Consider the following 115052-nt stretch of genomic DNA (forward strand, 5'->3'; position numbering starts at 1 on the left):
TAAGCAGAGGGGGTGAAGATCATGGGATGTGATTTTTCTTCAGTTTGCCTCCATCTGTAAACAAAACAATGAGGACTCGATCTTTATCCCTCTGTTAGATAATCTTGCTTTCAAATCCAAATCTCTTACATCCTCTATGGTTTATATTTTCCAGGTGGGATGTCATAACCAAAGAAGAAGAAGAAGAAGAAGAAGAAGAAGAAGAAGAAGAAGAAGAAAGGACTGACAAACAATATAATTAAAGAATGATATAGAACCATAAAGAAACTAATCAACACCCCCAAAATTGACGGGAAATGAGGTCCAAAGTAGATTAAAAAACATCCTCAACTCACTAATTTGGAGAGTGTTTATGACGATTTGTTGCCAATTTTCACAGGTTAACAATGTTCACCGTTCACTGTGTTTCTTCGCCGTAAGTCCAGCTAGGTGCCGTGGCACTGAAATGGTCGACAGTGATTGAAGGACGGAAGATTCCTACCAAAACCTCATCATCGACATTTAACATGTATATTTTTCCATTAAAATGCACTTGAAGTATAATCTCTTTTTCATAGCACGAATCACAGTTTTGTAATAACAGTTTGTGCGGGTCAAAACATTTACATTGTGTCCCATCATGTCATTCAAAACAACAACAACAACAACACCAATCTACCAGCACGTTCAACACCATGAAAAGTGCGCAGTTGTAACATGTAAACATCATGGGTTATATTATATAGCTATAGGTATTTGGAACATAAATAATTATGGTGTTGTATAAAATGTGCGCTTATATACAAATAGTTTTGGTGTATACCAGCATTTTGTTGTTGTTGTTGTTGTTGTTGTTGTTTTTGTTTTTGTTTAAAGTAACACAAGTGCTTAAAACTACTAGAAATGATGCTGGAAAAGGTTGTTATGACGGTAACAGCGATAATGACAAAAAACAGATTAATAGAAAGAGAATACTCTTTGTGATGATCGTGATGAGATTTTGAAAAAAAAAATCTGATACAATGTAATGACAGTTATATAATATACTGAAATGTCAAAACTTGATAGCATTGTTAGGTTTCGTCAAAACGTCGTGTTCTCGAATATACTTTTGAAAAATTCTAGTTCGGGTAATTTGCGAAACTTTTATATTAATTTCCATCCCCATTTGATGAATGAAATTCATCATAACGGTGGTCGGGATAGCTGGAGTTTGTGACCGATATCATCTTGGTGTATACTTTCATGTCATTTCTGGTGTACACACTCCCATGCATCGTTTAGAATGTATTGAATGTTCCCATATTACATTAAATTTCCTGTTAATCTTGCTATATTGTCGGCACAATAGACAATGACGATATTACTTTTTTTTTTAAATTAATGTATTACATACAGAATTAAAGCAGCTATATGGTCTCATAAAAATCAAGAACAGGAAACTGGTGTAACCCTTACAGTTCTAAAGTTTCACATTATCTAATCTTTATTTTCACGAAACAGTGCTATCGGCTGCATGGAGATTTGTTTTTTGTTTTTGTTTTTTTTTATCATTTTGATCAAATTCAAATGTGAAGTGGTATTTTACTTCACAATGTCAATATTTTCAGGAAAATACTTTTTCACACTTGTCACTCTTTCGAATGTCTTACTTCTTTACAAAATCCTTGCTCTTATACAAACATTAATCACCATGCCCTCCTTTCATTAGTTAGTCCGTAGAACTCCCTGATTGGCCTATACTTCAGCACGAATGGTAGAGAGGCAGGTATGAAATGCGAAACTGCGTGTTATTTTCTGTACAGCCGTCGAAGTCCATGCCGACTCTCCAATATATTGTACCATGAATTAGCGACCATGCATGTCCTTTTCTTGCGTACACTTTGTGCGAGGTAATGTTTCGGAGGTTTGATTGACAGAGGTACACATTTCAGTGGACAAATTGCTTGTGATGTACTATGTACACGTCAGAGGTGAAAATAGATAAAGAGGTAAAAATTATTATATACATGCTCAGCACCGACTTTTTTTTTTTTTTAATATCTGGACTGATGTCTTTTATAGTTACATTTTCAGTTATATCTTACCTCTGACATTTCAGCCTGTCATAAAATGGGGTCCTGTGTGGTAAAGCTGTGGTACGAATACTTGATGATAAAATATCTTTTGCACCATAAAGGCTTGCATCATGGACAGAATTTGGACGATTCGATTTCCGAGAAACGCCAAGTTTCATCGAAAGGACATGGATAACGGATACAGGTAAAATATTTTAAAAGATATGTCCCTGCAGCTTGATCCGTATACTAAAATTGAGAAATTTACAGTTATAAATTTTGCGCACTAAAACAACTACGCGTCAGTATCTTGCCTATTATGCATGATTTAGACATAATGCATCAATGGAGACGGATAGGTTCGAAGAAAGAGACGTAATACATGTACAAGTAACTACAACCTTTCCTGCTATTATAGGCTATTCCTGATCTTCCATGACAATGGACACGCCTTGTTGGGATATTATATTATATCCAGACCATTATCTCACCGAGGCAGATTTGTTACATGGAGCTCCCCGGGGGATGACAAATGGATGACGTAATCGTCATAATGGATCTGGTTGGGAGTGGTACATTGTTTACTGTGACCATTCATTTCCTGCTCCGCCCTGGTAATCATGAATGATCACCGTTCATTAGTCGTACATTCGCGCCACAAGGCTCATCACAGAAAATTTCAAAAGCATCGGTACAAAGTAAAGAGACACCGCAGACACAAAAATTTATAATGTGGTATCGGGGCTATACCATCAGCATTATGAATACATAATTTATGTGTAATATCATTATTGCCTTTTACCTGGACGGTAGACTACAAACAGACATCGTTGGTATGGATGTACACAAAGGGTCAATGAAACAAAATGAACATCCAAAATAAAAATAAGAGCAGAATCCTCCGAATAACTGTCCACTGCCGAGATGAAATTTTAACTGCAGACGAGGTGACTGGTAACAATCGGTTCTCATGACCACATAAAAATTTTGACGCTGTGAATGATGACAAAATCATAACTAAAGCAGGGAGCGATTTCGATTACGATTTTATGATGTTCTGTTGATCACGTGATCAACTGAATGTCACTATGCCTTTGTTTGCAAGTCTCGGACAAAATACAAGGACTGGAAATCTATTGTTCAATGACGAATGACAGAAAAAAAAAGCAAGTGGCATCCTTTGAATTGCGAGACTGAAGGAAGAAGAGTACTTTTTGCTGCACAAGAGCGTAATCTGCTTTCCTTCATTGTTCGACTTTAAGAACAAATTAATTAAAAAACACCCCGAGACCATGAACGAAATCAATTCATACAAAAACAGGTACATATTGAACTACATTCTACAAACCCTCTACAAATTCTGCTCAATATTCGAGTGATTTCTAGCTAAACTTAAAAGAATAGTTAACTGTGAATCAAGCATAAAAAAAGTGATGAAAATTTATAGAAACCGAGCCACAGTTTAGAAAGTTATGGAGTTAAAGAGTTTCACATACCAATTTCACGCAATAATGGTACATTAGTTACCACCTCATTTTCAGTTTGCACAAAATTCATTTTCGCGGTTAATGCCTCGGCAACTACAAGTTCCCTTTTCAGGAAAATTAACATAGTAATTATAATCATTATCAACCTACAATAATTTAAAGCCAGAGTAAGATTCTGTATACCACATTTTCTTTGTGCAAATCATTTAAGAATGAACATAAAGTGGGAGTTATGTGGCGATGACATTATTGCTCTCAACCAATTCCATGGTAATGTGCTTGTGATCAATATTGATATTTCGCGAAAACAAATGACACTTTTAAATTTTGTAACTTGAGGAAATATCTTTGCATAAACCTAAGTAGTAACAAAGTGCCAATCCATTCACTGCAATAAACTTGATTTTGGGGCTCGCATACTCTTATTAAGAGAGAGAAAAAAAATAACTGCAAGATGCTGCAATGTTTGCATTTTCTCGCTGCACTGAGAGAAAAATAAGAGTGTCAATTTCCTATCATCACCAGAAATTTGCATGAGTATGATTTGGCTATACAGTGATTGGATGGTTTATAAAGGAGTGTATACATGATGGGGTATTGTTTGTCAGTCCGAAGGTTCGTAATAATCCAAAAATGAAATAGGGTATGTTGTTCAGGAAGTTCGTGAATCCATAAACGAAATAAGGTTCATTATTCCGAAGGGTCGTTAATCCGAATATGAAGTGAGGTTCGTTATTCCGAAAGTTCTTTAATCCGAAACTGAAATAAGGTTCAGTCAATCCGAAAATGAAACAAAGGTGCGTACTAACGATCCTTCAGAATTACGAATCTCATAATGTCTCGTTTTCGGATTATTGAACCTTTGGAATTACGAATTATAACTTAATAGAGGTTCGCCGTACCATCCACATTAAGTTGAATTCATGACCAGTATAGTCTTTCACTAAAGGGCTAAACTATCAGAATAAAAAAAAAATGTTAATGAATGACTCCGCAATACAAATGGAGAATTAAAAATCACTATTTTACTGATATGAAACATTAATTGCCGACACTGAATTGAGAAGTTGCGATTCCAAGTATTAAGCTAATCGGTTTCCGGTAGTGTACAGCACTCAAAGCCTGGATAACATGACATAGTGTGACATTCTTGCTCGAACTAAGGGTCCCAAATACTAAATCTCTTAAAGAACGACGGACCAGAAGCACTTGGAATACCTTTATTACATCGAAATACACTTAACTCCATTTTCAAGCTGACTAAAAATAGAACAGAACCGAACACAAGCACAATTGTAAAAGCTTCATAAAAAAAAAAATGACAAAAACTAAATTTAGTATATTTTCATGAAAGTGTAACGTGGGTATAGAAACCACTTCTTACAACCCCCTGTTGGTTTGTTCAGGGAGGAGAAAAAAAAATGAGAGATATCGTGTAATTGGTGGTTCAATTAGCAGAAACATCCTCTCAAGATTATTTCACAAATATTCACATAATCAGCATTTACACATAACAGGTCACGGTAACATGTACATGTAATGTGTAACAATTACAAATTTGAAGCAGGTTCATAATAATTAAATATACACGTACGTCGAATGTTGTGGGAAGGAAATAAAGCACAGCTTGTTGAACAAGGTCCAAAAAATACAGAATACTATACATAGATTAGTGAAAATGATATATTTCAGAAGGAAGGGCTGACATGAGAAACCAAGAGGAAGGTGGGGATCTGATGGAAAAAAACAGAGTGTTGCGAATTAGGATATAGGATATTCAGAGGACTGCAAGTTTGGCATTATTGAAATGCTACACAATTGGCTACATAAAACATAGGACCTATATAGGCCTATTAGTCATTTATTAAAGGTCATTAATCTTTATTGCCAATCATCAAGCCCGTAACTAGGATTTTTGTGGGGGTTCAGAATTAGAAAAAGTGGACCATTTTCTGGTTTAATCAGCAGCTGACAAGAAAAAGAAAAGGCTCCCCCGTGAAAATTTTTCGTTTCTTGTGCTACTTCCGGGTTTCATCGGTTGAAAAGCCAAAACTACAAGCCCCCTTTCATTTTCTTCTTTCTTTTTTTTTTTTTTTTTAACGGAGGGGGGGGGGGATCATTTTTTCTTTTTGTTTCTTTTATTGTTCGGCTGCTGACAAATGGGGGATTCCGCGGAACCCCACCCCCCCCCCCTCTCTCTCTCTCTCTCTCGCTCTCAGTTACGGGTCTGATCATTGTAGGATGCAATACGGATGAACAGTTACTAGGACAGATTTATGCAAATTGGCAAATTATTCCAAAGCATAGGTCAAAGCATTCAATCTTGATTTGTTGTTAAATTGTTATGTAGTGATTAATGAAAACACTACTAAATCACTCGAGTTAGGGGAGTGTATGCCTCGACATGCGACGGGATCTATACCAATGATTGAAATGATACTTGGACTTATACAACGCAATGGCCAGTTATGAGGGTCTTGTCTACAAAGGAGTACTTAAAGGAGACCTCCGGATGATTTTCAGATTTCTACATTTGAACAACTATGAATTAGTAATACTGAGGACAGAGTTTCAGAATTTGTGATAATTGGAATGAAGAATAAGAATATTTTCAAAATTTCGAACAAATTGCAATGAACAAGGATGATGACATGGCAGAGTCACCATAAAAATGCATGCGTTGGGGCTCAAGGAAGCAGAACAAAAGAAGAAGGCATGCATTGATTATACACAGGTGAACTCGCAAGCAAGCAGTATTGTAATGAAATTACACTGCTACATTTCTTAAATATGTGAACCTCCTATGTCATCATCCTTGTTCAGTGTAATTTGTTTAAGGTTTTTCAAAGTATTGTTTCTCTGCTCAAAAACCGCAATAAATTCCACAAATCTATACATGGAGTTGTCGATTTATGTACTACATGATGTGAAATTATGAAAATCGTCTGGAATGTCCCTTTAATGAAGAGTCTATATGGTGTGAAGGGGTACGAACGGCTGCCCAAGAATAGCACTTTATAGGAGAGACTGCATGTAGCCCGCATTAAGATCAAACAAGACATTCAACAAAGCCCCGTGGAAGGCATCTTGCAAGATTTGAGCTAGGGCTTCCGCTTTTGATTTTTATTGGGGGAAAAAAACAAACAAACAAACAAACAAACAAACAAAATGAAATAACCACACAATTAATGTAAACGGGCTCTCCAAACGCTCACCAAGATTTGGAATGGTAGAAATATCAAGAACTGAAATGTTGCTTTGATAGCACCCATATTAGAAAACACGTCATGGGTGTCTCTCGAAGGATTTATATCGAGTGATTTAGGTGTGTGTGTGTGTGTGTGTGTGTGTGTGTTTTATGCAATCAATTCGATAATCAGTTTGCGACGTTTATGCCTTGATACGTATCTACGTGATTTCACCTACTACGTTTTCTTTGGCATTTTTCCTCCCAAATTTTACCGCCTTTTAAAAGCTCCCCGTGTTATCACTTCCAATCTTTGACGTGTCATCTGAGTGTGCAATGTTCAAGGATAATTCACTTCCGGTCTATGGCCTGGATGAAGTCTCTTCCTCCCGAGAATCGGCAGACGTCTTCTTCCGCTTCCGGTGGCAAGAGCGTGGAGGCGGTTTCATAGCATAATATAATGCTACGCCCCACCCCGCCTTCGAGATCAACAGACTTGCCAAGAATGACAGAATTGATAGACTATCCAAAGTTCTTTTCATAAAGAAAACAACCCAACGCAATACTCGGCAATATAATACATCATGATATCATGGCAATCGTTTCTTTATGTGCATTTATTCTATGTCTGCTTCTTCCTATTGTGTTTTATTATTTTTTCAATTTCTCGAAGTCTTCCTCGTTCAACTTCTCCTCTAAGTTTCTAAGTTTTATGATCAATCTACACGAAAAAAAAAAAAAAAGATTACAATACAAATATTGATGACAATCGACTGCTTGATTTTACTTACAATTTTAGTCCAGAGCAATATGGAACATCATTTGTTTAATCTCGAAGTGCCAACAGTTTCTTTCAATGAGTAACGTAAATCTTGGGGACAGCCCAACATTAGCTATAGATATTTCCTTTTGTATGGGGTGCACAATGAATAATGCTTCAAAAGGTTTCATGATTTCATTGATAAGAGAGAAAATTACAAAGTTTAACAATCTCAACATTGCTGTTAGGCATTCTAGAGAGCACTCAGCATATACAAAGTATAGTAGATTACACTGAAAACTGTATTTCTCCTGCATCGATAGACAGGAAAATTTTACAATTACCCGGGTACCCACAAAACATTTTTTTTTCCCATTAAATGCCTGATCTTTCAACAGCTTCATTTACACCTTTTTGAAGCTGTAAACACATGGAATTAAGGATAAGAGAGAACTGCTTTGAAGACGGAAATTAATGATGGCAAATCAAATCCAGCCTTACCTATCATCATGCTTTCTTCAGTGAAAATTTGGAACAGGATTTTTATTTGACGTGTGAAGTTTATTTTCAGTTCTGATTATTTTCCTTTTGGCAAGTGCATGACATTATTACTGTACTTATATTAAGCAATCTACGATATTGTTTTCAGTTGCTTATCCATTACCAGTGGACCTAAATTATTGGTTCTGCACATATATGTGAAATAATGAAAATGCATAGATGTATGAAATGTATAATGTGCACATTGTATCATCTATTGTACGTTGTGTACAGTATGAAAACAAAGTACATTGTACATGTATAATGCTGCTCAGAAGATTGTATGTGTTTAGTGACAGCTTCATGAAGTTTGTGGTGGTAGCAGCTGGATGGTACATCCATACACATCACATCACATTGAACTACTACACCGTATTGAAATGGTACACCTGTAGTTACTTGCATATACATGTATATCAAGTATCCCTCTGAAGTGACTTAGAATTAAAGCATAATTATAGGTATAATGCTGTTTTTGTTGTTTCAGCATTTTTGACAGGAGCAGCATATCAAAAGCATTTGACCTGCTGTATGCTTCATTAGTATTTGTGATAAACGTGAACAGGATCTTTTCGAAAATATGCAGTTGAATAAATCCAAACAATCAACATAACCTTGAAATGAAATTAAGCAATAAAAGTTTGTCATACTCTGAACATCAGTAAAACATACAAAATAGTAGCAGGTAAGTAATCAATACATGTCAGATGTCTTGATGAGCAATGTGTAAAAGCAGTGAGACCAATCTAGAAACCATCATGGGGTTTTGTCTGGTGAAAAAACTGATACCAGTAGTATCGTAATGAAATCTAAATTTGGTCAAAATTCATGTTACTTGCTTTTTCTCTTAATTTTAATGATTTCATTTTGTTTTGCTAGTGATTGAAGAAAGATATGAAATAATGAATAAAACTTTCAGGTCCACACTGTTTCTTCATTCGTAACAGTTTCCACTTTTCCATTTTCATATGAAATTTTAAAATTAACTAATTTACTCCAATCTCCGAAGCATGAACAAGGACAGCTAACAATCATCTCCACACAGAATCTCAAAGATTTTGTTTCTAGCAAAGAAATATACATGTGATATTTCAGGAACAGCATGGAGGAAAGACAGAAAGCAGCAGTATAACAAGATCACAGTCAGGTGCTTAGGACATTCTATTTTCATGCCTCAATGCCACTTCCATACAACGTATCAAGGTACATAGGCCTAAACATTTATTTGCAGAGAACACATTAATTTCACATTGCCAAATTTTATCAAAATTATCGTAGCAGCCACACTATTTTCCCAAGGTACATCATATTTATTACATGTATCATGAATAGCACATAAACACTATATTTTCCCAATTTCTATTAGTTTCTTTCTTCAATGTGCAAAGAGACAATCTATTTTTGTGATATGCGCTATACAAATATGTTTTATTGTTATTATTATTATTATTATTATTATTATTATTATTATTATTATTACTACTACTACTACTACTACTACTACTACTACTACTACTATTATTATGTTATTTTAATAATCTCACAAAGTTTTAAATTCATGTCTCAAACAAGTTACTTACTCCTGGACTGGTCAGCCTAAATCTAAATATCATTTGTAGTACATTAGCTCATAATGTATTTGTAACTACAGAGCTTTTTTTTTTTTCATGTTCAGCAGAACTTAAGTTATTCTGATTGAATACCATAGCAAACACCACACAGTATGACAAAAACGAGCATAACTACTTTACATCATTTTTGATACAATCATATTTATTACCACTTCAATCACAATGTTGTCTACTTACAGGGGAAATGCATGTACAAAAGGAAAACATAAGCATGGAATAATTATGAGAGAATTATGTGATGTCTTCACAAACATCCAGAGCTCAATCTTCACTTGAGTAGATATTTTTCTTGTTCATGACATCCATAAAAGACTGATGGAGATAAGTGGGAGAAATCAAATGAGGAGACAATACTTACCTGAATTTACATTTAGAGAGAAAGAGATAGTCATATTTTTATATAGTTGGAAAATATTGATAAAAGGATGGTTCTCCAGTTTAAACTGCCTCTGAAGAATGACTCTCTTCAAATCTTTATAATCTCAATGTGAAGAATACAATAAATTTTTGTATAAATTACCATGGGATAGTTTAGATTTTTTCCATAAATCTTGGGAGTGATGTGTAATGTGTCAAAAAGTGTGAAAGACATGAATGCCTTTGAATGCAATTTGATGATGCAGTTCGAAACTTTGCCATCCTAACAAGGGAATGATAGGATGATAAATAGATCTTCTATTATTATCATGTACAAATGAATTTTTGTAATCAACAATGATCTTTACTGCACATACCAAGTCACATACCAAGAACTGCTTCATACAAAGAACTCACCCATCTTCAAAAACCACTTATCAGTGCAAAGGGCACACTCCATACAGGGATATATGAAAGTACCCCCTCTATGGTCAAAATCATGAAATTGCTACTTTAAGTCTTCCTATCAGAGTCAACACTGATATTTTAGTTCAGTCTCGTGTCTATCAAAAGGAATGACACAATTTTTATGACTGTCTTACGTGGCATGCCCCTTAACCTAACAAAAGAGAGCTGAAAACAACCAACCATTCTAGGTAGACATGCTTTCAAATTCACTCAGAATATTGTTTCAACGTCCTGTCACATGAAACCAGATACTGTTGGGTTTGGCTAGGCCAAGTGTTTCTATTTATTGCTCCCTGTGACTAACTAACCAAAACAATGGAATGAATGTTCAACATAATGTTCTGGAACTAACCTCATTTTCCACACATCACATTGTTTCACAGTCCTGTCAAAGGGCAGACGTACAATCCTTTGGCACGGCCGTACAGGGTGCTTTTATTCCTCGCTGCCAGATAGTATTGGCAAGCGCAATGAAAATATTGTGAACACAAGTTTTGCTCTATGTACAGAGTGAAGTAATGGTCTGAAGGCATTGAATACTCATGGAGTTTTATCCCTGTAGTTTACATCATTGATCCTTGTACATAGCTGATGATGGATACGTCAAATATGTACTTAAATGAAAAAAGACATTTTCTTTCTTTCCCCCACAACAGCTGGAGCTTGATAAAGCATAAAAGACAGGGGTTATTTTGGAATTTTCTGAAGTAGCCTATCAGACTGACAAAGCATTTATTTTATATGAGCTACCAGAATACTGACATCATTGTCATCAACATTGGCTTATCTGTTGTTTTAAATTATTATTCATTATTTGATATCCTCAGGATGGTAGGTACAGGTACCTGTAACTCAGACTTGGAATATTTACAATAACACTGAATAAAATAGATTAGTTCTTGTGGTGGTAATACTACAACCATTCCGTGGTTGAAAACTTGAAGAAATGCAATCTACGCACATCCCCTTTCTACAGTGCAGTGTGAGAGTCTCTGAATATCACACAAGAAGCTGGAAATGCTCAAAAGCAATTTGCACAAAGCTTCAGTGATTCTGCTCCAGGCTTCTGCTTGTTCTACACTTTGAATTCCTGACATTTATTTCTGACTTCAATCTTTACACAAACAAATACAAAAGTCCTCAGAGGCCTTCCATAACACAAAAGACCGAACTCACATTATTTTCTTTATCCATTTCTTTTAGGACAAAAAAGAGTATTAAGTTATAAAATGACGGGTGAAAAGAGATGAAATTGCTGTTCCTCAACCGCTGCTCCCCACTAGGTGATGTCAGGTATCAAAGGATCCCCATCTTCCTCTCATACATGGCATGAGGGTTTCCCATCGCCTCTGAGTTACCAGGAACTATAAGTAAAGAAAAGAGTGACAAAATGAAAAGAGATAATAAACACAACCATGATATCTCTGGGATGATCACAACACAAGGATTAATTTGCTTGGTCACAAGGGGACAGGTTTATGGTGTTACAGCCATGACTACACTTTCTCATAATGATATTTTGACATACATGTATAAAGGCACCATGTGTCATTATTCAGCATTCCACTGACACTCAAGTCCTGGAATTGGTCATGTAAAGTATTCCATAGATTCATACATATGAAATGATATCTATATCATATATCATATCATATCATATCATATCATATCATATCATATCATATCATATCATATCATATCATATCATATAAACAAAACATGTATGGCATTTTTTTTATGTCCAAGAATTCTAACATAAGATATTGCTTTGATTCATATATATGAAATAATATCTACATATATCCTACAAAAACCACAAAAAACATGTATGACATGATCATTTCTTTTTGAATGTGTAAGCCACATCATGATCCCACACTTTTGCAATTATTCATCTTTTCATCCATTTTTAACACATGACGAATCATTTCTTATGATGTAGCATATAACTTATGGAATACAAAATTCTTCCATGCAGTTAGAAACAGCTCAAGTTACTGATTCAATGCAGAACTTGTATGAACAGCCATGCAGAGACAGTATAACTTATTCAGTGATACTGAAACAAATTCCAGCACTTAACAGGTGAATATTTGCTATGAAAATATCAACATAAAAAGGAAAGAAGAGTGGATCGAAAGAGGAAAAGTGTGCAAAGTATTGGACAGACATGACACACCATGTGTATCTGGTTGGTATAACCAACAAGGTACTTGAATTTGTCTAAGAGTTGGCTTCTACAAGGTTAAGAGGAGCATAGCGCCACCTTGTGACAACTGCTGTACAGCTGTTGGTTCTGTGACCAATCCTGAGCTTGTTGTACAATAGTAAGCAAATCGCCTGCTCTTCTTTATCATCTGGTATTCTGCAAAGTAAACTCCTATCATCAATGGATTGCTCATATAGCTATGGAACAGATAGATGGTAAAATTTATGTCCTCATTGCTTAAGTTCAGCTTTTTTCCTCCCTGCTTCTGCCTTTTCTTTTTTTGTTTGTTTGTTTGTTGTTTGTTGTTGTTTTTTTGTGCGTGTGTTGTTAGCACTGATCTTTCTTTGTTTTTCCCTGGCTTGCAAACTCCCTGAATAAATTGTGTGATACACTCATGACTTGTTGGCCATCAGCCTGTGGTAAAAATATAGGACTTGTGAGCTCTGCGTCATAGGTAGAAAACTGCCCTCATGACACAGTCCATTGCACTTTCTGCAATGTCATTCTTGAGCCTAGAGCAAATGTGTACCAAGTGAGGAGGATGTTGATAAATCAAGGCACCTGTGTCATAGCAAGCAGCTAGGACCACCAGCCAGGTGGGTGGAGATGGTGCACAAAATGTGCTGGCCAATTTAAAAAAAAAAAACCCCACCAAAACAATGACAACAATGACAACAACACTAACAACATATATATCCATGGGACTGGGAAATGATTAATAGTTGTTTTATATCAAATTACATTTGCTCTAACTAGACAAGTACTTCTACATCTGCACTAACTACAAAAGTACTTCATATCAGAAACTGACTATAATTATCATAATTAATGTACAACTGATTATGATGATAATCTAATAGAAGTTATTAATCAAACATTGTAATGCTTGTAATCAGCATTATAATCATACTTTAATCTATGAGTAACACTAGTTAAGATAAAACAACCTTAAAAACTGATTTTTATCAACTTTAATCCTCACTTTATTTCACTGAATGCTAAATCTATTCAGGGATTAATGGCTCATATTCATGGCTACTTTTTTTAAGTTGGTGGTAACATTAAACCCAAAGTGCAACTGTGGTTATCTTGAGGATATCAGGGAAGAAGTTTGCCAAACAATCCACAAAAAGTTCATTCCATGGGCTATAAAGCAACCACTCTTATCTTTGTATATAACATTGTACATGTAACTTTCCTGTTTTCAAACACAAAGGAGCAAACACCGACATTGTAAGTTCTGCACAATTTGTTCCTGAAAGTTTAGTTGCAGCACCTATTGTAAGGATTAGCACAAGCTGGAGTCGATTTATAATCAGTGTATCATAAACTGCAGTATGGGTTGAAAATGTTATGCTCAAAAAATAAGAAAGTTTCAATCGGTAGTATATCAAAACTACACAGAGTCACACACCACTGTATGTTGACATCACACCACACAGAGAGACCCAGATTGCCAGTGGGGACGACAGGGACTACGGTTTTACATCAACTGGATGTCATAAGCGCACTTCCTGTCATTAAACACCCTTGCAGCACACCCCGAAGCGTCGTAAATGTCAGAGAAATAACGAAACATTTCCGAAACCTGTGACATACTCATCACGACGAGAAAAAGAACCCAGTGCTGCAAGCTATGTGTACGTGTCCTGTCACAACTCCTATCTATTGTATGCCAATGTCAGTCTATGCTACACATTATTCATAGACATATCTGACAGTAAGAGATCCTAGACATGGCAGACAAACTACAGTCAACCTTGCTTAAGTCGGCATCACATAAGTCGAATAATCGCCTAAGTCAAAGGTCTTTTCAAGTCCTCTTCTCTTTATATACAAGTGATTTTAATCCCTCATAAACTGAATTTTCTCCAAGTCAAAGCTATTTCTTCAGTCCAAATAGATTACACTCAGGTAAGGTTGACTGTCATTCAGTAAAACACAGATAAGAATTTGCAGTGACTTTTCAAACCGTCAAATCTTCAAATAGAAATAATGAATATTAATTTCATGGCTGTGAAGTGATGGGTACATGTGGTGAATGAATGAAAAAAATAAATGTAGTTGCAGACTTGGACCAAGCATTTCAATCAATCATTGCTACACTGACAGGTTGAAAAGTCCTCACAACAACTGAACAAACAAATCTTTGAGTGAATTTCGAGATGTGGCAGAACAGGAAGTTACTTCTGCCATTTTACAGACAGTAAACATTTATAAAGTAAATGAGGTTTTTGGAAAAAAAGTTGGCAGCAGTCAAATATTGGTTGAAAGCAGGGAAGAGTAAAACATCAACCAGAGAGAAATTCATATAATAATAATAATAATAATAATTGTTTTGGATATAAACTCCAAATTTTATTGTCCAAGAAAGGAAATTCTTTTTGCCCAATTGATCGTGGGCCCGGCAGCCACTGAGCAGCGCCAGATCGACGTTGCTCTAACCTTTTCAACTGTTGAACGGCAAACAAGGTAGCAGCAACTCCCATCTTTTAATGTCTTTTGGTATGACGCGGCCGGGGTTTGAACCCACGACCTCCCGATTGTGAGGGCAGCCGCTCTACTCACTGAGCCAACACATCGGTCATGGCATCAATACAATGATCAAGAGTAACAATCAGTGGGAAAATTGGGAACCAAACAAGATACATACACATGAATGATGTACATTATGACTGTTTATCAAGTTTATCAGCAAATCTGATCAACTGTTAGGAAGTCCTCCTTCAGGATTCACTTGAAAGACAGCAGACGAATAAGACTGGAGGATTCTAGACTGTAGTACACCTTGGCTCATGTAAAGCATTCCAATTCGTCTGGTATAGTGACTGCTACATTGTTGGTATGAATGATATCAACTAATTCTCCTGGAATGGTCACGCTGAAAGTCCCTTGTAATGCTCTTGAAATTTTGTTCAATAACACTACTTTGCACAAACAGTTATGCTTACATCACAGTTATCTGGCTATGTGAAGACTTATGAAACCTCACATGCAATTGATATACTGCCCTCTATTGTCTACATGCGGTCAGTTTAGGTATCAATGGGGCTGGGTAAAAAAAAAACAACACCTTGGCAAGTTGTCAATAAATTCAAGCATGCCAACACAGTCTGGTCAAGTCATCATGACGTAGCTTGCTTAGTGTTCATTATTTGTTTTATGCTTAGACATCACTGGTTTCACATATTCTATCATGTCATCTAGGTTCTTCATAACTCTGCTCAAGATTCCATTTCAATATCATGTTTTGAACAATTCGCATATGCAGAGTATGACTATTGCTTGTCAAAGAGTTTAACAAAAAGACTATTTAATATTGATTTCTCTGCAAGCGATGACAATCACATGATCAAGACAACTAGTGGTAAGCTATGTGACTGTGACCACGGCATACTTTACAGTTACCATCATTTGAAGATCGTATCTGTTGATTTGAGTTTCATTAAAACAATTTCATTCGATGGAAACAATTTTTCATTTCAATGACTTCTCCACTGACATATTGTTCAAAGAAACAAAGTCCTCAATAAACTTCTTCAGATTTTAATGAGATGAATGAAAAATTTGAAGAGAGAACCAGCAAATCTGCGAGACTCACTTTCCAGGTGCCTTGGTAGCACAGAGCACAAGGCCTGGTGCTCTGGGTGAGAAGAGCTTAGAATTAAGGCCCTCTAGAATTGACAGCATTTCTTCACACCTAAGCATCAACTGCCTCCCTTTCATCGACATGGACATGGATTAAACTGGTATTAATGGTGAATTTTTAGAACCCCACAGTGTCAAGATATGGAAGGGGAAAATCATCTTCGGCTCATCGAAAGAGACAATAATCTGTGAGGAGAGGGGAGGTAACAGACTTTAAGCCAGTTCTATCAACTTCAGGCGGAACTCAAGCTAAGGAGACTCCCAGCAATACACTTCCTTATCGCATGCATAAAGGTGTGGGGTAAGAATCGCACTTTAAGCCTATGCTAAGCCTAAAGCACCTTTTTGAGCCTCATCAGTATCATTTAGAACCGTGAGGCGCTCAATTTGTCTATGATGGGTTGGTCCTCGGCCGCCGAAAATAGGCACAATGGTCTGATCTTTTCCGACTTATCAAATTAGCTCCAAAAAAAAAAAAAGAGTTTGTGATTATCTCCTTGCTATTCTTGGTATTTGATCATCACGAAATAGCTCAAGGTGCCAGTTAGATGCTACAAAAGCACAATGGAGATTGTCAAATCAAGGAAAGCATTAACTAAGATACTTCATGTGCTATTTGTGAACAAGTCAGCTGTTTTGACACAAGACATTTTTTTTTCTTTTCTTTTGTGAGAAAATTTTCCACCTGAAAATTTTAGCATGTTATATCAACTATTTCAGTTTGTTTTATTTTGTTTGTTCTATTTTTGTGATAAGTTTAAACACAGTGGTAAAATAGCTCATCTTTAGTTTTTGACCTCTCAGTTAATAGTAAGAACTTGTCTTATGAAAAGTGCTGTTTATTGTCACTTACCTTAAAGGGTTACACTCATTATTTATTTTTCATCATTCTTTTTCTGAGTTGTTGTTGTTGTTGTTGTTTTTTTTGTTGACATCCCCAATGCCCCCAAGTTGCCGCAGACAAAACAACAAAATAATGAACATTTCACATGCCAATCTGTTGCTACCACAAATATAAATCTTGTGATAGGCTTATAGTCACAAGATCACTAGTAATTTTAGGCTGAAATGAGGCTGTTGTCCGAGATCCATACAAATTTAGGTTTTGTTTTTTTTCCTAAAACGAACAAAGGATGGTCTTCACATAGTCTAAGTCAAGTACAGTGTAGGCTTCGTTGAATAATGACTTTCACTAACATAAGCTCAGTAAAATAAATCTGAGCCATGTTAACAGTTGACCAAGTTGACCACATGAACAGGGCACTTGGGATGCTTAATTTTTCTACATTAATGCTATCATTCCTAGATATTTTTCAAACAAGTAAAATAATACATGATTATGCCAATGTACGGACAAAAAGCAGATGATGGGATGTCCAAGATGGTAGACAAAAAAGCAATCAACAAAGAACCGAGGGATCATGATGTAGTGCCTGACTTGACCCATTGCCTTTTGGAGCTGGGTGTGCTTTAGGGCAATTCCGCAGTTAGGTGGACATGACATGGATAAAAGAAATGTGCCTCTTCATCTTACCCTTTAATCTAGGTATCAACTAATGCCATGGATGTTCACCAATCATTAGGGTCTTTCAAATTCAGTAGATTTTATTTTTCGTATTCATTGATTTTGTGAGATCTAAAACCATCATTTAAAATGTACATGTGGGACTGGGGACGCTGAAATTCACTTAAATGCAAATTACAGTGGGTTCCTTTGAAATTTTTTCCTCAAAGTTTTGCTAAAGGGTAGAAGATGAATACATTTAAATACTCCAGAAGTCATGTGACATTTTGTCAATTACAAAAGGGTGAAATGACCTGCGGAATTACTCCGGACAAATGTAACGTTACTAACTGTAACGTTACTGACCATGCTAAAAAATTATTGGTCGAACTGCTAAAAAAATTTGCATGAACATTTGTCATGATGCAATAATTGAAATTAATGCAACACTTTGTTTGAAGTAACTTGAATTTTTGCACACTTTTTGTTACAAGACATTGATTTTTTTGTCATGTCCTTTTTTCGTAACGTTACTAACCAGCCCTTTAAGTTGCTATAGCAATTCTAATATTTCTTGGATTGTGTTCATTCTTTTCTGTATCATAAACCTGGGAAGGATGAACATGTTTTTGACATAATTTTGACTTGAAGTGAATAAATGGTAATTCAGTGGTAAAAACAAATATCTAAATTTGTTCAAATGTAACGTTACTAACCGCGGAATTGCCCTTTACATGTACATCAACCCATGGGAAATTACAGTAACTTGGAAGCAATAAGTAAAAGTTTAAAGGGAGGGGTTAGATTGTGGTCATGGAGGTGGTTCCACAAAGTTCTGCATTCTAACATCCAACAAAATCAGACCCTTCTGTGGCAGTGTTGCAACATGAGCTTTCGTTTCTGCATATTTCATCACCATGGCAACAGGTGCAGAGCAATTAAACTTAACCTCCAGTCTCCCCCCAAATCAAGAAGTACGAGCATACAGGAAGAGGGCGTACCAGTAGTTTTATGCACTTGGCGAGTAAACAAGAATGAGTATGTCCGTGCCAAGTTTTTCCTCTATTAAACATTTGAGCCCTGCAGTAGATTCAGACAACAAACACTGGAAGAAAAAAAACTAGTACAGTCTGCATGTTATAGTGCATGTGAGAGGGCGAAGGGAGGGAAAAGAGGCTAGTAAAGGGGGAATTAGCAGCAACCTCCATTCCACAGCCACAGGGGTGAGCCAAATTTATTGAGACAAGACAAGGCAGCTAACATGTACATCACTGGCTAGCCAAAATGGCCAGTTTGAAATGAACAAGGGTGAGTAAGCACTTATAACTTGTGTAAGGATTCACAGCAGTTTGGAACTTAAAACTTGTCCAGAGCCACATGTATGATATTCTTCTTTAAGAAGCAGAGCTTACTTTAAGAACAAACGAAAACAAAAATGACAACACGCAACAAAAAGGGTCTGTATATCAGAACCTACAAGAAAGAAAAGCTTAAGACATGCTTTTGCTTTCCATGTTCAAGAAAAAAAAACTGTAATGCTGCAGGTTTAAACATATCAGGAAGACTGAATTAAAGTTCTCTACTTGGTTTGTTAAAATAAAGTTTCTTTTCACTGGGTACTGAGTCCTGCTACTGAGCTGTAGGACTACATCTCTTCTCCCACTTCTCCCCTTCTTTACCCTCCCCTTCCTTTTCTCTCTCCATTAATAAGAGCTATTCCCTTAATTCTACAAAGTACTGTACAATTTAGAATAAATGAAAATTTGTGATATGGCTCATACAAGGAACAGTTGCCAAAGAAAAACATGAATTGCATGGAAATGCGAAATGTTTGATTTGCACAGATTTATTCTTTTTTCCTTCCATATCTGTTTTTTAATCAATACAGGAGACATCTGCCCAAACTTATCATGCAAACATAATGTCAAGCTGTCGTCTGTCACACTGCATGCAAGCCCAGATTACCAGCAAATCATCGTTTTATTTCACAAGTTTGGGTGAATTCTGGAGTACACTGGGTTTGATCTCTTCTGCAGGACAATAGAAGTTCTTCAGGGGAGAGTAAAAAAAAAAAAATAGAATCAAGCTATAAGTGCCTGTCACATAAAACATACATTGACAACACCACCATCGTTGCCATAAACAAGAACAAAAAAGAACAGTTAACGAATGTTACACTCCATTATCTTGGGAATGTACTTGACGATGTCACACTGTGAAAGATGCCAGTCGAAGACAAGGGCTAACATCGCCCACAGATGAACCTGATTCATCTCAAATTAGACCCTCGGTGCGATAGCGGGTCAGAACGTGAGCATAGATAGTGTTGTCTCCTGCGAGACACTGTAAGCAGAAAGCCACAAAATCTACAAACAATGCGCCAGCAAGAGTGTTGCCATGGTAACCAGCCCGCTTTCTCTGTTTGTCTCCATAATTCGCTCAGCATGATCAACATCAATTCAAGACATGTGCGTGCATAATTTTGTGCATGTTTCAACCACAAAAACTTGTCGCTCTTGGTCTTCAAGTGTCCTTCTGCCTCGTAATTTGTTTCAAAGTTCAATACATTTTTCTTTCAAGATGAAGAGTGGGAGAAAAATATGAATTGAATGAAGGACAAAACATGATTCAGGTTGCATGAAATAATAACAGTTTTTATTCTACAGCCATAATTACTAGATACCACTGTGTGCTTCTAATCAAACATTATGGTCAGACACTGGTATAAAGTATGATTGTACATTTTGTCCATGATTCTTCCATAATTTTTATGAGATAGTACAGATTATGTATGTTGAACATCCAACTGATGTGTAAAACCTTCAGACAACATGGAATAAGGTGGCCTATAGATAGGCACACACAATTTACAGACACCAGCTGATGAACATTAATTCTTAATTTAGTTATGAAACTTCTGAAAATCAAGCTAATTTGCACAAATTTATACCCTTCCTGAGACCAAACAAGCCACCCTTTGGACTGCCCATGAAGAGCACATCTCTACTAATCACGGTACCTTAGTTTGGCACTACACAAAGATTTGCTGAGATCTAAGCTGTTCTTCCTTTTGAAACCTTGAGGCAGCATATCTCCAACATCCACCTCCTCTCTCAGTCCATTCTCCTCCGCGTCTGAAAATCCATCTTATATCCGAAGGCCTAACATGAAAAAAAGAGAAGACAGCTTCTTCCTGTCTGAGCCAGAAAATGTGTTGTTAGTTTAACAAAGTTCAAGTCCTGTTTTCTCTGTTACGTTGAGAGCTTGCGTCTGATAGCAGACGGATGCTCATATCTGCTTCTGAGAAATCCATTGCAGTTGAGATCTGAGAAAGGCCAAATCTGGCAGATGCTACTATCTCTTGTTTATACATTGATCCAAACCATTATAAATCATACACGATTTTCATCTCTCTCTATCCCCTCTCCCCCCCCCCCCCCAAAAAAAATAAATAAATAAAATAAATAAATAAATAAAATAGAATAAAATAAAATGTAGTGCAAAATGGAATCACATAGGAGACAAAAACAATTTCCTATAAACTTATAATGACAAAGAAACTATAGGTTTGGAGATAGCGCTGGCAGAGTTACATTAACCAAATTATTTAATGATGAGTTTAACAATGAAACGGTCTCCTCTTATTACACTGGGCAGGCATTCCAGGAGGTACCACAGATTAGGAGGCAGGTGGACTCGAAAGTGTGACATGTAACTATAGGCCATTCACACACAAGCATTATTGACTTCGGGATCGCATTGTTAAAATCAAATTTTATTTGCCACAATTTACACATGGCCCCTACAAGAAATCATTGGGCCGCAAGCGAAGCACTTTAAATCTCCGAACTGTGCATGCCCACACATTGACCGGAGCATGATCCTTGGTACCCTAATGTGCAGCCCTAGTATGGCGAGTTAAATCATGCAATCAAAAAACTCTTTGTGTGTGTGTGCAGAATATCACAAAAGTTTTGAAAACAAAAACCTTGTAAGACGGACTGATTTGTGCATCAAATGCAGATGGGGATGAGTTCAAACATCCAGTGAAAGTCATTTTGACAGATATCACAATTTTCTGGCAGTAGATGTCCTCATTTTAAGTCATCAAAGCAATCTTTACGCAAAGTTAGAAAAACTGCATTCCAGTGCCCGACTCTTCTGCTAAAGTTTCAGGTGGCTTTTGGCACAATTGCCTTCTCACTTTATCTTGAAGTGTTGTGATTTTTCACTCTCAGTGTGAATGGCCCCCTCTGTTTCAGTAAGACTTCAAAATCATTGTTTGCTGCAAGGTGCACAGCGCCGATTACCCTGGCCTGTGGACGCATAGTGCCATCATTATAATCAATACTGCTAGCATACATTATGTTTGTGTCTTGTTGAGAACCACCGCACGAACTTCGTCTCCAGGAATCCCCTATCATCCATGATTCTGCACTTGAAAAGGAAGGTGATGCTGCAGAATAAACGGCCTCCAGCCAACAGTCGAGCGAGGCTTTTTCAGAAGCTCAAGGACCATCCAAAGCCCTCTCATCTCTCTATGCTGTATCAGTCCCACACATTCAGCATCACCGCAGTGATTACCTAAATAATCTGGATGGCTTGTGGCTGAATCTTGATCTGGCTGAATCATAACCTTGAGTAGTCTTTATTGTCTCATTTGCATTTATGATCAGATGATCAGATTGTTGCACATCACATATTCCTAGAATCTCAAAATGACACTGATTACTACCTCCCCCCCCCCCCCCCCAAAAAAAAAAAAAGGAAAAAATCAAACAAACAAACAAGTACATAGCTAAAGATGTAAACCTACCTCCGGGCAAAAATGCCATTTTTTCGAATATCAATACTCTTCTGAATAACAAAACCATGATATTTAATCACCAGCATTTAATATTTAGCTAACTATATTTCTGTAGAAAACTGTCTCATGTTTGTCTTTGACTGTTTGCTCAATGTAGCAAGTGGAACCAACCCCCTTCACCCTAAACAAACAAACAAACGAGAAAAAGAAATGTGATTATTCTAGGCTTGTGCGGACCAGCAGGTGTACTGACACAGAGCCAGTGATAGAGGGAGGGGAGTGGAGGGGTACCAGGATCCAGGATGAAATCAATTTAATCCATCTGTGATTCATTCCTGTGGTCTGTTCCTCTCCTCCTATTTCAGGCCTTTACCAACTAAAACCCCCTGACCTCCTTTTTCCTCCCATTTTTCGTCTTCTCATTTTCTTCCCTTTCTCCCTTGTCTCTATCTCTCTCTTGCTCCATCACTCAAAGTATTTTCATTGAGATAGAAAAGTTGCTCAATCCTACTAAATTTTCATTATCTGGTATATTCACACTGACAGTATATTACTGTGTTATTACACTGTGAAATTAACATGAAATACAGTGGTAATTCCAACTTTGTGCAAAATATGCATGCAAGATTTGAGAGTGAATCACGCTATTAAATACCACATATCATACAGCGGTTTATTTCGCACATGATCTGGCACATGACATGTCTTTTCTCGTTGGAGATATGATGCATCACGCGTTACCCCGGGGTACCGTAGTATTACCGCGTTGTGTAGCGCCACCTCACGTCCACTCGAGGACAGCCAGAGAAAAATGCATGCACTGTGCGTGAGTGTACATACTGATATTGTAGTCATTCCCATGCCACTGCATGTTATACTATGCGTGCATGGCACGCTGTGCTACCACTAGCTTGTGCTTCAGTGCAGTGCAGTGCAGTGGCTAGTGGCTAGCTCTTTTTAGCACCCAGGGTACAACTTTAAAAAAAAAAAAATAAACAATTCAACAAAACAGCTGATTTTCATTTGGTAACTCGGGATATCATTTATGTCATCATATGCACAGAAATATCACAATATTCTGTGAATGAGATCAGTGCCACTGGGAACGGCACTTACGAATCACCTTGGTATTTTGTACCACAGTAATTCTAATGTGAACACATAAAAGTTGCAATTAATTACACTCAGTGCATTCACACACTTCGGCCCGTATTTCTCATTTCCATCACATTTTCTTTATCTTCTTCCTTTGATATTTCCTTCCCTGTCTCATCCGTTCTTCTCTTCATCTCGCCTTTCTTTCCGTCTTTTTCTTCTTCTTCTTTTCATCTTTTCCTGTCGATGTTCTTTCTCTCCAAATCTCTTATCTCTTCCTTGTCCTTCTCTTCCGTTTTATTCCTCTCCATAAATCTTCTTCCATCTCCTCTTCCCCTGTCTTCTTATTCTTGCTATCCTTGACATCGTTGGAAAGTTTGCCGTACAGGATGTCACGTCTACCCATTCATAACTAGTCACAAGGAATGTCTCAGTACTATGCAGCTGAATGGTCTTATTTTGCCCCCTGAAAGCAGAGTTCAGGGGGAGGACATGTTTTTTTATTTCCTCTCCCTAACTGTATCTTTGAACGTCGTAAAAGCAAGGGCAAGGTGAATATTGTCGGCTCTGCTCAGAACTAGAATGGCACTAATGACACACACTTCTGGAATATGTTCAGATTTTTTTTTTTTTTTTTTTTCGAGCTGATGCACAATAATGAGGAGTGGACCGTTTCTTTAAAATCAGGAGAAGCTGGAAACACGCCTAAAATTGAAGTACATGTAATCAAAGAAGCTTTGTATTTTTTTTTTCTCTTGATAAATTTGTATGGCTCCAGCATGTTTCATACTGCATAACTAATCATTCAGGAAATACAGTTTCCAGCTGTGGGATGCACATCAGCACACAGTAATGAAAAACAAACAATAATATAATCAAAATAGGGTATATAGGCCAAAAGAGTTGATAAAGACACCTTAGCATGGGATATATAAATGTTCCTATGTTCAAATTAATAGATTCTTGCATCAAGATGTTTTTATTGCAACTGACTGACAAAAATTCATACTCGCCGGAGATATCTTGCTTCAGGTCCACATGTGAAGCGAGCTAACTCTCAATATAAAAGGCTGAAAAATACTGTAAAACAAGACATATTCGCTTCATGAAATTTTTGCAAATCGGAGCCAACTGCCTTTTTTATTGCGTTTCGCCAATTGCCACTGGCATTCAATGCATATAGTGTGGACAAGAACTTTTGCATGTATTTAAATTTTGCGAATCTTGGTTACAGTGAAATTTGTGAAATCAAAATGCACACAAAAATTTGTTGCTTTACAGTAGTTAGCTTGAGCTAGAGTTAGTTAACTCTTGGACGTAGTTCAGGTCTGCTTCAGGCCAGAGTTAACATCCCTATAAAAGGTATCTCAATTTCAGCTCATACTAAATGCAGTGACCCATGAACATCCTGTAGGTAAAGCGCACATATATATTGATAAACAATAAACAATTTTGGCACCTGCAGGAAGCACAGCTTGGGGGTAATAAGGTTACCATGACAACGACTCTGGACTCGCATGCAACTCAGGTGGTTGAGAATGGCAGCACAAAATGACGTATCGTGAGCTAAAGTCATCTCTTTTCAGAAGAGAGCTAAAGTTGTGCGCACTATGAAATGGGTATGAAGTGGGTATTTCCCCATCCCTTGATGTCTTCAAGAAGAATCCTTTTAATGCTAATCTGTGACTGAATTTTTGTTGTGAAACCAAGATTGACTGTGTAAGGGCGATATATAAATGATCCGATTGTATCGTATTGTACTGTATTGTATGAGTCTCCACTGCAAAACGACGGCAGATGTTTTCAATGAAATCAAGAAAACACAATTACCTGTTACAAATCGAGAAACGTGGAAATGGATATTATTTTGTTCCTGTCCTCCATCTGCCTTGCAGCAACATTACGAAATGATTCATCAGCATTTCAAAGAAAGTTTTGATCATTCATGATTCTCGATATCCCCTCCCCTCAATCCGCCCCCCCCCCCCCCCCCAGTAACCAAGGACTAGAAGAAAACTAAGGCCATGAGCACCGAGCAATTTGTTTACTCCATTAGGTGCCCAACTTGGGAGTGAGTGTGCTGCCTGCTGCTGCAGATAACAACGGGATTGTGATGGGCGGAACATGTGTTCCAACACATCACAATTTGTAGCTCTCTGCAAATGTGGTGGTGGAGAGCTGGCTAATGGGGGCACGGTGTCCGGTAAGGTCAAGGTTAAATCAATCACAAACCACCCTCCTCTACTCCCTTCCACACTTCTACCTCTCTTACAAAGTTTTGATAGCAAGAATTTGAGGAAGCAAAAAAAAAAAATTTTTTTTTTTTTTTTTTGAGTGGTTGGTAGTATAAAAGTCCATTCAATTTTGATCAGGAAGACATATACAAATTTCAAATGAATAGAAAGTTGATTGATACTAACAAACACACTGATATTTGCTTGCAAAACTAGACTTGGGTTGGAGGGAGGGGTGCTACTGCAATGGAAAAGTTGGCCACAAAGATTTTAGTCTCAAAATGATTTTGTGGTCAAACCCTCAAATTCTGATGTGATTTGTGTTGGTCTGTCACACAGTAAAAGATAGGTAAAGATGTGACGGTAATAAAAAATCTTGGTGAAATTGGTTGTGATAACTGAAATATGAATGCTCATTGTAGAAAGATTTTCAAACACTGTTTAGACTCCTCCCCATGACTACACACGAAATGTGCAGCTAGTTGATCAATGGCATTTTTTTTTTCATCACAGCCATATTTGCATGCTATGGACTGCTAAGCCAATGAATGTGCCCTACTTTGGCTAGAAGTCTTATTTGTCTTCAATGCCGTACTTTCATGCTTTTTGCATAGCAGTGTGAATGGAAAGTTTGAAGCAAAATGATTTTTAATTTCTCAATGACAATGGGTCTTATTTGTTCCACAACTGAATTAACAGATAACCTCGTATTAACGGATGTTTGTAGGGACACATTAGCAAATATGGAACCCCCCCCCCCCCATTTCATCATCTTTGAACTCTCCGTACCCAGCCCAAAATGATAATAACATCTTTCAGGATCACGACTAGGAATGACACCTGGGGCCCGTTGCATAAAAGTTACAATTATGGTAACTTTGCCATCCAGTGGTAACTACCATGGTAACAATACTCAACAGCCAATCAAAATCAAGAATTCCATGGTAGTTACCATTGGATGGCAAAGTTACCATAATTGTAACTTTTATGCAACGGGCCCCAGAAAACTACTCTGAGCAATCATAAAAATCATTGACGTACGCACACACGAAAGGCATACACAGGGGAACGAACGAGTAGCAAATCTTTAACGAGATATGAAACTCGTCACACTAAGGACGAGTTAGGTGATACGCTTGGGGTCATCAGATGTCGGTCATCCGTGATCGACAAAGAAAAGAATGTGATATAGGCACCTTGAAATTATTCAGCGTGCATGCAAATCCGTTTCTCTAACCACTCGGCCACGGGACATCCACGGAAATGGTTAGGCAAAAAAAAAAATGTATAGATATTACAGGGGGAAAAAGTCAATGCCCACTCAACAAACGGGGCCGCGTGAACATGTATTGCATTGCTAGACGGAAATGCGGCCTTGTAACGACTGATGTCGCTATGCCATTTCTGGCGACTTGGGAAAAATACGTGCCGTAGACATAAAACCTATAATCGGCTGGTTTTGATACCTTGCCTTTAATCACAATTTTCAGTGTGATGACGTCATCAAAGTACGAAACAATAAGCCAGTTCGGGGTTCCACTTTGAGCATGAGCAGAAAAAGTCATCTGTACCAGCAGAGCATGGTGGTTTTTAAATTCACTGAGATAAGCATCTGTAATGTAATGATTATTCAACTGATCCCTATAAGTGGTGCTTGCCAGCACATCCACATGACAGCAAAAGCGGTGTCTGACAATATCAATAGAAAGAGATTGTTAATACATTCAATGCAAAATAATGAAATGGATGCTTTCCAAAATGTCAATGGAAGGATCATTCTGGTCACCTGGTCTATGCAAGTTCATCCTTTGTTTGAACATGACTGATGAATTCCATAAATTGTTACGTTGGGCAAGCTCATGCCTTCTGTCGCTTGAAACTAGTGGAGTGCCTAATCAACTGAGAAAGAAGAAAGGTCATTTGTACCCATGTGCCCATGAGCTAACCCCGAACTGGCTTATTGACATGGTCTTGAAAGACAATTTTTCAAAGTACAACACCTCCGTCGTCGTCATTACATACTATGATCGGTTTGACAAAGTCAGCCTGCAAAAGTTTGCAGCAGTCGAAGCAATGTGGTCTCCAACACAAAAAAGAGGGATATTGTGTGTGTGTGTGTGTGTGTGTGTGTGTGTGTGTGTGTGTATAGGTGCGTTTATATACGAACTTGACTTCTACATGGACGAATATGTAATACACCATTGAAGAAAAAAAAGTAAAATAGCAAAGTATTTTGTTTCGTGATCTTGTGGGGTTCGAACCCGCACGTATGCAACCTCACTTCTCTGAGACGTCGCCTTTAATCACTCGGCCATACGTCTCGACGAGAAAATATGACGAACGTAAACTTATGTGTGTGAAAGATGAATCAGGAATCGTTTCGTCCACATTCCATTCTCATTTTCAGTTTTAAACTACAAAATTGTCAACCTGATGAGGAGATTTCAAAGAATAAAATGCATGATTACTGCAGCTTATTGTCTCAGCTACAACATACTTTAGTTTCAGAGGAAACGAAGCAAAATCAGCTGAGATAAAGGTGCTTAAACGTTGTCAAGTCAATGCATGGTTTAAAAGAAAAATCACCTCCCATAGACATAACACGTAAACTTGTCCGATTTTGCGTCTTTACCTCTAATCACAATTTTCAGTGTGATGACGTCATCAAAGTACAAAACAATGACATGGTCTTGAAAGACAATTGTTCAAAGTACAACACCTCCGTAGTCGTCATTACTTATACTATAATCGGTTTGATAAAGTCAGCCTGCAAAATTTTGCAGCAATCGAAGCAATGTGGTCTCCAACACAAGAAAGAGGGATATTGTGTGTGTGTGTGTATAGGTGCGTTTCTATACGAACGTGATTTCTACATGGACGAATATGTAATACACCACTGAAGAAAAAAAAAAGTAAAATGGCTAAGTATTTTGTTTCGTGATTTTGTGGGGTTCGAACCCGCATGTGTCATGGTATACCCTACTGTAAAGTCATGTAATGTCGTTGTGTTTCTACTGTCTTGTTCTCTCCTGTCTTTGTAAAAAAAAAAAAAAAAAAAAAGTTTAATGTATTCACAAGAATCCTTTTGAGTGGTTCACAATTTACAAGCATGCTTTTCAGTGAACCTCTCAGTTCTTTCTTTTTTTTTTATCCTCCAAACATAACTTTGTATTTTGCCGGTATGCATGTATAATTTCGTATTTGTTAACCATTATCTACCATGTAAAGTCGAATACATGCCTATGTTATATCTTCTGATACATTTCGTGTTATGTTTGACGAAAAAGAAAGAAGGAATGAAATAAATGAAATGAAAATGAAAATGAATGAATGAATGAATGTGTGCAACCTCACGTCTCTGAGACGTCGCCTTTAACCACTCGGCCATACGTCTCGACGAGAAAATATGAGGAACGTAAACTTATGTATGTGAAAGATGAATCAGGAATCGTTTCGTCCACCTTCCATTCTCATTTTCAGTTTTAAGCTGCAAAATTGTCAACCTGATGAGAAGATTTGAAAAAAAATAAAATGTATGATTACTGCAGCTTATTGTCTCAGCTACAACATACTTAAGATTCAGAGGAAATGAAGCAAAATCAAGTGAGGTAAAAGTGCTTGAGCGTTATCGTCTATGCATGGTTAAAAAAAAAAATCCCCCCATAGACATAACACATAATCTTCGCTGATTTTGATATCTTGCCTTTAATCACAACTTCTAGTATGATGACGTCATCAAATTAGAAAACATCGACATGGACTTGATAGACAATTGTTCAAAGTATAACATATTCAACGTATGTCGTCAGTTTGGTATTGACTGGACGATCAAACACAGGAACATGAGGCAGCGATTAGTAATCTTCGCTGATTTTGATATCTTGCCTTTAATCACAACTTCTAGTATGATGACGTCATCAAATTAGAAAACATCGACATGAACTTGATAGACAATTGAAGGGGTCGATGCAATATAGTGCTAACCCACACAATGTTCATTTTGAGATAATCGCTGTTGAATGTTTGGAAAGTCCATACATTGTATATTGATAAAACATGAATGCATGCATTTTTTACCATCTTATTGGTTGAATTCAAATATGATATTTTCACGGAGGTTAGAGTGAAGGATAAGGATTATGAAAATGCTTAATCGTGTCATTAATTCCCAATCAATGACATCCCTACTATAGGCATATCATAATTTCTCATCTAAAATCAATGGTCTATAGGATTCATGCACCATTACTTGTATAGTGCATAAACTTTGCTTTTTAAGCTTTGAGTGAAACGTGTCATAGCATAATTCTGTAATTCCATCAGCAGTGATTGACATAATGAAGAAGAAATATATATCACATTGAACGCTTAGAACCTAACGGGGGGGGGGGGGGGGGGTATTATAGCATGATACTCGGTTTTTTACTGCCCAGCTAGATGCCAACAACATCCATCACTCACGGCTACGCATAGAGAAACAGCCATGGCGAAAATAAAACTTTGCTTTCTCATAGGCACAATGACACAGAACCCCGTCAAACACACTTTTCTTGGCAGGGATGGACATGAAAAAGTTCATTACTAATACTAAACAGCGTATGCATTCCATTCATGTGGAGCTAGATACCTCTATAGCAACATAAAGCCTGTCTTCAACTGCGTTGATAGAACAATGACAACCTGAAATTTCAAAGAGATGAGCGAGACGCTGTATACACCTGGCCTAGAGTTAATTTATTCAGTTCTCATTCCTACTTCAAGTTGGGTTATGTTATTGTAATCATTCCTATCTGCAGTATAACAAAACCAAAGTGAGGGAAAAGGGGAGAGAAAAACGAGAGGTGGCAAAAGGAAAACTGCATGCACAACTGCAATCCATAGCATTGCGTGTGACAAGTGAAACAAATGTTTTAGTTGTTATAGCAGTGTTTTATGAGCATAAACAGACAAATAGACAGACAATGTCAAATTCAAAAACCATCAATTTAATGTCAGAGAAGATGGTAAACAAGATGCATTGAAACCGTAACTAAATCGAACATATTCAGATATAACATTCTTGAATTAAAAACAAGATAAAGAAAAATAATGTCCACGTCAGGATTAAAAAAAAAAACGCCGCACGAACATGCATTATATTCTTGATGCAAAGTTCCAAGGATTGTCTCATTAATTTAAAAGCAATGATTCCCTTACCACCACCAGCACCACACCACAATGACGTCTCTAAAATCAATGGTAGCACATATCATTGTATCTTGCATTGAATTAGCTCCCTTTTCCTAAACTACCAGTGAAACGTGCCATATTATATGGTGTAATTCGATCAGTAGTGATTGACTTTAAAGAAGAAAGATAATGCAACAAATTGAATGCTTACCACATTGCTTATAGGGCTATTCCAGTTTGGTACTGATCTGTTCTATTCTCCCAGATGCCAACAACACATATCACCTATGGCTAAACTAGTGAAACAGCCATGACGAAAATAAACGACAGAGAACCCTGTCAAAATCACTACACTAATTGGAAAGGTATTGCCCGAAATTCCTCATATAATATGAAGCAATATCAAGTCACTTCCTTCCCTGCCTGTCTTTAACTCCGTTTTTGTCAAACAATAACAACCTGGAATTCTAAACAGATAAGCGAGACGCCATACACCTGGACTAGAGTTAATTAATTCAGTTCCCATTCCTGTTAGTTATGTAAACGTACACGTTCCTAAATATCCTGCTACAGTATAACAAGAACAAAATCTAAATGAAGAGAAAAGGAAAGAGAAAAAGAATGGTAGCAAGCGTGGCACTGTTTCAAGGGGCAATTTACAACATTACGCGTGACAAAATTAATGAAGCAAACCCAACCTCCAAACTCCAATACAAAACAAGGGAAATAGAGTAGCTGTGTTCATGACATCAGAGTGAAGCTGAACTGCTGAAAAAAAGAAAAGAAAAAAGAAATAAAAGGAAAAAGTCCTGCGGGACTCGATTAACTTCTCTCCTTCCGGTCGGGCATTATAAACACGCAGCGTGCTAAGCGATTCTGCCACACGGAAGATCCGAAGATCCTGTGCGAAACTTAAATCTATCTATGTATGCTATACACAACACAAATTTACATTGATATTCAGTTTTTTTGGCGATATACGTCAAGTGACTGATAGCGCTGTTCAACTTCCCACGAGTGGCCGCGTGGATTCAATCAATATACAGTTACAAAGATAAATCGGGAATCGTTTCGACCAGATTCCATTCTCATTTTCAGTGATCGACAACGAAAATAATGTTAAGTAGCGACTTGAAGTATAATATAATATTGAGAAATATTCGTGAAGTCCAATTCTTTATGCAGTCCTACATAATTCAGATGAAATTGTTTCTGTCATGCAACCAATTGAAAATTTCGTGTGGTGTCGGCGTGTCCAAGTAAGTTGATTGGAAAGGATATGTGAATGAATATTTACCAATAGGTCTTTATATTGTAAAAAAAAAATCAAACATGGCCATGCGGTCTTTTAAGAGCCATCTTCACTTTAACATTTGTAATTTCAAGTCCAAGTTGCCAGTCAAAGCAATGTGGTCTCCAACACAAAACAAAGGGATATTGTGTGTGTGTGTGTGTGTGTGTACGTTTACATGAAAACGTGATTTCTACATGGACGAAGGTGAATACTCCATAAAAGAAAAAAAGCAAAAGATGTAAGTATTTTGTTTCGTGTTCTTATGCGGTTCGAACCCGTACGTGTGCAACCTCACGTATCTTGTGACGTCGCCTTTATCCTCTCGGCCATACGTCTCGACGAGAAAATATGAGGAATGTAAACTTATGTATGTGAAAGATGAATCAGGAATCGTTTCGTCCACATTCCATTCGCATTTTCAGTTTTTAGCTGCAAAATTATCAACCTGATGAGGAGATTTGAAAAAATAAAATGCATGATTACTGCAGCTTATTGTCTGAGCTACCACATACTTAAGTTTCAGAGGAAATGGAGCAAAATCAGCTGAAATAAAGGTGGTGAAACGTTGTCAAGTCAATGCATGGTTTAAAAAAAAAAATCACCTCCCTTAGACATAACACGTCAACTTGTCTGATTTTGAGTCTTTACCTTTAATCACAATTTGAAGTATGATGGTAAGTCTTCTCGAACTAAGAGTGTGGAACGGAAGCTTCTACGTGAAAGATGAATCATGACGATCACCCGTGACCGACACATCTTTAAAGGGATCAGTTATTAGAGGTGGAAGACCTCGTGCCAAGATATTGTTTCAGCAATTCCAAAGCAATGATACCCTTACATTTAGGTATACCATAATTTCCCTCTGAAATCATTGGTATTATTCATGTACAATTGCTTGCCTTGTCCATAAACTTTGCTTTATAAACTTTCAGTGAAAGGTGTTATACCATAATTCTGTAACGCCATTAGCAGTGATTGACTACATAAATAAAGATATATCAAATTGAACGCTTAGCGGGTATAAAAGGGGGATTTTAGCCTGATGTTGTGTTATTCACTGCTCAGATACCAACAACACTCATCACCTACGGTTACGTATAGAGAAATAGCCATGGCGAAAATAAGGTTTTCCTTTTCTTTGGCAGATAGACACACAACCCCTTTGAACACACTATAATTGACATGGAGGGACATGAAAAAGTTCATTACTACTACTAAACAGTGATGCCTTCTACTCATGTGGCACAAGATACCTCTATAGCAGCATAAAACCTGTCTACAATTCCGTTATTGGGTCAAACAATAGCAACCTGGAATTTCAAAGAGACGAGCGAGACGCCATACACCTGTCCTAGAGTTAATTTATTCAGTTGCCATTCCTGCTCCAGTTGAGTTATGTAAATTATTTTCCGACCTGTCTTGTGCAGTGTAACAGGAACAAACGTAGAGAAAAGGAAAGAGAAAACGAAAGGTGGCAAGCGGGGCACTGTATATCAAGGGCAATTTACAACATTACGTATGATAAATGAAGCAAATCCAACCTCCAGCCTCCGACAAAAAAAAAAAGGGAACTTGAGTGACTGTGTGTCGTGGGGTAATGACATCGGAATGAGGCTGAACTGCCAAAAGAAAAACAAAGAAAGAGAGAGAGAGAGAAAAAAAAATAATAGCGTCCTGCGGGTCCCGAACATCTCGTCCTAAGGTAGTGCATAATGACCATGCAGCGCGCTAAGCGACTATAAAGCCACACGGCTGTCCCGAAGATTGGATGTGAAATTCATATCTTTGTATCATTTACAACATGAAAAAGTTCATTACTACTACTAAACAGTGATGCCTTCCATTCATGTGGCACAAGATACCTCTATAGCAACATAAAACCTGTCTACAACTCCGTTATTGGGTCAAACAATAACAACCTGGAATTTCAAAGAGATGAGCGAGACGCCATACACCTGGACTAGAGTTAATCAATTCAGCTCCCATTCCTGCCAGTTATCTAAACGTACATGTTCCTACCTATCCTGTTACAATATTACAAGAACCAATGAAGAGAAAAGGAAAGAGCAAACGAAAGGTGGCAAGCGGGACACTGTAACAAGGGGCAATTTACAACATTAAGTGTGACAAAATTAATGAAGCAAACCCAATCTCCAAACTCCAATACAAAACGAGGGAAATAGAGCAGCCGTGTTCACGGGTTACGTATACTTGGTAAAATAATACGATAAATGACATCGGAGTAAAGCTGAATTGCCGGAAAAAAAAAAGAAGAAAGAGATAACTTCCGCGGGAGTCGAACTTCTCGCCTTCCGGTATGGCGTTATGAACACCCAGCGCGCTAAGCGATTACGCCATATGGCTGTCCTGGAGATTCTATGCGAAACTTAAATGTATGATTATACTGTCGTGACAGTGCTGACTGAGATGGCGCTATTCAACTTCCCACAAGTGGCCGCGTGGATTCGACCAATATACAGTTGCAAAGAACAATCGGGAATCATTCCGTACAGATTGCATTTTCATTTTCAGTTTTTAACTACAAAATTGTCGACCTGATGAGGAGATTTGAAAATATAAAATGCATGATGACTGCAGCTTATTGTCTCAGCTACAACATATTTATGTTTCAGAGGAAATGGAGCAAAATCAGATGAGGTAAAGGTGCTTAAACGTTGTCAAGTCAATGCATGGTTTGAAAAAAAATCACCTCCCATAGACATAACACGTAAACTTGTCTGATTTTGAGTCTTTACCTTTAATCACAATTTCTAGTATGATGACGTCATCATATATCAAAACCATCACATGGACTTGAGAGGCAAATGTTCAAAGTACAACATATCTGAATTTGGGATAATATTGAGCTTAAACAACAGAGATACGAGCAAATGAATGTCAGAAACAGTACCTCAAAAAAATCAATTCCACTTTTTTTATATAAAATGACGATTTGATGACGTCATCGCGTTTCTCTGGCAATATTGATACTTGGAATGTTATTTACAATTCATATGCTTTTGTAATATGCAATAGAAATATAGGGTCAACGGACGATTTAAAGAGCTATGACGAAATAAACAAAGACATGTTTTTTCACTATATTTGCAGAAAGACGCGCGTGCGGAATTTCAACTTTGACGCCTGTGCATTCCTTTGTTATGGGTCGAAATCGATCGGAAATCAATGGATACCGTTACTCAAAGTATCAGGAATCCAAATCAGTCAAAAAAATTGCATTTCCATGTTTCTTAAGCGCTCTGCGCGCGAAATTGCGCGGACGGACGCGCACGCGAGAAAATGTTTGAAACGCTTATAATTGTCTGAAACTTCGAGATTTCCCATTGGGAAGTCGTTTTGAGCCTTTTAAAATTTTGACGCGCGCTTACGCGCGCCTAATGATGACCTGGGTAACTAGCGTTAGAAAGTAAGATAGAGCGTGACCTGAACTTTATGTCCAGCGAAAATGATACAGAAATGACATCTAGTTATGAAGTTATGATTGATCATGTGACAAGGTCCGAAAATCACAAAATGGCGCCTAGATGACGTCATAGATATGTTACTGTCATGAAAACCTTATTGTGGCTAGATATTGTTATGAGACATGTTGACTGAAAATGTCATGTCATTCCGTGATGTCATTGTTGAGATATTGACGACACAAAATGTGGCAGAAAGAAAGAAGAATAAAAAAAAAGAGAAATTTTGACAATTACAATAGGTGATACGCTGATAGCGTATCACCTAACTAGAAGTGATCAAAATAATAAAATCGTCTAAGAGTTTGGTAAAAAAAAAAAAAAAAAAAATCTTCTGCCATACATGGTTGGTTCAGGGAAAGGTCATCAATATGATCAGTTTCACAGACGACGATGTGACAGTCCCAACTGAATGGAGGCATAAAGCTCCGCCTCACAAAGTCCACAGCATTCTGCTGACTTTCACTTTTTCTAAAATACTACAATGCACTCCTAATAAAATGAACAAAATTGCATCACAATAAAGTAAATATTCAGGTCCCAAAACTACTTAGTTATCTTATGTATCTCTTAATATTAGTGACTTACATAAATCTTATACATAAATTTCACTCATTAATCTTTATGTAATCTCTGTATCCCTTAATATTACTTATGTATCTCTTCATACTCCATTCATTTAGCTATAAAGAAATTTTGATAAAACAAAAGGAAACTGAGGACTGATAATTTAGTTATAATGGGAGCTGCCTGCATTTTCTGGTTGTTTCTATTTGATTTGGCAATATCACATTCTAGAGAGGGCACTCTTTTGTAGAAAATCTGTATTACTTGTATGTATTCAAGTATGTCGAAAGGTTGTCATTCCATCATCTCATTAACATTCAAAGATACGGGTTGGGAGACGAGGGTGGGGGGAATGGAGAGAGACTGTCAACTGTTGAAGTAAACAGAGTATCAAGTTTACCTTGTTCAGTACAAGAGAAATATGGATCATATACATTACTTAGTTAGCACCTGTTAAAGACCACTGAACACTGATCTTCTGAGCCATAACTGTAGATATCGATGTGACTTGGCAAGACATTATCTTGTTATAAGTCTCGGAAGTTTACATTGATAAAGCTGTAAAATTATATGACTTCCCTGAAATATATTTATTATGAAAGACAGACATAGATGTGAGTTCAGGATTTAGACTTGCCTGTGATCTGACGCCATTTTAGATGCTATCTTAACAGAGTAGGTGAGTAATAGACTTATCACATCACTATCAGCCACTGCCCCCCCCCCAAAAAAAAAAAAAAAAAACAACAACAACAACAACACCTAATAACCCAAGCCGTATGTCATAATGGGCAACAAATGTAAATAATGCAATTGTTCTTCTGCTTTTGTTCTTCTGCCCTACACATGTACACAATATACCCATATACAAATAAACTGGCTACATGCACTTGTAACTTATGCTAAAAAAAAAAAACACAACAACACTACAGTGACATCAGAACACCATTTTGTTGGAAACAATGCCTTTTAACTAGATTTCACCATGACTCTTGGGTGGAGGGTAACTCCATGTAGAAATGCCGGCATGCATACATGGCAGTTTCAAATGCCCTTTGCGTATTTGCAAATGAAACAAAAAGCGGGCCTCGATCATTGGTTCCTTCCTCCTGCACTTTTGCAACCAGTGGGTCGTACGTCGCAGGGAATACCGAAAATAGCAATTCCAGCCTTAATATCATTTCCTGGTAAATCGCATTTAGTCTCCCCAACTCGGAAGGATGGGGTCATGTTGCAAAAGAAAAAAAAAAATCTCAGTGGGTGCAATTTTGTCGTTCCATGTAAGCTCCGTTTGGGTTTTCTTTCATAGGGTGCTTTTCACTCTACCCTCTTGACACCGAGCTTACGAACAACAAAAACCCAAGTTCTCTTTCATCTGTGTTGAGTTGAGCTCTGAACCCATGCATGGCACTTTGTTATTGGACCGGTTTAATACTAACATGCTTTCTTGGTGAACAAATGAAAGAGTCTTGCAGAAGTAATACATAGATCAAACCCACGACCAGAAGAGAGAATCAACTTTCACTCAATGTGAATTGAAGAAATACAGTTGACAACATGGATATATATGACACCAGCACAAGTTCATGCATAAGATGACACTAATACTGGCATATCGTCGCTTGGGTGACAAGACCTTGTATCTCAAATTTTTGTGAAAATGATTTTTTTTTTTTTTTGGATAAATGGTCAGATAATCAGTTAAGTGAAGTCCTGTCCAAATCCTACATGTAGCTGTCTTACCCCCAAAAATGGAGCTGCCACGGCACGTCCAAGGAAGGGCCATCCCATTTGATATAGTGCTTTGGCTGCCATGTTTTGTTTTTTGTTTTTGCTCTACTAAACATTTGACATGTTTTAGATACGAGGTCTTGTCACCCCAGCGGCGATATGTCACATGACCGGGAGTGACACAACAGTACACAAGTGAACTCTGATTTACACACCCCTGCCAATATTTTTATTTATTTATTTATTTTATTTTATTTTTTTGCAGAGAAACAAAAGTTGTGATAGAGTAGTCATGCCAGAGAAAATTATGTGAGTCAAAAACTCTGCAAGCAGAGCGAGAGGCGAGAGACATGGAAATCCTGGTCTCCTTTCAAATAAACTGGAATGAACACTAATGCTGCATTTCCTGACATTGCATGTAACCAGATCTCGCACACTCCGGCCACACATGGTAACCACCAAAACACGAAAGATGCCATACCCCCGTTGTTGGAGCGGATATTCGTGGAAGAGCGGTTCATCAGTCTCACAGATCAATATCCTCTACCCCGACATCCTCGCCGATGGCGACCTAATTCACCATCCTCCCACAAACAATGATGCGACCCTGACCAGCGCACTGCTAACTGCATGTCAAATGACACGTTGTAGATCCAATTACCGATCAGATTGCATGCGATAAGTGCTGATCTGTATTTCCCCCTGCAAACAGAGAGGAAAGCCCCTGTTCTTGTTCTGTTTCATGTCCAGTTTTTGCAAATCCAGAGTGCAATGTCGATACCATCAATGTGCATCCTTTCAATATCGCCACATCCTTCGTGAAATTGAACGTGTCAATAGTTTGTTTGAGAAACCGCAGATGGCTCTACATGGATGGAAGTAGTCTAATGTTTTATGTACATCACGGAATTATTTGCTAGTAATCGTTTATTCCTCTATGCTGACTTGATGAGTTTGTTCAAAGTCCCTGTCAAAGTCAAGTCAAAGTCACCACATCTGCGTAACATATGTTGGTATACAATATACTGTATATGCTGATTATTCTGCGAGGTACGTATCTTCGCAAATTTAGTGAGTCAGGTGCTATTCACAAATTTAAAAACACAATCCCATGAAAATATCAACTCTGATCCTGACATGGATGTTCACATGCATGTATACATTTCTTCATTCAGCATTGTAATCTATGATCATGAATTTAAAAACTCAAATTATTGCGCAGTCCTGATTTGCTAGATTTGCTATAAAATATATGATATACACAGTATTAAAGAAAATAAGTATTATTCATTGGAAATAATATTTTCGACTTCGCCATCAAGTGAAGAATGCACTGAATATTTGTTTGTTGTTTGCTTGTTCATTTCCATCTGAAAAAGATGGCTGGATAGCCCATATTCAGCTACATAAGCTAGTCTTCCATTGGGTCCAGTTGGATGTGAGATGTGACCACTTCAGCGGGTTAAACACCCTGCTTTCTTCGATGAATGAATGAAGCGAGATCTTTTACGTGCACGAGTTATTACTCTCTACTACACGAGACCTCCATTTTATGTCCTAATGCGAGGGACAGAGTGTTTTGCCTCTTGCTAGAGGGGACGGTATGCTTACACACAACATTGCTCAGTCCAGACTCGGGTTCGAACCCGGGGCCCTTAGGATCGTGAAGCAGACGCGCTACCGACTGAGCCAAGTCACGGCCCTGTTCATATTCATACGATCACAATTGTTGCGAAGTCCTGATTAGCTAGATTCACTGAATATACGGCATACACAGTGCGGTAAGGATGAGCCAATCATATTGCATTGCCTGCAGGAGGGAGATGGTCTCAAACAAAAACACACCTGAATGCGTGAGGAACTATATCCAGGGTTAGATGAAATCTAGTTGGATAAAATCAAGTTTCCTCTCTGTGATATACTTCAATTATGTATTTTCTCTCACACACAGACATACACACACACACACACACAAACAGACACACACACAGACATACACACAATCCTGGTTACAAATGGCCAATATCCTTTATCCACAGTGACTAGATGCTTGACCCAAATTCAGTTCCTGTCCACAAAGCAAATTACCTTGACCCCTCCTGAAAGACAACATCAACACAAATACGTGGTCTAGTGTGTCTCCAACTTCAGCTTCATATTTCTACCCTTGGGAAGGACTTTTAGACAATTTTGAAACTATAGCTCAATCTAATTTTTGAAAGTAGGATACATTTCTTTGATACATCTTACATTCCTTTCACCTATGTTTGTACATGTGGAAACCATGTCAACCAGACCAATTTCCTTAGGTATCAGGTTGTGAGGACTTTTAATGGAAAAAGTAACAAATAAGTATAAGTTGATACCTGGCTATCAAAACCCAGTGCTACATGGTCATCATAGCTCCTTTAATTCTTGATAAGTCCCTCCTTTTAATATCTTTATCTCTCTTTTAAAAGAAACACACACATACACCTACACACTTACACACACATACACACACACAAACAGACAGCCACATGAGAAGTGTTGGGGAGTTCCCAGACAGGAATCACGCCCTCTCTTGTCAGACGATGCCTGTCAGGAAACCTCCTCTACAACCTTCCCTTTTTCTTTCACATCTGTGTGTGACGGCCCATTCCAAGGCATGTGGGTGCTGGAGCACTTGTCAGTCAGTCGTCGGCAGAGAGCTGTGGAAAGGCCCCCTTGGATCGGGTGTGTGAGTTGCCATGGGCAACAAACTATTTCTCTTCATAGCAGCCCCTCTTTTTCTATTCATCTGTGTTGATTTCAAACTTTTCAATCTTCGTAAGAGAGACAATATCCTGCTTTCAACATTTTAGAGGCAAGTAGGTTAAAATTAACTTTACTTTATCAGCAAGAGAATTTGAAGAGAGCATATAGAGAGAGAGACAGAGAGGAGTTAATCATGTGACCACACGACCATAAATATGATACAGTAGTTCTTCATTCCAATTAATGATTTTTACATCAGCTTATTTTCATTGCAACATTTTGACAAACTGCCCATAATTGCCGTAAAATTCGTCAATTAGTGGCAACAACTTGACACATGGATCACTAACTTATATAAATATGCAGTATCCACTGTTACAAGGGATCAGCACAATCACTGGCTATCAGGCGCAAGCTGCGAAGTCTAATCTTATATCTGATATTTCAATAAGACATATGCCTATACCACTGTGTTTGTTTTATTTTACTCTAACATAGTCAACTTTCTGGAGTGGTGCTACACTTACAAGCTTTGTTTAAACACACGGTGCCCAAAGAAGCTGGGCCTAACGTCATTACGATTCCCCAACGAGCGGATCAAGAAATATGCAGAGAGGCTGGCATTCTTCAGTGATTGGGTCAGAGGGGGTGTTGGGAATAGCGGCTTGCGGAGATATACCTGATAAACCCCAAACAATGCAGCTTGCAAACCACCGGAGTAGGGAACGATCACTGCCGTACTGCCTAATGAAGAATGTCACTTGCGCTGGTCTGCCTTCCTCTCTCGGGGGCAACGAGCATTTACGCAAGATTATGTCACCTTCCCAAAAAAGGAATCGCACAGACAATGGCAGACATTAGCTCTTGCTGGACTGAACCGACTTGGTGTGTTCATCGGAAGAACCAATAAGATACAAAGGAAGACTGCTTGAAAGAACAAAAAGCAAATGACAAGAGCAGAAACAGAAACAAAACAGAACAAAATCTGTCATTTGTTCTCGCCTCTTTCTGCACGTTTCACTCTCGGATTGTTCACTCGGGGGAGAGGGATGCGATTTGTCATCGCCCGGACAAAGGTTTCTGTCCATCGTCAGCTATCACCTGAAGACACCTGTTTGCAAACTCTCGCTGACGGCTGATGGTTTGCAACCCCACCGGTCCCCTCTCATACTATCCCAGCCGTGCATTAATCAGCCGCGATTCTCACCATTGGCATGACGGACAAAAATAAAGGTGGCACGTCAGGTTGGCCGCAGGTCAGCTTTCTCCATTTTCTCATCAACAATGGGGTCTTGCTCAGCTTCCTGAATATTGTCTTTCATACCATGCATAGTATTATCTATGCAAATTTAGACTACTGCCAATACCTGGTAATTAAGAAGCAGCACTTAACTAAAACCACACAGTGTACAGCTTGTGTCTCCTATGGCATACTTTAAGGTTCACTTCACTCTGCGCTACATGGTGGTCTAAAGATTCTTTCAGAAGGTTTGACATCTGCTTTCATATAATAAACCCCAAAACGATGTTGATGATCAGACTATGAATATAACACCCAAATTTGATGATCAGACTATGAACGTTATGCACAAATTATTAGTACAGTTGTTTTTCTTCTACCAACTGGAAGTTTCATTTTTAAAACTTGTTGCTTCTGCAGGTATCTCATCATTATCATGGTAACAGTGAGTCCATGATTGTTTGGGTTAAATAGAAGGTGCAACACCCGGAATCGAGTTGTTATACTTGCAAGAATGAAATCTATCTATGCAATTTGTGGGACTGAAGCAAAAGAGCCATCATAATGATCATCATGATCATCTCCATGATGAAACACCCAAGATGGATGGTGACAAAAATTACACTGAGGAAAAGAAAACCCTCAAAAAATTCATGAATAGAAAGAGAGAAATATATACTCTATACATATAAGCATATATAAATATCGCTCCAAACTATTCCTACTCAGAGTACCACTCTACAAACAGACAAGCCACCATGCACACATTGTAAGCTACTAGTACTACACCCCCCTGGCAAATTGCAGTCAAAGAGCAAAGAGTGCCCCCATGTGTGCTAAAACGGACAGGAAACTCAGGTGACAGACAGGAAACGGCACACTCAGTGTAAGTCACCATAATTGGCATGTGACGGCGTGTGCCCTACAGGGGCTTCTGTATGCCTCCTGCCAAAAATACTGGGGTTCTAATGAAAAAGGGGGTTGACAAACTTACATCAAAGGAGACAGACCACTACTATTGTATCTTTGGAAACCTTTCAGACATTAATACAGAAAATCTACAGCTCCTTGAGGCATCTATCACTCTTCCTGTCCAAGATTAAGGTCACTGATGGGAGGAAAAAACATTTGTTATCAGATCTGGATTTATGACGACAAGTCTAATTCATCGCAAGACATCTATATTTAGTAATTTGTGTCAAATATTATCTTTTGCCATGGCTACGTCCCGAATATCCATCACAGAAACGATTTGGCATTTGCCAAATCTGGGCCAAATTACTTCTGTAGGTGGCATCTCTGCCTTGATGCATTGATATCTGGCGGCATGTAGACCTAATTTCAATATGTCGAAAGGTTACTCATATTTCTACACATATGCAGTACACATGAACACACAAACATATACACAAAAAAATACACACACATGAAACAAACAAACAAATAAAAAAACCTTCCACCAAAGTCCTAAAAATGAGAGTTACAGGATAGCATATACGGAGAACAATTTCTGGGCAAGATATCTGATGGAATGTCGATCTCATCTCAAACTTTTCTGGTGCTCATCATACAATTACAGCAATCATTTTAAAACCATACGGTCCAACAAAATCTTCAAAAGATGCAGCTGGTAGGTCGTGTATCCTGGGATTTCCAGCTATTTCTGGAGCTGCTGATTGTATCAAACTCTGATTACCACCATCCCATCAAATAAAGGGCAGCCAGTGTGCTTGATATTCAACTCCCTGGCACCTTGACGCACAAGACAAGGTTTATCTTTCCTGAATCTACATGTGTCCTTGGAACAGCATCTTCTTTAATATCTCTTGTCAAGTAACATCAAAGCCGGTCATTGCACGGTAGGACCATTTTTCAAATGCGAAGGCTGCGAGGATTACACTTTCAGGAATCTACTCTCGAGTTCAAACTCAATCAAAATATCGCGCTGGAAATGCCAACAATTCTGACAGTATATAGCTGGTAAACCAGGCATGTACTTCACAAAAGGAAATAACTCATTCTGCCCACTCTATCTGGCTCACTGTATGAGTAGCAAACTGTAGCAGCGCATGAGCAGGGCATAAGGGTGCTTTATGAGTGCCTCAGTTATGTAAATCAACCCATAAGTATAAAATGTCAAGTGAACAACATAGTTGAGCATCCGATCTCTAGCAAACACCACTTTCTCGATGTCGCGCTTCCAAATTCACACTTTACAACTACTGAAAAACGAAAGAAAAAAAAGGGAGGGGGTACAGAGTGTCAGAATTTTTTATTTTTTTTATTTTTGCATATTCTCATTAAGAAAAAAATCACACAAAACTTACATTTTACCAAGACTTTGAATGGCAATAGTAAATATTTTGGCCTATCCTATATCTTTTGTTTATCTTTGATTTAGAAAGATGGGGAACAGGGGGGAAGTACGTCCCCTTGCCAGCTCATACATTATACATGAAGAGTGTATCACCCCCATGGCTTTACCTCCTACTCCTGTCAGCCTATTGAATGATCTAAGGCAGCTTCCGATGTACCATGCATCATAAGACTACTCACGGCAGCATGGAAATTGCTCACAAAAACAAACAAACAAACAAACATTGACTCATGATATCCCTTACACTGCAAAGGAAATACAATCTACTAAAGGTAACACAAACACACATAGACACACACAAATACATCTTGCAATGTTCTAGAATCAGACCTTACGCAGCACTGCTTCAATAATGATGAATGCGAGAAAATAAATGCAAGGGAGGAAATTGAATATTCACACAAAAAGGGCATACATTCAGTATCAATTACAGTCTCCCTGATGCTAGATAACCTTATCCAGAGCCATAGTGTAGTCATACTGTCATAACTTTCTCATTATTCTTCTTATTTCAGTCTAATCATCCTAAATCTATTTCTTTTATATACTTTTTAATATCAAAGTAATTAGCAATTGCAAAAGCAATGCAATCTAAAGAGTGGTTTTTTTTTTTCTATTTAAACATGTATGTATTGTAAATTACATTTATACTCAAAGAACTTGATATGTTGCTATGGCAACTTGTATGCTTCTGCTCGATTGTATTATTCTCCCAACAAGTCGACAATACATCTTTTCAATGTAAGACAATAGTTTTACATGATTGGCAAATAATCATTATCTGGTAGTAAATACACCAATTTTCATGACAATACTTTGAGCCATTTTCAAGATATGGAAAAAATAGTGAAATTTAGCATTTAAACTTGACCTTTGACCTCATGGCCCAACTCTTTCTCTACAGAAAATACATCACTGTGCAGTAAGCCATGTGTACTTGTATATACCTAGTTTATTTAAGTGTATTGAGTAATTTCCCAGGTATGGAGAAAATAGAGAAATTTCAGCACTAAATAGTAGAATTTAAGTATTTCAACCTGACCTTTGACCCATGACCCTTAAATTCTCAAAAGAATCATTGTCAGACAGTACATGCACATGTATTAAGTTTAATGAAGATACACCTTGTACCTTGAGCCATTTCCAAGATATGAAATTTTCTTTAGCATTTTCACTTCACCTTTGACCTTTTACCCAATGGCCCAAAACTTTCCCTAGAGATTCTTTATCAAGTAATACATGTATACAGTAAGTTTCATGAAATTATCTTCTGGCATTGCTGAGATATGGGGGAAATAACTAAATTTTCGGAATTAGACCTTGACACCATTGACCTTTGGTGTGTGCACCCGTATACTAGACACAGCTTCGTCCATTTATACACGTATATGCCAAGTTTCATTTGGATACCTCAAACGGTGCTTCAGCTATGCTGTCCACAAAATCGTTTACGGACAGATACACAGATGTACGGACAACCTGAAAACAGACTGCCTCCGGCTAAACTTTGTGGCAGAGGCCTAAAAAAAATAAAGAGATGCCAAAAGAACTTCCATGGGCACAGTGCCCAAGGAAAAAACAAACAATAATTTCAAGGAGGAGGAGGCAAGGGGTGGGGCAACAAAACTTTGTCACACCACACTCGTCAGTGCCTCATCGGAAGTTATCGAGTCTGGTGTCACTGCCAACGCTGGCTGCACGAAGCCACAACGGCAGGGGTAAAGCAAGGACAGGGCACATTTCATGAGACAGCACAGATAGGCACTGTGACATACTGTAGGCACTCCTTGGAAATGAGATGTGTAAAGGAAGATTTGTCTGTATACAGCATGGCCTTGGAGTCAACCTACTCCTTTAAACCAGCCCCACCCCTCTCCTTCTGCACCCCTCTTCCTTACCCCTGCACCCAACCCCCTTGCTTCAAGCCTCCTGCACAACAGATGAATAATAACGAAAGCCTTCTTTTCTGAGGATCCGGAAGTTATCAAAGTTTGTGTCAGGGGCGACATCAAAGTTTCATAGGAGAGAGAAAAAAAAAGAGAGATATTGAAGGTGACATCACCTCACACAGCCCACTGGGGATATGGTGTGCTGTACATGCAATTCAGTGGCTTGGCAAGCAAACGTAGCATAGAGTGATTATATCTCTCATCTACACTCCTCAATCACATCCCAACTCCATCTTTATGTTTGATTTTCACCCTACTCTACCCAAAACTATTGGATTTGGGTGTGGGCTGAGAAAATACGATGGACTGAAAAGTGCGATCCAAACAAACTCATCACTGTGAACTGTTTAGAGAAACTTGCAGTGGCCTTGACTGCATCACTCAATATGTTAGGATCGTTTCCCAGGAAAACAGATGATATCGAAATCCTTAAAAAACGATGATTCTCGCAGGAGGTAATCCCTGCTTTGTTGTTCCATTCCGAATTTCCAATGCCGATTGCCATTGCAATCGCGCTACATAGAAACTGATGACAAAATTGCCGTTAAAGATTGTAGTTTAAAAATTCACTACGATGAAACAAAACTCATCTCTGCACATGTGTTTGTTTGTTTGTTTGTTTGTTTGTTTTATCCCAGCTTGCACATGTGCTTTGGTTTGGTTCGGTGGGGTGGACGAGTATTAGATTTGAAGAAAAGCCAAATTCTGGCTTCAATACAGCCTATGTCACATTCCACGGGAAAAGAGCAATAACGGAATGATTCTCAGCTTGTCAACTTGTAATTCATTCCAATGCCCGCAATATATCCATAAAATTTCAGGAAAGGACTGCAAAAATGCCCCACCGAATCTGGGCACCACTTTTATGAAAGTTATCCCACCCCGACAAGTAGTCAGTCTCTGACAATCACCATGGTAACAGTCAAGTGACCAGAGCTTCTCATCCAATCAAAAGCAAGAATTTAACTGAAATCATCAGAGAATGACGTGTCGGGGCTGACAACTTTCATAACATGGTGCTCACGTTACATTCATAGATGGTAATAAAAGGTTCTTTGACAGAGAGATATTTTGCTCTGCATCATATGAAAATATGAAATGGCAGCAGTTTCTTTCTTGATTATTTTTTCTTATTTCTTAAATGCATAAGTCTTAAATGTCTACCACCATCTGGGCATTCATAGAACAAAACTTTATCAATCAATACAGAGAGGAGAATTAGTCAAGTAAGAAAGTTGGTGTCATATTTGCTTTCAAAATTATCAATAGTTTAGAGTAGCTTTGTGTCAGTGTCAAACAAAAACAAAAAAATGTCAAATGACTGACACATAATTGCTCTTTGAAGAAAAAGGAGGAAAAAAATCAAACTTGAAAAAAAAAAAAAAAACCCAGAGAAATGTGTAGAAACACTGGCAGAGAAGTAAATCATCTTTGTGCTGAAAATCTACGCCCGGCACAAATTCTGGTGCTTCGTATTTAATGAGATTATGCGAAGCATCCTGCAAGGCAAGGCTAACTGTGGGAATGAAGGAGAGTTATATAACATTGACCATGAGCTGAGGTTACCGACAGGCAGAAATGATGTTGCACGCCAACAACCCGTTCACATCAGAAATTCATGAATGATTTCTGAATCGAAGGTCACTATTTTGACACACACACACATCTTTCTTCTGTTTCTAAGACTTATGACCAATGCCACAATGGGTTTTAAGTATACAACTTGTACCTACAGAATTTGTGTTTTTCAAAGTGGAAATTTTAGCGGTGTTGAAATTTCCGTGCATTTCGCGCAACCAGAAGCTAGTGCGGAAATAAAAGCATGCGAATATTTTTGCGTGGCATAATGTTCCAGTAGCTGATATCTTGATTCCGCGGAATTAAAAGCATGCGAAGTTAGTTCCGCAAAAATATCCACTTTTACAGTATAATATGGGCCTGTACTTTCAAATATTGTCATATGACACCAAAATATTGCGGAGCATATTTTACACTTCAACAAAAGTTATTATTACACTAATTTGCAAGTGCAATTGTAGTTTGTCTGTAGTGTAGCACTGTCTTCCAGTTGGCTGCAAACTCATTAGTAAACCTGATTTGTATCAAAATTGTTTGATCATGACTATGTCTTGTCTAACTGTAATCTTCTCTTTTCATGGGATGTACCTTCCACAAAAAGGGAGGGGGACGCTTGGGGCATTTCACATCTAACTTGCAAATGCTTGAATCCTCTCATCACATGCTGGAGTTACACACGAGCATCATAAATCAACTGGAAGAGTTTTTAATTCAAGACTGCAGCCAAGGCTGCGATGATGCTCCAAGGAGAGTGAACTTTTCGCCTTCAGAACGTGACAAGTGCATTCTTTCTCCGTCGGATGTCACCTGATTGGTCCTAATCATGACCTGGGAGTGCCCATCCTCACTATGGAGGGTCACACACCGGGGGGGGGGTCAAACGCACTCCTTCCTGGCCCGCAAACGGTCACTCCTTGTTTGTGCCACGCAAAAAGAGAAAAAAAATGCATTCACAAGATTTGTCACTCACCACAAATAAGTCAGCTCTTCGGGGAACGAATTACACAAGTCTAAAGTCGGTCTGATGCAATCAATTTATGAGAGAGTACAATGGTCAATGACTATGTATTCTATTTACGGAAAAGTTAGAATGTCTTTCTCAAAAAGTGAAAATACTCAATATACTGCTGACTGTAAAACATACATCCTCATAATGTGCACTCACGAACACAGTTATAACAAATTTTTCGTTACAATGATGTAAAAATTCAGGTTCCAAAATTATAATCTATATTATCTTCATGTAGTTTACTGTTTGGTTATAATGAAATTTTGATATAACGAAACAAAACTTCCAGTCCCAAGGAGTGCGTTGTAACAGTAGTTGCCTGTATCTATCAGCCAATGTGGCTACTAAGAACCTCTTAGTCTTAACTCTGTACTGCCTTATGCCACGGTACAACTTGTACATCTTCTGTTGCTTTTCTATAGCATTATGATCTCAAAAGCATGCCGTACGGGTTACCACGTATTCCTTGTCCTGTCTTAAATACAACGACATGCCTATGAAATACTAAAACAGGTTGAATTTGACCATCACATGATTCTCTTGTTTCAATTTGCTTTGGAATATCCAGAATTATGATGAACATGGAACACATCCACACCAAAGAAATACATACACTTTGCTTCAACGACCAAGCTATTAATGAAAATGTCACAATTACGTGATCATGCTTAAAGAATACCAATTTATCAAACCATACAACCAAGTTTGGGATCTAATAAATTTACAATGAAGAGGATTAAAGTCTAAAGTGTTTATAAATATAATTACTAAGCCTCTTAATTAGAAGATAAGCTATTGATTGTGCCAATAAAACAAAATAAGCTGCATTTCCTATTGTTGTCGAAGCTCATCTATGGATGAAAATTCAACAGAAAAACTACAGAGAGAGAGAGAAAGGGGGGAAAAATATATTTTTACTCACAGGAGGTGGGTAGGTCACAATATAAGAAAGAAATGAAGATGTTATGGCCTAAACTGGGAAATTAGATTGCGTGTATACTGGGGTGTTGTTCTCCTCCAATGAAAACACCACCTAATTAGATTACCTGGGAGCACCCAAAACCTGGATTTCCACATCTTCTTGTCCTCATTTCGTTGCTCTAGTACAACAGTAACTAGCAAACCACACCTGGTGGGGGAAAGACCGACGGCTCGAATGCTGAGGTGGAAACGCTTACAATTCCACAAGCCCTGAGCTCACATATATTCGCAAGCTGTGGCCATGTTGCCATAAATGAGAATAAAACCTGAATGACAAGAAAGCGATACTTGCACGGCATGCAGTGATGTCTTTTTTTACCCACCCCCCCCCCCCACCTCCATAAATGTTGCAATACTGTCTTTTCATGGAAACTATAAATGCTACCGCCATGTTCAAATTTCATTTGTGTCTCCCTTGAGTCAGCATGTATGACTGTTCCAGTGAAATGTTCCAGTGAAATAATTCATGCAGACCAGAAATGTATAGGAACAAAAGCAAATTCAAGCAGACTAAAGAAAGAAAAATATGACCTTTTTCTTTGTTTCTACTATTATTTGTGCAATTCATCCATCACTTTGCAGGTGTCAGATGGGGGAGAGTTTGGTATTGAAAGGCTGATCTGCTTTTTCCTGTGTACCCTGCACATTGCTTACTAATCATTCCACATGCCCTTGTGCTCAAATGGTACAACGTTATCATTTCTAACTTCATTTGTTTCAATAAGTTACAGTTAGAAGTTGTCAAGAAACTTCTTTCACATTTGTCTGTGGTATGGATAGAAGTGAGATGAAAAAAAGAAGAAAAGAAGAATGAATGTGAACATATTCAAAAAGAATATAAAGTTATGATGTTGGTGTCTGTACATCATACATCATGACTTCATGTTTATGCTGTTTCAATCCAAGAAATCAGTAGTAGTTTTGTTTTGCATTTGTAAAGTTCTGCTTCTGAACAAAATTTAATATATGGCATTGATTCCATTCATGATAATTTCATTCAAATATGAAATAAGGAAATTTCAATATGGCTTGATATTTTAAGGAACTTTTGGAGGAAATAGTCAACTTTCATTGCTAGATTGACAGAGGAAGGAAGCTATAAATAACACCACCTCTTACTTTGATGGCAATGGCTATCAGCAGGCCACCTTTGACCATCACGGCTGCTGGGACAGATTCACAAACAAGAACTCCAACTAAGGCTATTTTTCAGCATTTGAGATTTTGGTCAGATATGGATGAAGATGAGTTACTTTTACATGATCCACTTTGTAAAATGCCATACTCAGAATATTTACATTAACAGGGCACGTAGGAATAATTTTGTAAGAACTCCTCAAACCAACTGCACGGTGAATGAAAAAAAAAAAGAGAAAGAAAAGATTATATTGTTGAGATGATCAAGGAGATATAAGCCGAGCAATCAGGTCATGTACTGACTTCAAATATCCTGCCTTAACAAATCAAAGCTACTGGCTGACAAATGCATCATTTGGACTTGATGGCCGTCAAAACCCATACCGTTACTTACCTTCCCTTGAAGTCTGACAGTCCAAACTGACCAATAATGACCAATGATTTACAAAAAGCCAGCAGAATGGGTCATCATATATACTGTTACCAAATTTACACACAGACACAAAACACACATTGACACACACTGACAGATTAAGACAACCAGCGACCGTACCATTTAGGACATCTTCAAATCCAATTTCACAATCTCGTCCTGTGAGGGAGTCGCTCAGCGCGTTTGATGAAGGCAGAATGTCAGAACTCTCAGACTGTGAAAGGAGCACAAAATACATTTTATTGTACATTTTTTAATCCTTCATAAAGGCTATTCTACAGCCTGGGTTTTACCTCATTGAAATAATCTTCAATCAGCACTATATACACTGTAAATCTTTCATATTACTTCAGTTACTGTGTTTGCATAAAGTCATATCTTGACTGGTGTATCATGGAATTTTTAACATTTTATCTTCAATGATGTTAATGCTGTGGAAAAAATAATCCATATTTTTCTCACTTGAAGAAGTTCCAAATGGAAGGTCTTGAAGACACTTTGTACATCAAAATGCACCACTCATGCTTTATGTAAAGCAGAAATGCAACTTTTTAATCTATATAAATCTATATAAAGACATCTCATACATGGTGACCTTCTGATGCATACAATGTACCTTCCATACAATGACAGATTACTCGGAATCATCACACTCTGGTTCTACGAAAAACAAAACAAAACAACAGAGATTTCAAAGAGATCTAAAAGGAGGAACACAAATCCTACAACCCCCCCCCCCCCTTCAGAGCCTTTTGTACGAATGTGGTAAAAAGAGTGAAGCAGGATAAACTGACACTAAACAGTAATAGATAACATAGACCTATCCCACTTGTAATTACTAACATTTGTGAGTAAATTTTTTTTTTTCATTTATTTTCCCTTACCTACTAAGACAAATTAACAAGCAGAAAAATACACACTAATAGAATGAAACAACATATTCATCAACTGAGAAAAAAAAAAGTAAACTCTTTGCAGGGAGACTACCTGTGCCAATATACTGCGTTCCATCATGAGCCTGAGTGGTGCGTGCATGCCCTGGACCGTCCTCAAATTGGCAAACTCCTGCTCTTGATGGTTCTTCCAAAACTGTGATTGGAAAAAAGGAATGGAAAAAAAGGAGAGAAATCCCCAGTAATAATAATGATAATAATAATAATAACAATAATAATAATAATAATAATAATAATAATAATAATAATAATAATAATAATGATAATAATAACAATAATGATAATAATAATAATTATAATAATAATAATGATAATAATAATAATAATAATAATAATAATAATAATGATAATGATAATAATAACAACAATAATAATAACAACAACAATAATACATTTATATAGCACATTTTCCATACACATATACTGTACAGAGTCTATTATAAAATGGGTCAAGAATGTAGCCAATCATGAGAAGTGCTAAAATGAGGTATGTGTGTGCTCTTTATTTTCTGATATTCCAAAATGAACCAGCCGTTTAAGAAGTAGGCAACAAAAAAGCATACCAGCACAACATGTTATCCTATGGCACATTACAAAAAAAAAAAAAGCATAAATGCCTGCTCACTGACCTCACAATGCATACTATGGCAGTATACATACTCAGTCACTTGTTACTTAGCACGAAGCGCACTCTCTCAGTCACAAAATATTTCTGTAAACACTTCCACCCCCAGTTCGTGTAGGAGAGTTTGGAAAGAACATCTTTGGACATCTTGGCTTTTGAGCAAGTTGTACAGATAGGTGACTGGTATTCTCTGATAAGGGTACGTAAAAATGCTGTTAATTTTCAAAGCATCTCATAAAACAAACTAGACTCGGAATTTGTCAAGACTGACAAATTAGGTGATCCGATTTTTTTTTTTAAATCAATGATTCGACTCCTGATCGCAATAGGCATGACCATATAGGTTTCATCTGTGTTTAGAGACATTGGCCGTGTAGAAAAGGGAGTCAGACCTGCTATCTTGGGTACCGAATTCCGTATACACTATCGAAGATACAGAATGAAGTATATTTGACCTTTGACCCCACTTTGCACCCCCAAGATGGCATCTGAACAAAAAGTTGTATTTTGTGAAATGATTCTTGTAACATGGTCTTTGCGTGTGCAAAATATGGGAAAGATAAGACATGTATTCACCAAGATACAGGATGAAACATTTATGACCTTTGACCCTAATTTACATACACAAGATGGTGTCCGATCAAGTAGTTGTTATTTTATGAAATAATGTACGTAACATGAACTAAATATGTGCAAAATATGGGGGTCATAGGGGCTGTTTTTCTTGAGTTATTGCGAAGAAAGTTGGAAAAAGAAAGAAATATGAAAATACATCGAAGATAAGCTTGAATTTCAACCACGTTTTTGGACGTGATCCCGACACCATTTGAAGACAAAGGGCTCGCGTACGATAGCGCAAAGTTTCAGCTACAACATATTAAAATCTGGGAGGAATTCACCGAAGGGTAAGTGAGTTAGTGCTCGATAAAGACATTCATGTCAATTTTCACATCTAGAGAAATCCCCTCCCATAGACATAGTACGTCACAACGAAGATAAAGAAAGAAGTACATATGACCTTTGACCCCACTTTGCATAGAGAAGATGACATCTGAGCAAAAAGTGGTTATTTTGTGAAATGACCCTTGTAACATGGTCTTTACGTGTGCAAAATATGGGAAAGATAGGACATGTATTTACCAAGATACAGGATGAAACATTTATGACCTTTGACCCTAATTTAAATACCCAAGATGGCGTCTGATGAAGTAGTTGTTATTTTATGAAATAATGTACGTGACATGAACTAAACATGTGCAAAATATGGTGGTGATAGGGTATCTTTTTCTTGAGTTATTGCAAAGAAATTTGCAGAAAGAAAGAAATATTTCAATACATCGAAGATAAGCTTTAATTTCAACCAAGTTTTTGGACGTGATGCCGACTCCGTATGAAAAAACGAAGGGCACATTCACGATAGCCCAAAGTCTCAGCTATAACATATTAAGATTTGGGAGAAATTCACCGAAGCATAAGTGAGCTAGTGCTCGATAAAGATAGTCATGTCAGTTTTCATTTCCAGAAAAACTGCACTCCCATAGAGATAACACGTAAACTGGTCAAATTTGACAATGTTACTTTCAATCCCTTTTTACGAGGTGATGCCGTCATCCAATCAAAATGTTGTTATCATATGACTGAAAGAACATTTAATAAGCTACAACATATTGAAATTTGGACGAAAATCAACAAAAGAATAAGTGAGATACGCTTGAGTGAACTTGAAATTTGATGACGTCATTTTGAAAATTTACTTTTTTTACTTTACATGTACAACTCATCAGCTTTTAGATTATGTAAAGAAAATGGGGGGTCACCGTCCATCCTGACCAGTAAAATCGGGGTTAAAATTGGCGGTTTTTTGGCATTGTTGCACTGTATATCGCCATTGACGCGCGCGGAATTTCAACTTTGACGGGCCCGTATGACGTCATATTGAGTCGGATTGACTTGAAACTTGGTAGAAATATTCCTTGACATTTCAGGCATTCGATAAGTGTGCAAAAACGGGAAATTTCTATTTCATATGAGCTGTGCGTGCGTACATGTGCGCGCGCGTACGCGTCCGTCCAATTTTTTCAATTTTTCAAAAAATGTTCCAAATGGTCTGAAACGTGTGCAAAAAAAATTTGAGCTCGATTTGAGCATACAAATATTTCAACGCGCGCGTACGCGCACGTTTTAAGAGAAAATATGAATTTTGAGAAGATGAGTAGAATGCGCATAACTTGAATTTTATGTGACGTAAATTTCATTGAAAAATTCCATTCCATTAATGAGATATGATTGAGAATATGTTTTCATATAATGACATCATAGTGACGTCACGGTCGACTGATCACAATGATTTTACTTGATTTGTCGTCTTTGGGACACGATACATATATGGTATAATTTTGGCATTGATAGGAAGATTACTTTCTGAGCTAATCGAAACACAACTTTTGTCCAGAAAGAAAGAAAGAAGAAGAAAGAATCCGTACAGATACAGAAGGTGATCCGAGAGGATACTCGGATCACCTAATAATGCACAGATGTAAGTTTGTGACATTAGTGGAGATGCGGCTCACTATCAGGTATTCACAATGTTGTGCATTTTTCACCATCGTAAATACCCTTGAGTGCGCTGCATCTCCACTAACGCTCTCACCTGTGCATTATTCACATCGGAACATAAAATGCATATTTGAATACCAGGGTGTAGATACCACCAGATCAAAGTACATTGTATGTTACATGAACCAGCACATTATGCACAAGGCACATCTCTAGTTTTTCTATAGATTCTGCAGTAGCGTTACACAAATGCAGTCACATGACTTTCAAGACAGAATGACATCCTAAACACTTATCATCACGATGACAGTGATGATGATTATGATGTACACCTTGAAAACACACACACACACACACACACAATGGTAGTACTGAAATAGCTTATCATTGATACAATATTACTCATTTTATAGGCAGTTGTTGTGTAAGTATGTGCAAGGGCTGTGTGTGAGACTGACTTTGATTATTCTTAGGAACAATATGAAAGAATTGGAGTATCATGAATCAGAAACACAGAAGTACAACATGTACATGTATGCTACATCACCAAGAACACACTCTGTACAATGACAGCTGGAAGTTAATACTTCCAGCACTTCATAAACATGCAATAGTTTTTGATTAAGTGATATATGGTGTTAATCTGCTTCTCTTTGAGTAAAAGGGTCTGAGCTGACACTCTTTGGTGTGAAAGTTGGCCTCAAGTCGACAGTAAAAATCTTGCCGAAAGGCAGCAGGAAAACTGACCCAGTCTGCCCATCAAAATCACTCCCGAATGACGGAAAAGAGGAAGTGCGTCTGTTCACAGGTGTTTACGCACGTGTAAACAAGCAGTGGCCACATGTTTATACATCTTGTGGTCCGGAGAAGAGAATGTGACGTCTGTGTAAATACAGGCCAGGATGCGGAGGAAGACAAGCCGTTTGAAAGCGTTCAATTGTTCTTCGTAATCATTTCCTGTTGAGGAGCATTCAGGTGGACAGAAGAAGTGTATCGAAAGATGACGAGGGTACAATCTTTTGCTTTCAAAATGCAGTTGATGGGATACCTCAAAGAGCTACAGGCTGTAGTAACCACTTCTGGCACGATGACCAGGAAATATTGCATCTTATAGATATCTTCATCAAATTGTCCAAAGTGTCAAAATGACAAGAAAAAAAAAATACACATTGAAAATCAGACATAGAATAATTTCAAAATCTTCAAGTTGAACCTTTCACCTGTCACTGCTACACATACTACTCATTCACAATGAGTTTTACTAATTCAATTCAATTCAATTCAATTCAATTCAATTCAATTCAATTCAATTCAATTCAATTCAATTCAATTCAATTCAATTCAATTCAACTCAATTCAATTTTATTCAACCATACTAAGAGCTGAACATTCTGTTACAAGTGGCTACCTTTAGACCTTCAGATGAAATTGAGTAGACAATGAGATGAAAAAAGAAAAAATATATATACAGAAAAGAAAGACAGAAAATGGAGGAAAGAGAGGAAAGATGAAGAAGAAGAAGAAGGAGGAGGAGGAGGAGGAGGAAGAGGAGGAGGAGAAGAAGAAGAAGAAGAAGAAGAAGAAGAAGAAGAAGAAGAAGAAGAAAACCTGCTCTATGTTGATGGGAGTGGTTCTGATGGTGACTTAATTCCGGCCCAGATAAGCATGAACCTTATCACTTGCACTTTCCTGATCTTGATTAAACCTCAACTCCCTTTTGCTTCTAATCCAATCACATCTTGCAGAATCACATATGATCATAATGGTCTCTGAGGAGGTGTACTCCCCTCATTTTTGGGGTCATTTTCCAGAAAGTTGTGATAATACCAAGTATGCAACTTATAATCTGATCGAGGTATTTCTTTTCTATAATACTCTGCATTTTGTGCCTTTGTATAGTGTCATCCTGCATTAATTAAACATAAAATCCCAACAAATTTCAATCTATGTTAAATCCCATATATTTTGATGTTTTTAATAGCAATTCCATTCGAGACTTTTCCCAAATTACATCTGCACCAGGTCTGTCCAGAATGTATCCACATCCGAAGTTCAATTTTCATAACTAGATCATATCTATACAAGTGTAAGAAGTCATTAATATCAATGCACTCTAGATGAACCAAAGTGGTAATCCTATGGGACAGCAGTAAATGTTAATGTTGAGCCATTCTCCTTCTCTACCTTCTGTATAAGTTGTTATTTTCATGTACAGATACTTTCGCGCATGAGGAGGTAACAGATATTTTTGTGAGATGTTGTTTTCTTGAATGGATGCCCAGGCAATTGCAAGTGCACTATCAACCCAGGGTGTGGCGACATTTTTGCATGCTGTTCAATTTACGGTGATTCTCGAGAATCAAACCCTCATGAAAATAACAGCTTATCCCCAGCGACAAGACCTCGTATCTACAAAATGTCAAATGTTCAGGAGAGCAAAAAAACATGGCAGCCAAAACACTGTATCCAATGGGATAGACATTCCTTTGACATGCCATGGTGGCTTCATTTTTGGGGTAAGACATCTAGGATTTGGACAGGACATCACTTAACTGATTATCTGACCATTAACTCAAAAAAGTCATTTTCACCAAAATTGCAGATACAAGGTCTTGTCACCCCAACGATGTTATACAGCATCTTCCTTTCCCTCTCTGATTTTTCTTTCAGACTACGGTGTTTTCGTACGGACATATATGATAAAGCACATTCTTATGTGTCTGAATGCTCTTTTATTGATACGTTGTATGGATACAAGTCATAGAATGTTCATGTAAAAAATCATGGTTGAGGATCATTTCAATATATGACATAAAACCAAATTTATTTGTGTCTGGATATTCTCATATCCATACATCGCATCAGTGGGTGGGCTTCATTTGCTGTACCCACTAGGGTTTAGCGAGCACTACCACATGAATGCACCGCAAAGTAGAAACAAAATGCGCAAAGCCCTTCCAAGTTCGAGCTACGCACGGGAGAGACTCATACATATCCCTCAGCTTCCCATGACATGTGACAGTGCATGAGGTTTGATGCTGCCATACAACTGATGTCTATTGGGAGTTGTGTCTGAATGCTCTCAGATTGATACAAGATATATCCATACGATATATAGATATACGATTAATAACTCGATGCCAAAAAGTGGCCAGCCTCTCTCTCAACACCCACACAAGCAATATATGTCTCTCTAGCCGTCTCTCTCTGTCTAAGCTATCTCTACCTCTAGCTTAATGGAATGATTTGTGGGAAGTATGTAAAAATAACTTCACATACATCGTATACATAAAGATTACTCACTCTTGATTCTGCTTCCTTAACCATGCCAGGATATTTGATTAACCAACTGCTAATGGGCTTATCTGGGGGAATTCATTAAATCAGACACAATTAAACTTTGTGGTTTATAGGAGAATTTCATCTTGTTGGCACTAGCTGTGTCTTCAAGTTTAAAGTTGTAGTTTGGCAAATTCCATCACTTTCACAGAATCATGAGGAAGAAAATATTGCACACTTTCTACACTTTTTTGACAAATTCTTATTTTCAAAGTCAGTATATCTATATTATGTCCAACCATGGATTGTATGAACAAAAGGCAGTTTCACTTAAAATTACGCCAGGATTACATATTCTGTGCTATTACCTCCTTTTGGCGTAATCATGATGACTATGGCAGCGAATCAATATTCTCACAAGTAAACATAAAACTGTAATCCTTGCAACAACAATAACAAAAAGAAAAAAAAAGATGACTTGCTTTGTTTCATGCAACACGAGTGTTTGAAATAATATCCTTAAAAGTTTCCTCGTGAACAACTCAGAAGACATGATCAGTCAGAATTGATAATGCTTGTCAGTGCTGAAGTTTGAAAACCAGCTGCATCTAAACGTCTGTCTTCAGTTTTAAAACACTCACAAACATATTTATGTGCTGGATACTTCTTCTGGTGTAATGTATAAGCTGTTATTTTCGCGAGGGTTTAATTTTCGCGAGTTTCGTGAATCACAGTTGGATCGCGAATTTAACAACACACGAAAATGTCTACATGCGCTTTGTTAATAGAGCACTAATATAAAGGTCGGCATTGACTCGTGAAGACAACACCTCGCAAAAATGTCTACGACCTCATCATTCGGGAAAATATCTGTACGCGAAAATAGCAGCGTATACAGTAAATCGTGTCCTTGAGGGAACAGCTCCTGATTAAAATGCATGTTTGTTTCCATCAATACCAACCCACACAAACTCTTCAATCCTCAACTTCTGATCTCATGCATAATATTCTGCTTTCCAAGAAACCTGGGGGAGGGATGAGCTTTTACTCATTCTGGACCAACACTGTGGAATTTACTTCCATGTGAGCTAAAGACTCAAAACTCCATACGCAAATCTTTTAGGAGCAACCTAAAATTCTATGTTTATAAGCATGCATTTTGAAAACGGACATTCATTTCTTCTTCTTCTTCTTCTTCTTCTTCTTCTTCTTCTTCTTCTTCTTCTTCTTCTTCTTGTGCGGATGGTGCAACGAAAGGGGGACCACTCTTCACCTGTTTCTCACCTGCGAGGCCATACAACCTGTCTTGGACCTTCTCCACAACCTGCTATCGCGTCTTCTACCTACGGTAAAGCTCGACTTCGACCTCTACTGGACACTCGTCCCACACGCGCAAGGTCAAAGCAGGGAAGCCGTGTGCCTATCCAATTATTTGATCATCAGTCTAAAGAGCACCCTCTACTGGCTGTATCGTACCTCTCGGTTCCTAAACCCGATCCCCTTCTGGACAACAAAAATAAAGAACAGGGTCACTCTTGAATATGAATTTTATAAGCTAAAAAACAACACGAGCACCTTCACAAAACGATGGTGTCATAACAACTCACTCTTCACGATGCACGGGGAAAACATCACATGGTTGATATAATAGTTGATATTATCGTCTATGACCTCCACTTGCTTTTGTGTCACTCTTAGCTCAATACACCTTAAGCGAAAGTACGAGATTTCTTCATGTTGACTGCATACACAGTCATATTGTTCGCCTTGTATGTACGCATCATAACATCGTACCAATGTGAATAGCATGCAAGTGTGGTGTAAACAAAGTGTCTTTTTCAAAAGCCACAAAGTTTTTCCTTTCTTCAGTGTAGAGCTCACTGCCTCCCCATAACGCGGCGCAATGTTTTGCTATGTTCATACATTATCCGCTGCTAACACAGTATATATACGCCATAACCTGGCAAAACAAGCACATTTGAGTTACTCATGTACACCCGCTGAAAACAGCTAACTAGTTTTAACATTGTCACGAGCATTCTGCTAACAAGCTGACTGCAGCACTTTGTAAAAACCTCTTTTAGTTGCTATAATAATGCAATCATGCCGACTGCAAACGCAGTCCTCGATTAGTGTTAGACCTGACAGTTACACAGAGTCTATTCATTTCCATTTTCTACCGAATCCCCTGATTTGCATTTAACACCTCGATTCTACCGCATGGAAATTGTAAATCACCCGTAATGTATTAAATGCCAAAAATAAAAGAAAACAAGGAAAAGTAGAAATTACGCGGTGCGTAATATATGTCCCCGCCGGAAGTAGCATTTAGTAGCAAAATGTACAATATAGGTAAAAAGATCAAGGTCAAAGGTCAAGAAGTCAAAGGTCAAAATTCTGTGTAGAAGTTTTGAAGCCCTCACCTAGTGCCATCATATAAAGCAATCGGAATCAAAATTGGGTTAGAAATGGCGAAGGAGTAGCATTTTGAAGCAAAATGTACAATATAGGTCAAAGGTCAAGGTCAAAGGTCACAACTGAAATTCTGTATAGAAGTTTCAAAGCTCCCATGTAGTGCTATCATATAAAGCAAACAGAATCAAAATCGGGTTAGAAATGGCGAAGGAGTAGCATTTTGAACATTTTGATCACACACGGACGCACACACGGACGGACGGACGGACACACGGACGGACGGACACACGGACACACACACGTACGGAGCCCGTTTCATAGTCCCCTGCTCGAACTCATTCGGCGGGGACAAAAAAAGAGAAATGAAAATGTCGAGGGCGAGTATGTTTCCCCCCTTTTTTAAGTATTTTGTATGTCTACACCGCATTCACTATGTGAAAAGTGTGCAAGAGTGATAAAGTACCATTTGAAAAGTCAAAAAAGTCTTCTTCTTCTTCTTCTTCCTCTTCTTCTCTTCCTTCTTCTTCTTCTTCCTCCATGGTATTTGCAGTCCTTTTGCTTTGGTGTAAAGTGCTTTGAGCATTTAATCACAATGGAAAATGGTGCAATAGAAATTGTATGTATGCACTTTTATTATTATTATTATTATCATCATCATCATCATTATCACTATTATTATTAGCATTATTATTATTACTGTATACGCATACATTGTGAGGCTCAAGGTTTTTATTTCGCAAATTCACAACACACGGAAGTACAATGTATTATTAACTCTGATCCCGACATACTTGTAAATGTCACTTGCACGCTTTGATACAATTTTCCATCCATTACTGTTATAAAGTACTCAAAGATCACAAATTCAACCACTTGCAAGATTGTCAGGAAGTCCCAATTCACGAAAAATTAGGCTCGCTAGCTATATGTCATGTAAGGTTTAGAAACAGGAACATTGAAATCACGACAGGCAAAAAGGGGAGAACAAAATTATGGCATCAAGCATTCTTGCAGTGGGCAACTACAAGATCACGCAATACTCAAACAAATATCTACATATGGAAATTGGGAATTTTTTCCCCCCATTTTTTTCAAGGCCAAAGCATGAAGAGGTTTAACCAAAATGATATTGGAACAAACATGACATCAAACTGAGATGACAGTTGTTCTTTTGAATGACATGAGGTAAAAATATAACAAACTGGAAGAGGAGGGTATAAATTATACTTTCTTTCTCACGATGAAAGCAACATCCCTTGATGCCACTCAACTCAATCATTACAGCGCTATGAGACAATCTGGAGATTTTGGCTCCACCTGGATTTTCACGGCAGCTATCAATAGTATGAGGCCCATTCCTACTTGGAGCTCTTTCAGCACCCCTTTTTTTTTTTACAATAAGAAGAACAGGATACAATCACAGAGTCATTAGGAGTTATCAGATGGGCTCTGAGCTTGCATGCAACATGTAGACATATATATCTCATCAAAGGTGTACTGTTGAGGATGCATTACAGAACTGAGGTGTAACAACTGTCTGGTGGTAACAGATGATTAATGATGACAGAGTTGTCAGGGCTTCTGACATGTTTACAAACAACCCCCGATAAAATAGGGGGTATTTAAACCTATCTCACCGCCCCCATCCCAATTATGCAATCAGCAAAGACGCTTGGCAAGACTTCAAGATTTACTTCATAGTTCACAGAATCTTAAGCAGCCCCCCCCCCCCAAAAAAAAAAAACAAAAACAAAAAACAATTCAGTAAAGATAAAATTGAATGACAGGAAAGCTCAGTTTGAGGACAGAGCAACAGATCATCAAAGGAAAAATTGATTTTTCAAATCACATATCACGAAGGTCACGACCATGTGAAGCCCTACATACATCCCTATGGTGCCCTCACGGTTAAATGTAAATCTGATCGTAACAGGTAACACTCCATATTTGGAGAGAAAGTTACTGCATTTCTCACACGAGACTAATTCTCTTCCTGAGTGTTGCGAAGTTAGAGACACACTGCTTTTGCACATACTTTATTGAAGGCACAGGAAACTGTATCTTCTTAACTTAATTAACATCATTGCCGAAGCTACAAATAGCCTTTAAATCTTGACTTTACAGTAACTGCTTTCACCTCATTCATTGTCGAAACAATGAATTTTCCTTTCATTTTTCAGCTCCATGGGTGTGAGATCAAGGATAATGTCATATGTAGTGTGGCTACAAGTGACAATGAAAGGGGACGGGATACATCAGCGTACCTATAATAAGCATGCATAACAAATACTTGGCTGTATTTGGTTGGAATTGTCAAAATCTCTCAGGATGATTTCACTGAATTCAACAAATGATCACTTGATTAAATCACTGGAATGACAGTAATCAGCTTAAAATGAAAAATTCAGACTTTGTGCACAATGGTCTTTTTTTGTTTCCTTTCACACCAGCAGGTTACTCCAAACGCGACTTACAGTTTAAATTTGCCTGTCAGTGATGGTGGAATGATGAAAAGGATAATCGTCTTAAGGGAGTGACACACCTCCTACTGGCAACGTTCCATGCCCACATCCAATGCAACTTAACCCAGCTCTAATCACTCACATAAATTTCACATATTTATTATCAATGGCATTATCTACTCTCATGATACCTACATCTTTGGCAAACGTGATATGACAACCTTTTTCTCTGAAGGCTGCCCTCAAGTGATTGATTTCGGAGAGAAGTGGGAAGCCGGGATAATTCGATTCTCACCAAGTATGAATCAGCAAGAAAGGTTAACAGACGGGTTTCCTTTCCAGAAATTTATTGCGCTTTCCTGTGAGATTTCCAGTGAAATTCCCGACTCGGCGGACTTTTGCCTCTTTTCATTTACTACTGCTCTCTTTCCTTTCACACCACTGACAGAGAGGGAGCTTTGGATGGACTATGCAAAATACAACCAAACTCTGACACCTTTAAGTCTCTCAGAGTCATCATCTCTAATGGCTACTTACTATGCACTCACAGCCTATTAATGGTGTTGAGTTAAGAGGAAAAGACCCTCTTTCTCAACATGATCTATGTACAAAGAAGGATGGTTGACGTGACATTTTCCTAATGTTCACTCTTAACTGTACACTGCACTGATTGTGGCAGCTTAAAGTCATTGATAATGCCTAGATGTGTGTACTCCTAGCTGACTACAGAAGTACAGCATGTGATCGGTCAAAGTCATCGGTTCTGTTGGTGATAGTCCCGTGGTCATAACCCATCACAGCGAATGTATGCATTAATGAGAATCTCCTGATTGTAACTGCAAGTTTTCCTTGTATTTTGCAGCTGTATGAGGCATGCATGAAGGACTGTGTACTGGTACGGTTTACCCTAATCAAATTTCTTGGTCCCGTACATAAAAATTCATGTTTGTAATTTCTTGTTGCTACATGTGGTTTTGAACAAGTTTCTGTGCAACACTTTTGAAGTTCAAATTATGCCGAATACTTGAGTTCAAGTGATGAAAACATCAATTCGACAGTTTCTCTGAAGATCATGTATGAACATGATGAAAACCCCATTGTGGCATCTACACACACACACACACAAAAGAAGGAAATAGCTGCATTTAGATTATGAATCACACACACAATGCAAAGTACACTGATGTTGTAGTATCCTAAAATTGGAAAGCTGAAAAATTCTAACTTCTCTGGATTTACTTCAATAGTCAATGCCAGGTGATGGGAAAGGAGAGATTATGTGTGTCCCTACCAAAAATTCCTGCACAGAAGTGTGAAAATGTCATTAGTCTAGGGGAAAGGAAATACTCGTCTTATCTAATGAAGATGTAAATCTAGCCCATTCCATTGCCTTCATACAGACACTTCTACAAACCTGCACACGTGAAAGGAACATTTTTCATCCATAAAAAGTTGATCCTAATGGAAGCGGTAAAAGGGCTGAAACAGCACAATGAATCTTTGGCTGAATCATGCAATGATGTTAGAAATATTTAAAAGCACCTTCTTCCTCTCCTTATTGCTAAGTTGATCTCATTAGCATTGCTGTTACTATCATTAATATCACAGTAAGTTGGCCTAAGTTATCAAAATGCAAAATATCACCATACAAAGTCATGTACATGTATAAGAAAATCTGTAAACTTCTTCCCTTATCCTCAAGTCAACCCCGTTACATTACCTCTTAATGCTCGCTTGCAATGCAAGAAGCAAATGATCAGACAAACAATTAGTTAATACAAAATAAAAACAAATAGTGCCTCAAGAAGTATAGTCCTCCTTTTTCTTACATTTTTCTCTGATCTTTCCAGTGGGTGAGATGTGACCAATTCTTGTTTCACACTGGTAGGTCTGCAAAGAAATGAGAATGAAATAAAACTGATTAAACTCACATGAATTCACACATCAAAAGCATTTTATTATGATACCATATATCACTGCTGTGATATATCAGCTCCATATTTCCATGTTCCGAATTCCCATGTTCACCATGTACTGAAGTACATATTAATGTATTGCACCAGGCAACAACTAAAGGTTCAAAATTTACAAGGGTATACTATGTTCATAATCATGTCCCATTTCCACTCGGTGAACTCTGCAGCCGTTATATATTAAATGAAACACAATGGACAACAGAGAGAATGTGTACACTATGGTCGACAGCTTACACTGCCTATTGGTCAGTTAAGATAGATGTAGTAACATGGATAAGTATTTGAGGGACTAGGCAAGCAAGTGTGTGTGTGGTTTTTTTTTTTGTTTTTTGTTTTTTTAGTCATGAAAATTCATACAATTTCACTTTAATAATTTCAGCAAATTGATGGTCAAGATGTTTGCCATAGATTTAAGAATAGTTTCTCATTTCATCTTGCACAGCGAGCAAAAAAAAAAAAAAAAAAAAAAACTACTGTGCAATGGAACTGGAATAAAAGATGGATCTAAATTCGGCCATCAAACAAATATGGTTTGGGTGGATTCCCTAAAGTGGGGCAAAAGCACTGAATACAGATTAGCATCTTGTGTTTTGATAATGCTTTCCAAGTGGTTCAAGGGGCTTGAATTTGGGTCTGCAGTGTAAACAGGGTAGAGGAGCGTGATTCTGCGGGTCAGTGAAGAGTCAAACTCTCTATTACCACCGACTGTGTCCTCTGACTGATTAACGCGACTTGCTTCACTACTCACCCCATCAGCAAGGTACAAATTCATTTAAAGCCCTCGTCCCACCCAAATTGGCAACAATAACAGCTGGAAATTCTATTACAATGCCCGCTCCTGTCTGCAGTCGAGGAAAAGCCACATTACCATTACATTAGCTGGCCAATTAAAAATCTCTCCCCTTTCTGCCTATTCAAATGTGACTCTTCCCACCCCCACAAATAAAAGAGGAACAGGCATTACATAATACCAGTTGACTCATTGCAGCACGCTGTTTAATTAAAACATGATACACAAAATTTTATACTAGCTTCACCATGCATTTTTTTTCCCCCACTATACTAAACTATACCGCTGACAGATATTGTAAACTCCTAGCTATTTCTACTCCTCCTCCTCCTCCCTATATTCTGAAGCACATTTGCATTATTATCACACAAATTGTCTAGACCTGGTATAAGCCAGCTCTCTGAAAAGAGACGAGGGGATCAATTGATAGAAAATAGGTGCAAATGAGATTGACTTTTGTGATGACATACTGGATTTAGGAATGTGGGTGGAGGTGGAAAGAATGAGAGATGAGTTGTAGGGTAGAGAAGAGGTTGCAGGTTTCAGGTATCGCACACAACACAGGGTTTGCTGTAGACTCTTCTAATAAGCTCTAGACGAGTTGCAAGCGTTTTCCTTGAAGTATCATAATAATCCAATAGACATGATGGAAGCGTCTCTCTCTGTATGCGTGTATTCATCCTTAAAACAAAAATAACATATAAACCACCGAGCAATCAACCAGCAAGGGTAACAAAATCCAGGATTATGTTTAAGGCGTGTCTTTAACCTTCAAAACATTTCCCCCCCCCCCAACATCAGGAAGGGAATAACACATACTGTAATACTTTTGACAAATTGGTCCACATACAAACAAACAGAAAAACAAAGATACACACATATACACATACATGCTAACACACACACACAGACACAAACACAAACACACGCACAAACACACTGACATGTTAATACAAAAAGAGAAACTGTGAGTCTGTTCCAAGTAAACAGGAGCTCCTCACCCTGAAAGGTACTTGACCGAAAGGTCACGGGCATTCGGAGAAGGAAAACAAATTAGACGAAGGGAAGCTGCTGTTAACAGCAATCGCGCTGCGGCTCTGAAATCACCACACCAAGTTGTCAGCGCTATGATACACTCCCTTTAAAGAGGTCTTGAACTTCCAAATGATGAACTATGAAGAGACACATGCTGAATACTCCTAATAGCCATTCAGCTATTACTTGCACATAAACCACCATTAGGTCGAAAGTAGCTTCAGTGATCAAATGTTTCAGGGACAACAACGGCAAAGAAAAAAAAAAAAGCCTGTCAAAGTGCTTCATGAATGATTGATTGTGCAGGGTATCCCCAAAGCACACAGCTCTTTCTTCTGGGATTTACTAGACCACAATAGTAAGTAAACAGATCTACAAAAAGCTCTACTCTGAAGACTTCTACTGTAAATATATGGATTTGTGGAAAAACGTGTTGTGCGTGACTTTTCTTTTTCTCATCCAGGAGCAAAATCATATCTAGCTTTGACACGTACCAAGCGTGCTTACTTTGAAACGGGATTGTAATGAGGTATCACTAGAATCGTGTTTCAAATTAAGCATTCTTGCCATGTGAATGCAAACTGGAATCGTGGAGGGTGATTTGATCGTGTTTCAATTGACGGTCGGGATCCAGAGGTGTTTTCTGATCATGACCGTGTGAACGTAGTAATTGACCTCCGATTGTGTTTTTGGGAGCAGAGCTTACGGTGACCTTTCAACCTCCTCCGCAGAAAGACCGTTCTCCTCAAATACCTGCGATGCAGTCAAAGTGCGTGCTACTAACAGCTCCAGAGACTGGTACATGAAAAGACGCCAAACCGCCCCTCCTAGCTCTGAAATTTGAAATCGCAGAATTCGTGAAGCCTTCCTTGGTCAAGTGAACAAACAATGATTTGAATCGTAGTTGCAATCCAGTCTGTAATTCAGCATTCAAATCACGCACTCTCGATAGGTATGAAAAGCAAGGATAGTCTTTTCCAAAAATGTTATATTCACATATGTTGATAATTTGGAGGATTTCTTTCAAAAACCATCATGAATGAAGCACAATTTTGCTGGAGTTTCCTTATTACATGGTCTTGAAGGGAAGATTATTACTCCTTTATTATTCCTGTCCTGACACAAAAGAAGTCTGAGAAGAAAGAGTAAAATTCAATGAGCACAACAGCAAAAAAAAAAAAAAAAAAAAAAAAAAAAAAAAAATTATTAAAATCAGATAAAGATAAGGGAAGTATTAAACTTGAAGTTTTGGCTAAATTCTGCAGAAGTTCTTTAAAAAAAGTTGATAAGAATATATGCAAAAGAGTGAGCTGATTATGTCATCACCTTACAACTTTCCAATGATCATGTAAAAAAGAAATGATGAAAACTCTATTTTTTTCTGCTTTATAAGAGAAAAATACAATGTTATTCCAGGCTGAATAACTTAAAAATAATGATCCCTCAGAGCATTAGGATTTGAGACTTGGGTATAATTGCATTTGGAAAAGAAAAAAGAAGAAAAATTCAAGATTTTATGAACAAACTATATGCCTTCTTGTAGGCTCTTCAATAAGAAAAGGGTCACCAACAAGAAAAACATAAGGAAAAATAAAAGAGGAACTCCTTTAAACACTTGTCAGCTAACAAACGAAGCTCTGGAAAATGCATCAGTGAATAGCAAATAACAACTTCTTAAACTTTCTTTTGAGAAGCTGATCCATATTTGTTTGTTGCTCAGCCACACACGGAGGTCAACTTGCACTATTTAGACCACAACACTGACAAAGTTCATTAACCACAATTTCGGTCCCCAATGAAATGTGACCTGGAAAATTTACAATGTAGTCAAGATTTTACTCGTGCAGCTCTAGCCTGAATACCGAGTCCGGTTGAATGCTGAGTTGGCCAGTTGCTACTTCAAATTGTCTTACCCCCTGAATGAGCACATAAACAGACAGACGTGGCAAGGAAACTTACATATCGTCGCTGGGGTGACAAAACCTTGTATCTCAAAATTGTCAAATGTTCAGGAGAGCGAAAAAACATGGCGGCCAAAGCACTATAGTGAATGGGAAAGCCTTCTCTTTGACATGTCATGGTGGCTTCATTTTTGGAGTAAGACAGTTACTGTAAGATTTGGCCAAGACATCACTTGACCCATTATTTGACCATTAAGCTAAAAAAAAAAATTTTTGACATTTTTGAGATACGAGGTCTTGTCACCCCAGCGACGATATGTAACAATAAGAATGAAGGTATAACTTAGTTTCCATATACCTGCAGAAACTGTCTATTTTTGCTCTCATATGGGCACATTCGGATATGAATAAGAAATGTGTGAAATACTGTAAACTGAGGGATGTTTGCATGCATTTTAATTTCGCAGATTTCGTGAGGCAAAATTTGTGAAATTAAAATGCACGTGAAAGTTCTTGTCTGCCTTATATGCACTGAATGCCAGTGACAATTTGCGAAAATTTCACGCCGCAAAAACACCTTGCTTTTAGTAATGCTGTGATAATGTAATTTCAAATTCAAATTCAAATGGTGGAAGATGAATTTCAATATTTTGAGCCCTTCCAAGAACTCTGCCATTTTTTTAATTACATGTATCTGTCATTCTGAAAAAAAAAAAAAAAATATGTAGTCATAGAAAGAATGAGAAAGTCCTTCATTCACTTATTTGACGCACTTGAGAAGTGAAAGGTGAATGAAATCCAATGAGCAATCATTTGAGGTATCATTAAACTACTACTGTTTGCAAGACAAATACAACAAAGGTAGAATTTTGGATATCATGTAAGTCAGATACCATATTCTTAGAAGCCAATTAGTATTAAAGATGATTATGTTCTAAGTAATATTTTCTTTACAAATATACTTCTAAAGACCAAAATGATATACTGACAATAGAAAATACTCTGAAAAATAGATACATTTTTAAGTACAGCATTTCATATGTGTGATCTATCCTATGTATGTCAAATAGCTACAGTAAACAAAATTTGTCTTCAGTAATTCTCAATGACTGTAAGTTTCAATAAAATAGATAAATTATTTGTTACCTTGGATGAAAATCAAGAAAAACATAAATTGTTTGTTAACTTGGTTGAAAATCAACAGTGTGACTTATTTTTCTTGTTTTGCTTGGTGGCATTGATCATTGGTGTTTGTTATTCTGAAGGGCCTTCACTGTGCACATAGAAAAACAAGTTAACACCTTTGGCATGATACTAACCATTTAAAGGTCAGTACTATGAATGGAATAACAATTAAATTAGTTACCATGATGTTCCTCAATGTGCCAAACTCAGAATAATTCCATGCAATCTTTGTTATGTCAAGTAACAGAGCTCTGCAATGATATGCATAAAATCCAAAAGCACAACATAATATATAATAATTTATAAATAATATATAATATATAATAAACATTTCATCTCATGTAGGGTACATATTGTATGCTTCTGTCTAGGCTGATTAAAAAGTTAAGGCAGAAGCTTGAAAAATTTTTAGAGTGCATTTTCGAGAAACTTCTCTGAACAGATTTCTAGCTGTTTATATGGCCAATATTGAGCGTACGGTGGAAACAAAGTCCCCAAAGTGTTAACATATCTGTCAAACTCTGGCAGTTGGTTATTTTATGACAGCAGCTGGCATATTAGAGGTGGCTATTTAAAGCGGGTTATTCCTTACACTCTCTTTTGTTTTCCTCCTCCCCCCCCCCCCTCATTTTACAGTTTTGTTCGGTCAGTAACTTTTTTCCAGTACCATTAAGCACAGTGAATGGTATTGGCAGACCATGGGGTGAAATGTCCTCGGCGGGTCTGCCTCAGTTCACCTCGGACAGTCGTCTACAATCTTCAATTCATGACATTTCCTCATGAATGCTGGATCTCAAACTCTTTCGTTGGAAATCAACTCTGTATGAACTTTTAAGACTTGACAAAGTCCCATATATAAGGCAATGAAGACTATAGAGATGATGCCACTGAAGCAACTGTTGCACAAAAGACCTGTCTCCATGGTAACCTGAAAAAGTCACAGGCATTAAAACTTGATTTTAAAAAATACAGTGTGCTAATTTGGCTAAGAAAATAACTAATATGATAAGTTTGTTCGAATATCATCTCCTGACTGAATTCCAAAGTCTTGGAATGCTGCGAAAATTTTAATATTTTTGTGTTGTCTGGGGCATCTTACTGGAGGTTTTTGAAGTAAACCATCATGTTTAAAAGACACCTCCTCCATATATGATTGCATGTTTGTTTATTTGTTTGTTTTTGTATGTTTTTAATTTACATCTGACAAGAAGGCTGGATGGCCCATATTCAGCTGCACTGACTGGTTTTCAATGGAGTCCAGTTGTCTGTACATTGGGCTGACCACTCCATCGAGTTATGCACCATGCTATTTGTGATGAATGAATGAAGCACAATTTTTTACATGTATGGGTTGTGACTCTCTCATGTACGGAACCTCCATTTGATGTCCTAACCTAGGGACAATGTGATTTGCCTCTAGTAGATGGGGAATGATAGCACACAAACATCTACTGTAGTAAGACTTGGTGAGATTCACACCCACACCCACACCCACACCCGAATCCATGCCATTCAGTTGAAGGAAGATATGCTATGGACTGAGCCGCCTCGCAGGCCTCAACAACATCACAGGAAGATTTTCTCCAAACGCTGTATTCATGGTCAGTCAGCCTCAGTGACTTTTGTGTGGTAGGTTTTGGAGATATAAAGTGGAAATATATAAAAGATAATAAAGATTAGAAGTAATATTTCACTGAAATGCTTGAAATTGTGAGACTTGAAAGATTCAAAATCAGAAGATGGATGTTCAGCATCTTAATCAGAATTTCATATGGATAGGTCATGTATTGTCCGTTCAGAAGTAGAGAATTAAAACTTAAATGTCTATCTCAAGTGGCACTTTTGAACATCTGGCTTCAAACTGGAAATAATATGTAAGTCTCATCTGTTATACAATTATGTTCCAACAGTTTGTTATGGAGAAGATTTCATGGCGAGGCGTGTCCATGGAGACACGGCAAAAACAAGAAATGGGTGCTGCCCTCTACCTCCCAAGGAAGAAGGGCTTCGGAAATAGGGGGTCACTAAATTGATGACATCCTTTTTTACTGGGTAAGATGGGTCAGCGGCAACGCCAGGCATTGCCAGACCATCGTCTACCTTCGCTCATGCATCCTTTTCCGCCGCTCATTAGCAAGTCCGCAGGCTGTCTTCAGGTGTAAAAATATGCTACGAGCCTGGTCTTGGTCACAATTCAATAACAACTCCTTATGGATGTAACTTTTATAACAGCACAATAACATTTCAGGAAGCTATCTATTTTATGAAGGTAAGATACTATGAGTAAGCCATATATTCAGCAAGTCTACTTTTTTTGCAAATTGGGATTTTCCAACAATTTCGCAAGTGGTTGAATTTACAGTTGGAGAGTACGTACGGTAACAGACAGAGAAATGCTAGCATACGCGTCTCATTCGTGTCGAGATCAGAGTTAATTAGAGTGTTGTTAAATTCATGAATAGCCCCCAATGCACTAAATTCGCAAAAATAAAAACTTTGCAAAATATACTGCGTGTACAGTAATACATTAAAGCACATAATAGCTTTCTGGTTTGTTTCGACTGATTTTAAACACAGAATTAGTGTTCTATTGACACAACTAAATACACAAAGAATGGTACTTTCAGCAGCGAAAAAATCAAGTTAATCTATTGATTGCAATTATACTAAGATCATGAAATAACATAAAAAATGGCGACATCTTCATGTAAAGATAAGACAATGTGTGTGAACCATTTTCACTGGAACACTTTTCAGTTGAATTTGAGCAAAACCCAGAGAATGAAGTCTTTGAGACTTTGAGGAGACGATTGTTTTGACCAAGTAATTTCCTGGAATCATAAATTAAACTGTTGTTTTGAGCCTGTAAATTAGTAAATCGCTATCAAATTACAAAACGGAAGGATACACACACAGAAGGAGTCTCTGAATGCTGCTAACCACAAACTGAAAAAAACAAAAAAAATCACACCCAAAATGGAGATGAATCATAGCTCAGAAATATTCACACATCTTTCTATTAATTACCATTCTTCCCAGGTTTTCTCCCTCCCCATAAGTTTTCTTTTGCCTCACTCTGTTGAGCACATCTGGATTCTGTGCAATTTGCCACTTTCCTCTCTTCACAGAAGGCCCGTTCACACACAAGGGAAAAGTGCGATTTAGAAATCGATTTTCTTATCGCGATCAAAATTTCGAAATTTTTTCCATTGTGGACAGAAAAATTTCACTAATTTTCGCGATCCTAATCGCGATCCAACTCGCACTATTAGTGCGATTTTTCTGAATAATCGCAATTATTTTGCCAAGCGTCGTGTGTGTGAGCGCGATCGAGATTCGGAAATCGGTATTTTTAACCCATGGTTCGTAGCGCGTGAACGTCAACATTATTGGGACCACGGGGTCAGTCTTCGGTCATGCAATTTTCGCGCATGCGCAATTTGGCCACTGATCGTTCTTTCCTTGCTGCGAAGTGCGATTTTTCCTTGTGTATGAACGGTCGAAAAAAAAAAATCGAAATTTGGATCGCGATTGTAATTTCGATTTTCGTTGTGTGTGCACGGGCCTAGAGTCTCCCAAATTGCATTATCTTTCTTACTCAACATTTTATCTTTGAGGTCTTTGCACACAATAACATTTCAATCACTATAATTGTCAACTCAGAAATATGCCTTCATCTTCCCATACTTCCCATGTACTTTGATAACATTCTGTAACCTCTAAGAACTTGCTTGTTTCTAGCATCTATATTTACATGGCATTTATCTCTACATAACTATTTAAAAAAAAACCCATATGATCTGTTTATTTCTATTATTAAAATATATCTGTTAATTCCTAGATCCAGATGGTGATCCAGATCGCTCCACAGATTAATCATCTGTTCCTTATATCACTATCCAGTTCCTGAGAATTTCATCCAAATCTGTTCCTAACTTTTTGACTTAATATTCTGCACAGAGACAAAGAGACAAACAAACCAACACCGACAAAAACATAACCTCTTTGGCTGAGGTAAAAATAGAATAAATACAACTTTGAGACCCCCAAAAAAGACCCTCAGCATTGTGTTCCCCAATGACCTTGTTGACAGGAATCTGGACCAGCGATAAGGAGGAAACGATCTGCATGCTTGATGGCGGCCCAAGTGCATTAATTGGAGTGCTTTCATCTTCCACTTTAAATAGAAAAAAAAAAAGTTGGAAGATATTAAGAAAATGAAAGTAAACTGTTTATCAACCCTTTTCTCTCTTTCCTTCATAATGTTGGTGACAATAAAAGGCAGATAACACAAGTGGTAGCAGTTAGCAGAAGGAATTTGGGTGGGAAAGTCTCCTTTCTGTAGATGCCACGCCTTTGTATTGAGCTTTACATTAGCAATACAAAAGAAACCATCCTCCACATTCTCTGTTACTACTAGATTCATTTTCCAATAAAATTTCACTGATTGTAATTTGGATAATCTTGGGAGCCACGGCTACTAAACACTAACTGCGAATCTGCCTCAGGTTATAAAGGGTAGTAGTGGAGTTATATCTATGTATTAACTACAAATTGAGCACCTAATAGCTGAATATATCAACAAGGTACTTCTAACTTAATGCCTAGTTAGATTAACTATCTTTGCAAAATATCAGATTTTAAACAACCAAAAGACCAGCAACAAATAAACATATCCTATGTCATTTGATGAATTTCTAGAATATGAACAAAAAATGTTGTGCCACCTCTTTTGTCAATGTCCTCGATTAACAAGAAAAGAAAGTACTCAACATGAACCCATGCCAGAACTGTTGACTTTAGCAAAATTTCATTGCAACTGATTTTTTTTCTTTCTCTCTTCTGAAGAGTATACGCAAAGAATTCTCACAAACACAAACTTGAACTCTCAAAACTCCACTCTATCTTGGAGAAACAGAGGGTGAACTTTTCGCCTCGTGCACCATCAATATAAAAATGTGGCTTGTTTTCATTTCTCACGCCCAGGCATATGGGTAGGAAGTGTGAAACAGGTGACACTCCACTCCACAACAGACTTGAAAAACCACCCAGACCCAGGGGCAATCTTTCCTTCTCCTTCTTCCTTTTCACTTTCCTGAGTTTTTTGTTGATTTCGAGGACTTTCTTTCCTCCGGTGACGCATCCAGGTCCTTGCTCCGGAATAGAGCAGGCAGACCGGTGACAGATGGATGCACTGAGTTCATAATTCTTCCATCTGGGACCCCAGATTCAAAACGGCTCAACTCTTTCCTTAAAACATAAAGAGAACTTGCCCTTGACTCTCCACACACCACTGTGGATTTTTTCTCCCTGTCAAGCTCTACTAGACTGGAGTGTTTTTAAAATCAAAACCAAAGACGAGGTGATACGTCCCACACTCCACCTGTCTCTCGAGTTGCTAGGGCAACCCTCTGCCGACCCTGGAGCAAGAGTATCAAACATTCAGCCAAAACATGGAGACAATAATTGTAGCAGTACCAGGGGCACGGACAGAGAACGTAAAAAGGAAAAGATGCATTGACTACTAGAGGTGCAAGTAGCACACTGTAAAGTGTTTCCACAGAGACGCGACAGCAATGAAATGCATTGTCTGACACTAACACCCCAACAAATCCAACACATAAACAACATTAGTTCTGTCAACTCAAGAGGTCCTATGCATCACATTACCCGAGGTCACACTGGCAAAACTTTAAGAAGTTAAAGTTCGAGAACACTTCGTGAAGTTTGCTCTTCCATTCACACCGGTGGCCAAACTTCTCGAAGTTTGGGTCACTGGCGCACAGAAAGCATGCGCCACCTGACAGCTGACCAACAAATGCACCGAGTACTCGAAACTGGTCACACGACAAACTTTGCCAAGTTTCAGCTGCATGCATTCAGGCTGCACAAACTTTGAGAAAATTTGCAGGGGTTCAGGAAATTTCCTTCTTTTTAGTGGGAAGTTTCACAAGAACTTTCTGGGAAGTCTGCAGTCACATTGGCAAAACTATGAAAACTTAGACTTCCAGAAGTTTTGCCAGTGTGATCCTGGCTATTATGTTTATTAGGGCAATATTACACCAATGACTTATCATCTCTCACTCATATTGGACATATGAGCAGATGGCATACAATTGTGACCTGACTTTACCCACTCAATAATACCTATCTGTATCAGTATATTATATAATACCTATCAGTACACAATCATAAAGTACATGTCATGTGATAAATGTCATATTCTCAATTTAATTCAGGCACCTCTAGAAGTATTTCAGGTACAGTGCATTTCCATTAGAATGAACACCGTTTTAACAAATTTCCAGTTACAACGAAGTGAAAATTCATGCCACAACATTATCTGCTCTATGTTTTTTATTGTTTATTTGTTTGGTTATAACAAAATTTTGATATAACAAAAGAAAAATGCCGGTCCCGAGAACTTCGTTATTAACGGGAGTCCACTATAGACGGCATTAGAAAACTCTGTGTTCTGTTGTCATCCATCACCATCTTCATGTCTTTCATCCCCCCCCCCCCCCCCCCCCCCCCCCCGGTCATTCATCATCTCAAATCCATTCACCACTCCCAGTCTTTTACTCATTTTCCTCCTTTCTTGCCAATGTCTATTTTTGCCCCCCCCCTTGCATTGCACATTGCACATCCCAATCCCCTTGCACCCCATCTTGTACCCCTGTCCTCAATTCACCTCCAGTTTTTCATTCCCATCTCCCTGTCCTCCACCTATCTCTTCCCCCTCCCTCCTTCTTTTACTCTTTTCCAGACTCTTTCTTTCTTTCTTTCCCTATCACATGTCCTCCTTTGGATGTCTATCAACCACCTCACCCATATTTGAACTCGTGTCCTTGTGTAGGCTCATCCCTTGCTTCTTCCACTTCCCCACCCCACGTCTCCCATCCTAATGTCTCCTTTATACCATTTTTCCTACCCCTCTCCAGAATTTTCATCTTCCACCTCATTCTTCCTGTCTCCCATCGCTACTCCATCCGGCCCTCACTCTCAGTCTCCTGTCTTTAATTTCCCTCAGCTTTCTCCCAAACCCTTCTCCCCCCCCCCCCCCCCCATGCATGCTCCTCTCCCACCCTTCATGTCCTCTACGCTTTCTACTACCTTCTATCTCTCTCGTAGCTCCACATCATACTCTTTAAGGGTGCTGATTCGGTTCAGTCAGTAGCACATCTGCTTTCCGATCCAAATGACCCTTGTTCGATTCTCAAGTTTAGCTGAGGAATGTTGTATGTAATGATACCATCCCCTCTGGTAAGAGACAAAACACTCTGTCCCTCGGATAGGACATAAAACAGAGGTCCCGAATGTGAGACTCACAACTCATGCAAGTAAAAGATTCCGCTTCATTTATTCATCGTACAGAGCATGGTGCATAACCCGGTGAAGTGGTCCGCCTCACATCCAACTGGTTCCCATTGAAGGCAAGCTAGCGCAGCTGAATATGGGCTATCCACCCATCTTCTCAGACGAAAAATGAAACAAACAAACTCTCCTCCACATACTCATCTACATCATCTTCACTTTTTCCTTCTACCATCTTCTATCCCCTCCTCCTCATTTCCCTTCTTTGTTTCCACTTCCTTTTCACCTTTCACTTCAACTGCAAACCTCATCAATTTGACTCCCAAATACTGACTTGTTTGCCTCCTCCCACATCTCACAATCGTGTTACATTTTCTTCTTCTAATGCTGCTGCTGCTGCTGCTGCTCCTCCTCCTCCTCCAAGCTTCCTCCTCTTGATTCTGTGCAACACCAATCTTCAGTCCCACCAAAGTCTCTTTTGTCATCCTTTCCTCTCTATCTTGTTTAGATACGTTGTTCCTCCCTCTTGTTGTATTCTTTCTCCAATCCAATATAATCTTCTTCATTTTCAAGTCCCTTCTCATATCTTTTCCTAAACCCTCCATTCTTCTGTCCTCATTCCCTTCTTCTGTCTGTCAAGAGGTTGGTTAGTTTAGGATGGACACTGGTATCCAGGAGACACAGGACATCGCTTAGATAGTCATTAAAGACAAAGACTGCTGGAAAGAACATTTCCATGGATCTTGGGGGTATGTACACTGTACCCACCTTGATTGATTTGATTTGATTGATTGATTGATTGATTGATTGATTGATTGATTGATTGATTGATTGATTGATTGATTGATTGATTGATTGATTGATTGACTGACTGACTGACTGACTGATTGACTGACTGACTGATTGTTTGATTGATTGATTGATTGATTGATTGATTGATTGATTGATTGATTGATTGATTGACTGACTGACTGACTGATTGATTGACTGATTGACTGACTGACTGACTGACTGACTGATTGACTGATTGATTGATTGATTGATTGATTGATCGATTGATCAATCGACTGATTGATTGATTGATTGATTGATTTCTGTCTTCCATCGTATCTTCCGTTGACCTCCCCGTCTGAGCTTCATCCCCTTCCTTTCCATCTTCTTTCAGACTTGAATCTTCTACCCCTCCCTCACTCTGCCAAACACAGCCCACGATCGCACTCTCACACACCCATGAACCATCGTGCCAGCAGCTATTCCCATCTGCCCATCTGAATTCTGTCTCCTTCACAAAGAATGAGTGTTCCACGGCGATAAGTCCGGTGACGGCCAGCCACCAGCACTATCCACAGAAGTCTTGCCAGACAAATGAACATCACCTGGAGCTATTGCCCTAGCTTCCTCCTTGGTACAAAAACTTTGATGGGTGCACAACAGCTGCTGAAGGCTCGTTTTGGCTGTTTTATGGAGGACAATGACCTTTCCTGGATCTCGGACAAGAAGAATGCTGACCCTAAATGACTTGGAGTGATTATGCAACATGAAAAATATCCAATAACATTTACAAACATTCTCACTTGAGCATTTGTATATTTTGTAAGTAAAATAATATCAACATTCCTAACAATCTTACATAATTGATGGTAGAGACCAATCAACCCTCAATACAAAGTCATTATCAGATGTAAAATCGGATGTAAAGGGCTATGATTAGCACTCAACTTTTGTGATTAGTCTTTTATGGGAGTCAAAACAATCCAGAAATAATGCAAAATAGAGAGATAAATCTATATATGAAAAGTTGCAATTAGTTGATGTTACAGTGTGTACATACTGAAGACAAATTTCTACATCATACTGCCAATTACACACGTTGCAGGCATGCTAATTTCAATTGAAAAAGAATGTAATCAACACATACAACAAAACAGAACTCCCTTTGTTGAAAACCATATAATAGTAAAGCAACATAAAAAAAAAACCATATATATCTAATTTGTTTCGTGTGGCAGAAAACATTAACGATTTAATCTAAGCATTTTATTTTCTAGAAAAGAACACTCAAGCAAGCCACATGAATCATAACTCTCAAAACCTTCAAAAATTGGAGGGGGAATAAAGGGTCCAGTATAGCCTACTGGCCTTGACAGTGCCTCCTTTAATTCAATCAACAGAAAGGCATTTCCCTTACGGAGACAAATGAGGGTGAGTAATTATCTAGTATCAACCTCCTACATCTCAGGCAGGAAGACAGAGAGAAAAATAAGAGGAAAGTTAAGCCCATTGGAGGATTAATTCTCATCACCACAAAATCTATCTTCCAAGCAGATGACCTTTCACAGTCCACCTTGCAAATCGACACACATTTCTCCCCCCCCCCCTTTTTTTTTTTAGACCAGGTATACCCAAAAAGCTGTGATTGAGATTCCAAAGACGGCGATAAAGACAGGATGCAAAACATTGACGTCAACCATCCCCAACACTTGACAGGGGCTCAAACTCGCCATCCTCATCACTGAATGATCTCCCTGTAGATGACTATCGGTATTCTGATATGGATGATTAACATCCTGAACAAGAATGGTCAGATGCTTTCTACCCCGAAATCACAGGATAGAAAGTGATCACAGGGCTCTGCTTTCCTGCTCCTATAAGCAACATGCAAATAATGCACAGGTGAGAGGCCATTAGTGGAGAGGCAGCACACTCAAGGGTATTTACAAGTTGTACAGTGGTGTAACATTTTCCACAACATCATGAATACCCAAGAGTGAGCTCATCTCTACTAATGTCATGAACTTAAACCTGTGCATTATTTGTTTTATACAAAAGAACCGGTTCTATTAACTATTGTTTTTATTTACCTTACGTGTACATGTAAATACCAGTCAGCTACTTGTTGAACTTGCTTTTGAAAAAGCCAAGATGTCCGAAGAAATGCTCCAAAAACACAAGCTTGTTTACCAAAAAAAAAAAAGTGATGGAGGTACAGTGTAACTGACCGAGTGCACATTGCGAAAGTATGCAATTGTGATGTCAGTGAGTGTGATTACAACAAGCCACAGTCGCATGCGTATCTCTGAGCAGTCATTAGTACAGAGCCAATGTTAAAAACTTATGCCCACTGGGCATATTAGGCAAAAACTAAGGTTGGTCACATGGTTCCTCTAAGCCAATCATTTGATTAGGATCCATATCACCATTTAATAAACAGTTAAATAACATCCTACCAAACTAGATATTATTCTAAAATTGCCACATGTACACATTATAATCTCTGCAGTATTTTGTAAGGCGCAGATCACTATAAATCAGCATACAAGTTTTGTATCGATACACATCGATGAAAATTTTGATATTATTTGTAGCTCCACAGCCACGTATGCTTCCATTTGTCCATATCAATCACAAATCTTGACAAATTACTCAGTCTAGGTATGTGTGGTGAGCATGGGTCACCCTTAACTCTGTTTCCTTTTCATCCCTGATTTTATTCTTCACTGGTTTAGACGAGGATGACAGGTGTTTTTTGGACGTGTGAGAAAACAAGGAACCATAAACATATGCATCAACATGACCAAGCATTTTACAAGATAGTTGAAAAATATGTAGCTTGAACACATGATTCTACAAAGCACTACAAAGGGCGCTGCTCTGAAAGATGCATTTTAGAAGGATCACTTGCTTGCAATAATTAGAAAACATATTGGTTACAATTTTAGTATGCAACCAGTTATGATCTAAATTGGGCAAAATGATGGCATATTGATTTCAAAATCAGTCAGACTGACATTAATTTTCACAGTTTAGAATACTTTTGGTAGACATATATAGGGTGTGTGAAACTAATTTCTGAATTAAACACCACAACACATTTTTAATGGCTGGTTGATTACATGAAACATATCAAAATGGGAAGGGGCACCAACAAGCAATATGTGAAAGGGGAAACTATCTTCATTTTATCTTTGGTCATCCAGGAAAATAGTCCTACATGTTTGATATTAAGAATCTAAAAGATTATCTTTTTAATTGTGTGTGTGTGTGTGTGTGTGTGTGTGTGTGTGTGTGACAAGATCTATTTGAGGAACATTACCAACATGGGAAGAATACGTAATACACTGAAATGCAAATATCGCATACAGAACCGTATGAAGCTGAATCCCCTTGATCACATGACTACCGTTTTATGATATTTAAAATCCTTCTGGGAGGATGGAGCAAAGGGAAGGGGGGAAATACGCAAATGCCAGTAATTTATTTCTGCCCCCCCAGCCTGATGACCCCCAAAGGGAGAAACACCTTTCTCAGTCTTCCATTTCTGTGGTGGGGGAGCACTTCCGTCAATTTTAATTACAACTAACCAGGATTTAGCCAGGGATGTGTTAATTTGGTCTTCCCACATCGGTGAGGTTGATTAGTGTGAAAGAACACTGGAATTACATGCAAAATTTCTCCTAGGCATCTGTTGAAAATAAATATTGCTCACTTCGCTTACGGTGTGGTATATGTGCGTGCCACTGCAGAAATTTGGCTAGGAACCCAATGAAAAATTAAGTTATGCATGAAAGATTTATGATTCATAAAAGTGTGACTGTAGAGTTCTGACAGAATTGATTCTTTTGGAGAATACTTCTGAGAGAATATCTTGCAAATAGGCATGGTGATGGACTAGTTTTGGAGTATGTTACTTTGAAAGCTCTTCCTACATGTCATATGCCAATAAAGACATGTTATGATAACCACAGACTGGAAACACTGAGCATCTCAGACATTTCAAACATTACAAAATACATCATATTTGCATTAAGTTGTACATGAGCAAATCATCGCTTAAAATTTGTGAAACATAACGATGAAGAGGGCAATCATATATCGATGGGGGAAAAAAAAAAACATGCATACTGTAGGAAGGAAAACTGATGAAATATAGATGCAGGTGGATGCTTGGACATCACCAACATGAAGTAAGCTCACAAATCGGACCCCCCAAAATAAGTCTGTGGATTGTCGGGTTGGGGGGGGGGTAGATAGACAGAAGCTGGAGAATGCAGATAAGAGCATTCCATCAATCAAACTGAGAAGTATTTCCGCTCAAACCTCTGTCAAGGATCACAATCTCATAAAATACAAATATTTGATATTCGAATACTCCTTTTCTTATCGAGTTCATTGAGCTGTGAGAAATATCTTGATTTCTTGGGGTTACAGCGAGCGCTTCCCTGATGCAATCTGTACGTTTCCTCACCACAAAGACAGCCCCCTTTCCAGTCCCGATTCCTGATCTGTAGTTTCAGATGCTACAATGCCTACCAAAGGAGTGAGAAAATGCTGCTGATGCCATCTTCAATTTCCGGACGAGAGCAACGTCTTTGTGATAAAGACCCGATACAAATACTTTGGAAATATTTTTGTGCTGTTCTACAGAACAATAAGCCACTCTGATATTAAAAGACAGAATGGTGTGCTAGTCCTTGCCAAGCTATAAGTATCAGTCAAGACCAACACAGATCATAGTTTTGGTTGAGACCTAACTTCAGGTTTTTAACATATTTGGTGAGATAACGAGAAACCTCTTATGAAATATGAAAGAGCATGTAGTTCCAAGAGGGATTCAACATTTATTTGATGAAAATTGATTTTGAAATGGCAGTGATATCCAAAACAGAGCAATCCTAATAAAATGTGGGACTCACCTTTTATTAGGATCACTTTGTATTACTTTATTTTTGATGTCTCAGACATTCCAAAACCGATTTTTCATAGAATAAACTTCCTCTTAGAATGGTATGCTCTGTTCTAATTTATAAGTGGTTTCTTGATATCTCACAAAAAGTTATAAGCCCAATCCTCATCTCCCCCAATACTTCATCATCCCTTTAAGCTCTAGACACCAAAATCTGCATCTTTGTGTCCTGATTCATACCTATTCCACAAAATCAGTTGCTATATAATTAGCAATTCTCAACATGCTGTGATTGGAAAAGAAACATATTATGGACAGACATCAGATAAACAATTAGACAGAAGATGGACAAATGGCTAGACAATATAGGTAGCAATGAAATGGCTCTTGCTTGACAGATGAATCTACAGAAGAGAATGACCACCAGGCAAAGAACGCCGCAATGACCTGCATATATGAAGCGTCAAGCGTTACCCCGGGGTACCGTAGTACCCCGGGTAACCGCATTGTATAGCGCCACCTCACGTCCACTCAAGGACAGCCAGAGAAAAATGCATGCACTGTGTGTGCGTGTACATAGTCATTCCCACGCCACTGCATGTTATACTATGCGTGCATGGAAGCTGCGATACCACTAGCATGTGCTTTAAGTGCAGTGCAGTGCGGTGGCTAGCGCACGCTAGCTCCAGCACCAAAATAATTTCCTCTTTTTGGCACCCAGGGTACAACCTTTTTAAAAAAATAAATAATTCAACAAAATGGCTGATTTTTAGTTGGTACCCCGGGATACCATTTATGTCATCATATGTCTTTTCCTCTGCAGGGCATTCATTGGATTGAATGAACAGCTCACCATTTTAGAATGAAACGATATGACCTATCCAAAAAAGTAAAAGACTTAAAAAAAAATGATAAGAGGGCAAAAAGAAGGAACATTCCACTGCACTGAGATGATGGAAGATAGAAAAATGAGGAGAGGGACAGAATGTGTTGTAAGACACAAAGGAGGACAGACAGACAGACAGACAGAAACAGTTGGACAAAAATATCAGACCAAATAACTTCAGAGGCACTTAATGACAAAACCGAGAGGATGAAACAGTGACAAGAGGGGAAAGGGAAGAAGAGAGGTAGAAGGGAGAAAAGAGAGAGAGAACGAGAGAGAAGGATGAGCTAATTGAATGTGTTTCCTGTCCTCTGTTCTACGCCAATAATCGCATGCTTCCTCCCACCGATCAGTCACAAAGTTGCCAGAGCTCACCTGATTCTTGTCTCAGCTGTCAATCATTTTTCTCTTTTTTCGTCGATGCAATTGTACACTCTCTCCCAACCTCCCATCCCCATCCCTCCCCCCCCCCCCCCCCCCCCCCGTCACCACTCTGTTACAAGTCATGGTAATTCATTGAATGAGTCAAGGCAAGCCAGTTTTGAATTGTCATACAGAAAAGGAAGCGAGAGGAAGGAAAAGTGTGTGACTTATCAAGATCTATGACTTCGCAATTGTTACAAAAATGGGCAGTACGTCTCGGATTAGCATGAAACAGTCCTTAAATTTGTGATACACAGATACGACAGTACACAGATTGATGAGATAACACTTAAGTGGTAGTTTGCTTCATCCAGCTGATGAAAAGAGAGGCAACATATTCATGAAACCTGTGGGGGGGGGGGGCAATGTTCTCTGATTTAAGTCTTAAGGTGGAAGTTCTTAGCACATCTCAAGTTTATTTAATATCGCATTATCTTTCCTGCAATCACACCACAAAATTTGGATCTAAGTCTGGAATTCAGTCTAAGGAGAAATACAAAAAATGCAAAAACTAATAAAGTTGTAATACATTCATACCCTTCTTAGACACTCTACTCTCTTGGCAATTATAATCATCACAAAATTTTGGAAAGATTTGAAACAAGATTTGACATAATTCATACTTAAGATGCTGCAATGCACCAGTGGTAGTTCAGTTTCTGTGGCTTTTTTACATTTTCCCCTTTTCTGCCAAAAGAATTTCTAAAATGCTGCTATTAAAAAACCCTCAGGAGTGTCTATGATTAGTCATTCGCTGGCCTAAAAAGAGTGATACCAACGAATAGAAAGGAGACGTAGGTCAACGTATTATCATATAAATAAGTATGCCAACCGCTAAAAAAAAAAAAAAAAGCGTATAAAGGAGTTTCTTAAGCTCTGGGAATTTGAATTCACCGAAGGAAAGTGAAACACAAATTGTCAACCTTTGCAAAATGCAGAAGACTGCATTCTTCTTTACCCTTTATATATATCAAAGAGGGGAGGGGGACGTTATAATGAACCTAATCTGATCAAATATACAAAGATAAATTCTGACTAATTGTCGGAATGAATGCCAAATTTACCCTTCGGCCAAAAGATCCGGCACGCCATAGTTCTTCTTGTCCAAGGTGATCTTGGTAGTTCCAGCGACATCCTATAAAGAAAACAGAAATAGAATGGACGAGAAAGAATGCAAGAAAGTGAGTATATAACAAAAATACAGTGCTGATAGCATACATATCAAAACAAACTAATAATAATAATATGCTTCCTATAAAGCATGATCTTACATGATGATGAAACATTTAAATGAAGAATAAAAGCAGACATTATTTATGCAGGAACTGGAATCCAAACTAGCCTTTGCCAATTTTTTCTATAAAATCTTTGAAATGCTGAATTCCAGCGACCTCCTTTACAAAAACAACAACAAAAAATATATATATATTGTAGTTTCCCATCCTATCAAAAATGAAAACTCTGACTCGGAAGATCTTTGTTGGTTTGGGGGTTTCAAACCTACTTGCACACAGAAACAACAACAAAAAAATGTTTTGGTTATTGATGATGCTAGTTTATAATCACAGGAAGGCAATGGTTTATACTTCACAGCAAATTACAGCTCAAACTTCATCCAGCTTTCTCCAAAAAATGAAGAAGAAGAAGAAGAAGAAGAAGAAGAAGAAGAAGAAGAAGAAGAAGAAGAAGAAGAAGAAGAAGAAGAAAGCACTAGATGCAGTGAAATATGTTCCCTCTTGAATGATTTTGCATTATACAGGCACAAACAGTTACTATCCGTCAAGGCTGAACTTGGACTGGATCATTTAAAGGTTGTATTTGTCTACTACAACTAGTAATAGCAAGATGTTAGATCCCATTGATGCCAATGAGTCATCAGCAACACACCAGGGACCATCAGGGACCATCAGGGTTTCGGCCATTTAAGTACTGGACACCTCCCCCTGGTTCCCTACACAGCACCCTCATCTCCCCCACACTTTCCCCAACAGTTTCTCAACACTCATGGGAGTTATGAGTATCTATCATCAGCACTGAACAAAGGTATGTGTCTAACATCACACAAGCACCTTGAAAAGGAAAGTTAAAAGTCAGCAAAATATGTGAAAGTTTGATGAGGTTACGTCTCTGTATGATATCTACCGCAATCCGCACCATGATGAAATATAATTCACAATAAACGCTGCATCAAATTGAGAATCACAATACACCGACTACGTATGTCTTCAATACTTCCCCCTCAGTCTTCTTTTCCATTTCATTTTCCTTCATCCATATCAGATACTTTCTGCTCTTCCTGTGTAAGCAACTGGTCAGTCTTCTATCTTCTTCCACAGGACAGAACAAACAACATCAACCTGTACAGACAACTGCCCTATAATACAGTCTCCAAAGCTCCAAAAGTGTACTAGTCTATGCAATTCACCCATGGTCTGTACACCGAGTTGTAGATGGTCTGCACTTGTTCCTAAGGGATCCAAGCTTGGCCCACTGCCAGAGCACTGGCCACCAAGCAAATCACCACTGCCTCTATGTCCTCTTTCTCACTCTCTCATGCCCATTTCAGACCGTGAAAACTAAATGAAAACTTTGAACGACTCTTCACTTCCACCCTGTCTGATTTGCTTCATGTTGCTTTCAAACAGAACACTGGTTTGGTGTTTTTATTTGAAGCAACAGATGCTAGCTCAGCTTATCATGGCTACTACTAAAACACTGATCGATTCAGTGCTGATTTACGTCGATGTGGGGCAATTTGTCATTCAGTTGCAATGAAAACATCTTGAGGGAAGAATTTCATGAATTTGAATAAGGCTGTACGTAGTTCTTGAATATATCTGAGCCAGGCCAGCATGCCCCCTTCTTGGTATCCCCACACTACCTGGTCTTACCGGGTCTATAAGAGATACAAAAATTCAAACAAATAGTTCATGCTAACAGTTTTATTGAGATCAGCAGGAAAAGTATGAAGATGACAGAACTTTAAAAGTTGCTCTGGAAAATTATGTTCCAAACTCTAACATTTCACAGCAATTTGGCATTATGTTTGATTTAAAGGGTGTGTACTAGTTCTGGTCGAGGTAAAGATTTAGCTTTTAACGTTTTGTGAGATATTCAGAAACCACTCTATTAGATGTCAAAGAGCATGCAATTCTAAGGGGTATCAAAAGTTTATTCGGTGAAAATCGGTTTTGAAATGGCTGAGATATCCAAAAACAAGGTAAAACAAAGAGATACTAATAAAGTTGGGGCATGTCGCCTTTTATTATTAGCACTTTTTGGGATATCTCAGCCATTTGAAAACCAATTTTCATCAAATAAATGTTGAATCCTTCTTAAAATTACATGCTCTTTCATATTTCATTAGAGGCTTTTCATTACCTCACTTAGGAATGTTAAAAACATGAATCCCTATCTCAACCAGTACTGTACAGTCCCTTTAACTGTCCCCATCACTGGTCTGTTTGTTTTTTTATTATCCTCAGTTCATTAAAAGTTAACTTGAACTAGAGTGGAATTTCACTTTGAAAGAAGAAAATAGCAATATCCCCCCCCCCCTCCATACACATTAATTCTAGTCCCTTTTCAATTTTATCAATATCTAAGATATAAATAGAAAAAAAAATGTTTTTCTTTTTGTTTTGTTGGTAATAACCTTGAATAACACCAATTGTTCATGACTCTCTACATGAAGTCTGACTTTAATTTCATTATTTGATACATAAAAGGAAGTTTTAGAGTAAAGAGCTTTGAGAGATAAGCTTAATTCATGCCCTTTTCCTGCTCAACTTCATGAGACAAAGAATTGCCATTTTTGTCCACCAAAGGAGGAAAGATGACTGTAATAACTTGTATTCCAAGAAGAATGTATGATCTCTCGGATAAAACATATACCAAATAGGGATAAGTATTAAAAAGACTTGGGAAGGACGTGTGGCAAGATTTCCAGTCACTACTAAATAAAAAGTTTCTAAATCTTGCAAAGGTCTGATTCCTATTTTTAACTATCATGATATGGCAATAACTTTGAAATCTGACATCATAAGAGTGATCAAAATAAAATCAACAGCTGTATTTACTTCCTCCTAAAAGTGGAGAAATTAAGAAAAGTGTATCTCAAATTGAGCGGTAGATAGCTATCTAGAGATAAATAGATAGATAGATAGATAGATAGATAGATAGATAGATAGATAGATAGATAGATAGGATAAGATAAGATCAATTAGATAGATAGATATGAGGTACGTAGATAGACGGGGGCGGGGGTGGAAAAAGTGAAAATGATCACGAAGCCCGTAACAAAGAGGCCGAAGAAGTTATTTTCACAGCTACTTGGCATTTTCATCATTTCCAAATCCAGCATTCCCAAGAATAGACTGGTCTCAGAGTAAACAAGTCTTCTTTTTTTTTTTTTTTTAAATCAGCCACACTAAGCATACAAGAAGGCCCATTTCAGCCCTATCATCAATATCATATTTTGCTTAAACACACGGTACTACAGCTGTACTAAACTTAGCAAACATAATGTAAAAGTGGAAATTTTCGCGGTGTTGAAATTTTCGTGCATTTTGCGCAACCAGAAACTAGCGCGAAAATAAAAGCACGCGAATATTTTTACTCGCTATATGTGCCTGTGCGTGATGTCTTGATTCCGCGGAATTAAAAACACGCGAAATTCTTCTTACCCGGCCAAGCGTGAAAAATTTGTCACGCGATAATATCCACTTTTACAGTATTAGCTAAATACAACATGGACCTTGCAATACCAACTTATCAACTAATGTAAATGAACAGGGAACAATTGTAAGGCAGCTTAGGTTGAAATGAATATCTATTTAATTGCTTTGGGCTTGAATACGGGTAGTTTCTTTGGATTTTGCGTTCGCCTGTGTATGTGTGCATTATTATGTTTAGGAATATGCACATGCTTTTGGACAGATAAAATAACTATTTAAAAGAAAAAGAGCCAAAAGGGAGTGAGCACTGTATTATGTATTTAAAAAAAAAAAAAAAAAAAAAAAAAACCTCATTTCATTTGATGATCTGAAGCATGTAAGATCTATTCTATTGTATGCTTTAATAATTTGTAATATTTTCTTTGCATGAATACATTTTGTAATTTAAGCAAGTAGCATCGCTGAGCTTAAGTTGATCAAGGCAAAGCATTTATTATGTACTGAACAAATCTTATGTATACATGGTTGTCAGTCTTAGTATCATAACTCTTTCTTTGCTGAATCTGAATTCTCTTTCTTTGCTTTTAGTGATGAATTTGTGTCATCAAGTTGCATCAGTGAGCAGAATACAAGCTACTAGCATTTCTCTTATGTGTGTATTTGTTTCCTTGCAAACCATGATTTTTAAATCATTAAATAGATTCAAAATAAGGTATCCGAACAAAAAAAAAGTATGTACGTAAGTGTTTCTGTGTATGGCCATTTTTACAATCAGTGGTGTAAAACACGGTTTTGGCACTAATTGGTGTATAACTTTCTTATACACTGACAGATATGCATTATTTTTTCTCATAAACTTACCACCCACAGTGTCTACCTTGGGTACCTTAATGAACTTTCCTCTCTTTTTCTTTCAGATGTGGCATGCACTTACATGCTTGAAATCCAACACTTTTGGTGTATGCACTCTGACATGGTTTTTTTGTCAGACCTAGCATATTAAATTGTTTATTCCTTTTCATTATTTTTGTTGTTGTGGTGATAGACAGGTATCCAAACTTAAGAACTATTATGTTTACCAGGTTCTGCTTTGTCTTCTTTAAAGACTGAAATTGTCCAAACTTTATGTTTCGGAGGTGACATTTTCCGTTAACAATTAACCCCTCTTTTGAGTTAGCTCTTGCTCACAATTATAAAATTCAACTTTGCTAATTTCCATCAAAACAGAATAGTAATCAATCTGACTTAACTTCGATCCAAAGATTATTTGATTCAAATAGCTTATCATTTTTTGGTGAGTGTTTATAAATTTATGCAACTTTTCCGTTAACTTTTCTGTCACCTCCGAGACAACAGATTTATGTATTTGATTTTTTTATTCTTGACATCAGTTATACATTACATTTACAAAAATGTAACATATCCAATCACATTATCTCTGAAATAAGGTAGTAGAAATACAGCCGCCTGTTTTCATTTCGGAGCAATTTACAATTTTCCGTTAACACTTGTCACCTCCGAAACAATCGTCACCTCCGAAACAACAAGCGTATTATATTTGATAATTTCTCGAAGACAAAGCAATTTTGTTTGATTCTGTCCAATTGACAGGAATCTCTTTTGGATGAAAATAGTAATATGGCAACAGGAAGTGAGAATTTTCTACAGATTAATAAAACATCTAATAAAAACTAAGAATTACTGTTTCGGAGGTGACAAAACACTGTTAACAAGAGTTTTTGCTCATTTCTATTGAAGAGAAACCATATCATGTACACCAATGGTTTCATCTATTTTAGTAACACAAGTCTCAAAGTGGAGAAATCAACTAACACACTCTCACTCTTATTTTTATTACTATACTGTATGTTTAAGGGCAAATTTACATTTTGTCACTTTTTTAACAAAGAGAATGCACAAAATACACCCATCTGTTGTATATATAATATTGTAATCAAGATCAATTCTCCTGCTTTAATTAAGTAAACATATAGATGCTTTCATCTTAGAAGCTTGATTTCCAATTTAAGCAATTTAGTTGTGAAGATTTACCAATCACAGCTTTCCATGTAGGTTGCTTTTTCTTGTGTTTCGGAGGTGACATTGTTTGTTAACACCATATTGTTATGTGATAGTGAAAGGCAAGACTTCAGTTCCTTTTCACTATCTATTAACATTTTCAAATACATTTAATATCTACAAAATCATCACAATAGAAGTGACTTTTGTATACCTAGCTCACCAGAATTCCCTTGATACCAAAGTGATACATGTGGCAGTTCATGCATGCCCTAGTTCACAATCTTAAAAAAAATCATAAAATAATCAAACTCCACAAAAAGTCCACATGCCTATAGCTGGTGCACAACTTGTTCTTGAATTCTTAGTTTTTGTTTTTCCATGTACAACGTGGTAATCATAAACAAAATTATGTGATTTTTTTTTTTTAATATGACAATAATTATTACATTTTCCAAGTTGAACCAACTGTTTATGACATTGTATTTTTTTAAGATTATTGAAGTTATCTGACAACTAAAGTGAACAGAGGAACAAGTCCCCAGGACTGGAAAGGGAAAGATCCAAAAACAAGATTTGTAGTTCTATCTCAATATAATTTTGATGACGTGTTTACCTTGTTTTGTTATTATGTTTTATCTTAGAATTTGGCTTTAAGTACTGGAATTTCAAGGAAAAGAAAATGGTTTCTTGAAGGACAAGTCCACCTTCATATATACATGTGGATTGAGTGAATGCAGCAACATTAGTAGAACACATCATTGAAAGTTTGGGAAATTGGACAATCCATTCAAAAGTTATGGTTGTTGTTTTTTTTTAAATATATGCAATCACTGCTGGATGAGACGACTACGACAATGTATGATGTCACATGCATACAACGATATAAAGAAAATATAAGTGAATTTCACAAAACTTTACTTTTTGAAAAAAGTGCACATTTCTTCAACTTGCTACTGGTGTATGTTAGGGCAATATTATTCACCCTGCCTTCCAAAAGAGAGAAGTCAAGGTGTTCTTTTGTTATAAATGCAAGAAAAGTGAAAATATGTTGAATTTTCTTGATACTTTCTCTATATCCTTGTACATGTGTGACACCACAAGCTATAGAAGTCTTCTCATTCAGCTTTGACTGAGCAGAAACTTCAAAAATTCATAACTCTGGAACGGATTGCCTTATTTTCCTTAAACTCTCACTGATGTGTTTTACTAATATTGCTGTATTTACTCAACCCTCGTGTCTATTGAGGTGAACTTGTCCTTTTTTGGTCCCTTATAGGGTTATTTGAGACCAGTTTGTGTCCGGGACCTTCTGTGAAGTTGATGGGTAAAATTACTGAACTAAAAACAAATTTTCCCCATAAGTTCACACAAAAGCATTATGCTGCTCTCTTCAGCTGGGAAACACAAACTGTTGTCTTGACTAAACTGTAAAAACTTGCTAAAGATTAGTATGAATTACAATCCAAAACAAAATATGAGCTGGTATCCACTATCATGAAAGAGAATAACTAAACAAAATAACAAGTAAGAACTGAAAGAAAGAGCTTATATTTGAAAATTAAAGCCATGAGGAAAGACATGAATGTTCACAATTGTATTAGTTAACACCTGAGAAGTTGGGTTGTCTCTGTGTTGTGTCACCTCCAAAACAATAAAATGATTTTTTCTTATCTTATACTTTTTACTCTCAAAAGTGACTAATATATATGATTTGCTGGTAATTTTCAAGCAATTCAGAAAGATACATAAAATATATTTTAGTAATGTCAACAGTTTAAATGAATCTGGTATATAGAAAATTTATCTCAGATGAACCAAACACCTTTCACCAGTATTATAACATTTGTATGGTGGCTATCAAGAATGATGAAGAATTCATGAACATCCTTGGATTAATCTATTTATAATACTATGTGCAAACAAAAACATAATACCAGTCAAATAAGAATTTTTGCTTTTGGCATTCATAACCTATGTCCCCACCAAAAAATTACAATGGTACCCTCCGCAACGATAACTTTAAAGATAGTGAATCAATCTAAAATACAATTTGAGGGATTGAAACTATAACTCATTGCCCACACCTTACAGAAAACCCCATTCAATTTGCTTCAGAGGTCAAAGACAAATGAGGATTTTTGTAGAGCATGTCAGGAATCCCTTCCCTCCAAGTTCTGTATATTGTGTTTACACATTAATATGCAGTTCCAAGAGCATCCAAGTGCTAAACTTGGAAGAATCAGACTCCTGACATCCTTTATAACAATCTACATTTCTTTGAGACCACTTAACCAAATTGACTGGGGCTTTCTGCAAAATAGAGCTAAGATGTTATAATTTAAGACCCCAAAGTAGATTTTAGCTGATTTAATCATATTGGGTGCTATCAATGCAAAAGTCTAATTGTAATTTTTTTCCCTGGGGGGGGGGGGGGGGGGACATACTATATGAATACTTGAACACAATGTTAACATTGAATGTCACCTCCGAAACAAAGTTATTCTTCCCTGGTGTTGTGGAAAAAAATGTTCTGAGAGCAAAGAAACATTACTAAAATGATCTTACACACTCATTTCAATTTAAGGTAGAAAATGGAATGCCATGTTTCTTCAGATTACAATATCTAGCTTTAAATATGTCCGTCATATTCTTACTGTAAATGAATATTTCAACACAATGTTAACATTGAATGTCACCTCCGAAACGAAGTGATTCTTCCCTGGTGTTGTGGAATAAAATGTTCTGAGAGCAAAGAAACATTACTAAAATGATCTCACACCCTCATCTCAATTTAAGGTAGAAAATGGAATGCCACGTTTCTTCAGATTACAATATTTAGCTTACAACCTTTGTCCAAATGGAAGGCAAACTACCGGTGCCCATGCTAATTAATGAAGTGTAAAAAACACTTGTTCTGTGTGGTTTATCTGCTTGAAACAGAAGTTAATTTCTTGTTCTCGAGTTATAATTATTAAAAACATTGATAAAAAGAAGAAGTTTTGTGTTATTGTCACTTATTCTCAAAAAAAACTGAGTGTTAATATTAATGTCACCTCCGAAACATTCTATTATGTTAACTGTCACCTCCGAAACATCCATGTGTGAAAAATCCAAGATTTAAAGAAATGATTGGAATTTCATTTAACCTACATAGGAAGGTAGCCCTTCTTAAAGACTTGTTATAGTATAGAGTTTGACCTGGCTTGCCCTCCATTAAATAGTTAAAATCTTAAAAATTGCATGTCAATTGGTATTTTTACCAAAAATTTATAAATCTCATACATTTTTTTTTAATTCACTTTATATTCAACCCCCAAATAGTTTTGATTCACAAACTATATATTGTTGTTAACCATATAAACTTTGCATGGTGAAGTTTGACTACAGAGTTTTGTCATTATGGTGCAATTCATGAAAACAAAATTTTGCTTAAATTTACTCCAGGTGCCAGGGTTTTCCTTAAATTACACCAATAACTCTTCAGCTTTAAGGTCTGAAATGTTATTTTTTCAAAAATTTGAATGCTTTCCAACAGGAATCAAACAGAATAATGAAAAAATATTTTGTTTGAAATTTTGACCCTCTGAGTACAAAAGTTACACCACTGATCGTAAAAAAGGCCGTATTGAATTGTCTCACCATTCTGTGCGTACCTCGTATTGTGCAAAGATCTCATCTCTCTTAACCCATTCCATACTGAATTCTTAAATCCCCATAAACTTAATACATACGTAACCAGGTTCCCGTTGGGAATGGGTTAAACCAACAGAGAAAAAAAAAAGTGTGGCACTTTCTCACTGCTGTAACAACGGGATCCCATACATCGTATCCCATCAGCAGTTCAAAGTGATATTAATGGAAGATAACATCTAGACAATTGGAACAATCAAGAAACTTTCTCTCTCCACGGCCCGCCAACAGGCTCGCAAATAATCCCCATGCGTCAGCACCTGTGCATCCGTCTCACGTCATTCTCTGTTTGAGTTGAACTGGAACACACAAAAAAAGCGGGTTCAAAAAGCCAGTGGAATTGGGCTTTGGCGTATCATAAGGTGGTAACAGCGCATAATCGAGTCTGGAAAAATTTCATTCCATATCTCTGATGAGGACAATTTCCTGTGGAAGCAGCAGAACACGTGAGTCACTCCTTTCGCCCACAAAGGGGAAGAGTTGGAAAAGGAGATTTCTTATCGGCCTTTACAGCGCAAATATTTCAAAACCAATAACACCTGAGGTCAGACAAAATGGAGTGAAATTCAGGCTGGCACTCGACAGCTAGCTTTCCATATGAAGCAGGTGAAAGGGGGAGAGAAAGAAAAATACTGTGTTTATACTGCAACAACAACAACAAAAGTAGAAGGAAGGAGAAAAAAATACACCAAAATAATAATTATGATACTCTAAAAAAATAATAAAACCCTTCCAAGGTACCTACGGATAATTTCAACTGTGCATACCATGCGCTACATGTACCTTGTATCATAGTGTGGAGTTCTGTGGTTACTGTAGCTCTGTCTTATCATTTGTTACAAGACATTAAATCTACAAAGTGTGGCTCATAAAACCAATGCCCTGCAAGTATGAACAGAAATACAAAATCATTCATGATGAGGAGATTTGAATCAGCACATAAAAATGTATCCGTAAATCGATCAAAGTATATTACTCCGTGTATCATCTAGAAACAAAACAAAACAAAAAAAAAATTTTGTCATTTTTGTTTTGTTTTTGCTTTTTTAAAGGAAATCAACTAAGAATAAAATAAATCAATGCATGAAAGACATGATTCTGGAAGACAACTTCTAGAATTCTATTTGTATGCAGAACTGTTAATGCTGAACAAAGGAACATTTTCCAGATTGAGGATTAGGAACATTCAGTGTAGTGCGTGGGTGTCCACTGACAAGAAACAGGTTGTTGTTTCGGTGCTGAATATTGATTGAGCATCACTGCCTGCTTGCATTTGTCTGCCAGAAATTGGGCTAGGAATTCCTCACAGACAATGTGGGACCATGAACAGCAATGGGGTCAGATATGAGCCCTTTTGCAGTACCCCATGTACCCCAATAAACTCAAATGTCACGGCATATTTCTTCCTCCAATCCACAGAATGAAACATTAATGCACCCCTCTCTTTTCTTTTCTTCAAGATTTGTTTGTTCTTTCCACTGTTGTAAAATAAACCACAATATTATGGAACAATAAACGCCAACAGCATAAAATGCATTCCATTTTGTTAACTGTCCAGTCATAATTTCATGCTAGTACATGTACATGTATGTGCTTTGATTTAAAAGGAGTACCTTGTATGTGTTCTTTCTCCTCAACTTGCACCTGCTGGAGATATCATGCCTAGAAGTTTCCCACACACACAAGACTTTTGTGAACTTTATCTTGCAAAATAATGCTGTATACACAGCAGGCTTCCTGCAGATATCACTTGTCTTTATGAAACCGTGCATACTTCCTTGGTAGTCACATTCCCCTGAACACACCATGGTACGCATTCAAAACACAAAGTACAGTGGCCCGCGCTTAATCGGGAGGGTTATGGAACAAGTTTTTGTCCTGTTTGAGTGGGGCTCCCACTTACCCTACTAAGTACAATGTAGTGTTCAGTATTTGCTTGTGCACATCATCCCACATGAAACCCAAATTTCTAGGCATGCACTAAACCATGCACTTACTAAAACTTATCAATATCAGCCACTTGGCAGATCCAGACAAGGGCGCACCAGGTGCCTCCCCCCCCTTTTTTTTTTGTTACAACAAAATAAATAAAAAGAAAAATGGGAGGGGGGGGGGTTACACCCGTCTTTAATTTTGTTAGGTGCCTCCCCTTTATAAAATTCCTAGATCTCCCCAAAGGAATAATTTACCCAGGATAAAAAACAAAACAAAAATTCACAACTTTAAAGTAGGAGAATGATACATGTATACATGTACCTGTGATTATTTCTGAAGATTTAGTTGACATAATCATGTCCTGAAAAAGCAGCTAGTGGTTCAGATTAAGTTATGACCATGAAAAAAGCTTGTTGTAAGCACTGAATTTTGTTGCACTTAAGTGGTGTGCCAAATAAAAAGGTCCCTGATACTTTAATCCTGTGAGTACTATACAACTTCGTACATAAAACTGGAACAGTGGTTAAAACCACAGTATAGTCATCATCTCATCTTGTCCTTAACTATCTTTATTTCAAGGACTTAAAGTTGCAGTTGCCTTGGACCAATGAAAAATTTATTTATCAAAAATCTATTTAAAAAACATTTTGCCCAAAATGTAGAGCCACAATTTGGAAATTTTGCACAGGAACAAGCTTGAAAGAAGTAACCATAAATCCATCTAGGAGATGTATTCAGGGGGTGCTTTGGTTCAGCAAACATTAGTTACTGATTAGGCTGTGTATGCACTGTATGCTTTACAAAATTTTGAAAAATGTTTATATGAAATGGGTAAGGTATGTAGATCTGTACATCTCCAGACCATATCATTGCTGCATTACTGCAGACCCACACAACATTATATTTCAAGTGCTCTAAAATTAGGCTCAAGATTCATGGTAACTCTTAGGAATTTCAGATACTCTACTGTGCATATTTGTTATTTTACATGCATGTGCATGCTTTTTTTTTCGGGGGGGGGGGGATAGTAGTTCATTTTTTTTTTTCTTATGACATGATCTAATCTTTACAATTTCTTCAAACTGTGAACAAAGAATGTCCTGTCTTTGTTAGCACTCACAAGGTTTTAAACCTTTAAGTGTATAACATATAATGATTTTAATTTAATTTACAACGAATTCACTATAATATCCCTTAAAATACAGTTTTTGATTACCCCTTCAACTTACACAAAAATAGGACAAAAATGTGGCAAAATGGGAGCAGAGGGTCACATTTCTTTCACAATGACTGTAAAATGGCTTAAACACAGACTAGACAAAGAAGAGCTACTCTTTAGATAACTACATATAGATGTGTATACAGGATTGTTAATCAAATAACCTTCCCCTCACAGATATTAACTGTATATGTAGAGCATCTGTATGCATGATCTCTGTCAGTTCAGACAGCTTTTTTTTCAATCTTTTTAGTATGGTACTGATCATAACAACTAATTATTGCATTTCTTTGTTTAAATCTTATAAGGAAATTTCTTCAAGGAATACCATGTCCTACCAATCAATTATCTTTCCTGCTGTACATTCAAACATATGCTGTTATCTTGAATGAATCAGAGGCAAACACTCAACACAGTACTGTGAAACCAGAAATGTTCGCCTGAAATTTAATTTTGCAAATTTCATGAGAGTCAAGATTTGCGAAATTGAAATGCACACAGAAGTTCTTGTCTACACTTTATGCATTGAATGCCAGTGGCAATTCACAAAAATTTCAAGCCGCAAAAAAAAAAAAGAAAAAAAGGCTGTCGGCTCCAATTCGCGAAAATTTCATGCTGTGAAAATATCTTACTTTACAGTATGCTTTTCCATTTTCTCTCTGAAAACAATCAACTCTTCTATCTATGTACAACTGTGAGTATGAGAGTATGAGTATGAGATGAGATGAGTATGAGATGAAGCATAACAAGCTTTGAGAACATGCAATGAGTAAAAATGCAAAAAAAGAAGAAGAAAATAACAAAAACACCCCAAAATACTCACACAAATCCTTGTGCAACAAAACATAACCATCGTCTTCCTGTGCACCATCCCGTATGTACATGTAGTATCATTTTTCAGAGGAAGGCTTTTGTGCAAACTTCAAACTTTAAAGATTTTTGTCAAAGTGTTAATCTATCTGATTCCAGCAAACTAACGCTGTTGCTGATGTTTGCTACTCTGTATCTAAAGCTAATAGAACATCTAGAAGTAAAAATTGCTCTTTACTTAACTGCTTTCCTGATGGCCACTGGCCATTTAGCAATCAGATGAAAACTATAACAACATTAAAGGAGTTCAAACTTGTGTAAACACTACAATTGTAATTTCCCTACCTTGTATTGTGAGCAGAGGTTAGGCTTTTTAATTTAATTTCTCCTTTTTTTTTTGCAAGCCACTGTTGTTGTTGTTTTTTTTAATATCAAAAGTCATACTGTATCTTCTGAATGGCAATAACTGGCTAAATGTTTTGTGTTAAAGAATATGCATACCAGTAGGACCGTATACTCAGCAGGAAAAAAAAAAAGTTAACACTTTTTCAAGTTTATATTTCTCATAGAATATTTGGTAAAAGTTTATGCATGAGTGAACACCTTTGTTTTTCTCTTCCAAGGCATAAAAGTAGAAATTGCAAAAATATGAACAAGTTGTCATTCATGCATACGATTGTGAGTGCTCTTCCATATTACAATAAAAACACTGTATGTACGTATACAGTGCATATTATATTGTTATGCTTTTTGTTTGACCTATTATCATTAATTACATGTAATTCCATTATTTAATGAATATTGCTGTGGCGAGTATACATGAATGTAATTAATGTGTATCATATTTTTGTAAAGCGTAATTACACATATAATACAACGACAGTCCCATAATTCATTTTGTAATATGCTATAAACTTAAATACAATGTTTGAAATGTTAGAGCATACAGCACACAATAATGAAATGTTCAGTTTTTAATCGATTATGAATAATGGAACAAATATGAAATATTTCTTGAAAAAAAACAGCAACAGAACACTGGACAGAAATATTATCCTTCAATCATTAAGCCAGCAACAAATTTGACAGACACACAATTGTGTGCAGGAGAAAAAGACTTTTAAAAAAGAAAAAAAAAAGAAGATGCACCAGATTCAAACTGGTCTAGTTCACTCCCTTTCCTTCCCCTTTATTGTCCAGGTGATATAATTATTTTGGTTAAAGCGGCTGTTAGACAGACTATAATGATTGATTTTGATTGTTACATGCATATCGCTCTTCTACAGTTCGACATGTTCATTGATCCATCGCGCTAGGCCAACAAACCCACATACTTTTGGGTCATAATTAACTATTTTTCCTTCATAACTGACCTTTAAATTCCACAAAACCATCTGATATAATCCATCTTAACATTCTGATAGCCACAAGAAAATTTTATTGATAAATTATGCAAGGAAAGGGTAGGTGTGCATGGTGTGCATTTCTACATGATAACCCTTAAAGGAGACCTCCGGATGATTTTCAGACTTTTACATTTGAACAACTATAAATTAGTTATACTGAGGACAGAGTTTCAGAATTTGTGATATTGTGGATGAAGAATATGTATATTTTCAGAATTTAGAACAAATTGCAATGAACAAGGATGATGACATGGCAGAGTCACCATAAGAATGCATGAGTTGGGGCTCAAAGAAGCAGAACAAAAGAAGAAGGCATGCATACATTCTACACAGGTGAACTCGCAAGCAAGCGGTATTGTAATGAAATTGCACTGCTACATTTCTGAAATATGTGAACCTCCTATGTCATCATCCTTGTTCAGTGTAATTTGTTTAAGGTTTTTCAAAGTATTGTTTCTCTGCTCAAGAACCACAATAAATTCCACAAATCTATACATGGAGTTGTCGATTTATGTACTACATGATGTGAAATAATGAAAATCGTCTGGAATGTCCCTTTAAATTTTCTTTGTTTCTGCGCCCCTCAGAAAATAGAATAGGGGGTCAAGTGTTGTACATTGTCATGACAAATTGATCACTTTTACAAGCTCACAAAATCAATACATGCACAGCCACACTTTAGGCAAAGGGGCGTTTTTCGTCTTGTTCAATAAATTGAATACTTGAAGGCCTATGAAATGATATTCAAGCACAAAGTCATAGTCTATAGATATAAGCTACAAAAAAAACAAAAACAAAAAAAAAACACACTCAATTGCCCACACAAAAACCAGCGAGTGGGACCATCTAATGACTAGACAAAAATTATATACATTTTTTTCCATGTATTGACGGTATCTGAGTAATCAAGTTGCCATGCGAATACTTTGCATGACTAACACAAGCACTTCCCCTTCATAGAAAGACTGAGTAAAATTAGGAAGCTTAGTAAATGAATAAATACTTTCTCACGAGCTTACCATGTTTGCGGCCATGTTGTGTTTCGAGGGAGCCGATTTTCATGAAATGAAGATAGCCGCACGCCCTCTAGTGTTCGGGAGGATCATTCACCTGCTGCACTGCAGACCACAGCTGCAGACTCACCAACTCGCCACTTTGACTGCGTGCACAATGAAGAGGCTATACAGTATCAATCTTTTCGCTTACTGAAGTACAAATGTATTGTGTGATCCGAGCAGCAAAAGTCATGTTCTCTCCCCTGCCACTAACAGCAAAATTAAATCGCGATAATGAAATAATAGTAAGTATGCCGGGGTCAATCATATCATCTAAAAGTCATATCGAGACATCGTCAATACGTTACGGAAAGCTGGGGAAATTTTCATGCAATATCATAAAAAAGGTCTTTTTTTTTAGCATAAATGGATCTCTCATCCATGGTAATCCGGTCATAATCAATCTTCGTACCATATAGTAAGTTTTGCCATTTCTAATTTTGGGATTTTATTACACAACCCATGTTTACTCAACGGCTGAACGTATGTGTATTTTCATGAAACGCAGTGTGTATTTACACATGTATTGAATTTCAGGCAAACTAAAGGTTAACGGTTAAGTGGGAATGTTAATATTTTTTAGTTTTTAATGGAAATAACTTACTATATGTTTACGAAATTCGCACACACGCATGTATTGTTTCAAGATTGGGTGAAAGTTTAAAACTCAGTTATTTAATGTAGGAATCATAATTATCATTACTATTTTTGCATATGTTCAGACTTGCTCTTTGCATTTTATTTTTGCATAATATTTTGATAGTCAAATAATAGATAGGAAGATTGAATAATTTTACACACTGTAGAAATTACCTTGGATTTGTGTGGAGGGTAGTACGATGAAGTCATTAATAATATATATGTGTTTTCTGAGTTAATCATTTGTATTTTCATAAGATTTTATATATATATATATATATATATATATATAGAGAGAGAGAGAGAGAGAGAGAGAGAGAGAGATAGAGTCTTGAATACGTACTGTATGATGGAAGTATATATGTGTAGAAGCTTATATAGATATATGTTTATGTAAGTATATTTCAATTCAATCATAGTTTATTTCCAATCAACGAAAATCCAACAAAAAAAAAAACGTAGTACAAAGTATACATGTGATGAAATATTGTTCAAACGTTTGCAAAAGATTCATGTAATATATATACGAGACAAGTTATAGAACAACATATAACATGTACAATATTTAGGAAAACACTGTATAAATACTTCGTGGGAGAGCGGAAAATGAATTCGATTATGGAAAATAGTGATCCACTAAAAAGCATAGCTTGTCGGACGTGGATCGCTAGACAAATAATGAGTAAATTATATACTATTCTATAACAATATACATGTAATTATTTTGAGATACACCGGTTGGGAAAAAAATATAGAATACCAATGCTAGTGCCCGGACACTGCTCACTGAACCACGTGTACCGGGAAAATATGACAAGGACAACACGTTCGTACACACATTCGATTACCCACACGTATACACTGTAAGACGCGAGACAGTACCGAGAGGAGAGAAGACGGTAACAATACAAGTCTACGAGGAACAAAAGACAGGAAAGGAAGAGGAGAGAAGAAAGAAGAGAAGTCTGCACACAGAACACGCCAAGTGCTGCGACATCAGGACAGGTGAAGGCTCAAGCATGAATCAAAACAATTTAAATTATCTAAGATTATAAGTAGAAAGTAAATATTTTCTGAGTTTGTATTTAAATGTAACAAATTTGGGGGAATCTTTTTAAACTATTATCTAAGTTATTCCAAAGTCTGGGTCCGGTATAAAGAAATGTATTTTGGGCATGTGCGGTTCTCATTAGTGGAAGATGAAATTCGTCGGATCGTCGCGTGGGATAGTTATGAACATGACTATTTCGATGAAATGAATCATGGAATATTTTAGGTAAAAAGTTACTGTTGTAATTAAACATAAACTGGCCAAGTTGAAACACATACAAATCATTTACTTTTAATATTTTATGGTGAGAAAACAAAGCATCTGTATGTTCTCGGGTATGTAAATTAAAAACAATTCTAAGCGCTTTCTTTTGCAGTAAAAGAAGTTTATCAAGTAACATCTGATATGTATTACCCCAAGCAAGAATCCCGTAGTTTAAATAAGGTAGTATCAAACTAGAATAAAGAGTTAATAATGCAGATGAAGGAAGATAATATTTTAATCTATTCATTACGCCAATGTTACGTGATATAATTGTACATATGTTATCAATATGATTCCTCCATGAAAGCTTGTTATCGACGCAAACACCAAGAAATTTAAAGGAAGAAACTTCTTCTAAGGGAGTAGTATCAAATGTTATTTTGCCTGGGAGGCTAAAGAATTGCTAAAAAGCATAACTTTTGTTTTTTGAATATTTAATGACAATTTATTTGCGTATATCCATTGTATAACCTTTTTCAGTTCTTCATTGACTGTTCTTATTAAAATGTTTGGGTCAGGGTGAGAAAAAAAAAAGGTTAGAGTCATCCGCGAATAATATGAATGATAGTTTCTCCGAGGATCTATGAAAATCATTAATATAAATAATGAATAACAATGGGCCTAATAAACTCCCTTGTGGAACACCAGATGCAATTGTTTTACTTTGAGAGTCAAAGCCGTTAACATATACAAATTGGGATCTTTCTGATAGGTAACTCGTGAACCACTCCAAGGCCTTTTCACGTATTCCATAATGAGACAGTTTGGCGAGAAGTATTCCGTGGTTAATCGTGTCAAAGGCCTTGGAGAAGTCCAAGAAGATACCTATTGTGTGCGAATGTGTGTCAGGTGCTTGTGTGACTTTGTCGATGAGGGCAAGTAGTGCGTGTGTTGTGCTGTGATTTTCCCTGAATCCAAATTGAAAGTTTGAGAATATGTCGCAGGTTTTAAGAAAACGTGCTGTCCTGATATAAACTATTCTTTCAAGAATCTTAGAAATAGAAGATAACAGAGATATGGGTCTATAGTTATTGACATCATCCTTCTCCCCTTTCTTGTAAATAGGAATTACTTTCGCAATTTTCATGCTATTTGGCACATGGCCAGTTGTAAGTGATGAGTTGATAATGTGTACTAAGGGATCCACTATTTGAGGAATTATGTTTTTTATCAAATAGTTGTCAATTCCGTCATGGCCAGGACTTTTTCCTTCTTTCAAATTAGCAACAATCTTTATTATTTCTTCTTTATATGTTGGGTCAAAAAATATAGTTTTGGAGTTAGGTGTATCTAAAAAATCATTAAAAGATTTACTAGAAAGAGGAATATTTTGAGAAAGATTTTTTCCAATTGAAGAGAAAAAATCATTGAAAATTTCCGCCATGCCAGCGGGAGTGTTGCTGGAGGCATTGCCCCACCGAATTTCAGAAATATTAGATGAATTGTTAGATGTATTCATAGCATTCTTTAATGTTTTCCATGTGTTTTTAATATCATTTTTGTATTTGCTTATCTGATTCACATAAAACATTTTCTTCTGCGTACGTAATAATTTGGTGAGTGTGTTTTTGTATGAAACATATTTTTTCTTATTTTTTTCAGTGGGATTACATCTATATTTATAAAACAAATTATTTTTCCTGTTTATAGATCGTAATATAGACTGGGTTATCCACGGGAGTCTTGGAATTTGCTTATATCTATTTTTTATATTACGCAGGGGAATATGGTTATCGATTTCGGAGGTAAGAGTAGATATGAAATAGTCATAAGACAAGTTGACATCTGTAGTGTTGTATACAGAAGACCAGTCGATTTCTTTTAAACTGTTTTGAAGACTTATAAGATTATCTGCAGTAATCTTACGACGCTTATAATAATTATTTTGTTTATTCAGTTTAATTGGTACCTGAGTAAATATAGGAAAATGGTCAGTGATGTCTGAGAGGTCTTTGTTTAAACTGAAGTGCAATAATTTACTTATATTCATTATGTTTGAATGACTGCTGTTATACACTTTATTTATTCAGATGCATGTTTGTACCAAACATAATGAAATAGTGACATAACTTAGTGCTAAGACAATGTATTATATTTCAACAATCAGTATGTCATGTAACACTTTTTTAGTGTGATGGCGTAGAAAAAGGCCTGAGTTTTTTTCTTTTTCTGTCCTTCCTTTACCCCTCTACTCACACCTCTTCTTCTTCTCCTTATCACTACATTTCTCCTGCTCTCCCTTTGTGCCTCCCATTTCTTCTACCCCAGCCTTTATCAATTTCTCCTCTCTTCCCCTCATTTTATGTTTCTCTCACTCTCCCCTCTCTATATCCGGTCTCAGACTCACACTACATGTAGCATCTCAACATTCCTTATTTCACGCCTTCTCTCTTTTTCTCTTACCCTTTTTAGTACTTGAAAGGATTGTGATACGTCAGTGAATATGGAGAATATAAGGTACATAATGATTTTTGTAAACCGGTTGTTTGCTTTTTTTCACTCAACTGTGCCTTTATTGTAATATGATTTATGTGGGTATGTATTGCCACTATTGGTGTACTGGTGATTTGTTGTTGTTGTTGTTGTTGTTGTTGTTGTTGTTGTTGTTGTTGTTGTTGTTGTTGTCGTTGTCGTTGAAGGATTGTATTTTGTTTTTATATGTAATTTATTTTGTCTCATTGTATTTTTATCCCTGTAAATCAGACGCAATTCAGCCATTCGGCTGCGAAGTTTGATGATCAATAAACCATAGATAACTAATATTATCCATATCCCCCCTCTTCTTTGCTTTACCACGTACAAACATAAACACACAAACACGCACATGCACAGACGCACGCACACATACACACACACACACACACACACACACACACACACACATACACATGCAAACAGGCTGGATTTACATTTTGATCATGTCATGTGCATACACACAGCCACATACACTCACACACGCACACACACACATTCAAACACACATACATACAAACATACTGAATTTTTGATGATGTGACGTAGACACATTGTTCTCTCATTCAGTCATTGTTGCAGAAGCATGATGTTAAAATAAGAATATAATTATTCTTACTGATATATCTTTCTTTACATTAAAATGCCTGACAAACCATGGAGGCTCAATTAAATCATGCGGTAATAAATCGACAGAAATCATAAAGTGCAATAACAAATAATAAGTAAAGATGAGGTCAGAAGATGAAAAGAAGAACGCACGAGTTCGTAGAAGACTAAGCCTCGAGGGATTTTAGGAAAAATATCCCCTCCAGAATTTAGTGAATTCCTGGCTACCTTAAGAGTTAATTATCGTAAAGGTAATAACTGTCTAGACAACAAATTAAGCTCCAGCGTTTAATCTCTTTGTTGTCGTCCATGCTGTTGTTACTACGATGCATTCTTGAATATTATAATAGCCTTCGCTAAAGTTGCCAAATATGAGTGATCGACGACTAGCGGAGAAGAGTCCAGAATAATATTTTTGACAGAGAATGCGTCTCTTAAAGATTATTATCATGGTTGAATCATATAGCAACAACAACTTACAAAAAAGAGGATGATACACAATTCATAAATTCTGTTTCATCGAGGATGAAAAAACAACAACAACAAACATACAGCGAGACATATCATTGTGGTGCTCACTCGCACACGACCAGTAATGATCAGTATTCATATTAGTATTAATAATCACTGTTTAAGACAATGATATCAATTGTATAGTAACAACAAACTAAATTTGATGATAACAATAATGATGATAATCATATTGATAGGAATATTTATTAGTGGTATAATAGTCTAAATGATAAAGATAACAATGATAGTAATAGTAGTAGCAGTTTCAGTCTTCTTCTTCCTCTTCTTCTTATCATTGTTATTATTATTATTATTATTATTATTATTATTATTATTATTATTATTATTATTATTATTATTATCATTATTATTATTATTATTATTATTATTATTATTATTATTATTATTATTATTATTATTATTATTATTATTATTATTATTATTATCATTATCATTACAACCACAATATGATAATGATAGCAATAACAGTGTAATGAGAACAGTCCCAATAGTGTAAATGCTCATAATAAGTTTATATAAATATAGGCATGTAGGCCTATCATAGTATTTGTGTATTCATAGGCATACAGATTAATGAAGTAACAAAACGTACAAATATAAGAGTGTCATCTGACCGAATTTCAATGGAATATACAATGTCGTCATTTACAACTGATATCACTGTTATTATCGGATGATACGAGTTTCATCTTTAGCTCCGTCATAATATGTCATTCTTTTCTGTTCACTCACTTCACTGTTACATGGAAAAGAACATAGGCCTGGATGGACGTTGTTAAATTATGTATTGAAATGAATTGTGAATTGTAAACCATCATCATCGGTAAGTAATTGCACAATAAGATATTGAATACAAATTGAAACAGCAGAGCTGCACGCGCATGTCAAACTATTTGACAATATTTTTTTTCTCTCCCTCTCTCTGTCACTCGCTCTCATGAATATGATTATAAAAATACCAATTAAAAATATCTGTAAGGATGCAATCCACTTTGAAGGATAAGGAAAAAGGTTGTCTGTCTGTCAATGATGCTGTCATCACTAATTATGATCTATTTCCATCAGTTGGCGTCTTGACCCACATACATTTCCCACTTCCGGTCGGTCTCTATAATAAACGAGAGTTAAATAGCATCAGGCGTCTTCTATCCTCTTGTTTAAAATAGCCCTCCAACAACAGCCAAAACAAAATCCACACAAAACAAGGTTAAAAACAAGACACAAAAAAGGAACAGGGTGAAAGTTGAAAAACGAAATCAACAATACGAAGCAATGTGCAGTACGATGGATGCATTTATTTAGCTTTACTTTCAAGATTCAGAACTCTTTCGTGATTTCCTTTATTCTATGTGTTTTTCTTTCTCTTTTCTTTTTCTTTTCTTTTGGATGACGCACAAGATTGACAAGTTACAGCACTGTCTTGCGATAAGGTCTCGCGCTGAAAGTAATTTTTCGGTTGCATAATCAATTTTCATGGCACATTGAAAGCACGGCCATTATTGTGATGTAGTGAAATGGGAAGGTGGCGGAGAGACTACAGAAAGAAAGAAAAGAGACCGCAATAAGACGCATGGCTCAATAGTGTACTTGACATTATTGCGAGAAAACGATTAGGAAAATAGGGGTAAGAAGAAGACAACGAAGAAGAAGAAGAAGAAGAAGAAGAAGAAGAAGAAGAAGAAGAAGAAGAAGAGAAGAAGAAGAAGGAGAAGGAGAAGAATTTATAAGATGAAAATGAGGATGAAAAACGGTGTCATGACACGGAGGAGGAGAAAGATAAAGCATTTTAATGTGAACCTTGATCACCCTCTGATGTTTTGCAGAATCGAGTGTGTGTGTGTGTGTGTTTGCATCTCTTAGTTATACTATTACGCTGTCATTCTTTCTCTCTCTCTCTCTCTCTCTCTCTCTCTCTCTCTGTCAGTGATCCGATGCTAAGTTGTGATAACCAAGATGATTCTACTCATTTTTACACTTCATTTCCGTATTAAGGTGAGAGCAATGGGTCAAGGAAAGAATTGACTCGAGACTCACGTATTTTTGTAAAAATAATATATTATGAATGTCTGGCAGATTCGGTATATAGGAGAGTCCTGGGAAAAGAGGTGTGATCTGCGCATGACCAACACGGCGAGCTCGACGGGCGAAGAACACAGCCGAAACCCGAGGCGATGTGACGCGAGCCCTTCAATTCGATGTGACGTCATTTCAGTGTAAGTTTTTTGGGTGTTGTGTATTAAACATACTATTCTTATATGAAAAAAAAAAATCAAACAGAAAAAGAAATCTAAAGTTATTCTCAAAGCAAGACAATCATATCTTTATCATATACGAATTCATGATACGAGCGTAAAAACTCAAAATAAATGTCATATTTTTTTGTTGTGTGTGTGTGTGTGTGTGTTCTTAGACGAAGCTGCAATGCTGATATAGGCCTATACAACGAATAAATAATAACGAATGTCATCAACCGGTAAGTTACATAAAGTATATCCTGATATTATTTTGTTCATTGCTCAAACAATATCATAGTACATGACGTCATCTCGTGTTAGATAAAAAAAATGCAAACCGACACTATTCGAAATCAAAATATTTCAGTGTCCTCGGATTTGTAAAGGAGTTGTGTATATTTCATCAGGAATATAGTCTCAACAAATTTTAATATGCGACTTTGACCAATTATTCGTAAAATTATCTGCATTTTTGCTATTATATACTTTCACCTCAATAAGTTCTTAATTTTTACTTCGATTTCAATGAAAGCGTCTTCTTTTTATTTGTGTGAATCTACTCTTTCCATTGAAGTCAATTTGAAAACGAACTCGAAATTCCATCTTAAGTCTGTCATCTAAATTCATTTCTAAAAACACTGTTTCATCGAAATTCTTTATATCTTTTTTTTGCGTCTTGAATCAAAAGCATACAGATACAGGACTATGCCCTCAAGGAGTTCGTAATTGCTGTATATACTTTTGGAAAACGCTTTAAAATTAAAAGATCAAACACGCCTACAAGCAAACCTCTTTGACCTATATGAAAATATGGGGTTACAAATGCTACGCTGGATCTTAAAGATATGTTACATGTATCTGGAGTACATTGAATATAATGATAGACGTGCTAGCATTTACCGTGTCATTTATGACATTCATTATTTTATGGCACTCTTTTCTGAAGAGTCGTCGTCAAAATATCTAGTCTCGATATCAACGGATGAATTTTTATTCCTACTTCTCTTCAAGGGAACGGCGGCGACTTGGGACATCTTATTGACGGACATTTCGTCTTGGTCGACTTCCCATGAGTAATAACTGATAAGGGATCTCATCCGAAACTGTGGACATTTGCAGGTGAGGGACTGGACGTCATGAATTAGCTGACCAGACAATGAGTGACAAAGACAAAAAAAAAAAGAAGATGAATAAGAAACTCTCGGATTCATCGAAGAAAAACTTGACAAAAGTTTCGTCAGACGTCATTTTCTGTCCTTGCAACATTTAAGTTTTTGACAGATTTTTTTTTTTTTTTTTTTAACAGCATGTCCGAGCGGCTTGTGAAAAACATGAATGTTAAACAACGAAGCTTTAAGGACTTTGGATTATGTCAACTTTTTCTTTTCTTTCTTTGTGATGATGGAAATGAATAAACTATTGAATTGAATTGAATTGAATTGAATAAGGACTTGCTGAAAGAAAACCCAAATCTTACTCATAATCTTGCGCCAACTAACTAGAAGTGTAACCTATATCGTTACATTTCCCGCAAAGATGCGCGATATATTCCGAAGAGAAACAAAACTTTTTATACATTATTTACGTCATCGGTGTCTTTAATGAATCAAAGCATGAGCCATGTGCCCATTTTATGATACAAATACGAGTATGTTTGAATTAACTTTTCCCAGTTATTGGCATGCTTTACATCTGATTCGATGTTGCTTGTCTTGATCTTTTTATTGTCGACTTTCCCGTTCAATGTATTGTTGCGTTGTTATCTTACTCATTTTTCTAATAATAATAAAAAAAATCATCTCTTCCCTTCTTCAAACGCAATTTGTGAAATAACACATAATATTGCAAGACTTGATTTGCATTGATAATAATGTTCTACTATCACCCACAATGCACTATATGCATATTCCTCGCCGCGATAGAAACTGTAAAGCAAACACATTCATCTAACCAAACAGCCACTTCCCCTCTCGACACTGAAATTCTCATGGTCTATCCCTGGAACTTTTCCCCGGAGTATGTTACGGTGGGATTTTTATCGCAGCTTGTATCTAGCATGAATGCGATTGACTACAATTGCGTTTCCTTGTCGTGGCCTGATTACGAGGCCGAACGAGCTCACGATCACGTTCAAACGGGAACTGGGTGATGCTAATCCCCTCCCTCCCGGGCACAGCACGCGACCATAATAACCCACGGACTTGCACCTGACCATTAACCTGTCGCGCGTATATCGCAGCTGATTTAACCCTTCCAGTACGGCTGCCTGAAAATTTTATGATTTGGATATGGCAGAAGTAATACGCATGCAGTCATGACCATTATTTACCTCAAACATTTTTCCTCTTCATTATTGGTCTGTTTTTTTTTTTGTTTTTTTTTTCATGTTCATCATGGAGTATGATAGATGACGTTATATAACGTACCTGGAGTGAAACGTATAATGGCTTCGCAGCTATTACTGCTTTGGTATCACGCTTCATGAAAAACGGATTAGGTACACCTTACAATTGAGATCTGCGACGGAGAAAGTTGTGAGCGATTAGAAAATGTGAAGAATAATTAGAACAAATATAAGATTTATTCGACTCTCCGCTCGCATTTTTAATCTTTTTCACATTGGAGCATGAATATATTATAATTTTTTTATCATAGATATATTATAATTTTATTATAAATATATTATTATTATATTGTTTATTACTATTATTATTTTTTTTATTAGAAAATTATCATAAATTATATGTTTAGTATAGATGAAATAACCGGATGGTCCGACCATGTACAGTTAATTGTACCATACAACTTCTCATATTTGTTATAATTGTGAATAAATTCAAATATCACACACGAACAGTTTTTTACACGGTTAAAGAAAAAAATCCGTGTATATACTATAAAATGTAAGATAATGATACCAGTGTATTATGGTGACACCTATACCTTTCAAACTCTTGATCAAACGCTAAAGTTTAATCCTCTTCGACGTACTTAGCAATCTATTTAAGATTTTGCCCCTTTGTCTGTCTATTTCATTTTGAACGTGAAAAAGTAAATCCCCATCAGTAGGCTAAGAACGAGGTTTCAGTTTTGATGGTTTAACACGGCCTATCATGAAAAAAAATCCACTTTAATCTTTCTTATTCAGCTTATGATATACATAATTCTTGAAGAACTGTTGTAAATATGTGGCGTGGTTGTAAGAAGACCGAAACAACGCAAGGCAAAACGTGACTTTGGTTGTCGTAAAAAGATCAACCTTATCTTCAAACTTCTCCCGGCCCCTCGCTCCTTCTCCCCACCCCTCTGTTGCTGATAGGAAGTCGTCTAATAGATATCTACACCGGCCCTCTATCAACCCTGACGTTCATTCACATTGCAGTTTATGCAATTCGGTCCCGTGATCTCTAAAATAGTCATCCCCATACCACGTGCCTAAGTTATAAAGAGGAGAAAGCTCGAAATATGCATAGATCAAGCTGTGATGATGATGGACAAATTCTACCTGTCATTTCCTGTTGACACGTGACCTGAGGGCTCTTTTCTTGTCATTTGTCTATGGATGACACACCTGTAAATGACCGGAAGTCGTTATACTGGCATGCGCGGGTCAAATACGCAGTGTACGTGATTATGGACACGAATCTATTTTAATAGACAAACCATCGTAAATGTTTCCTGCGGATATCCAGCACATCAACATAATCTTCTCGGATATTTCTCTGGAGGGATGTAAAATCAACGAATACGTGGCGAAATATTAAACAAAGATTAGATAAGGCTTCCACAAAACTTGTAAACAGTCTTTATTTTCGTTCTTATAGTTAAGCGTCTGGTGTCTGTCAGTTTGTGTTATTGTATCCCTTCATAGGCAATGAAACCATCAAAGGCATAATTCGCCATTTGCAGATGAAACAAAAACCAAGCATTAGTGCTTTAATATAGTTCCAAAAAGTGAGTGAGGGACAGAAACAACCACTGTAAAAATCTGAGTCCGTATAATTGATGTTAAGTATTGCCAAGTACACAAAATGTGAACAGTAGTTATAATACGAATACTTCCAGACTAAACCGTCTGCAGTCATGGTTACTTGAGAAAAATACTGACATCTCCTTATCTTTTAGGCTTTGTTGCGAAAATTTTATATGGTAGGATGTTTTGTGATACAACAGACCTACGCATATGCATCAAATGAGATATCTTGAACATTTGTAAAATCACTGCTTCCAAAGGTGTGCTGGACCTTTAAAAAAAAAAGTCATATTACAGTAGACAATATCGACTTCATCGGATGACCACGAGACATATCATTGGCTATTACGTCTTATGTAGCTCTTTACCATGTCTTCAAAAGCATAGACGATGGCTTATTCATACCAAGCATTCAGTCTACTATTTATCAGAACGTCCTGCTTTCTTTGCTAATTCATCAATGATACAGTACTCACGGGGTGCTGCTACACACTAGATGCGTTCAAAATGCTCTGCATCAGATGTTTTATTTCATTCTTATAGTGTCTACGCCATCTGTGAATCGATTTGATCAAACTCAAAAGCAAGTAATTTGTCAATGCCTGATATAGCAAGAAGTTGATGTATACTCACAAACCAAAACAAGCCATAAATCATGAAATGTATCGTCGGTAGTAAGAAGGATACTTGCTGATCGTGGTGGTAACAATAGCTGTCATATCACAAGGTCATAATTACTGTATTATACACGTGTCTCCCATAGTTCGTTGGTAATCAGTAAATACTAATCCTCTCCCCTATCACACATAAAAGTCACCACTGTTAAGTTATTACAGAACTACAATAAGTTTGAAGAGAAGGATAATTCTTTTTTTCTTTTGATAAGTCATGTAGATAACAAGAAAGTCATCGAAAACTTACGTACGGGTAAAAAGAAAAAGTGTCGGGAGATAATAACGAGTCCTCATCAACTCCAATTGTGATTTTGCATTCCTCCTGATTACTATCACTCAATTTTCGTGAAAGCAAGTGAAACTTCACGTAAAATTCCATTTTTTTTTTGAAGGTTGGGAATTGATGAAATCTCCACCCTTCTTCCTTTTCTGATTTTACTTATAACATTTAAAGTCTATGTGACCATGATGTGTAGTTGCATTTTAATGGTTGTAGCTCGTGATTCCCAACGTTCGGTAATCCGAAAACGAACTATATAAGGCAAGGTAATCCCGAAGGTTCTCTAGTACCCAACTTCCTTTCATTTTCGGATTAACGAATCTTTGAAATACGCCACAAATGTTCTGATTAACGAATCCTTTTCATTTTCAATTAACGAA

At 37.2% G+C, this 115052-nt stretch overlaps 1 protein-coding gene across 1 annotated transcript; it reads right to left on the reverse strand.

Annotated features, from left to right (window-relative positions):
• Nucleotides 1–9762: 9762 nt before the first annotated feature.
• On the reverse strand, nt 9763–101977 carry LOC140234689 (proteasome maturation protein-like). The gene is made up of 6 exons (XM_072314724.1): nt 101907–101977; nt 86194–86264; nt 65766–65826; nt 52634–52735; nt 51767–51860; nt 9763–11830 (listed from the first exon to the last, which is right to left on the reverse strand). The coding sequence occupies exons 1-6, from the start codon at nt 101919–101921 to the stop codon at nt 11763–11765; spliced, it is 411 nt and encodes a 136-aa protein (XP_072170825.1). The 5' UTR covers nt 101922–101977; the 3' UTR covers nt 9763–11762.
• Nucleotides 101978–115052: the final 13075 nt, after the last annotated feature.

The sequence above is a fragment of the Diadema setosum genome, chromosome 11, assembly GCF_964275005.1.
Source record: "Diadema setosum chromosome 11, eeDiaSeto1, whole genome shotgun sequence".
NCBI lineage: Eukaryota > Metazoa > Echinodermata > Echinoidea > Diadematoida > Diadematidae > Diadema > Diadema setosum.

Bases quoted from the DNA above. Each gene is read 5' to 3' on its own strand.
- LOC140234689 (XM_072314724.1), bottom strand. The intron at 65,827-86,193 runs GTAAATTTGGCA...ATTTCTTTGCAG, and splicing joins CCGGATCTTTTGGCCGAAGG to ACCTACCAGTGTGAAACAAG. The intron at 52,736-65,765 runs GTAAGAAAAAGG...TTCCAATCACAG, and splicing joins TGGAAAGATCAGAGAAAAAT to TTTTGGAAGAACCATCAAGA.